General features: G+C 39.0%; 2 protein-coding genes across 5 annotated transcripts; both read left to right on the forward strand.

Annotated features, from left to right (window-relative positions):
• The first annotated feature begins 2,721 nt into the window (after positions 1–2,721).
• Positions 2,722–23,384, forward strand: CFAP300 (cilia and flagella associated protein 300). The gene is made up of 7 exons (XM_059466648.1): positions 2,722–2,933; positions 3,363–3,444; positions 5,012–5,084; positions 10,380–10,546; positions 12,764–12,936; positions 18,065–18,131; positions 23,098–23,384. The coding sequence occupies exons 1-7, from the start codon at positions 2,824–2,826 to the stop codon at positions 23,227–23,229; spliced, it is 804 nt and encodes a 267-aa protein (XP_059322631.1). The 5' UTR covers positions 2,722–2,823; the 3' UTR covers positions 23,230–23,384.
• Positions 23,385–23,967: 583 nt separating this feature from the next.
• On the forward strand, positions 23,968–112,404 carry YAP1 (Yes1 associated transcriptional regulator). Of its 4 annotated transcripts, none has more exons than XM_059467191.1 (9): positions 23,968–24,563; positions 27,453–27,700; positions 73,252–73,367; positions 81,683–81,796; positions 93,997–94,190; positions 95,689–95,736; positions 102,819–102,949; positions 106,893–107,005; positions 107,617–112,404. In XM_059467191.1, exons 1-9 carry the CDS (start codon positions 24,240–24,242, stop codon positions 107,853–107,855), a joined length of 1,527 nt encoding a protein of 508 aa, XP_059323174.1. In that variant the 5' UTR covers positions 23,968–24,239; the 3' UTR covers positions 107,856–112,404. The 4 variants fall into 4 exon arrangements, with proteins under 4 accessions (XP_059323174.1, XP_059323175.1, XP_059323176.1 ...); XM_059467192.1 differs by having other exon boundaries at positions 93,997–94,178; XM_059467193.1 differs by lacking the exon at positions 95,689–95,736.
• The last annotated feature ends 21,955 nt before the right edge of the window (positions 112,405–134,359 follow it).

Genomic DNA, 134,359 nt, shown 5'->3' on the forward strand with positions numbered 1-134,359 from the left:
CACCTGAGGATCCAGAGTCTGACTCTGGAGCAGACAATGACTCCTGCCTTGCAATCTTGAATTATTGAAGAGTAATCTTTGGAGTGGTGGTGGAGAAAGAGAGAAATTCAGGTATACCACAGAATTCTAATCAGACATTTTTATTTGGCTTCAAATTGGACTCTGTCTCTCATAGACTTGATCCTCTTTTATCAGTGTAAATGGCCAGAACTGGACATTGATGCCCCACAAAACTTCTGCAGGAGCTGAACTTCACTTTAATGTACAGTGCCTTCTATGCTGGGTGTTTCTAGTTCTCATTACAGACTGGATGCAGGATATGGACTTTAATTCACTCTCCATCAGACTTCTCCCACAGTATTTTAACACTGGAAAGACTAATTTATTTCACAGATTAATATATAGACTGATAATTGCCCCTTTCTTCCTACATTTGGCTAATTTATGTGGCTTAACTACCCCTCAGCAATGCTGAAGACTTCTGCAGGAGGGAGGGAGGGAGGTGCTGCCATTCAGGTTCCTCACTACCACCCCAACTGGAACAGGCTGCTCCTCTGCCACCAGCTGACCTTTGCCTTAAAGACTGATGCACTATGCAGAGGTACAACAGGGCTGGTCCTCTGTAATTTGATTTTTGTTTGCCATGGAAAGGCTGGTTTGTTTGCTTTGCACTTAAGGCCTGCAGTTTATTCAGCAGTGTAAAACTCTTCACAATCACCCATAAGAAAATAAGTGAAAAACAAACAGTGCTAAAAATTTGTCTGCTTAAAAGGGAGTGACTACTATTGCTTAACAGTATATACTAACCAGACTTCATTCTACAGCAGAAAGATACATTTTCCACCCTCCAAATGTCTTCTGTGAGATGATAAAATCCTCAGTGTTTTTAAAAACCAGTTTCAATGTCTGTGTTTAAAAGAGTACTGTGCCTGACTTTCTTCAACAGCCATGAACATGGCTGTAGTTCACGACATCAGAGGATACTGAGGTCAGTGTTTAAACTGAAAGTCCCAATTTAGCTTTTATTATTGTGTACTGCTTAAACTGGAACTACTGAATCATAATCTATGATAGGTAAATGGCACAACATTAAAGAAATTAATTCCATAGTTTAGAGTTTCCTGTTCTGATCCCTCTGGGCCAGTCCTGAAGTCCTTGCTCATTTCCTTACTCCTGATTCATCAGAGTGTTTAAACACTCTAGATTTCTGTGGGGTTTTGAGCATATGCTAGTTGATTCAACACTTTAATCAGATAAAATCCCCACTAAAATCAGTAGGATTTTTTCCATAAAGACCTAAATTTTCAGTCTTTTGTTTGCTTTGTTTTTAAATCCTGCATTTGAGTCCACACAACTTGAAATTAAGAATTTATGTGTTTGGTAGTTGTTGCTACACATCACTCCCTGCCCAAACCAGTTCTTTCACTTTGGCTATTTAATCACCGGCTAATAATATTAGTGGCAAGAGGAATTTAACAGACAGGGTAGTGCTGGAGTAGGTGGAGACTAGTTGAGAAGAAGGTTATAATAATTTGTATCACATGCTACCACTTTACACTATATTGAAACACTGAGAAGAAAGGCACACTTTTTCTTTATCCCCTCCTGAGTTACCACTAAAAACATCTTTAACCATTTGACCATCTTGAAGTATTACCATAGTTTTATTTTCCCTCATTGCTTAGGTGTGAGCAAAATTTATCGGGGAACAAAACCACAGAACTGTGTTGCAAAATGCTTGGAGAAAACAGAATGGAGAAAATATAGGGGAATAGCTCCTTAAATCTCACATGCATAGCTGCTATAGAGCAACTTGGTCTGCTGAACTGCAGGCCATTGCACTGTTAGAAAATCTAGTGAGTTTGTGGTGAGCAATAATTCTACTGAAACTGTGTTAACACAGGGCTTCTTAACAGGTTTATGATGCCACTTTCTTCTGAATTCCTTTGGTACAAGCCTGCTTGATGAATGTTTCCCAAGTTAAATCTTTGAGAGCCTTTTAGAGGCTGATGAAACCAGGTGATGTGTGCTGGCAGTTTTGACTTCTAATCAAAGATGTGGGCCAGCATAACTTTTAATTTTTTTAATTAATTTTTTTAATAATTAGAGACCAACAAAATCACTGCCAAACTTCTCAGACGTGGGAATGCTGCTAAGCCTGAGCAATAGATTAATGGGAAAATTACAGTTTTGGAAATTTGTGGCTGAGCAAGCACAGGCTTTGGAGGGGGTAGGCTGCTGAAGGAAATAGCATGAGATGTGCAGCAGCCTTAAATTCTCACTGCTTTCCCTGCAAAGGGCAGGAAATTCCCTAACCTGTGCAAGGTGTCCCTTGCTTTACTAGACTTGAGGAAATAATTTCCTGAAATAACAATGGTCTTTCCTTTAATTTCGGCTGGGAAGAGTTTGAAAGCACGGCTTTGCTGTTCCCAAATGGCTTTGCATCCTGGGAAGCAAGCAGCAGCCCTGATTCCCCAGAAGCTCATCATTCAGAACTTTGGCCTTTCCCAAGTTCGTTTCGGTGCTTCTGCGCTGGGCTGGCCTCGGCGAAGGCCGCAATGGCAGCCCGTGCCTCGGCCTGCTGGGCAAGCCTGAGTTTTCCTGGGGCAGAGACGGGGAGAGAGGGGAGAAGGCTGGTTTTGAATTAAGGGATTTTGTAAGCAAACAACGAAGAGAAGGGGGACAGCCGAGTCCCTCTTCCTACGAAGAGAAGGGGCACAGCCGAGTCCCCCGGCTCTCACGGGCGGCGGAACGCTGGCGAGCGGGGCCGGGCTCCGCGCCGGAGCGGCGCCGTCTCCGCGGCAACGGCCGGGCCGCGGCAAGATGTCCGCGGAGGGCGGGCGCGGAGCTGGGCAGGTCGTGTTCCGCGCGCTGCCGCAGAAAACCTTCTCCTGCCTGCAGGACAGGGACATCGCGGACCGGCTCCTCAAATGGTGGGGGAGCGCCCGCTGCGGGATGCCTCTGTCTGGGGGCGGCGGGGAACGCGCGGGCCGTGCTGAGGGCTGGGGCCATTGCCGCGCCCACAGGACGCCCGCTCCGGTGGCGGCGGGTCCGCCTCTCTTTCTCTCATTTTTAATTTTTTTTTTCATTTGTTCCCCCAACCCCTGAATTTGAAGTCCCCTTGGTATTTTCCAGGCAGGCAAATTGCGCTTTCTGAGGTGTGAGGCGTGTGTCCTGGCCTCCCACAGCGAGCCGAGATCTATTTCAGCTTCGCAGCGGGGCTCCAGCGCAGCCCCAGCCCTCCAACGAAGGGTTGGAGGCGCTTGTAACTGAGAATTGGGATAAAAAAAACAAAGTATAATCTGTCAGAATAGGGCATTATGTATGTCTTCAGAATATTTAATCTCATTTTTCCATTTCAGGTCCATGCAAGGCAGGATCACAGCACAAGCGTTCAGTTTTGACCAGCAGTTCAAGCCCTATCAAAAGGATGAGTTTCTTATGGTAGTTCTAAATCCTTTGTGTTTTAAGTTGATCTCCCCCCCCCCCCCCCACCATGAAATTATATTCAACATTAGCAGTGTTGAATGCTATTGGCCTGCTCACTGTCTCCTTGAAAGGAGGTGATTTAGGTGTGGTGCTCAAGTCTCTGATTTGTGGGTTAACTGTACTGTCCAGTAAAAATATTTTAGTCTTTACTAATGTTACTCTGCTTTAAGAGGGAACAATTTAGCCTTTCAGGATTCCCAAGAATGGAAATCTGAACTGGATGCTGATGTTGGCTTCAGGGTTTCTTGTTGGGAAGTCCACCTAGTGTGAGACTTCAAACAGTGTACATGGTCACACCTATCAGTAAATTTCTCACAGTAAATTCACAGTGCAATTAGATGTGCATGTGCACCACATATCTGGACATATAACTTTTGAAATTTATTGAATGCCATTACTTTATACTAGAATTTTGAACTCCCAGCTTTTTGAGACTCAAATCACTTGCTGATTTTGTGTCCTCCATTTCTGTCATCTGCTAAGTCAAATCTCTTCATCTGTTTGCAGACAGAACCTGTGGTTTTAAGAACTATGTGATTTTTACATCTGTTGTTTTAAAAACAACTCTTTGATATTTTATATGTCTGCTTTATATTGTTATCCCAGATAAAGAATTCAGCCTCTTTATATCTTAAAGAAATTCACACAGAGATACACCAATATTTATTTAATCTTCCACTGATAAACATTTCAAATTATTGAAGTTTACAGAATACCCATTTACCCTCTCGATGTTTGTCTCTTTTGAATTAAAAATGTAAAGATATTGCTGTGAAGTTATGAAATCTGAAGAGCTGTAAAGTAATTGGGGAAAAAAGGACCATTACATGTAATATCTGATCTCTCTGTATCCCAGAGGGGTGATAAAGAAATTTAATGATCCAGAAACTGAAAGATCCATGATTTCATTTTCTTCACAGTTTCTTCAGTGATTATTCACTCTGTAAGTGGGGGTTTTCTTAGTTGGTTTACCTATTCATGGAAACTTGTCAGCTATCAACATTACTATGGATGTCTCCTTCTTTTAATTGATAAATCAATAAGTTGAAATCTTCAGATCTTACTCTGTATCAGTTTAATAATTTTTGTGTATCTCTACATTTCTCCAAGCTTCAAATTTATTTAAAAAGAGTAAATTTTAAAATCATACTTGGCATTTCATTTTTAACTTCAATGACATTGTATGCAGAGATAAAACATTCATCCTCAGTTTTCTGTACCTCCATGAATTTCATACATTTTTGTGTGTTCTTGGACTAAAAATGTTTTATTATAAAAATGTAATACTACATATAAAAATATGCGCCTGAAGAGATCTTCTATGTATAAAAGACACTGGCTACACTGAGTTACAAACTGATAGATTTGGTGGTGTGATACTTAGTACACAAACTGGTAGATCATATGGGATCTACTTACTAATTGGAGCCTTATAATTTGTATTGAAAGTATCCAAGGCATTATGAATGATGATTTTCTGTTTCATTTCATTAACTTGTATTCTCTTATTTGAATATTACAGGCATTTTTTAATGATCAAAGTGTGAACTCCAGTTTAAAGTTGCTGTCAGCTTCAGGACAATGGACTACATTGGGTAAATTTAGAATAAATGCATCTTAAATAAAAAAGTCTGTATTTTAATGATTTTGCTCTAATTTACCACAATGACAGTTCATACATGTGTGCTTTCAGCTAGTTGAAATATCTTAAAGAATTATTTCTTTTACTAAGTAAAAGGGAGAGATTCTACTTCTAGAATAAAATAACTGAATTGTCACCTTTTATGCCTTTTTTTCTTTTGACCCCTGGATCGTTCCATAAATCAAGCACCTGAAGCTGTTTATAAATGGGTTTGTAGCATCCAGTTGACCTGATCATGTATCCAGACAAAACTGCATTATTTGTGGAATTACAATAGTACCTTATGCAGATAACATAAGGGCAGAGTTGCAGCCTGACTTGGGACAGGTCTGAGATGATTGCTCTGTTACAAATAAGTTGAGAGCAGAGGATTGGTAGAGCACACCCTGAGCTCGTGTAAATCTGCCCTCTGTACAGCTGTGGTGATTGATGGAGGCACAGAAGAGCCCCATGAGACAGGTTGCTCTGCTGGCAGCCATGCCGTGAGGGTCACTTCAACTTTGTTGCCAAATCAGAAACTTCTGGACACACTCCATTAGGTCTGGAGATGCAGATGAAACACTAAAGCAGGAAGGCCAAAAGCAAACAGCAAATTTGTGGCTCCACTTTGAAATTGCACACAAAAATTCATGGCAATTTCATGTGATAATGTAATGGTGTTTTATGCATAATGTGATCTCTGATATTGCCAAAGTGATTTTCCCTAATAGGAGTATCTTAGAGGAGGGTAGTGGGAATCCCTCATTTCTTTTGGTTTGTCTACAAATATCACTGTGTGTAAATATTTAACAGAGCTTTGGGAATTTTTTTACTTTTCCATTTCAGCTCTCTGGAATTGGCATAGGTTTTTCCCACTATATACAATGACTCTAGGCATTGCCACTTTTTTGTCAGCAAAAATAGATTTTCCAAACACTTCACCCAACTGTTAAAACAATTGAAATATATATAAAATGCAAAAAATCTGTCAAGTACCCCTTCAGGTACCTCTTTCTCTGGCAAGCAGAAAGAAAATAGATGTATTTTAAGCCAGTAGTAAACCTTTTCTTGCTTTAGACAGGATTTGTTTTAGGCTATCTGTCTAGTCTGCAACTTGACAGTCCCTGTAGTGGAGGTCAGCAGGTTACATACCTTGTGTTAAGAGTGGAGGGTCTCTTGCCAAGTAACCCAGCTTAACTCTTGGTTCTGCTCAATCTTTCTCCGCACAGAAGTGAAGCATTTTGTCCCAAGGACTGGAAGGGTTCCCTTTCTAAATCCTGAACAGCTGGTATACCCTGTTTGCTCTTAAAATTTCATCTTCCCATTCTTTGCCTATTTTTGGTGAGGAATGTTGGCACATTTTTCTATACTTAGTCTTCATGTGCATTTTTTGAAAATATAGTAAGAATTAGCTGTGAGTGGGAGGAGGTAAAAATGATCATCTAGTATTTTCTTCTTCGGGCTCACTGATACGTTAATCCGAATATACCGTTTGCTTATCACTGTGGGGTAACTTTAAAGCAACATATCTGTTGGTAAAAAATACTGGAAACTTGCTTATTTTGCCCTTTGGAAAATCTGAAGAAAATACATAGTCTACATTGATTCAAATACTACATTTATTCTGTTACAAACAAAAATGTTGGGGTTTTTTTTGTTTTTTTTGTTTGTTTGTTTGTTTGTTTGTTTGTTTTTAATGGGGGAGATAATTTGAATGCATAATATAGGGGGGTTTAGATAGATCCACAGAAAATTCCCTACTCCTGCCCTCCATGAGACTGGGCAGAAAGTATTTATGGACCTGTAGATAGATGTCAGCATTATAAAGGAAATTAATAAAACATTACAGTAATGCTTTTTTTCATAATAATTTTTTTCTTTTTAAGGCTGTAGTCTGCTCTCACCTTTTTACTTACATTTTTTGTCCTGGTAGAATTCCATAATAATACATTGTTTCAAGGACTTCAGCTTCAACATTGCTTAAAATAAAACATTTTAGGTAAATGATACACAAGGATATTCTCTAGTCTGCTTCCTCTGATCAGAAAGATACTTAATGACCTAGTCTCACACCAAACTTTTTTGCCTGTAGGGCAATTTTCCTAATAGGGACATTTTTTCACCTTGTTCTGGCTGCATGGCAGAGTATTGGATATTTCTGATGTGCTTTAAGCCACCATTCCATCTGTTACTCTGATAATTCAAAAATAAAAGCAGCAAAAGGAACAAATTTGATGCATACCCATTTATGTATTGAGTCTTGTGTTTTTTAAATAGCTGCAATGAGAACTAAATAGTCATTTTTCCATGGATACATTGCTGTCCTTGCACCTGTCAGCAGTCTTAGGGAGGCAGGACTGTATCTGCTTAAGCTCAATTAAGACTTGAAAATTTATCTTCAAAGGGGTACAGTTACCATCTATTTGTGCAAATAAAATATTAGGATTTGCCTAAAAAAGGATTCTTGAGTTGCCATATGTGCTTAAAGCTTCAACAGCTTCTGTCTTTAGAATGGGGTTTTAAAATCTGGAATATTAAATCAGCAATCTTTAAGCTACTATTATAGGTTATAATTTGCAAAGAATTTTAGATGTCATATGAAGCCATAAGTCATCAACCTACACTTTTTACTTTTGAAATACCATATTTTTTTAATACTGAGCACTGAACTTGCATTACATATAAACTGTTTTGTAAATAGTAAGTTACAAGATATTTTTCTGACATAAAAAATTTTCTTAGATTTTGGAGGAATTCTAAATATACCAAATCCAGGGTTTATCTGCCCCGTACTAGATATGTGATGTGTTAATTTAAAAGTATTCTGGGAGCACTATATAGATATTCCACTTTATAGATATACCAGAGCTGGCTGTTATAATAAGCTTAAGCTGTTTTAGGATTTCTCAGCTCTTTGTTTTCCACTTGTAGAGTTGTCAAGGCATTTCTTCTTCCTTTTTCACTGCTTACTTTTATAGTGTTATTAAAACCTATCATTCTTGTCCAGGAAATTTTGAATTTCAAATCTCACCTCTCAAATAGAGAGTAGGACCTTCCAGTGTATTTAAACTTTTCCATGTGTAGTTTGGTTTTCTGAACTAGTGAATAAATTACAAAGCTCTTGATATTTTTTTTCGATATTAAAGTTTTCATAAAACCTTTTTTCAGAGCAGAAGTCTCCTTCCCTTCCACCAATAAAATCCTTATAACTGAAAGCCTATAAATATCTAAATTTCCTATACTTTTAGCTCAGTAATTGGATCTTTCATTTTTCTCAAGTCACTTAGCATCTGATGTTTGTTAGTCAACTCAGGTTTTAATGTTGATTTTAAAATAGTTAATGTGATAAAAGCTGATTTGTCTCATAATAAATCCCTTATAAAATAAAAATTCAATACCTGTGAAAGGGAGCTGGAGAACTAGAGGAAACTGGAAGTGAGGAGGTGGGAGGAAGTACAAATAAATAAATAGAAATCAGTTTGGGCTTTTTGCATAGGTTGTAAAGCTGTAATTCATGATTTTCTGACTTGTTCTTGGTTATGTAATATGATTATTTTGTATAGTCACTATCTGTATAGGTAGGTGAAGGCACTAAACCTTTTATTCTTTAACAAGAGGTGCCCTTTTTTCATAACCATTGTCGGTAGACAGGAAGCCAAGCAATTAAATGCTGTGCTTTTGTCTTTAACAGATTTTCTTGAGATCACAATGGTCCAATAAAATAATATTAAAAGTTCCTGTTACTATGTTAGCTTAAGTAGGCATATTTTCAAGCTCTCAATTTATAATTTCACTTTATTTTTTTCCCTGGTATTGATTGGTTGGGTGGTACAGTTTACCCAGGCTTAGGTATTAAAATGCCAGCCCTACTTAACCTATGAATAAGTAATCTCTATGTAATAGTATATGGCAGAAATCCCAAGGTTTTCTGCAGGTGTGAGCAAGAGAAAATTTACTTTATGCTGAGCTTACAAATATTGGGATTGGAATGAAATGATGGGTGCTCTTGAAAGCATCATGGTTCATGCATCCCTTTCTGGCATGTTTCTGGTCCTGAAATACTGTCACGTAGAGGCAAGTTTGTACATTTCCTGAAGAGTATTGCTTAGTGATCCTTTAGGTCAGTTTGTCAGGACAGCACAGAATTTTATCTTTAATTGTATGGTAAAAAGCCTTTAGATACTGTGATGTTGCTGGCCAGTCTCCCATCGAGGGAACCTACAGAGGAGAAGAGATAAGAATAAACTCATGGACAGCTGGAGTGTTGTGAATATTCTCTCTGCTGAGACACAGAGCCCGTGTGTGAATGCTCACTCGTGCTCTCCTCCCCTCTCCTGTTCAGAAGTGCTTTGAAGGTTGTTCAGGCAGACCTGGAGATGGGTGGAGAACATGTTCTAACATTTGGGCTGAACACTTGGACTGCAGAGAGCAGACAGAACTGGGCTGAGTCCAAAGCTTCTTACACATGGGGCCTAATGCTGTTTGAGATGCCATAAGTTATCCAACACCATGCAGACAGATTTGTAGATGTACCACTGTATATAGAGAAGATATGTGCCCTTATGGACTGATAACTCTTTAAGGAAAATACTGTAGGGCAGGCATCACAAATGGCACTAGATGTCTGTGAGCAACAGGATCCAGCCTTGGATGATCTGCAAGCAGAGGGAAAGAAATGATAGAAAAATATATTCTGCATTTAATGATTACAGAGGTAATACTCCAGATTCGTGCAGGAAGTGCTGATAGTACCTCTTTCATCTTCTGAAATAGCTGCCTAATAAAGCCTACAGTGGCTACAAAATAACTTTTTAAAAAGTTCAATATAATACTTAACAAATCAAAAATTCTTTGAGGCCATGTTCATTTTGGTTTTCACTTTGTTAGCAGCTATTGACTTCCATACTTCATCGTGCCAAATTTGGCAGATGTCCTCCTATGCTTTAAGGCTTAAGCTGGGCAATATGATTTTCTAAGGGTGTGATCTACTGCAATGCAGGGTTCACACGGTGCTCCATCTATCCCAGTTTCGGTTGATGGTATTTACCAACAGGGGGAGCAGACACATGAGCCTTAATGGAAAGTAGTATTCAGATGAATTTAATGTTTTCTTTACGCTTATTTCCTTCTTAGCTTTGTTCAGCTTCTTTTTATGCCTTTTATTTTTATTTTTGTTTTTTTTAAGGGACTCTGTGACTGAGTCATACTTACATGATGTGTGTTTTTTTTTAAAACATGAAACATGCAACCAGCTTCCTGTATCTTTCAGGTTCCAAAGTGACAAAAATTGAAGCTACAGTGGTACCCTGTACACAGATTTCCATGTCATTTTTTGATCGGCTGTACTCTGAAGGAATCGTTAGAGAAACTGGAACTATTGTGAAATGTTATGATGATTATTATGATGATATTCTTATCTCTGATGAATTAAGGAAGGTCAGTATAGTAATGAATATTTTATTATAAGTTTTGCTACTCTGTTAGGTGCTATAAGGACACATTTTTCAGGCTGTTTTTTTTCTGACAGTGGTAAAGCCAGGCATCAGTAGCCATGGTTTGCAAACAACTGAGGCACTACATTGCCTGAGTATGTAAAAGCAATAATTTATTTTCCAGGTGAGCCCTCTTTCATTTTTGGGTGGAAGAAAAAGATAAAGCCTTCTTCTACCCACCTGTGTCTCAGGCAGTCAGTGCTGGGGGGTGTGTGGGGAAATGCAGCTGCTCATTTGCTTAGGAGGGGGAAACAAAGGGTTGGGTCCAAAAGAAGATGCTGTGATACTCAGAGCTGTAGGTTCACCCAGCCTTCCAGGTAGTGGATGAAATTGAATGTATTCAATAGCTACATCCTGAAGCCTTCTTGGATAGGAATGCTGATCATATCATATCTGAAGGCATTTAAAGAAAGCTATCTTAATACATTTTCTCCAAAGCAAAAGGAACTATGGAAGAGGAAGTTTTTCAGTATAATACTGGAAAATTACTAAATACAACTCCTGAACAGGCCTGCAATGTGAAACTGTTTGTTATACTCTAGTGGAAGTGTCAGAAAGCAGATTATCTGAAAAAGAATCTCTAACAGTGGCACCCTTTTAATCAATGTATGTCTTTACTGTGTTTCTTTTGACTTCATAAGCTAAAACCATTTTTTTAAACTTATGTTTGTGTAGCATTAGCAAAGCATAGTGTGGGAGAACTGGATTTTGCTCTTCCTTGTATATATAATCAACATAAGTACTAAATAATTATAGAGTTGCACTCATTTGCACTTGGCAAATCCTTTGAAGGCAATGTATTTGAACCAGTGACACTGGTTACAGGATGTGGCCTGAAATACTGGTCTGTCTTGTAAAGTTCTGGGAAAAGGTGAGAACTCAAGCTCATGTTTGAATTTCAGACGTAGTTTGTAGCCTAGCAGTTCAAAATACTGTGTATTTATCTATAAGTTGTGTACATGTGAAATGTTTTCTGAAAATAAAATGTATTGTATGTAGGAGGGTTAGAGGCAATATTTACAATTAGAGATTGTTGGGGTTTCGGTGTCTTCCCAGTTTCCTTCCTGTGGAAGTGATGTGTGTGTCAGCATTTGCAAGTTGAGGGTTTAACATTGGTTTGAAACAAAGGTGATTCGTACTCCTAAGAACTAAGAGAGCAGAAAGAATGACTCAAAATCCAGGAATGGCTTAAAATTTCAAATTAATTAGTCAGGGCTTTAGGACAGAAAACTGTAGGGGGCACCAAACTGTCTCCTGGTGTCAGAGGGTAGCCCTTGGCTGCAAGACTCCATGTTTCTTTCCTACCTGCCATGTCTTCTCTTGCTTCAGCCAAGGAGGTTGGGATATGTATGAGGTGGCCATCCAGAACAGTTGTTGCCCTGACCCCTTTTTACTCAGGTTGTGTAGTTTTGTTATAAAGAGGGCCAGAGAACAGTGGACTCATGTCTGAATTTGACCACTTTGCCTGGGCTGGCATCTGCAGTTTGGCTGACATGACTCAAAATGTCTTATAGCCGTTGTGAGTTCCAATTCCTGTCCACATTTACACGAACCAGTGTTGACACCAATCTAGCAAGTGCTCTGTGCTCACATAATATCTCAGCAAAAGGCAGGTGACACACATGGAGCAGCTGGATGCACGGCTGGCTAATCCAGGCTACAGATCAGGGCTCGCTGTAGTCGGCAGTAAAGAATGATGGGAGTTTGAGTGATCTCCTCTGGGAGGTCCTAGAATTCCTTTACAAATGTGAAATAACTGTGTCAATTTAAAAATGAAAAAGCAAATGTTAACAAAAACTGTTACCCCATTGATTAACAGCAATTGACATATCAAATATAGGTAGATTATTTTCAGATTGCTTGTTTCACTAGCATGACAGATAATTAACCAGTGAAATAACAAGACTTGAAAAATATTCCTTTATGTCTTTTGGGCATAAATCTGACAGTGATTCTGCTTTATATTATATGTAAGAATTTTGAACCAAATTGCATCAATGGAAGAAGGATTTGGAAATATGTATTTCCGTCCCTCATTCATATATTTTACATGGACATAACTTCTGTGTACCATACACCATACTAGCTGCATTATTTATAAACTGAATCTTAAATAAATTTTTATCAATTTGACTTCCTTGTTTTTTCCTTATTCCACAAGGTCTTGCTTCTGGAGGATTCGGACCATTATGACTTATTCACTCAACTGGATCGTGAGGAATTTCTGTTCTGTCTTTTTAAGCATTTTTGCATTGGAGGAACCCTTTGCCAGTATGAAGATGCAGTTGACCCATACTTGGAAACTACAAAAGCTTTTTATAAAGACTTGGTGAGGTAAGTGTTACTCACTTTTTGTACAACTGTGTACATGTACTATCCATATCCACTTAGTGTTGATTTGTGTAAATTTATTGTACATTATTGCTTCAAAAATGAGGCTGTTATTTAATCTACTTGCAAGCTTATTTGTGTCCAACAATCCAAGTGCCATGGAACAATGGCAGTAGTTCTGTGGCAAAAATATAAGCAATTTTAATTCCATCAGTCCTACATAATAACATTTTTTATATTACAATTATGGACATTCACATAATATAAGTCATTCCCAATTTAAAGAGACTTTTTTCCATAATCATCTGCTGAAAACATGGCATTTCATATATTTTTATCTCTGCTGATTTTTAATTTTTTTTAATACAGTTGGATTTTGGTCTTCCTAGTTCTGCAAATACACTTCTCACAGTGTAAAACTAAGGGTGACAGAATCTTGCTGTTAAGACAGTGTGAACTAACACACTTTTTTTTTACCAGGTTTGGTGTATGGAATTGTTTGGAACTTTATGTGAGGGGTTTTTTTCCACTGAGATTAGAAGTAATTGATCAGAGGTTTAGATTCAGACTAAAACCACAACTTTTGCCCTGCTTTGATATATCCATATGCTGACTTCTCTGATTGACAAAACTTGTATGTTCTGGTTGCTGGGAAATGGAATGCAGTTATTGGTTATACAGACTCACTCCTAGTTAAGCTAATGGGAATATAAAGATTGTAAAAGATACTACTAAAATTTTTGTTAGTATGAGTAGTTTTGGTATTTTCATCTCATACATAGATGAGAATCAAGTGGGTTCTTCAGAAGCACAGCATCTGACATAAAAGGATCCATCAGTGTTTAACTCTACCCTCCCTTTTCTTTTATATTGTTCATTCTGCACTTGAATCAAGCTGCTTGTTCCTTCAGTCCTGGGCCATAGGTGACTCTGCATTGACTGCAGCTGTTTCTGCTCTTCTGTTGTTGAATTAATCTAGGACAAAGTGCAAATCCAATCAGTTCCTTCACTTTACTGCTCCCCTTTGCTGTGGAGTTGTTTTATCCTAAACATGTTCAAGTTCTGTTCTAAGCCACTCATTTTCTTTACCTTCCTATCTCCTTAAACATCTTTTCATTCTTTTTCCTTTTCATGCTGTAAAATTTGATAGGGATGTGAAATAGTTCTTGTTACTTAAAACAGAAAAAAAGCCTCTGCCAAGATCCTCCCACAATTTCATCCTGCTTTCAAAGTTTACCTTTTCTGTATCCTCAACCTGTTCCCTATTAGCCCTTTGTATTTTCCTCTTGTGTGCGGTTTCTGTCCTTAATAAAATATTTAGGAGAAAATATTTCAAGTGTATATTCCTGTGCTGTTTGGGTTTTTTTGTTTTTTGGGGGTTTTTTTGCCAGTTGGCCCCAAGTTTTCAAGTGATGTAACTGATCTTCCAAATTTGTCTACCATGTGTCTCTCTGTTGCCTGTAAATGTCTGCTGGTCTCTCAGTGCCAGAGGAGCTGGTGTTAGCACTGGTTACCAGCTGAAAACAAAACTTACCATTTCACTGAATCTTTTATCTTTCTCCTTTGGTATTGAGTTCTTTTTCAGTCCCATGAGAAAAGCTTTTAATCTTGACATTTCAGACCTTTCCTCCCCCTTCCGAATCACAGTTGCCTTTTCCTTGGTTTCATTTCCCCCTGCTCCCAGTTTATCCAAAATTATGGTTCTGTTTTATTTCCACTGTGTTAAGAAAGAAAAAGGCAGTGACAGGCTCTGCATAGGGACGCTAATGACAGTCTTAATTTCTAATTTCTGGCCACTGTGTTACTTCATTCTTGCACAAATTACACCAGAAAATAAAGCAATTAAAATTACTTTCTTATTTTCAGTAAAAGACTGCTGATTATAGTAGTAATCTCTTAAATTTTCTTTACCAAAAAGTTCACCCTCAAATTCCTATTGAATACCAAGTTTTGTTTAAATTCTTGTTTTAGACTGCTACTCTCTGTGTGTTTTCATTGTATCTTGGATTACAGTTGCATTGGACACTTTCTATTCTTTATAAAGTGATATTAAAAACTTCACAGTATTAAAAAATTTGTAAGCTGTACTGTCCTTAAGGTTTAACTTTTATGTTTGGGGATCAGAAAGCTTGGTAAAAAAACAAATGGATACTTCAATAATCATTAGCTGCTGGCTGAGGATGTGCATTGAAAGATTAGCTGCCACAGATGAATTCAGTCCAATAACAGTAAGCTTATGGATGTATAAACTGCCACTGTTTAGTCCTGTTACAGTATTCCTCATGGGCCAGAGCCTTGGCATGAAGAGTTCCACATAAGTACCTTTACTGCAGGGAGCAGCAGACCTGTTAAGGAGCTTTTCCCTACTTACCTTTATTACAGCTTTTTTTTCCTGGCTATACCTGAGTTCTAACTCCAAGGCAGTAGCATTCAAAATAGTGTCAAAAGTTTTGAGGTTTCATTTTATTAAAGCATTTCTATGTACATTGCTTTATTATGAGAGAATGCAATAATTTTTTTGAAATTAACAACTCTAGATATTTTACAAGCTAGGGACTTGCAAATACAGCTACTAAATGGCAGACATTTTTTCTTTGCAAAAAGAGTGATATATTCTGACTAGAAAAGTAATGCACAACTTGTAGTCTGTTACTATCCCATCGGTAATTAGTCTGTGATCTGTTGAATCCATCCAAAATTCTAGTGTTTAGTGTTGTATCCTGTATAACCTAAATAATTTCAAATCACTATTCCTTGTTGTAGTACTTTGATTTAAAGGATGTATTTACATAACAAAAACTCGTTAATTAAAATATAATCTATGAATCTCTGTTGGTAAATCTTGTCCTCTGTACTTAACCCCTGATTTTTCTGACTGTCTCTCCATGGTGACAGCTGCTGTAGCATGTAGTAATGATTGTTTTCTTCTCCTTTCTTAATCTCCATCTCCATGCCCTTTTCCCCATAATGAATGAATGTATGTGAAAGCATTACGTTGTTCTTTTATTGTTTGGAAAGCCTAGTAAAATATTGCCAGTAAGGTTAGGACATAAATAAAGCCCAAAGTGAATAGAGAGACCATGAGGATGTTTGCTTTTCATAAAAAGAGAATAGATGCACGTTAAAATTATGAACTACCATGTCCAGTGAATAGTTTAGAAGTTAACAATTTGAAAGAACATGGGACTATTAACATTATTTTTAAGGAAATACTATCCTCTTCAAAAGGACGAGATAGTTTTTTTCTAAAACCTTTCAGGGGGAAATAAAGAGATAGAGCAAATGAGCTTGTCAAAGGCAACCTCTTGGTTGTCTTTCAAGTCAGCAAGTGAAGAATCTCATCTGATTTTAACAGACACAAATTTTTGCCTTAAAAAATAACCAATACTGAAAATAAACATTTTGAAAAATTACTTACAGGAAACAAACTACAAGGGGAAAATTTCTCAAGGTCATGGAATAAATAGGAAGACATTATTTTTCAACTCTTACTTTGGTATCCTAAATATATATATATAAAACATGAAAATTAAGAGAACAGAAATTGATAGCATAGTTTTCTGACAGAAGAATCTGAAGACAGAGTAACTTAAATACAACTGTTGCTTTTGGGGGTGGTGATGTATGGTAGAACGCAATAATGCCACTAATCCTCTATGTCTTGTTCTGAAAGTTGTCACTCTTTCCACAGAGATGGTTGAAAAGTTTCTGAACTGCTGCAGTTACAGCCTGGTGTGTCAGCATAAAGTGACATCTGGGTTAGTTTGGCTTAATGCACTGGTCTGTGAACTGCAGTGGTTCAGAAGCTGAGTCATGAGGTAGCTGAGCTGTCCTGCTGGGAAGGCAATCATCTCTGGAGGGGTGGGAAGGCACACAACTGGGGTTACTACTGATTTCAGCAATGCTGTCTTCATCCACCATTGAGTATGTCAACATGTCAGATGCAACAAAAGTTCTGAGAAAGCCTCATTACTGACTGACCACAGGGAAGATCAGCCTCACAGTATAGGGTCAAACACGACTGTGTCATTACTCTACAGATGAAATCAGTTAATTGGAGAGTCAATCTCTTTTATTGGCTGCAGAGATTGAATCCACAAAGGTGCTGTTGGTTGATTTGGGGCTCCTTTGTTCTTACAAAAAGAAGCTTTGCCAAAGCACTGATAACAGGGGACTGCTGTCACAGCTTGGACCTGGTGTGGTGTTCAGCTGTGCTGTATTTCACACATCCTCTTGTAACTTGTCTATACTGGGACCTTTCTTGGGAGTGGAACCTATTTGTGACACGGCAGGTTTTGAGATACGTATTTCTTGGAAGCATGTAAGTATGGAAGTTTTAAGCCTCAGCTGTTCCACAGTGAGTTAAAGTAAGTGGGAATCCGCAACATTAGATAAATTAATAGCAGTTGCATTATCTAATTTCTGAAGAAATGTAAGAATCACTTAAAGCAGACTTGAGGAAAAATGATATATTAAAATACTTTAGATAGGTTGAGATGCCTGGATTCTTTGCAATAATATTCAGTGTTATTAGTAAATATGATGAAAGAAATGGCAATCTTCACAACAGTCTAGAAATAATCCCATCCCAAGTTGCATAGCTGACTACATATACAAAATTCCAAAGGAGAAAAAATAAACCTAAACTATAATTATATACAAATTAAAATGAGCTAAAGAATGTATTTCTTCACTAGTACTGCTGCTATTTCTTGTAGTCTGTATTAAGATGCATTTCACTTTGCAGGTTCCTTTCTCAAAGAATATATGAAAAGATTTTTATGAAATGTTTAGCTGCATAATTTTTCATATCTATCAAAATGAAAACTCTGTATTTGGAATCATCTAGGTCTGGGTAATATTGCTGTGATTTAGTAGCTGAGAACAGTGAAACCAGGTCAGATTACTAGATATTTGCAATATTTTTCAGCAAAATGTCATAATAAGCATGTTAACTAACAATGACCACATAACTTTTCATGCTCAGTTGAATTTTAGCTATAAATTTGACCTTCATAAAATTTGAGCAAGGATACAGTGTATATGTTTAGAATGAATTTACTAAATTAAAGAGTCTAATTATCAGTACTTATGATATCTAATAAGTATGTATTATACCCCTGAATTTCAGCGTTCAAAAGAACCCTGAAACAAAAGAAATACGTATTATTTCTACAGTCTTCAGAGTGTCTGCATATGTAAGTATTGATAATTTTTATATGGGATTTTACAGTAATATACATAACATGAATATAATTAATGTACTTTTACACAAAGAAAATATAATATTCCATTGCAATGGCTTATTTTCCCATAGTTGTCACTTCTTTATTTGTGAACTCTTTCTCTGATCTCATCCTGTTTCTCATCCTCTTTTCTAAGTGTTCATTAGTAACCACCAGCTAAAGTTTTATTTGGTAGCTCACTAAAAATAGGTTTACTGGATTACAGTGGAAGTCATAATAGTCATCCAAAAACTAGTTAATGGAAAAAATTATAGATAATAATAAAACTTGAGTTAACAGTAAGGATCAAGGATGCACTCTTGACTTCCTATGGTTCTGTTTTTTGAAATTATGCTAGAGCTTTATGAATAGCTTGTATTGTATCTGGTTCTGTAAAGACTGCAAGGAAGTTTAGTATACAAAAAGGCTGGTGTAGTGGGATGACTCCTAACCTCTTTTCCCCTCCCTTGTCAAGTCTCATTCCTATCTGTTTCCCTTGCAAAATCATACATTTACCATCAAGATAAGTTTGAGAACTGGCACGTTTACTAGATTCAGCATATCTGTCAATTAAGTTGTTAGAGTAGGATGAACTACTTCAAATTCTTCTTGAATAACCAGAATATGTGATAATTAAATGTCAGATAATGTACTGACTTTCAACAGCAGTAGCTGATGTCATTTCAGAGTGCACAAACTTCCCTGCAGGTTGCCAATAGCCCAGTTGTTCATCTGTTGGTCATCATCTTTTAAGTACTATGTATGATTCATAAAAGGCTTTTGAAAATAAACACTTTATGGGTGTATCAAAATTTATCTTTCTGCTAGGTTGCAAACTGTAATAAAAATAAAAAGGCAAAACCCTGGTAACTGGATGTTCTCCTGTTATTACTGTTCCTTTCACATCTCTAAATCAAATGCATTGATGGGAACTTTGCAGGTTTCTGTGTTTAGGCAGATGGACATTAAAGAACCCCCCTAACTATGTTGGCCATACATTAAATATCATCAGTACTACAAAGAAAACAACAACAAACAAACAAAACCCCAACCAAACTTCAGCAAATTTTGTAAACAAAATAGATAGACAAAAGAAGATCCAGTGTTAATGCAGAGCAGGCTATCCTCCTTGTATCCTTGGAGGAAAACTGGGCATTACTGCACATTCTGAAAATTTGTGGGGTGAAGAAGAACTCTGAAATTACAGTTTCTATTAAAGAACATGCTGAAGAATTTTCTGTCGGAAAACAGAAAGGCTTAAACAGTGTGTCTAGACTTTTTGATGGTTATGTCAATCAAAACTACTCCACTCCACATGGCACTTACAGGAAGAACACCTACTGGAGCACAAATGTCTTATGTTTGTGATGAAAAGTTTCTCTTAAGGAATAACTACATTTCTGCAGTGGAGTTAGTTTCATTTATCAAATGAAAAATAACTGTAGAGTATTATAATTCTTATGTTGAGCTGAGAGTTTTTAAGCCAAGTTTTCTTGGCTTGTATCTGGAAGGAAAGGACATACCCTCCTAGCCTGATGTAAATAGATAAATAATTTTTAAAATAAATGTAATTTTAAAAGCTGGTCTTGTAAAAGTGACTTGTATGGCTGAACACAATTTTAAAACCGTATCTGAAAAAGCACACTATTAGAAATGTAAATATTTCAAAGTTTTACGTTATAGTTCACACAATCACAGAATATGCTGAGTTAGATGGGACCCATAAGGTTGCTCAAGTCCAACTCCTGGCCCTGCAAACACCATCCCCAGGAGTCACACCATGTGCCTGAGAGTGTTGTCCAAACATTTCTTGACCTCTGTCAGGCTGGTGCTGTGGCCACTTCCCTGGGGAGCCTGTTCCAGTGCCCAACCACCCTCTGGCTGAAGAACCTTTTCCTGCTATCCAACCTAAACCTCCCCTGACTCATCTTCGTGCTGTTGCCTCAGGTCCTGTCCCTGGGCACCACAGAGCAGAGATCAGTGCCTGCCCCTCCTCTTTCCCTTACAAGGAAGCTGCAGAGTGCAGTGAGGTCTCCCCTCAGTCTCCTCCAGGCTGAAGAGAGCAAGGGACCTCAGCCACTCTTCATACGGTTTCCCCTGAAGGCCCTTCACCATCATCATTGCCCTCCTTTGGACACTCTCCCATAGTTTAATGTTTTTTTTTATGTGGTGGCACCCAGAACTGCCCCCAGCACTGCAGGTGAGGCTGCCCCAGCCCAGAGCAGAGCAGGACAATCCCCTCCCTTGCCCAGCTGGCCGTGCTGTGCCTGATGCCCCCAGGACAGGGTTGGCCCTCCTGGCTGCCAGGGCACTGCTGGCTCACGTTCCACTTGCCACAGACCAGGACCCCAACGTCCCTCTCTGCAGCATCTCATTCCTCAGTCTGTCTGTACATCCAGGGCTGCCCCATCCCAGGTGCAGAATCTGACACTTTGTTGAACTCCATATGGTTGGTGATTGTCCAACCCTCTAATTTGTTGAGGTCTTTCTTAAAAATGTCTGTAGAGCTCTTGAGCGTCAAGACCTGATAGACCTGGGCATCACAAGAGAAATAATTTTAGATTTTGTGACAAAGTACTCTCTTGAACTCCACATACCCTTGAGAGCTTTGGAGCTTTGCATATAATGAAATACTTTTACAGCTTAAGTATTGGAGTGCTCACTGTTATTTTAGAACTTTCTTTACCTGAACCCAAACTGTGGCAGTTTTAGAAATCAGAATAATGCAAAGTTTATTCAATAAGTGTTTTTAAAAATTGTTAATTACATTATGCAGTTTTGAAAATGTTCAACAGGATTTTTATTTCTGTTTTATGCTATGCATATGTATTCTTAAATCATCAGCTGTGTTGCTACAAAGAAAAAATAAAATGATCCTACTCTAACATCAGTAAATCAATCATTACACCCCCTGCATGTGTGAACCAAAGTCCACTGCAGATGGAATTGGTATGATTCTTAACTTGTGTACATGCATGAATGTAAATATCAGAGCCTTTATGCTCAAGCATTTTAGGGGTTTTATGACCTCTTTTACTGACTAAAATTAAGAACCTTTTAATTTCATTAGGTTATATTGAATATTTTCCTGATACCAAGTTAGGTATATTGCTTGAAATGCCTCATTGCCAGAACTTATATTGTTTTTGTTCTTGAGTTGTTGAACAAATTTTTAGTGGGCTTACACTGCATCTAAACAGTCAAAACCTCAACTGCCATCCATCAATTCCACACAGACTGAAGGAGTGGGATCCTTGGTAGCAATGGGAAAAGAGTTTAACTACCAATCACATCTTGATGTTGATTTTGTCTTTTACTTTTTTTTCTTCAGTTACATGCATGAGCTTAGGTTATTTTTGGATCAAATTCCAAAGGCCTTTTGATGCTGAGCACTATAAAATCTCAAAATTTGCTCTCCTTACTGCAGTTGAGAATCCAGTGTTTGTTACACGTGTATCCTTAGAAAACACCTGAAGAAAGCTAGCTATCCTACAATTGGAGCCGCAGAGCTTGTATGCTGTGCTGCTTAAAAATAGAATGCTATTTCTAGCTTGTGGCATTTGACTACCATTGGAAAATTCTGGGAATAAACGTTATCAAATCTCTACCTGTCTAAAACAGTACTTTTATGAGGTGCTTAGCTTAATTTAAGATTTAGGGGTTTGAGTAATCCCTCAAAGGAAGACACTAGAACATCTAATAATGGATTCATTCCCTTCAAAACAGCAGGAGAAAATGGGGTGCCAGTAAAAGCTAAAGGATAAAATTCATAAATGGTCCTTGGTGCAGAAATGGGGACCCAGCTCTTTTCCTTCTCAGCTGACTGACTTAACCACTGAGTTACAGTTTTCATGTTTCCTTGGTCCAAAAATTATGGACCATTATTATTTTATGCAAAGGAAGACAGCTTCAACAGAAGAATGCAAGAGATGTGAAATCCGGAATAGTCTGTAGTCTGTGAGTTTAAAATTCTCCCGGAGAAAATGAATATATGCAATGTAGCAATTTTCCTCCAGCAGGAAAAGTGTAACAGAACCCACATCTCTTCAACTATTGTACAAAGCTGTTGGGGAGCAGGAGGAAACTGTTACATGTTTTAAAAGAAAAGAAGTGTCAGCTATGTATTTATTGGTCTTTCACGTGTTCAATTACCACGCTGACTAAATAAAAAACCCCAACTAAATTAAAAAACCCAACGCTTTAAAAAGTCCTCCCTCTAGTTTCTGGATCCCTACTGGATTTGAAGTGTGTCCAGCTGTGCTGCTCTGTCAACACTGAAGCTTTTATTGACATGTGCACACGTAGGATGTTAACGTGAAGAGCCCAGTTCCCCTGCTGATTGTCAGCTTAATGTATTTTTTTCAGAACCAGGATTTTGCAGCTAGGTGTCCAGAATCCCTTCAAACCCTTTCTGAGAAGTGGCACACAAAATGTTTCCAATAATAGTCCAAAGTTGTTAATGTGATCTGTAATAAGCATTTTGCTTAAATGCAAATATTGCAACTTGAACAGATGCATTAGCAAATGTTAAGTGAAAAAAAAATTATGGATGGAACAGCTTTATGTATTAATATAGAGTAAGTGATTATTTTTCTCTTTCAAAGGAAACATGATGGGCTGTTGTATATTTAATCATTTGTATTTTAGGCTCTAATTGTGTAAACACATGATTATATGTTTAATTTTACATTTTATATTAATATTACATTTACCTCAAGATTATTTGATACATCCAGCCAGAATTACTGTGTATTTTGTAGTGTTGGGATCCTCATAAGAACATATACCATTTAAATAAACTGCAGTGTATTTGTTCTATTTTGCTGTGCAATGAACAGTTACAACTGGAACAAAATTATTAGCTTCAGATTTTATTAATTCTTTTACAGATATCCCTATTGTCCCTAATACTGTTTTGGGTTTTTTTTCTTCCTTTCAGGATGCTAATGGCCTGTGTTACCCTTCAAGCAAAAGCCACCAACAGACTTTTGCCTACTTGATTGTGGATCCCTGCAAGCGACACGTGAATATTCTGTATCACTGTTTTGGTGGAAGCCTATTTACAAACTAGTTATAAACCCGTCTGGTCCCCAGTTTTATAATGGAGGTTGCCTTCTTTCTGTTGGGTTCAGGTATACATTGCATAGTTTTCTGACGAGGAAAGTTCAGCTCCTTGATGACGTGCTCGGAAGTGCTTCCCATTCACTCAGATGTTACTATGTGGTTAGTGACAAAAGTTTTCCGGTATTTATAGTTCTTGAAGCTGTTTTCTTGGCCTTTTCCCCCATTCCCTCACCCGTTTTATCTAATAAAAACTATTTCTCTAGAGGTCTCGTCATTTTTATGAGCCAGCTTTACAGATCCGCGACGCGTAACTGCAGGGGAGGCTCTGCAGTCGGTGAAAGCTCTGCGGAACCGGGAGAAAGCGCGGGAGGGGACGGGCGGCAGGGGTCCCGGGCCCATGCTCCCTCCGGGCCGGGGGCAGGGAAGCGCGGCCGCCCCTCCCCACCCCACCCCCTCGCGGAGCGGCCTCCTGGAAGTTGGGATAGAAGTTAGGGAGAAAAAAAAGTTGTGGTTGGCGGCAGCGGGCGGGAGAGGCGCGGGCGGGCGCGGAGCGGGGGGCGGTGCGGGCCGGGCCGGGCCCGCGGGCGGAGCGGGGTCCGGGGGGGCCGCGCAGCGCCCCGGGCGGGAGGCGGTGCGGGCGGGCGCGCGCAGGAGCGCTGCGAGCACGGGCTGCCTCGCTCGGATACGGTGCGGGCGGGCTCAGGAGGGGCGGAGCCGCCGGCGGAGAGTGATTCGGGCGGGCGTAACTGCGAACTTTTGTTTGGTGTGTTGTGTGAGTTAGTTTCCGCCGCCGGGACAGAGGCGCCGGCCGGGCTGGGCCGGGCTCGGGGAAGCGCCGCACGGCCAGAGTTGTTTTGCCAGTTGCCGCGGGCGGTCGGCTTCCCGACCGAGGGGTGAGAGGCACCGGCGACAGCAGGACGAGCCCGCGGCCCGGGGAGCGGGGCATGCGGGACTGGGAATCCGGGGTCTGAGCCGCCGAGCCCCGCCAGGGAAGCGCCGGGGGGTCCCGACGGAGCCATGGATCCTGGGCAGCCTCAAACGCAGCAGCCGCCGCAGGCAGCGCAGCCCCCGGCCTCGCAGCAGCAGCAGCCGCCGCCGCAGCCCCCTGGCCCGGTGACGGGGGCCCCGGCTGGCGCGGCGCAGCCCCCGGGTGCGGGGCCCCCTCCGGCGGGGCACCAGATCGTCCATGTGCGGGGCGACTCGGAGACCGACTTGGAGGCGCTGTTCAACGCAGTGATGAACCCCAAGGGCGCCAACGTGCCACACACGCTGCCCATGCGACTGCGGAAACTGCCCGACTCCTTCTTCAAGCCCCCCGAGCCCAAGGCCCACTCCCGCCAGGTGAGGGGGAGGGAAGGCAGGGGCCCGCGCCGCGGGCGGGCGGGGGGCGGCCCGGTCGGGCCGTGCTCCCCCTCCCCGCCGCCGAGCTCCTCCCGGGGGAGGCGTGTGGGGGAGGGGGCCGGGGCGGGAATCCACGGGGCCGAGCGGGCGGGGGGCGCCCGGCCGGGGCTGTCGGGGCGCTCTCTGCCGCCCCCACACCCCTTTATTTGTTCTTCCCCTGGGGCAGGGCCGCCTCCCGCGCCCCGAGACGCCGCTGGGGCCGGGGCCGCGGCGGGAGGGCGAGCGAGCGCTGGCCCCGTCCCGGTCTCCAGCGGGGCCTCGAACTCCACATCCGCTCCTTGGCTATCTCGGCCTCACCGGGAGGGCGACAGTGGGGGTGAGCCCCTAAAACTTGGGTGAAAACGCTTCGCTTTGAATGTCGCTTTGCGGTCCAATACCCTGCCCTCTGTGGAAGGGGTCGATGAAGTGGTGCCAAACCTACACCCCCTCGCCCCGTCAGACAGTAAATATGGATGTGACTTTTCCACCATTTCAGCACGGCGCTGGGTTGAGTAGGATTAACCCCCCCCACATACACAGGCACGCACATCCGAAGTTAATTCCCGAGCCAGACGCCAGGTCCGACGGCGTCCAGGGTCCGCCGGGCGCAGCGCCGCATCCCGGGCAGCGGCGGCAGCCTGCGAGCGGGGCTCGGAGCGTGGGGCCTCCCTCGGCCGGGCCGGGCCGAGCGATGCGGGCAGGGCCGCGCAGGGAGCGGGGGAGGGATGCGGGGCAGGGCTGGGAAGGGGCGGGGCAGCGCCGGGGGGAAGGGGCGATGCGGGGGCAGGGCCGAGCAGGAACGGGGTGGGGAATGCGGGGCAGGGTCGGCGCTCGGCCTCCGGGAGCTTTTGGTGTTTAAGCAGAGGGACTTTTGTACCGAGACCTGAGTGCTGGTGTGAATACGAGGGGAAGCTACTGCTGTTAACCAACGTTTTGGATGGACGCCGTGCATATCTAGTCAAGTGTTATTAAGTAATGAACTTAGTTGCTAAGCTATAAAATTAGTTTTATTATTGGCTATTGTCACTTTATCTGTGTAGCCAGTAAGGGTGAAACTCGCCGTGTACTGGTGCCGTGTTGTTAAGGGCCTGTCAACATTTCCATTATTAATCTTCTGTTTTGAACGATTTATAACTTGACTTCAGAAGCTCATTCCAGGCTGAACCTTGGCACGTACTCTCCCAGCCTAGGAGTTAATTCATTTTCCAAATACTCGGAAAAGCAGTCTGGCCTTCATATAGGAATACTGAAAAGAAAATTGGAAGGGGTGGAGCTGATCTGCTTCTGTAGTTTTGCTAGCTTCTGAGTTTTAGACGTTTAATAACATACTGAAATCCAGCAAGGAATAAGGGGTTTATGTATAGTGTTCTCCCAGCTTGTGCAAATCTCATTGCGGTTCCATTGTGTAGACATTGGGTAGACATTCATCTAACACTATGTCTTGTTAAATACAGTAACTGCAGTTAAATAGCTATCGTGTTTGAAATGCACTAAAAGTGCATTTAGTGCATTGAAATGCACTAAAAGTACAACTTTTGGTTGTACTTTTAGGCTTAACTTTATATTCCTTGTGTATGTTAATCTGGTCCGTAAAGCATATTTGGTTGGATCACTGTTCCTTGTACCACTCAGTGATTCCTAAAACATTAAATTGAAATCCAGCTAAAGCAAGAGAGAATAATTGCTTCATTGTGGATTGTTTTCATTTTTCCTTTCTGTTTAATTGTGCCACATAAACATTCAGCTTAAAGGAAATGTCTCTCTTTTCTATAAATCTGTGATTCCCAGGAATTTAAATATTGCAAATCCACTCTTTTGTCTGGATGAAAGTGCAAACTGATTTGTTTCCAGTTGAACACATGGAACTTCATGTGTGGTTGCATACAGATGGAGCGAAGCAGAACTGTAAGAGTGTGTAAGTGGGGCCTCTTATGGTGTAATATCTTGTGTAGAGGGGTGTGACAGGGACTGATACATGCATCTCATTATAGGTGTCAGTGTTGTTCTGGTCTGTCTATGAAACCAGTTAATTGGTAAATATATTTTTTAAAGCAAATTTTACTTTAACCAGGTTTTCAGAGCTGCCTTTTCTATGTTGGATGTGTATTTAGTACTGGCAAGGACTTGCTGTGTACTTATGAGTGGTGACTCCGGTGAATGGGTTTGTGAGTCATTTCTGGTTGACTGGTTCAACTGTTTGCTGAATCTTTGCTTTGGATAAAGCATGGACAGACTCTTTGTACCCTCAAAAGTTCTAGTTATTAGGAAATGTTATGTTCAGTCTTCTTGTTTAGGTTTTTTTAATGGTTGAATTAATGAGTCTTCCTCCACTGGAACTGGCTGCTGCCAGTTGGCATTTCACTATTGCTTTTCTCTTGTGATCTTTTAAACCCCTACGGTCTGGGGGTGGGATGGTGTGTGGTGTGTGCATCTACTTGGATCCCCACACCCCCACTTGCAAAGGAGAGTGGGAAATTAACTCCTCCAGCAGAAAGTGGGTGTGATGGTAGGGAGTGGGTGCAGTCCAGTCACAGTGCGCACTGGACGAGATCTGCTGACTGCAGGCAGGTTTGTTCTTAACCCTGTGCTGAGGAGAAAGAACTTTAGTTTCAAAATGAAACTCAGGGCTCTCAACATGTACACTTAATATTTCTTGACTTGCACAGGGGTTTTTAACCAAACTACATGGAGGCTTGCTTGAACAGTTACAACTGGCAAACAAGCAGAACTTTAAAACAACCTGAGCTGTGAATCTCTCCTGAAATGTTCCTTTAAAGCGAAATGTCTTCTGACAGCTGCACTTCTACTGAAATATAGGAATCTTAATAAAAATAATTTCACTCCTGGCAGGCCAGCACTGATGCCGGGACAGCAGGAGCCCTGACCCCACAGCATGTCCGAGCTCATTCCTCTCCAGCATCACTGCAGCTGGGAGCTGTTTCTCCAGGGACACTTACACCCTCTGGAGTAGTGACTGGGCCTGGAGCTCCATCTTCTCAACACCTCCGCCAGTCTTCTTTTGAGATCCCTGATGATGTACCTTTGCCACCAGGCTGGGAGATGGCTAAGACACCATCTGGACAGAGATACTTTCTTAAGTAAGTAAAATTTCTTTTCTATTAGCTGTATCTCTGGCTCTTTTTTTTTTTTTTTGTTGGGATATATACGTTTTTACCATCTTAGGATGTCAGTAAATTTCATTGTGTTTAGAACATGTATTTTTAAAAACACGCTTGTGATTTTAAGTAGGGGACCCTACCACTTCAGTATTTCTCACATATCAACTCTGCTGTTTCTGAAAACTGTATGGTACTCTATGAATATTTGTCCTATCTTAATCTTATCTAAAGAATGTTATCCATTATATTGTGTACTAAAAAAATCAGTGAAAATAGCGTAGTCATTCTTGAACAATGAGACTTTTGGATTTGCTGAATATTTTCAGAGCTGTCATGCAGGTCAAGATACATTTTACTTCATTTTAATAATACAGATGTAAAAATACAGAGTTAACTTTAGAGAGTATTGTAGTGACAGTATGTCAGAACTTCTAATATTTTGATTAAAGACAATTGTTTAAATACACAACCAAAATGTTTTTTGCCTACTCTCTCTTCCTGAGGTAATTAACATATCTGTTTGATTACTGTATTTGTGTTTGTAAATTAACTCATCTACATTCCTGGCAATGAAGAGGAAATTTCAGAATTTCTAACATTGTTTCATGTTCCTAGAGCTGTATCTTTTCCACACACTGGAATTAGTATCACCTTTTCCATAGCTGAAGACAGTTAGATGTGCCATCCATTTGACACCCAGTCCATCAGGAATGACTTTCTTTTATTCTGTGCAGTTTTCGAAAACAGCAGGGACTTGTCCTTCATTCTGAAAATGTGCCCACCAAGACCATAACTTGCCCTCAAATACTTTGACTATACTTTGAACTTTTTATTTAACAGCAAGTCTCTAAATAACCCATTGTATGTCATTTGCAGGATGGCAAGAGGTAACACAGTGTTACTTATGGCAAACTTGTTTCAGCCAAGAAAAATGTATTTATTACTACCTTTCCATCTCAAACCCTGTGATTAATACCTGCATCTGATTGAAATAGTTGAGCTTGTAGCTTCAAAAATAATAACAAATTTACATTGTCTGCAATGAAAATTGAACTTGCAGAACTTAAAAATGTTTCTTGTTTGTGTAGCTGTGGTATTTCCATACAGAGAAATTAGCCTTTTCTTTTTCAACCAAAAAGAGGGTGCAGTAGTTGTCTGAAATTTTTTGAGCCTGGAGGTTCCCTTTTGAACACAGTCATTCTCTATTAGAAATGTGAAAATAAGCATTAGCTATACATCTTGAAGATGTGATATTTTCTTTGGTGAAGTTTAACAGATCAGTGTGCTCTAGAATATGAGCTCTTCAGCAGGCACAAGGAGAAGGTTTTTTTGAACTGTGTAATTTATGCCATTTGAGAAGTGTAGCTCATTGAACCTTGAGAAAAGAACAGAATGAGTTTTGAAATGAAAAGCAAACTTTTATTTTGACTGTGTGAGAGCTCTTAAAGAGCACCTTATGAAGCATGAAAAATAGATATTTGATTTTAAAGTTTTACTGCCACAAGTGTTTGTTCTTGATAGCACTGTCAATTTTACAGAAGATGAAAGAGTTTAAGAGACAAAAAATGTCTTCCTGCTCTTCTAATGAATTTTTTTAATTGTGCTCGTTCAGGTGAAATTAGACTGAAAGATTTATTCTTGGAAAGCTTTTTCTGCAGTTTGATTATTACCACAAAAATCTTTCCTTTTTCTTTTGCAAGTTTTTTTGTCCTTTCTTGGTGTCCTGATATCCATTTCAAAGGGTTAGGTTTCAGCAAGAACAATAAAGAGCCTGAGACTGGAAAGTACACACAAGTCTGGCAAACTCATCTGCATGAGCAAGATCGTTTGTTCTCAAGCAGACATCCAAAGTAAATGATTGAAAGAGCTGCTAGCTGTGAAGGATGTGTCTTGAAGGGGAAAGGAGTGGAAACAAACCAGGTTGTTAGGAAAAAAAATAAAGGCTGTGCTTTTTGAACCTCTCCCTGCTGGGTCACATGCTGACCTCGGGAGATTTTAAACAGTGTAATGGGCTGTTTCCTTTTGGCTTTCCTTGGGTGATACTTTGGTATGGGAGAGTCTAATGAGGACAGCTCTGTTCACTCACACTTGAAGAACATTTGTTCATAAAAGGTTGCTTAATACTATATGCAGGTAAGATCCACCAACTTCATTGGAGATTTTTGAGATTTGTAAAAAGCATTTAAAGTACTAGCACAACATTTGCTCTGTATGTATAGGAAGCCCAAAGAAATTTAAGACTAGTTTTGAGTGGCAAGTTTTATACTAAAGGTTTTTTTCAGTGATGAGTGCTAAGTTCTAGTTCACACCTACAAGCCTGCTAAAGCTCTCATCTGGCCTGGTTATACCTTAAACATTTGCTCGAAATGTGTGTACTAAGATTTCTGATTCTAAATCACCTTTAATGTGGTTCCTTCTACCATATGCAGATTTTTAGTGTCTCTTCAAGTATTCAGCTTTTTTTCTTCATTGGCTGCATCACTCCTTGTTTCCACTTGCTCCGTGAACAGTCTGGTAATCAGGCTCTAGAAACATCTTTGCAGAATAGGTAACAATATTAGATTCTTTCCAGATGTCAGTAAGCCCTATGGTTATAGTTATCATAATATGCTACAGTACAAAGACAATAGTACAAAACTGAGTACCATACTTAATACACTCTGGAATTACAGTCACTTCCACTAATCAGTGGGTCAAGCACTGCAAACACAGTAATTTGTGCAAAGAAATGAAAATAGTGTATATGGGAGAGAAAATACTTAATTATCTGTTTGTGTGTGTATTTATAGAGATAGATGCACAGAGTTGTTTGGCCAGATATTTTATATATACACCCCATGTAGCCATGCACATTAAAAGAAGGTGAGGGCAGTACTGTACGGTTTGAACCAGAACTACTCTTGTAAATTGCACAATAATCTGGATAAATGGACCCCCTTATGTATGAATGCCCAACATATGATTTCCCAGAATTCCACTTATTAGCATTCATCTCACTGTTATGGGTAGTAATGCTGAGTTTCATTTTCCCTTAGTGATGATTTTGAGCAGTGGGTTAAGGCCTGCTAACTGTACAGCTGGTAAAACTATTTTTTGGTGCTACTGCTCCTTCAGTGGAGCTCATAAGTTAAGACTTGATGGTTAGTAAGTGGTCACATCTGAGTCATCTCTCACTGATGTAGCCCATTCTTAAACATACAGTAAAGAAGCCGAGCTTGGTTTGTGTGGTGATGTCAATTGCATTGCTTTTTAACCACTTCCTGTTAGCCAGCTGCTGCTTGACATTTCGGTGAACTGTGCAGAAAGATAGGGAATCGCTCTCCAGGCAAAAGATAATGTGCAATGGGAATAGCAGACAGCAGCTTGCAGAAAGAATAAACAAATTTTGCTCAGTTTTAGAATTACTCTTGGATCATTTTAAATTAGAGTTATGCTCTTAATTCTTACAGAGCTTGTGTAATACTTCTTCTGTTGTTGTAGTGTGAGGAAAAGTTAACTGATTGTCCAGCAAACAAGTCTCGTAATTATTTTTTCTACAGGAAGTAGTTCTTGCAAGCAGTTTATCAACAACTTCCTATTTTTTCTGTGAAGTGTTGAATGACTTCCTGAGGGAGGCCAAGGTGGTTTTCAGTAGTATTTGTGGGTGTGTTTGAGGTGTTTATCCATCTGGCAGAAAAAAAGATTACTGTTACACATTTCTCATGTGCTCCATGTGGAGGTATGGTTTTGGGTGTTACAAAACCAACTAGTGTTAAGACAACAAGGAAGTTTGTTGCTACGATTTTTGGTTTTGTCTTTTTTAAATTTCCTTGTGCCACACATAAAAAATATCCAGTGATGATGTTAAATTTCTCTTGCATCCTGTTTTTACCCCTGACTGGTACTACCCACTACGCCAATATCCTCTGCTCCCCTTGGTCTTCCCACCCCACCAAAGTAATCCTAGTTTTCAAGGACAAAAGGTGTTCATTGGAAAAGTGGCAGCCACAGCTGCATATTTTATTGAATACCTTAATTTAGTGAAGTGCGTATTCAGAGTCATCAATATGATTTATGCTTGTAGTTCTATAGTTCAAGCAAGCTGGTCAGTAAAATAGCAACATTGTTGGAAGCCAAAACTGTAGCCACTGCTTTTGATGGGCTTCTCCGCTTTTGAAGATCTTTGGTTGCTAAATTCTATTTGTAATATGTCAAGTCAGTTGCATTTTTATATTGATGATTTGACTGTTAAAGAGAATACTCAAAAGATCAAAGATCTCCCTAGATAATCCATGAAAAAATGGTACTGGGGGCACTGTCAGTTTCAGAACATTTCGACACAGTGAAATTAGTGTCACAAGTATCATTAGTATCAAGGAAAAACATTAGTTAAAACACTTTCAAAGGAAAGCTTGCTGTGGTATGTTTTTGCCAATTTAAGGGAAGGCAGTCACAGTACTACCACGTGTGTATTCTTCCTTCCACCTCTTACTTTGAAGAGTCCCATGAAAGAAAATAACACAATTTTTTTCGAATTCGCAGTTCTACTGAACATTTCAATACCTTTGAAAGGGCTGAGGAAGAATAAGGGCAAATGTGCCTCATTTGTGTTAGCACTGAGACTGGGCATCAGTGAAAGCAGTGGCACACATTTCCTTCTGTTTGGTGAAACAACGTTATCCATGCATTCAGTAGTACCCTGCTGTACCATGGTGATTTTATTAGACTGTTCCAAAAAGCACTTGAGATACGATTTCAGGTAAACCAAAAACATATCTCATGGTTTTCATAAATAGGGTATTTTAAATTTATAAGCATATTGACATTTATTATCTTCAGAAGAACATAGAACTGGGGAAAATACAGCATCTGTGGCACCTGGTTGGAAGTTAATAATTAAATCCTTTCTTAAGATTTCTTTTTAATTAGTTGTTGATCTGAACCTTTCTTCTTCCCAGGACTTTTTGTCTTTCACATATCTCTCATAAAAATAGTCTTTGTGCGTTGTAGTTTGTGATTTTGGGATTATGTGCTTTAGGTATCTTGTACTGCTTTGTAGCATTGCTTTCCTATCTCCTGAATCAAATTTGAAATCAGTTTTATATTACTGTTTATCTGAAAATTTTTTATTGTGGTGAAAGCTGTAATTGTGACTAAGTCTTAACCAGTCTTTTATAATTAAAGTACTAAAGTATCTCTGATTAGTAATAAGAAGAGTATTTGAATACAGGTTTAATCAGAATTTCATTTAATCAGAATTTCAGAAAGATACTTCTGCAATTCTACATATTAAATATTTCTTCTGGTTAAATTTGAGTTAGAATTGTAGCATTAAGCTCTATGAGTATAATTGCACTGCTGTGGAACCACTTCTGTTTTCTGAGGTCTTGACTTCTAAAGACAAACAAGAATTTGATATAAAACAAGATTAGTGTCTTCTGGATTTTTATCCTTTTGCCTTTTTTTTCCTGTATGTAGAAGATGGCAAAGAATTACAGTAGTGGGGTTTTTAGTAGTCATCTGGCTTGTAGCACAAGGTAGTCTTAACCCTTCAGTTACATGATGGAAATTCCTGCTTGATAGAAAGCAGTAAAATAATAAAAACATCTTAATTTGAAAATTCCCATGAGGTAAGACTGAGCACTACTACATCATATTTTTGCAAGAAGCTTAGAATGTGTAAATGCTGTTGAACTGATCGGTGGCATGTTTGGGTAAAATCATACCAACTTTTAAAAGATTCATCTCTTAATCTCTTATCTTTCTCCTTCTGGAAATGAAAAAATAACAGTAGCTGTAAAATTCAAAACGTAAAGCCACATTTATACTTTGCTCAGTTTCCCCCTGCAATTGTGACACAACAGCTGCAAATTTTTAAAAGCTGACACAGCAAGCAAATTGGATTTTTCATTCTGTCTGGTTTTAGATTAAGCCCTCAGAGAAAGTAACTTATTAGCACTGAGAGTGCTGAAATATTTAACATCAGGACCTAAATTAAGTCACATGTAAAAGTAAAGCAGAGTTCTTGTTGCTCTCAAAGACACATTTTCCCATATGGAATGAAAGCACTGGATGCAGGCGCTTAAGCGGGTGATGCCCAGGACAGCAGGAGGTGTTGCTCAGGGCTGAGGTACAAGATTAACTGTTAAAACTAGTCTTAGTTACAGGCAATCTTGATTAAGACTAGACACCTCTGCTCTGCAACCAACCAAAGAAAAGAAAAACAAAAATGTGGTAAACAGCAACAGAGATCTGTCATCCAAAACCTAGGGATGTTCGTCGTCTTTTTATATGTGGCCAGAGCACTGCATGTGTTTATCTTCATAGCTGGAAACAAATGCAGATGATGTAATTAAATTTAGTTTAACCTTTTAAAACTGATAGCTGCTCAGTTCTCATATTAATTTGTGTCCTTGTGTTTTTATGCATTCCAACATACTTGCATTTATTGTTTGTACACTTCTCATATACTTATGCAGTAAAACTCAATAATGGTGGGTGGAACTTGCTGTCTTTTGCTATTTTGAGTAAATATTCCTTTTTTAAGGTGTGTTTTTTTCTTTTTATTTTTCCCTCTCCCCATGACAACAAGCTGTGAGTGATTATGTAAATGCTGTTATTTACCTGACTCAATTTCTCATGTAAATTATAAAGAAAATTTCACTTGCTTGAATGCAGGAAATTTATGGTAGATTCTGTGAGTAGCAGTCCTCTGGTAGGTGCCCATAGTTGGCCTCAGAGAATGGCAGAATTGTGTCTAGGGGGAATTTAACAGCATGGGGGGGGGGGGTTAGCATGATGTGAAAAAATTCTTGGAGGAATGTTGTATTGGAATGTTAATAGATAGATGCCAGGTACTGGCTGGACACTGTCCCCCAAACAGTTTGCTGAACCTGATTTTGAGGTCAGGCTCTTTCGGGAAATTTACCAGATGAACTGTATTTTTTGTTAAGCATTTGAATGGGCATTTACAACATGGGGGAAATTTGGTTTTAATATGAAAACGGTACCTCATAGTTGCTTTTTGCTAAATAAAACTGGAGTTTTATTTGGAGAACTAAAGTTTTTGTAAGGCGTGACTAAGCTGTGTCGCTGTTTCATGGCCTCCTGAAGTGCTTCTTGGAGTCTGTTTTCTGGGATTCACTCTGTTGCTGTTTTATTTGGCTTTTAGCTAAGTTACTTCAGGCAGTGTTTCAGGCATGTATTCTAAATTACTGGTTAAGTCAAAGTAATAATACAAAGCTGCCTTGTAAAGTAAGACTTTTACCAGTGTGCTGCCTGTCGGTCATGTCAGTTGCTAAGGAGACGAAGCTGTCTTGAAAACAGTCTTGGACTTTGCTTTAATTTTGCTAACGAGGCTTTGCTGCGTCACAGTGAAAGACCAGATCTCTTTTGTTGAGTCTCTGACATGCTGTTTGGTAACTTAGATCAGTGTTAGGGGTTCAGTGTAGTTACTGATTATTACACCGAGGTTGTGAAGCCAGGTTTTTTAATGCTGAATTGTTTTATAGGAAAGTCAAGTAAAGGTCATTAACTATTGCTAGTTTATCTCCAGTGAGTTCTTATTTGTTAAGAGCTTTGTTGGAATTCTGTCTGCGCTACACAGATTTGTTTTAAACTGTGTTACAACTTCAAGGTTGCCTTACCTTTCTGATTCCCTTGTTGCAAGTTAATTTTTGTTTTTACTGGATATGTTATCAAGTTAGACGTCTATGGTTGAATAAAGCATCTGAAAGGAGAGAATCATGGGTTTGAAGGCAAAATTGAATTCTTTGATTAAAGGAAATAAATGCAGCTCACAGGTGTATTTTCTTTTTGGATCTTACTTCTCAGTTATTTTTTCTAATTCGTTGTACTTATTTGAAAAGCTTGGTTGCCAAGTCCTCTGCAATTACTGTGATTGCAGCATTTCATGTAGTCTCTTTAGAATGGTGAAAAATACAGTAAAAGAGAAATTTCTTCCTGTGTTGCTGTTGGTGTAGTTGATATGATTAATAGACCTAAATGTCCAATGAACAAATAATTCAGTAGTGATTTTTATTTACAAAATTTTTATCACTCTCAGAGCAGCCAGCTTTGCATGAGTCAAGGATATGAAATATACATCCTTAAAAAGGTATCATCTGATGTATTAAAGGCTGTGAAAAAGTTGCTTTGAAGTGTCTTCTATGTCATCTTTAGAGACTGTTTTTATAAATATAAGAAAAACATATTTGCAGAAAAAAGTAATACTGTGCTGTAACTGGATTTTAGGTGTCCATTGACTTCAGTGATGGTTTTTGGGTCATGATGAATTGTACTCTTTTAACAGTGAAATATTTAAAATATTTCCAGTTTTCAATGAAAACAGTTAATAGCAGATTCTGTGGTTACATGGATTTGTACACAAGTACCTGACTAAGCTAAAATTGCCTGTGTCCTAGTTTATGTGTGGATAGATTTTTGAGAGCTTTTTGTTATGCTGCTTTTGACAGAATTATGTTATCATCAGCATGGACCTGTGCTTCATTTTTATAACTTTGGCCTCTAAACACATGCACACTTAATTTCTGACCATGTATATCACTTACTTTTGGCCAGTGAGTATAACATTTGAACTGAAGTAATCATTCTCTTTCATAACTGGTATTTCATGTTTTCACTTTTTATGAGATTTTAATTCTAAAACTAAGCAGACCTAAGATTTTGGGACCAAATAATTAGTAAGTTACAGAGGGCAGGAACTTCCAGATTTGTAGCATTAGAACTGTTAATCATTATGATTGTGAGGGTTTGGCTTTGTCTTTATTTTTCCTGTAATGACTAATAACAGGAAAGAGATCTGTTGGATTTTTAGCAATATCCTGGTAATTTAGACATTGGTTAGGCATAAGGAAGAGAAAATGTGAAACAGACTTTAGCATAAACAGTTAGTTAAGAATTAACATTTTAGCATCCTTGTTAACAAGGTCAAAGGAAGTCTTAATTGCATGCTTTTAAAAATTGTTTGCAATTCAAAGTTGTCCCCATTTTTTATTACGCTGTCAGACGGGTCCTGACCTGATCAGCTTTGTCTTACGCGAATTTGTTGAGGAAGTTGGAGAGTTCATTGTTTTCTTAATGAATTAAATTTCAGTTTTATGTGGTAATATATCCAGGAAAAAAGAATCATTCAATCAGCCTCATCCTTGTGGTACCCATTTTCCAACTTTCCATTTTAGTGTTGTGTTGGAGTAGGGAGCAGGGAAGCAGAAGGGGGATGCTTTTGTTTTCTTCTGGTGCAACTATTTGTGTAGCTTTTGCTGACAGCTACAGTTGGAATCCTGTGTATACTGTGATGGTGAGCAACTCAGAGATTGTGGATGAACTGTAACTGATTCCTTTGCTCTGCAGTCTTGTTGGAGTAGAAGTGTAGGCTCCTGTCTGTGGCAAACTTGACCTTTTTAAAATGGCCTCAAAATGCTTGCTCTCTGAAACCTAAGGGGGATTTTAAGTGGTTTCCAAGCTAAGGTAACAAGTAACTTACGAAATAATTGAGGTAGTGGCAATAAAGTGAAAATTTCTGGCTTTTGTCATGGATAGAATTTATATAAATCAGTTTATGGGAAGAAGTCTTTTATATTCGCAAGAAACAGTTCAGTTCTTGTTTTGTGCATTCGTGTTTGTATGGAATTTATTTGAAATACAGGAGATTCTGGTGTTGATGCTTTTTACTTTGCCATAATTTGGATGCAGGATCTTTGCATAATTTTCCTATAACTTTGCAAAATTCTTTATGTGAAAGATAAAGGTGAAGGTATAAGTAGACCTACAGTTTTGCTCATGCATGGTGCTTTTTCTTCTCAACTAGCTTATATGACTTCTTTCTGATTTCTCCTGATAAATATATTTAATCATTATAGCCCTTACCTGCAGCTGGGACATGAACTGAGACCTTAGAATGAGACCTTAGAATATTTTACTGAAGTATATAAAAACTGAGTGCTACCATTCAGTTACGTGCCCACTGTTGATTAAAACTTTCCATCCTCAACTACTGTATTCAGGTATTTATGCATGTACTGTGTCTCTTCATCTAGTCAAACTGCAAGATACACTTTTGATAAAAGGTGTTCTTCTCTTGTATAAGATGCAGTTCAGTTCTTGACTGCCAGCTAAAAATCTTGTCTGTTCTGCAAGCTGCAGAAGAGTAAAGAAGATGCAAATTGTAAGCAAACACCAAAGAGTTATATTAAATTAATATATACAGCCTGCAGTGCAGTAGCAGCTGGTGCTGTCACACTGTACTTTATACCACAGTCCTTTCATTTGCACTTCATTAAGACTAGTAGGTTTTCATTTAGGTTAGTATAAATCTTGCATACCATTTGAGGCATATTTCTGCTGAAGAAGAAAACATTTATTTGTCAAATCTATTAGGCTCTTTAGCTTGTGTTGATGCCCAGCATTTTAGATTAGGTGAATCTTACAGCAAGGCTGCAATGCAGCATCAGATGATCGTGTTGTGTTGTTTATAATAGAGGTATCTTTCTGAGTAACACATCTAAACTATACTTAAAATTATCAGGTGAAGGAAAAAAATCAGAAGATGATACGTGATAGAAGTAGAGATAAAAACTAGCAGTACTGGCAGTAGGGATGCAGTAGAAATAGCTATGTTGTTCTCCCTAAGTCTCTTCTTGCTGTTCTTGAGGTGTTTGAGATGTTCAAGATGTTCAGTTTTAAAACTTAGTGACTGCTGGGCCCTTCTGACATTGCTTTTGTAAGAGAGCTTGTTAACAGCATCACTTGAAACCTCCCTCATTTATACAAACCGAGTCCAGGTGCCTGTCCAGATAACTGTCCTGTTGCTAGTAGTGGTCAGGAGCAAATTCCTTGCAAAGACTAAGCAGGACAAGCATATCTCTTTGCTCTTCTAGCAAATACTCTTCTCTGAGAACTCTGCTGGCTTCCAGCTGTCCTCCAAGACTTGTGTTGTCTGTGCCTGAAGCCCCCTTTAGCACTGGCTGCTTGCTTTGGCAGGGAGTCTGTCTCACTGGTTGTCTGTCCACTGCTTGAAGAAACACCTTCCATCTCTACTAAGCTTGGCCCCCATTAGTTGCATTCAGTGGTGCTCAGTTCTTACTTTAAATGTGACAATGAACAGTTGGTACATATTTCTAGTTCTATTCAAGATTGCTGTCTTTTTCTCTGGAAACTACTTCTTTTGAAATTTGAAGATCTGCAGGATCTTCCTGGAATAGAAGCATTTTTTCAGTTAACCCTGCCATCCTTTTTTTTTTCATATCCTGAACTCATGCATTTTCTAGTTTGTTATTTTTCAAGTGAAGGGTTAGGGATGTTTTCCAGCATTCACCATTCTGAGCCTTCCATCTAAAAAAGTACTCGTTTGTCCTTTTACTCTATATACCTGTTTTTTCTCCCCAGTTCTTTGCAGTTAGCAGTTGACCAAAAGTAAATTTGTATCATTGGGGAACTATGGTGCTGCAGCTGCTTTCTTTTGGCTGGATTCTGGTGTATAGGCCCCTGTGGAAGTTAGCAAGAGTCCCATCTCTGGTGCAAGAGCTGCTGATTCCTCCTTCCTCATGCTGTGTGCTTGCTTTATAGTTTCTTACTGGTATGTTTCTTCATGTCATATCAGGACCTATCTGCGTCCTGTGCCTTTTGTTTGTTTTAATAAAAACCAACAATACTTGCTGTTCCTAATTAGATTGTGTAGTCATTCGTTTCTGAAGCTGTGATTACTTGTGGAGCCCACTGTGATTGCCGTGTCTGCAGAAGGGGAGCCGTCTGTATAAATGCTGGGATGCAAATACTTCCGTTGGTGCATTCACCGCGAAAGAGAAAGGTCATCTGCACTTGTGTCTGGCTGGTATTTGGGAGCTGCTTCCTCCAAATGGAACTATGCTGGTTTGATAAAATGATGTGTATGTGCTTTAAAATACCCAAGCAAGATCCATTTCTAGAACAAAATACTTTGTGGATGATGGGACACATGTACTAAATGATCTACTAGATTTACTGAACCTACTCAGTGTATGTAGGTCTTGAATTGAATGGAAATGTGATTAAAGAAGTGAGCAGTGGCAGTGTATTTTGAAGATGGCTTATGTTTCTTCATATACTCAATTTCAGTGATGCTGAACAATGTCAGTGTCAGCCATGCTTTGAAACTGTCATTTGAAATTCTACTAAATTTTCTGCAAATACCAGGCTTTACTTCCTAGTATCAGAATGCCAGATGCTTATACCATATTTTGCTCTGTCATACAGTATGTGCTATGCAGTATGTCTGCATGGCACAACAGTTCAGTAACCAAAAGAGAAGTGTTTGGCTCTTCAGAGTTGTGATTTCTTTAAAGATTGTCAACCATCTGTAACTGATTTTGTGATTCGAATATGTTGTTTCAAATGTAGCAATTAGTAAATAAATAATGAGACAGTTGTTTGAGTCTGAAAATCACCTGAGTAATTAGCTCAGGGGAAGCTTTCTTCTCACAGCAGTAAAGGTTGATTTATTCTGCATAGACAGCTCAGCACTGTTTGGCTCTTAAGTTGACTGGAAGTACAAAGAATCATGAATCAACAAGTAATCTAGACATGGTTTGGGTTTTTTCTCTGTTTTCCTCCTGAAGTTCACAACCATAGCCATTAGTGTCATTAGTATTATCTATCTAACCTAGTACTTAGTGGAGGTTGGTCATCCATCCAACCATTCTGCTGAAAGCACACAAATGTTGCTAAAGCTTAATCAGGTCAGAAGTGACCTTTTGAGCCAAGTCTGGAAAACATCCAAGGCTGGAGATACCACATCCTCCCTTCCTCCTATTAAAATGATCCTCCATAAGATGTTTTTTCTGCAGAACAGCAAAATATCTAATGTAGCTCCTGATGGACACAGTGATTTTGTAAAGAGGCTGAAGTTTCTCTGTTACCCAAAACAAAGTTTATTCTTTTGATGGAATTATCTTATGATTAAAAAAAAGAAGCAATTAAGGAAGTTGCTATACTGGGTTTGCATAGCAGGCTTTTGATAGTGGGGGGGGCTATAGGGATGATTTCTTTGAGAAGTTACTAGAAGCTTCCTCCATGTCTCACAGGGCCACTGCCATCTGGCTCTAAGAAGCTGGCAAAGGCCAAGGCCATCAGTGACAGGTAGTTCTTCTGGAATAATGTATTTAAGAAGAAGGGAAAAATACTGCTGCAGAACAGCAATAGCTGAAGAGAGGAGTGAGAGTATGTGAGAGGAACAGCCCTGTATACACTAAGGTCAGTGCAGAAGGAGGGGCAGGGGGTGCTCCAGCCTCTGGAGGCAAGATTCCCCTGCAGCTCCTGCTGCAGCCCATGGTGAGGCAGCTGTGCTCCTGCAGCCCCTGGAGTCCATGGGGATGCAGAGATTCACCTGCATCCCCTGCAGGACCACATGCCAGACCAAGAGGATGCCTGAAGGAGGCTGTGACCCCATGGGAAGCCCACACTGTAACAGGCTTTTGGCAGCACCTGTGGCAGCATGGAGAAAGAAGCCTATACTGGAGCAGGTTTGCTGGCAGGACTTGTGAGCCCATGGGGCATCCACACTGGAGCAGCCTGTTCCTGAAGGGAGCCCCATGCTGTGGGGAGGACCCAGACAGGAGCAGTCTGCAGCCTATGGGTAGATCTCATGTTGGAGCTGTTAGTGAAGGGCTGCATCCCATGGGAGAGACCCCACACTAGAGCAGGGGCCCTTCCCCTGAGTAGACAGTGTGTGATGGACTGACGGCAGCTCCCATTCCCTGCCCCCTGCACTGATGTCAGGGAGAAAGTAAAGAAATCAGAAGTCAAACTGAGCTCAGGGAGAAGGAGGTGTGGGGTAAAGGCGACTTTTAGATTTTGTTTTTATTTCTCATTATCCCACTCTGGTTTGAGTGGCAATAAATTAAACTTGTTTCCCTGCATCACGTTTTGTGTGTGACTGTAACTGGTGAGTGATCTCTCCCTGTCCTTACCTCAGCCCACGAGCCTTTTGTTATATTTTCTCTCCACCTGAGGAGGGGAGAGATAGCACAGCTTTGGTGGGCACTTGGTGACCCACCAGGGTCAGCCTACTACATTTTTGCAGTCTGTTTCATTTACTTAAGTTAGTCCTGTGTTGTGATATTCCACGACCTTCTTACATTGAGTAAGTTCTCCAAATGTCTGTGCTGTACTCTACACATACCACACTGTACTCTACAGTGTGGTATGTAGTCAGTAATTCATCCAGGGATCTGCCTTACTGGAATACCTGGTTAACATATATCAGTTTTCTTGGTTGTTGCTTACAGTTGTGATCATGTTTATGCAATTTCTTTTAAATTTCATGAAGCTCTGACAGGTTACTGGATGTGTAATACAGTAATTACATTTCAATCAGTATATGACAAGGTTTCTTAAATGTATATGGTGAGTGCTAAGTCATAATAGCAGGGAATCCTATTCAAAATAGAAGAAATTGCTCCTTGTCTATGAAATCATCCTGTATATTTGTACTCTTGGTGTACTATAATTATGGGTTTCTGAGTAAGCTAGAACTGAGAAGAGGAAACTAGACAGAACAGAGAGAAGCTTATTTCCATTGGGAAAGCATGTCTTATAATGTAGTTTGATTTTGGAAAGGAGTCTTAAGAGCTGACTTCTCATCTGATTCCAGAGTTTGGCTGTAATGTGAGCTCATCACACTGGTACATAGGGATGGTGTTTTGTCAGCAGTGGTACTCCCCAGTTCTTGGTGCTACAGTAAGTCTTAATTTTTCCCTTTCGGTTGTTGAACTTGTCATGGCAGATGGAATGTGAGTAAGGAAGACAGCAGAGCCTAATGAGGTTAAGGATGTTAGAAGAGGTGGAGTTTGAAGAGTGAAAGCAAGCTTTGTTTACAGATTTTGTTTGAAACAGTCTTTCTGGGTTTTGTAGCTGAAGCTATGCATAGTTGTTGTGGAGTTATGTTATAAGCCATATATCAGCTTTTTCTGTGATTATATGTTTTCAGCTAAACTCATTCTCTTATCCAGGTCATGGTGTGGCTGCTCAGAGGAGGAAGTAAGGTAGATGCTTCCCAAGAGTTAATTAAGCAAATCAGTGATGGAACTAAAGATAGATGCATGTGGCATCATTCCATCTGACATCAGAATCTAGTTGTACTTTTTTGTCAAAACAAGCCTCTATTCCGTGAAGTATTTTGTTTATGCTTGGGATGTACTGAATGGGATTGGGGTTTAGAGGAGTTTCTTGGTTGTGTGGTAGGTTATGGATTTTAGTTTTCGGTTTTTTGGGGGAAGTGTGGATTAGTTTTTTTGTTGTATAGTTTGCTTATTTTTTACATTTACTGTCAATACTAGTCTCTGCAATTCAAAATCACATTTCCTGTGGACAAATTAGTGAATTCTATATTGCCTTGCTCTGGGCAGCTTTAGTGGGCATTTGGTCCTTTTGTTTTGTCTGCAGTAAAAATATCTTAGGTTCAACTGATGCTGTTTTTACTCTTTTACCCTATGATGCAATCAAACAATATTTTAATGAACTTCCCGGTGGGTGAACATAAACCTATATGTACAGGAGAAATAACATAAAATTTTAAGGCTTTATTGAAATGTTACTTGTAAATTTTTGACTAAAGCTTCTAAGCAGTTTTCTTCTGATACTCTTCTTTATAGTAAGTTCACTGTGGATATTAAACACAGTCATTGCAAGAATAATTGAGTAATAAGGCATAATGTTTATTCTTGTCTGTCTTGAATCTAGATTCTGTTAGGAACCTTCAGAAAAGGGGCCCTTTAGGTTTTTCTGTTAATCTTTATGCACATAATTTCAGCTATGGTGATGCTCAAAAAATATAACAATCGTAAATCTAAAATCCAGAAAGTTGATTGACTACAATCCTCAAGAAGTGAGTTTAAAAAGTGTACAAAATTTCACTTTTTAAATTGTATTTTGAGATATTTGGTTCAAAAACCATGAAAAACCCCCAATCCCCCTTGTGTACACTCCTGTAGGTATGTGATCATAATCTTCTGTTTGTGGAATTTGCATTCTTGTTCTGTTTATAGAATCACAGGTCTCACTGAATGGAATAGCCTGAAACAGGATGTAAGACTGTGTACTTTGGTGCCTGACTGAAAATGTTAGTCTTCTGGTCCAGTATGTGGTATATCAGTGGGGGACAAAGGAAATAGTATAGATAAATTAGTATAATTCTTTAGTTTAGATGGGGGTTTTAGGGGTCATTCTTGGTGGTTTTGGGTTTTTTTTTAGTAAATAAACCCATGCATTAATATTTAGCTTAATATGAACTTGGCAAACAGCAAAAAATAATGGGGAGAAGGAGTTTTTAGCAATCATGTTTGTCTGGCTTGTAAACTTCAAGGTTTATTGCAGCCATCTGTGTAGAGTTACCACCTTTCTTCACTGAAACTGGACTAGGGTGGCACAATCTCATCAATACACATCTTAGTTACTTAGGACTGGCAACTAAAAATAAAAGGACAATCCAGAAAAAGGGCATACTTTGATGCTTGATAAGTATTGCGCTTTGTTGTGATCCAGTATGTGTTCTGTAGCTGATTCATTGAGGTCTGAGATTGGTTTTATTTTAACAATATGCATAAACTTGGCTTTGCTGCAGTTACACATTGATGTGTGAACTAAATTCAGCTGAAGTCAGCAAAGGGTGTGTGGTGGTTTTGTGGTTGGATTTTTTTTCTTTTTTTTGCTTTTGGTTTGTGGTTTTGAGGTTTTGGTTTGGGGTTTTTCTTTTCCTTTAGTTAAAAAAGTTGAACATTGAATTGAGCTGTTAGCTCACATGATATGTGCTATCAAAGATGATGTACTAATAAAGCTGAAATAAGATTTTGTTGCCTTTGTATAGAATGTTCTGTTTCCTTGTAATTTATCACAGTCCAAAACTTCTAGCCTAACTGGAAGATCTGAAGTAGTGTGGGTTTTTGGAGGAGTGCTGGGAGGAAGACGGATTTATGTGACTGCATATAAGTGTTGATTTTTGAGCCTATAAGTGCTCAACCAAGTTTCAGCCTGTTCAAGCCATTAACAGGATCCAAAATCTGCAAAAAATGAATAATGTTACTATAGTTAACTTTCATTGAGGGAACAGAATATTAATCTTAGTTTTTTAACAGTGTAAGTTTTGTGCAGGTGGTATTAGAAAGTTACTGTGAAAAGAAACATATTGAGCTAAATTAATGACTGATCTACAAGTGACTTTTAATCCTGGAATCATTGAAGTTGGAATGGAGGAGATCATGGAGCCCAGTTGCTAACCTTAAACTGCTGTGTTCACCATCACAAAGTGCCATGTGTCCATGTCTTTTAAATACCTCCAGGGATGGTGATTCCACCACTTCCCTGGAAGTGGTTCAGGTTCAGCCTGTTCCAGTGTTTGACAGCCCTTTCAGTCAATAAATTTTTCCAGATACCCAACATAAACTCCCTGGCCCAATATGTGGCCATTTCATCTTGTCCTGTCCCTTGTTACCTGGGAGAAGAGACTGACACCCACCCCCCCCCCACCCCCAGCTACACTCTCCTGTCAGGCAGCTGCAGAGAGTGATGAACTTCTCCCTGAGCCTCCTTTTCTCCAGGCTGAACAGCCCCAGCTCCCTCAGCTGCCCCTCACAGCACTTGTGCTCCAGACCCTTCTCCAGCTCCGCTGCCCTTCCCTGGACACGCTCCAGCCCCTCAATGTCTCTCTGGCACTGAGGGGCCCAGAACTGAGCACAGGATTGGAGCTGTGGCCTCAGCAGTGCTGGGTACAGGGGGACGGTCCCTGCCCTGCTCCTGCTGGCCACACCTGGCTGAGCCAGGCCAGGATGCCATCGGCCTTCTGGGCCACCTGGGAACACTCTGGATCATGTTCAGCTGCTGTTGATGAACATCCCCAGGTCCATTTCTAGTGAGCGATTTTCCAGCCACTGCCTCCAGCCTGTAGCAGTGCCTGGGGTTGCAATAACCCAGGTGCAGGACCCAGCACTTGGCCTTGTTGAACCTCATACAGTTGGCATTGACCAACTTTCATCATTGATCCAGCCTGTCCGGATTGCCCTGCAGAGCCACCAGCAGATCAACACTCCCACTCAACTTGGGGTCATCTGTGAACTTGCTGAGTGGACACTTGATCCTCTAATCCACATCATCAGAAAATACATTAAACAGGGCTGGCTCCAATACTGAGCCCTTGGGCTCCCCCCACTTGTGACTGTGTACCAGCTGGACATGACTCCATTCACAATTCCTCTCTGGACTCAGACATCCCAGCAGTTTTTATCCCGTGAACGATGCAGCCCTGCAAGCCACAAGCACCTAGCTTCTCCAGGAGAATGCTGTGGGAAATGGTGCCACAGCCTTTCTGTCACTCATTGAGGGTCACCTGGTCATATAAAGAGATCAGGTTGGTCAGGCAGGACCTGCCTTTCACAAACCTATGCTGGCTGGGCCTGATCCCCAGGTTGTCCTGCATGAACTGAGTGGTGGCACTCAAGGTGATCTGTTCCATGGCCTTCCCAGCACTGAGGTTAGTCTGACAGGCCTCTACTCTCACAGCTCCTCTGTCTCTTCTTATAGATGGGAATCACATTTGCTGATCTTTAGTCAACTAGGACCTCACTAGTTCCCAGGGCTGCTGGTAAATGATGGAAAGTGGCATTTCTACCACCTCCCTCAGGACTCTTGGTTGGATCCCTTTTGACCCCACGGAGACGTGTCTGTGTGGTCTAGCAGCTCGTTGACTGTTTCTTGTTGGATTATGGGAGTTTCATTCTGTTCCCCATCCCAGTCTTCTAGCTCAGGGGGCTGGGTACTCTGAGAACAACTGGTCTTACTATTAAGAGGAGCTGAGGCAATGAAGGCAATAAGGCATTTCATCATCCTTTGTCACTATGCTTCTCCCTGTTTCTCGTAAAGAATGGAGATTCTCCTTAGCTCTCCTTTTGTTGCTAATGCAACATTCATAGAAACATTTTTTTTATTGCCCTTAGCAGCAGTGATCAATTTAAGTTCTAGTTGTGCTTTGGTCCTAATTTTCTCCTTGTATAATCTATGACATCTTTGTAGTCCTCATGAGTTGCCTGCCTCTTCTCCCAAAGATCACAAACTCTTTTTATCATTACTTCTGGCCAGGTCTGTCTGTTCAGCCAGGCCAGTCTTCCTCAACAGCTTGTCTTTTTACCACATGGGGATGGCCTGTTCCCATACCTTTCATACTTCCTTCCTGAAGAATGTCCAGCCTTCCTGCATTCCTTTGCCCTTTAGGATGCCCTCCAAAAGACTTTCTCAATCAGGCTCTTAAACAGACCAAAATCTGCCTTCCGTAAGTCCACGGTGGCAGTACTAGTAGTACTACATCAGCGATGCCTGTTGTTGTTTTGAGAACTGAAAACTCTCATTTTGTGAGTGCCATGACCAAGATGGCCTCTGACCATCCACCAGTCCTCCTCTGCTCACAAACAGCTGGTCTAAGGGGACCCTTTCCCTAGTTGGCTCCCTCACCAGCTCTGTAAGGGAAGTCTCTTTTGCAGACTCCAGGAATACCCTGGACTGTTTCCTCTCTGCTGTGTTGTACTTCCAGCAGACATCTGGTAAGTCTAAGTCTCCCATGACAATAAGGACTAGAGATGGTGAGACTTCTCCCAGCTGCTTACAGAATATTTCATCTGCTTCTTCATCCTGGTTGGGTGGTCTATAACAGACTCCTACCAGAGTATCTGCCTTGTTGGCATAAAACTGTACTCAATTTGATCTAAGTGCCCTAAAAATAAAATGGAGGGGGAAAAATGTTTTTGTTTTTTTTTTTTTTTTTACAAAAGCTGACTGGTTTAGTTCTAAAGTGAGGTGTTGATAAATACTGTGAATTGTACTAGATCCAAGTGGGATATTTAATGTTGTAACTATTGAACTTAGCAGCTCAACTTTTAAGTAGGTCTGTTGCAACTCTGACTTCTCATAGTCCAGGTAATGTCAGAACAAGTATTTTCTGTTCTGAAAAGCTTTTTGTTGTAAGTACACCTGTGCAAGCAAAAGTCTTGGATGTTCTGAAGGTCTGTTTCAGTAGATTAAATCACAGAATGCAAGCTTTATTAAGAAGGGTAAATGCATAAATTTGTTCATAAGTGTATCCACACCACACTCTTGTTTCTTGGTTGGAGTTTTTGTTGCTGAACATGTTGCAAGTTCTTGAAGCACACTTACCAGCAAAATTGAAATGTTGGGCAAGGTTCAAATTCATACAGCAGGTAATGTGAGGGTGGGTTTATAGGGAGACTGAAATAAAAAGGAACTTTAAAAATAAGGCAGTTTTGGCATTTCTTAATTTCTTTTTCATGTTAAAGAAAAGCTGTTCAACAGGAGCAATAAAAGAGGTAATGATTTAGCTCACTTTTAAGTAATAATGACAGTTTGAAATTACAATTGCGTGCTTATACATTACAATCTGTTATGCTTTTTAGTGACAAAATTAGCATGCTACTGCTTTATGTCCTATAATAAATTTAGGCTTGGTAGGGACGCCTAAGAGGAGGGATGTGTTGGGTTTTGCTGCAGTGTCTTTTTCTCTCAAAATACACGTGGCTGTTTTGTTGCCATAGGCTAAACAGGGTGATGAAGAGTACTGAATGTCAGACCAACAGGAATTGATGTAGGGAAGCAAGAAAACAAGAAACATGTATGTACATGTTGGAACCCTGGATGCTGAGAATTTTACACTTTCTGTGCTGAAAGGCACAGACCCACAAGAGAGCACTGCATTTGACCTAAGGCTGTGGAGAAGGCTTCCAAAATTTATTAATAGCACTGGAATTATGGGTGTATAGTTGGTTAGAAGTGTGTAATATCAGAGAGTGGAAAACTTAGAGTTTGATGTTTTAGAATATAGAAATAAATATGAACCAAGATGGAAGTTTTAGGGAGGAGGCAGGTTGTTCTTCTTTACCTTCTTCTTCCTTCTTCTTCATGGGTTTGGGTGATGTTTTGTAGTTGGACAGAAAAGTCTGCATTGCAGGCTTCCAGGGATCAGTTGTTGGGTTAAAAGGGCAAATAATCTAGGTATCATTTCTTAATTGGATAGTTTAGTCTTAAAAGACCTTGTAACAAGAGACAGTTAGCCATTTTAGGCCTTTGTGATGAAAGGGAGCAGAACTCATGTTGTGAGGCTGTTTCACTGATAAGAAATAATAAACACCTGAGTCCGAACGTGAACCACCGTCTCAAGTGCCTTTAGTCCTGACCTCAAGAAGCCAATGGTACAGCTCTGCTACTAAAGGAATTTGTCATGGTTTATTCCTGGAAGAACTGATACTAACACAGAATTCAAGCCTGTACTATTGTCTTCAGATATTTTACTAAACATTTAAAAGTGTTAGTAAACAGTAGTGTTTTATAAATTTTCTAAAGTTCAATCCTTTTCTAAAATTTCTTGTTCCTTATGTAAATAGTTACTGCAGTTGTTCATCTCAAACATCAGGATAAAAAATGACCCTGTTCCTTGCTACACATGGCTCCTTTTTGATTTTTGATTTGTTCTTCCAGCTGATCAGCTTAACTGCTGTGCTGTGTAAAACTAAAGTCAACTTTGAATGCTTTAATTAATTCTCATACTGTATGAGGATAGAGCAAATAGTTTCCGTGTATGTTTCATTACAGAAAGATGTATTCAACTCATCTGTGAACCTTTTATTCTCCCATATGTGTATAGTCAGATACACAGATCAAAATACATGCAATTTGATTTTAAACAGAAGTCATACTTGTAACACAAAAGCATGTTTTAAGAAATAAGTGCCATTGAAATTCTCAGTGCCCAATACAGAACTTTAATGGCTGACACATCCTTGGAACAAAAAAGCACAACACTCTTAAGTATTTTTTGTAAATTCAGTCAAGGACTTTGTATAGCCTGAAATTTCTCTCAAAGCAGAAATTATCAAGTGTGCCTGATATCTAAAGGTAGTAGTTCTGATTCTGGGAATTCTTGTATTTGAAGTTATTTCATGTGATTTTTAATAGTCTTTAAACAGTAACTATGCAGCTTAGCCAGTGTGACAAAATCAAAAAGAAATAAATCTCAGTTCTGAGTTACACACTTTTTTACACTTTGGTTTTAAGCTGTTTTTTGTTTCTAGTAGCACTAGATATGCCATTGGTGGTAATGTCACCTACTGACTACAGGAGAGAGACAGTAAAAATGGATTACTTTGATTTCCTTTTGTAATATTTCTCTGCTTCATAGTACAAGCCTTTTGATTGTAGGATTAATTGAAGACAGTCTACAGATTTCTAGAGGTTGGATACTGCCTTCTTTAGTTAATGATTTGGTATTAATAGTATTGATCACCAGAAGTCTAGGATTTTAACTCTTTATTCAATCTGCTTCTGTTTGGTGAGTCCATTTTAATTCCAAGATTATGTTTTGCTTTATTATGAGAAGCATTGGGAATAGAGTAATGCAGTAAGGCTTCTTCTGAAAGAAAAGGGAGTCAAAAGGATAATTTCTTAAATTGATGCTATAGCCTGCTGTTCAGAGGCAACCAGGCAATCTATTGATTGGGGTAATTCAGCCATTTATAAAGAAAGCCTGTGTTTATTACTGGTTTGGATTTGACCTCTGATTAAGTCTATCAGTAGTTATTTTCTGGGCAAATATGTCGGCAGTGTAAAAGAAATTGGCAGTTAAGATTGCAAAAGCTCAATGTTGTGGTAGGTTTGAGTCTAAAAATAATTACATAATCACAGTTCTATTTTTTGTGTGAGTGGTTTTATGTGTGTTAAATGGAGTTCCTGCTAAATAACTTCATTTTTTCTTACATTGGAAACCTCAGAAGTCTTTTACTGGCTGCTTTTGCAAATCACAATCACAAAATTTGATGGTTTTGCTAGTTCATCAGATTTTAGACTAATCACACAAATCCAACCTGGCTAAAAAAATTCAAGTGATGCCCTTCCAGATAGGTGCACTTTCCAGCTACTGCCAGGCAGTTTGGAAGCACTAGAGGCATCTGTCACCTAATTTGACCTTCTTGATAAAGGCTAAAGAATCATGCAGTCCTTCAGTTTTGCTATTGACAAAATGTACGTTTATTCTTAACAAATAGTGGTCTACTTAAATGTTGATTTCCAGTAAATTCATGCAAAGACCATGCAGGAGAAGCTGTTTGTGCCTGAAATGGGGACAGAATTCTGAAATTCATTTTGCTTTTGAGAGATCAGACAGAATATTGGATTTGTTTTATTAGAGAAATAAAAAGTAATGAAAAATATTTGGAAATAATGTTTGTCATTTTGTTTTTAATTGTAACATTAATTTTTCCCTATGTTGAAGGCATAAACATACTGTTGCTTTTAAACATACTGTCTCAAACTTTGGAGAACTGAACCTGCTAAAATACAGAGACCACTTTAATTAAGGAAAGAAAAGGCACAAAGTTTGAATATTTCAGTGAAAGTGAGATTTAATATTTTAATTTCTTTTATTGAAAATGGTCAGAGAACATATGACAGGTAAAAATGAGTCCCTGCAGCATGTTTATTGACTTAACAAGTCAATATAATCTATCAAAACACCTTGTAAAGCCAATTTTAATTGACATATAGAAATTAGTTTGAAACTTCTCACCTTCTTGTGGACTTAGACAGTCATGTTTCATTAATTAGTAGCATTTAACCAAAAACAAGTTACTTCATAGTTGTTTGTGGTAGAAAGAGGCAGTGAGTGGATTAAATTGAGGCCTGGTTTTCTTGAAAGGGATTTCATAATATTTCCCACCCATTACTGTACTTATCTCAAGCTTCAGATAAACACTTGTCTGTAGTTCCACAGCTTCAGTAATGGCCTGTTCACTGAAATTCTGGTCTGGAACTTCCTTTAGCATAACTTTACAGGTTTGAGAGGTGGGTTATACAGTGGATTTTAAGAAGAAAAGTTGCACTTGTATTGTTTTACCCAGTTTTAGTGATCAGTAAATGGAATTGAAGATCAGCATCTTTTGACACTTTGGCAATGGTTTCAACTCTTTTTAAAATGTACACAAAAAGTGTGTATTAACTGCTTGAAAAGAAGAAAGATGTGTGCTGCTTCCTGAAAGTGATACTGGCACTTATATTTGTAAGGAAATTTGGTTCTCTTGTGGTTGTGCCAGTCTGATAGGCATGTAATGTTTCTTTCTTCCTGAGGGAAGCAGAGGAAAACAATTGTGCAAAGACGTGTTTTAACAGTGTCTTGCTCAGCATGGCAAGGGTTAGCCATATTTTGAAGCCTTCTGGGAAGCAAGGGCCTGGGCATTATCCATGAGGCCAAATGATGAGAAATTTTGAGTAAATGGTGTGGGGAAATACATGCTGCATACTGAAATTATTATAGAAGTTATTACTGCCTGAGGGAACACTTCACAACAAAAGCATTAATTAAAAGCAGTATTATCCTGGCAAGACGTGGAGAACAAGATCTGTTCTTATAACAGAAGCATAATTGCAGTCTTGTCAAAATATCATTAGACCCTGTGGCAATTGAAAGAGCGTCTTTCCAACATGGTTTGACTTTTTGGAGTCCATTTTTTATGCTTTAAGTAATTTAGCAGTTTTCTATCTACATCTTTTAATTTTTACAGTCAGCTTGAATAATGGTGTTTTCGTGAAGATCAGAAAAAAGTGAAAGAAGTGGGACCAGATGCCCTTCAGCCTAAAAACCCCTTCAGATTAAAGGGAATCATACATTGTTTTTGCAAAGCTGTTTTATCCTCCTACAGTATAAACCTGATGGCTTCTCGGTATGGGAAAATTAGGAGATGCATTATAGAGGAAGGCTGTGATGGTTGTTAATTTAACCTTCCAGTGTTTTAGAAGGCTGTTTTCAGCTTGAGTCAATGAAACATGAGACATGGGAGACTATCTAAACCAGGTTTTATCAGCAGTGCTCACTCAGCATGTCATTCCTGCTGTCATGTTGTTCAAGAAACATTGCATATATGTAAATATATCCTTTTGGAGGCTGTCTTTTCAGTGGAGCAGTGTTGTTTAAAGAGGATGATTGTTTTGGTTGTTGAGTGCTATCCTGTTGAGATACTAGCAACAAAAAGAGGGAGTTCAAATACAAATCTTCATTATGTAACTATAAAAATTTCAAAGGTGAACTCATTAAACAGCAGGTCTGTACAGAGAAATAAAAGTACATGTGTACACTGATGCCTCTTAATGTTTATCTGGACTTTTAGTCTCTGTATTTTGGTAACTGTTAGGTGTGTGTTTATAGGCATTTAGAGCAGCTGATCACGATTGACTTAAAGAACTCAAGAACTCTGAGAAGAGTTGCTTGGTGATGTTATGAAGACTTCAGTTCTGCTAATCACTTACATCTGGCAGTAGTTTGAGAAGGCATAGTTTTATTATTTTTCGAATTTATTTGTTATTTTTTCCTAAAGCTATTCAAGAAATTTCAAGATTTAGTAGTGTTCTCTAAGTTGTTTCTTTTCATCAATTTCAGGGTGGGGTGGAGTCAGAAGGAGTATTTTAAAATGAAAATATCTTGATGGATCCTAAGATATCAAAATTCAGTTTTCTAAAGGTGGTTATAAAAGTGATTGAACCAATTTGCTGTTTCAATTAAATAGTAATTGAATCACTTAAATTCCAAAATTCAGCAAATATTTTGATAGTTGGTATACAAATGTTTAAAACCTTGAGTTTCTTTTCATGGCTGAATTACTTAATGAAACTTGTTTACTGTGCAAAACTAAGGTTGTCTGCAATCTAGTCTGTCTGCAGCATTCAGTAATTTTTGTTTAAATTGGTTTTTAATTGTGAACTTGTCAGACTTTAAACTAATTAGAAGTTCCCAAAACCTTACTCTTGATAAGTAACTTGAAACAAATACTTTATAAGGTGGCTTAGTCGAAATCTAGTGTGATGTGAGACCTGCTGCTCATGCTGACTTGAACACACTCCCAGGCTTTTCTTCCTTAGTCCTTTCCATCTTGGATGTCTGAAATAGGAGCTTTAAAAACCCACTGGCTCCTGTGTTCTTTAAAGTACTTGCAGATTTTGATAACTCAGTTTGCATATGGATATGTGAATTTTAGTGATAGTTGCTGTCATACTGTGTGTGTCTGTATGTGCATGTGTATTTTGAAGTTTTCTGATTTCAGAACTGCTGGAAAAAAATAAAATGTATAAAAACTTTCATGGTTTGGAAACTGTAGCCTGTAGGAAGAGATTAGTCTTAACAATGCAGCATTGTCTGTCGAGTCAATTAAGCGTGTAGGTTTAGCTAGCTTGGGAACAAGTTCCAGCATGTGACATTGTAAATAGCACTCTCATAACAAATGTAAGCTTAGAAAGTGGGCCATAATTTCCCCTGCCACTTTACCAGGGTTTTTTGGGCAACTGTACTCACAAAGAATTTCAGGCTTTCTGATGACTGTCGTGGGGTGCTAATACTATGTGCCTAGGGAGTGTTGGATCAATGTAAGGCTGATTTTCTCAAGTGTTGTCTGTCTTCCTGACTTTGCTGGGCACATGATTTTTATTTGTTTTCTTCTGTTTATCCATATATAGAAATGGAACCTTGTGGCCCAATGGCTCAGAAATCACTAAGAGTACTGCTGAACCTGTCCCTCTTCTCAGTAGCTTGAATACACCACCTGATTGTTTGATCTAGCAAAAAGTAATAGCATTTAGAAGAAGTAAGTATTTCTGTAAATTATCATAGCTCTTTTCTTAATAGAGCATCATCCTTCAAGCTAAAGTCATCATCCTCTGAAGTAATATTTTCAGGAGGTGATCAGTCACTATCTGGTCACCTTCTAGATGTAAATTGATGTTAAAATCATGGCAAACTAAAAGGTTTCTTGTGTGCAGTAGGCAGCAAAGAGAGGAACCTTGTCTTTGTAGTGGATGGTGCCTTTTGCATCAGGCCTGGTTTCATTGCTGCTTATGATTTTGTCTTCTGGATTTGGACGCAGCTTTGTACTAGAAAAATCTTTTTTTCTTCTTTCACCCCCTCTCCCTACAACAATCCTGTTGTATTTGGTGGAGAATTAATTCAGACTGAATCTCCTTCAGCATGAATCTCAGAACAGATTTATCTTTGCATTTATGAAAACAGGCAACAGAAATTCTAGTAGCTGTCAGTGTAGACTTATAATTTCAGGTAATATTTGTAATATGCCTAAATGGATCCCCCAGTTGGAAAGTTGAAGCTATGTAACTTCTTACAAAACAGTATTTTGCACTGTTAAATGCTGCCAGCTTTGTCTTGTCTCCTCCCTACACTTCTACAAGTCTCAAAAACTTTTGGTAGAATGTAACAAATGTGATCCCTGTTAAAAATAAAAGTCTGTTATGATGAAAGCATTTATGATTTTAGCCTTGATTTAAAGTATAGCTGCCATCAGCCTTTCAATGTAAGTTGTTCTGCTTACATTTAAAAGACCAAGCTCCAAAATTGAGTGCATGTCACAAGGATGACATTGAGTTATCTTGTAGCAAACATTTGGGCATGTATGTTTTTGTTGTGTTGTTAGTCCTGCTCCCCTTTTCTATTGGAAAACCTCTGCATTCTCTTAAAACTTTGTATTTAAAATATCAGGAACAAAGGGGTTTTCATTTTTTAGTAGATTAGGTTTACCTCTACGGATATATGTCTGGTATGAACAATGAAATTATAGTAAAGATTGCTTTGGTCCAGTTGCTCTGGTATAAAAATCTTGGAAGTTGCACTAACAACAGAACTTCACTGGTGTTATAGGCTAAATCAAAAAATAAGGCCTGTCAAATTTTATGGTAAAAACCTAACTTTGGAAGTCATGTGTCATATTCATGAGTTGAGACATCTGTATTACTCAGGTGGAAAACATAAAATTGAATTATTTTGGTCTTCATCCCCATTTATGTCTGTATTCTTTTCCTTTAATGTTATATGTCAATTTATGGAGGTTTGTTTTGTTAATTTGGAAATTATAAGCTTATTGACCTCTTGATTACATCGTAAGTTATAAAATGAAATGAAACCAAGGTTAAATGAAATATTTAAGCTTTTTGCCATACATGAAGCCCTTTTCAATTCAAATTTTAAGAAAGATAGGTGTAAGTAGTAATTTTTCTGTAACTTGCTCAAAAAAGGCGATAGATCTGAGCATATTTCTTCTCTACAGTCGCAGGGTTGGTGTAAGACACTCGGTCCTATAAACACTCCAAAGATTCTTATATTGGTTGAGTCTTGTATCAGGGAATTACTCAGCATTTTCATAAAGTATGTTTTTGAAGGGGGTTGCTTACCCAAATAGTCTTAGATGTCCTTCCTGTATTACATACAGCAGAAAGAGGCTGGTTACAGTGCATCTATTCCTTGGCCCAGTTGTGTCATTATTAAAACATTACAGCAATCTGAACCTTTAACATAAAAACTTACAAAATTGTAGTCCTAAACTTTAGCCTTTTCCCATGTTACAGATTTGAGTGGTATCCCTGTCTTACTGCTGCTTATGGAGAGGGTTTCTTGTTCATTTAGCAGTGTCTACTGTTGGCTTTTTACTTTTGGATATTTTAGATATTTTAGACCAAAGCTGTTTCTTCTTAACTGTGGGGACTGTAAGAGCAGGAGGTGCAGTAAGCTGATGTTGCTCCACACTTTTCAGATAATAAATTTAATTCCTTAGATAGGAATGGGTTATATAATCATTAAGTAATACTTGTCAAAAAATGTGATTACACCAGCAGAGCCCCCTAGTGTGGTGTGGGTAGGTGGTGGTATAAGAAGGGGGTTTTGCCTTGTATTGTCTGAATGACAAAAGCAGGAGAAATGCCTTAATGTTACCACAACATGTACCATGGGAGGCTTCTTGTCTGCCTAGCAACATCAGTTAGAAGGATAAGAATTTCTGTTCTGTACTGAGAGAGTCAAAGATGTGCCTGGTAGCAAAATAGCATGTGTTATTGACTCTTGACCCAGTCCTTTCTCCTCTGGGGTTTTATTGTCATGGCAAGTTCGAAAGTTAAGTGAACTTTCAGTGTGTTGGTGTTGCAAATGTCTCAGGTGTTCTGGTGTCTGTGCTTTCTGTTGGCCAGCACATTGTGTACCCAGCATTTGTATGAGAGTGGAGGAAGGCTTGGGTTTGGTGGGTGTTAGGTGTGCTGACCTTTGTGGCCCATCCCTAAAGAGGCTAGAGAAGTTTGATAAAACTTTTTGTCATAAGTGTGCTATGCCTCATTATACCTGCTGACTAAAAAATGACAAGTGTTGGTGGTAAAAGCTCTCCTGCAAATGAGGAGAAAAGGAATTTGGTATTGTGTTTTTGTACCTCTTTAAAAGTTTCTCCAGTAAATATTGATGATGATCAGATGCAGCTCTTTCCTACATATACTTTTTGCTTTTTATTACAATATGGCTATTGAATGGATTTCTCCTTACATCTACATTTAAACTTGTTGAAGTAATTCTGGAGACCTCATGAGGTGTCTCTACTTTTGTTACATATTTTTACAGGTGAACAAGGTCAAAATCCCACTTCCATTTCTTGTGCTTTTATATGAACTATAATATTCCTTCTTTAATTATATATTTTATTGTTTTCAGCTTAGGATTCTGGCATTCTCAGTATTTTGTTGTTGTGTCCCAATAGACAGGGTTTGTTTTCCTTAATGTTTTGTGAACAGAGGCAGCTGGTTAAGAAGAGGGGGCCTGTTGATTCCACCTAGGAAGATAAAACTGTAGTATGAGCCTCTCTCTTACTAGGTATTGTTAAATCTTGAGAGTACTTAAACAGCTTGAAATACCTAGTTAGTGGGGCTGTACATCTTGACTATTCTGGAAGTAGTTTTGACTCCTGGTAATGTAATGAACTCAAAACAGCTGCAGAGGTAGATTCAGCATCAGACACACTGTCTGAATTCTAATTGGCTTCATCTGTCCAAACATATGGGTGATGGCACTGCAGACAGAACTTCACACCTATAGTTATATAGAGAGGAAAGAGCCTGGCTTGCCTTTTGGGGTGGTAAGAAAGCTTTTTGAGCAACACTAAGAATCCAAGTTTTATTGAAAGTGGTATGAAATTGTGTCCCCAGAATATGAGGCCTCAGAAAGTTCATTCTGTACTACTTTCACGTACTTGGACCAACACTGAATCAGTTTTCTAGAAGTAGATGCTTTGAAGTGGCTTAGAGCTTTCAGTGTATACACTATGAGTTAAATTATTTATGTATTAGAAAAACCTGAATAATTGTGGCCACCTGTGGAGTGGTAGGTTTGAATTTATAAAAATTGGGAAGTGTATTTAATCAGCCATCTAAAACACAATGATTGTTTTGTATCTCAAAATGTCTTCATGACTTAACTTAAGGACCTAGAAGTAAAAAAGTGTCTTGGGTGTGATACTGCTCTGGAGCTGGAAAGTGCTACAAATCTGAATCCGGATTAGTTGGCTTCATTTTAGTCTTCATTAAGATGGTTTGACATGTGGGTTCCTCTTGTTTAAGTCCAGAGATGGGGCAAGTAAACATCTTAAACTCTTTCCAGACCAAGGCAGACTAGTGTCTATGTATTTGAATGCCAAAAAACCCCAAAATTTTTGGATTTTCCTTTCAAAATAGAGAGGCTTCAGGCTAAAATTTTTGAGTTCTTCAGAAAGAAATCAACTGTTTTCGAATGCTAGGTTTTCAGGCTGCTAAAACAAGTAGAACTTGGGAGTGTTTTAGAATGTGTCTCCATAGAAATTCTTTCCTCCCCCACCAAGTTCTTTCATATTTAGTTTCCATAACCAGCGCACTATTGTGAAGGAGGGGAAATGCAGATTAACTGCAGGGAAGCCAGCCAATCACTCCAGCATCAGAGCAGACTCCAGGTCTTGTGGAGCTAACCTTTGTGACCTTCACAAGGGGCCTCTCTGAGGAGAGCCATTTTTCCTGGCTTGTAATGGTAAAGAAAAACCTTGGCAACTCCTTTGATCAGCAAAGCAAAAACAAGGAGAGCAAGGAGCAAATGGGCAGCTTTGTGCAAAAAACTGCTAAGTCAGTACTGGCATTCTCTGTGCTGAGAACAGTGTTACCCCCTTGTATAGAGTATGTGCACATTTCTACAGCATACTGGAATATTTGTTGCATATTTAGAAAACCCTTCAGTTCAAAACTAAGGGAAAATCTTGGTTTTTGCCAGTTATAGTGAAGTAAAAGCATTTCATCTAATAATTTGCAGTGTGAGAGTGAGGAAACTTTTATTTCTTGGAAGTCAATATTTTCAAAAGAGCATTGCACAATGCTAAAAAAATAATTCTAACATTGGGAAGTGATCATTTTTTATATGCAGATGGCATATATTTTTACTGTAAAACTTACTGCTTTGCAGCTTTTGATTATTTTTTTTCCGTTTCTCAGTTGATGCTTACAGTGAATTTCAGATACGTGCTTAAAGAAAGAATTGTAGTTCTGTTTTGCAAGTATGTTTTGGCTTGTACAGATTGAAAATTGAATCTGTTCTTAACATTGGGAGAATTTTAAATCAGCTTTTAGTGTTTCTTCTCCAGTATGTTCATTCACTCTTCTTCTGCCGCTGATACACAGATGCCTCTGTGTCCTCCTGTTACTCTTGGTATTCTGATATGTTGTGTTGCTCATCTGTGGTAGTTTTCTGCTCAACAAATTGGGTTCATTCTCCCACCTGAGATTAAGTGGTCTGTGTCCTTCCTCTGCCTGCAAACAGGAGAGGGTTCATAATGTTTTTATTCAGTACTTCCTGGTGAAGTCTGGTGAGAGTATGCCTCCCAGTTTAATCTCCCAGACCAGTATATTTCTGTCCGGTGGATTCAACAGTTGGTTCATTCTCAGCAAGAATTCTGCCTGTGGTTTGTAAATTTGCAGATTTTGACCTCCTTCCTTGGTTACTTCAGCATCTCTTCATGCAGCTTGACTCCTCGGGAGAAGTTGATATTGCAAGATTGCCAGATCCCTCTGCAAGACGTTTCTTCTTTTATGCTTACAGTATTCACTTTCTTTTGATGTTTCATCCTTTCCTCTGCCACTCCCTAATTAATCACCTCCAGTACTGTGCTGAAGTGTTCACAGTGATGTTGGTTTTTTTTACATGACCATAAATAAATAAATAGCAGTTACAGAATCAGGCAAACCATGTTTCAACATCTGCTGTTTTGAAGTGTAGTCCTCTTCAATTTTATGAAAGTACAGAAATTACTTGAGTGTCATTGTCTCACAGAATAGCTACCGGTGTTCAGTAATTAAACAGTTTATTAGATCCTTGCACAGTTCTGGATAGGATGCAAATTAATTTTTAATGGATGTGATTTATTTTAGTGCAAACTGCTCTTCAGCAGCTTTCACCTGCGGGACATTTTTACTTTAACATATCCAGTGATTTTCAGATAAGGTGCTAGATAACATCTCATGAAGATATTCAGGAAATTGATTCATTTGAAATCCCTCATCTCAGATGATTTTCTAAGTATATTGTAGCAGCATGAGTCTGTCAGCAGGTTTAATTTGTCTTCTGTTACTGACACTGATATGGTCTCACTGCAGTTACTGTATTTAAGGGACAAATCCCCACTGATTGCATGGACAGAATCAGCCAGGAGCAGTTTTGGCTGCTCTGTGGGCGGGCGAGAGTGCCCCAGGCCCTGCTCCTGCCGCATGTGGGAGCAGCGTTGGCAGCAGCAGCTCCCAGCCGGCTCCATGCATGCTCTAGCACAGAAGGGGATATTTGGCTGCTTGGGTGATGCTTGCTTTCCAAGCAGCTGTTTCTGTAGTGGAGTAGGAGAGTTACCAGATAGACTGCAAGATTACAGGACTAGTGCAAGTTACTTAAGATTGCAATCTTGACAAGCTCAGCATATGTGAGTAGTTAAGTTGGAGGTGAGGTGAAATGTAGCACAAAGAAATGGGTCTCTGAAATACAGCCAGTCAACTCCAGGGCTTGGTTGACTCTCTTTATTATGTCTTCTACATTATATTCTATGCTCTTGGTATATTCTGTTGTTCTTGATATACATAAAAACGTAAGTAGATTTCTTGTAAAGAAGCGTGTTACATTGTCAGACGTGTAACAGTCCTTTTCTGGTCTATTTGAACATAAATATTTTGTAACAATTTTCTAAAGGAATAGATTTCTGAAAATATATTTAAAGGATAATAAGATATCAGAGAAGAGTGACCAGAATGTTTAATGTCCCAGTTTATACAACTAGAATCACAGTATCTAGGAATAGATTTTTTTCTTTTTACTGTATAGTTTACTTTTAAAAGGTTTTGAGATAAAGTTTAAAATTATGATCTTTGTAGTGATAATGAAGTGATTGCAAAATAAATTTTAAGATAACATAAAACAGTGAATGTTTGCTACTGAAATTTAAGTGATAAATTCTGGAAGGAAGTTGCTGTGTAAGTACCTGGAACTATGAAGTGTTAAACCACAACTTAGAAAGCATTAGCCAAGTGAATGTTTACTTTTTGGTTTATTCAAGCATCTTAGTTCAAAACTAAGAAACTTGGAGCTGAAGAGCAGAGTGGTTTGTTTCCTTCTTCCATAATTCAGAATGTAAAAATTATGTGGAAAAAAAGACAAAAAACATCTGTTACAATAAGCTTTCTTTTCGTGGTCACTAGAAGCAGTTGATTCACCTTGATAAATACAGTTCAGACGTTTTATATGAATATCAAAGATTATTGGAATGGGGCAGACCAAAAGGATTATATTAGCTTGGTGTTCAATTTTAGCAAGCTAAGTGTGGATGTCTAAGAAGTATTATGAATTAAAAAATATATTGGGAGTTTCAATCTCCTCTTTATATATCCTTCATCCTTTGCCTTCAGGTACTGTTCACATCCTCTGATGGGAAGATTACAGTTTAGAGTAGTGAGTTTAAAGGACAAGAGCGGATGCGTGCTGCAGTTTGCAGTGACAGTGAATCACTGAGGGTTGTAATTGTTCATGTGCAGTTTAGGCGCCTTGCCCCAGCAGGTGTGTATCAGGTAACCTTTATACAGGCTTGCTTCCTGAGAGCTTGGCATTAAACTGGCATCAATATGGTTCCATTAACTGTCTTCTCTAATCTACTGCTTAAATTTCCGAAAAGCTGTGTCTTATTACTCACGTGTTGAAATTACTGATATGTGATATGCACATTTGCTCTTCTGACATCAGGAGCATTATATTTTCCAAACATGGGTTGTGAAACAAATATGTTTGTCAAATATGCTAAGGACTGAATGAGCTAAAACCAAGCAAATAGACAAAACCTAGACAACCTCCAGAGCTTGCAGTTAGAATTTTGTTTTAATTGAAAGTTTCAAAACAATTTTGGCTGCCTAGTTGATGGACAAAAGCGGTCCTATGGGATGGTGATAAGACACTTGGCTATAGGAAGTCTATTTTATAGAAGAGATTGAAGGAACTCAGTTTGTCCAAGAGTTCAAAGTGACAATACTCACAGGAAAAAAAGCTGCTTCACCCTCCAGGGGATTTCTGAAATAGTTTGTGAATTTGCAGGCAAATATCCCAAAAAGCTGGAAGCCGATAATGGCAGCTTTTGGAACTGAAAGGGAGTGGAGGAAAGGGATGGGTCATAGGGAAGTGCTGACTAATGGTGAGCAAACACTGTAGGGGAGTTCTTGTATTGAGAACTGATCTCACTTCCTGAAGAAAAATAAACTCTGTATTATCCAAGCATAAAATTTGGGCTGAGGAGGTCTCTAAGCTCGACTGTTAGAAAGTGGGGAGAGGCAATGCTAGAAAGAAAACTTGATTTTGTAATGATGTTAGCCATTAAAAAACCCACACAATTGTCTTCTGAGAAAGAAGTTAGTAGTAATCATTAGTATGTGACCTGTAGTCTGATCTCTTGTGTGAGTAGGATGTACTCACATCTTTAGAGAGGCCTGTTACTAGTAAGCATGATTTTAAATACTAGACATATGAGTCTAGTGAGTACATGATTTTTAAAAATGTATGACAATAATTAAAAACAGTGTTTATCCCCCTCTCTCATGGCAGCAGCACAATCCCTTCAACATCCCACTCCCCAATGACAAATGCTAATTTTCATAACTAGTAGATGAAGACTGCAGGGATTATAAATTTGGGATTAATTTATACTAAGATATGGTGATAACGTCAAGTTATATAGGCTTCATTTGGAACCTCAACATTTACAATTCTGCTGAAATTTGGTGAAATTAGGATATCTGTGGTTTTTGCTTTGTGATCTGTTTTGCATCTAAGGGTTGAACAACATCTAAATAAGTACTTCGCTATGTTTATCATTAAAGCGTAGTAGTTGCTAATTTTGGCAAAGACTAAACTGTGAGTACTTTAAGAACTGTTAGTAATGTAAGTGATATGCTTTTAGATAAAATCATGTGCTTGGCATATTTTGTCATCCCTATTTGTATTTCCCTCTGTTCAAGAAGATACTCGGGAAGTAAATTAAATTACTACAAATCAAATACATAAATGCTGAGGTATTGGTATTTATTATGATGATTTAATGAAATAAATTAAGGCTTTAATTGCTAGAAAGCCATGGTTTGTTTTGCTGATGATGATTTTACAGTCAAACTTCTAGTTTCTGTTCGATCCTGAACTCTGCTATTACTCTGTTACTTGCTCAAGGAGGGCGGTTGGGCTGGATGACCTCCAGTAATCCCTTCAAATTTTCCATTTCTGTGAATACCCAAATTCTTAATAATAAACCAAAAAGTAAATTAATATTTCCAGTTGATAACTTCTGAAACATACAGTGAAATTTGAGTTCAAAGTTAGTTTTAGTTTCCTTTGCTTATTTTACAATGGGCCTTTGAATACTGTTTAAACCGATGCTCCTTAAACTCTTTCTGAAAGGTGAAGAGAAATGTAGAACCTGCAGCTTTAAAAGCCTCAGGTCAAAAACATTTTAAGGTCATTTTTAAAGATAAATGTAATAGCTATTATATTTAAGTATACTGTACATTTAAATGATAATTAAAATTATACACTAAGTAGTTTAGTTTATTCTCAGGCTTTTACTCTGTATTTCCTTTGCGACTGTAGGTTAAATGTGTAAATAAAAATAATTTTTCAAAGCATAGCCTTCAGACAATATGGTGTATCTGCGGTCAAGAAATCTGTTGCCTCTGGTGGATTGCAACTTGTGAAATCTGTCTTCAGGGGGTTGAAGGGTGGGGGAGGAAAAAGAATATTCTGCTGGCAAAAACAGTGTACAAGATTGCCTAGGGTCGACTGAGCAGGTATCTTACAAGTACTGACTCAGGCAGCAACTTGCTGTTGAAAGATTCTCTTCTTTGTTTTACTTAGTATGCTGCAGAGTCTTTAGGGATAGGAATAATTGCCTCCTACCTCAGCAGCACGTGGTGGTTGTCTGAATTGTAAAAGTAAAAAGCTCTCCCTGAAACAGAGTCATAAGAAGGAAACAGATGACTGGGGTATTTTATGAAATAAAGTGCAGTCCTCAAATGAGGGAAACGATAATCCATAAGATTATTTGTATGAGTTAAACCGAGAGCATCTGAACAGATGATCGACTTAAGGTGTGAAGTGTGAGCTCTGAAACATAAATTAAAAAGAAAAGTCAATGTTAATGATTTTAATGGCAAAATAAAAGCAGGTTCATTTTGTAGCAGAAAGCTGTGCCTTCATTTCCAGTAGGTCCTACCTAATGGTTCCCTAAGAGTCAGCTCATCCTGTCAAGGCCATCAGGGAGTGGTCATTGTCTGAGCACTCAAGCAACCAGTTTGCACTGCCCTCTGAGACTTCCTACTTAGAGCAATAAGGAAACAACCTAAAGAATCTTTTTATCTTCATATTTTGTTTTCCTTAGTGGTGGTTAGCCTCAGGGTTAATCGACAGGATTGCAGGAGCAGCCCCCTTTAGATGCTAAGGCAGTTGGCAATAGCAGCTTTTATTGCAGCATGCTTAGGCAAGCCTCTCTGACTTGAAAACCTCCAGGCAACAAAAGCAGGGTGTTTTGAGAGGGGCATAAAATTGCCTGGCTTCTCTTCATGCAAAGAAACACTTGATTTCCCTCTTGCTTTCTTTTAAGAGAGAGAAATGAGATAGAATCTCAGAGATAAAAGTACACAAAGGTGATAAAGTATTCCATGGTCCATCACTTCTGAAAATCATCTGCATTCCCTTAATAAATGTGAAAGCTAGTGTTTGTGTAATCTTGTCTTAAGTGTTAGAGAAGGCATCTTGGGGAGGCCTTCTGCATTTGCTAAGCAGGAGTGTAGGAGGGTATCTGTAAAGTCAAACAAATACCGTAATTTCACTTGAAATAGGAGCAGAGACAGTTCTTCCTTTAGATTTGCCCTCCTTGGTGATGTATCTTTATCTCTTTCATTGAAAATTAAGGAGAGAAAAAAAGATAAATTCTTCATATGCTGAATGACTTAGCTATGAAAAGCAAACTTCTTAACTTTGGGGGTAGGGTAGAAAGAAAGGGAGGTTTCCATTAAAAGTAGCTTTTTTTTTCTGCTGGAGAACTGAGAGGGGAAGTTTAAATAAATCTGTTGACAGAGAATGTGATCAAAGCATTTAATCCTTTATAGACTTTGGAAAATAATTGAACTGGTAAAAAGACTGCAAAACAAGGACTTTTCACTCTATAATACTGCTATGTCTTACGGTTTTCAAAGTAATGGAAATGAAAATGTCCTTTTACTCCTTATTTGTTCCTGAAACTCAGAAAATTATTTTATTTGGGAAATCCACAGTGGTATCCAAGAATTATACTTCTGGGAATCAATTTTAAAACTTGTAAGCATTGTGATACCAGCTCTACTTTTCTGTATGAGGTCCTTAAATACAGGGCAGGAAAAAGAGGCAGGAGGAAAAAGAATAATAAGTGCAAAAGTAAGCATGTTGTTGCTTCCATTTTGGCTTTGACAAAAGGTAGTTGTTTCAAGAACACATTAAAATAAAAGTGGGGCTACCTTGGCAAACCTTTGAACATCATATCATGCATTCACCTCTTTCTGTTAATCATGCAATGTGTGGTCAGGCTGCCTACTGCCCTCACATCCATTTTAGCATTACACACTCTGAGGTGAGGACCTGTCTGCAAATGCTTCCCAAGAAGTGCAGTGCTGTTCTGCAGCTTGGTGTTCATAGTCAGAACAGGAAGCTTAGTTTTTAAGTCCTTGGTGTATGTATGTATTGTGCACTGTCTGCAGGCAGCCCAGTGCTAATGAAGGCTGCCTTTGAATACCTTAATACTAAATACTGTGTTTTGTGTATCTGTAAAAGCTCTTTATTTTGTGTATCAGTGTCTGCAGTTTTGTGGGCCATGCTTTCTGGAATTTCTGGTACTTCTTAGTATCTTGCAATATTCAACCACCTTAGGAATAAATTCCAGAGAGTTTTGTAGAAGAACTTGTCTGACTAGTAATGACTGTTTGCAAAATCTGTTTCTTGATGAATTAGACTTTGTCAGATGTATTTAAGTTTCCCTTACTGCATTGTTCTAGTTCAGATTCAAACCATTAATTTGCTGGAAGAATTTCTGCTGCCTAGGACTGTAATTTCATGGGATAGCATGTGGTTTTATTTCATACTAAAGTTAAGGAACTTAAGCTCTGACAGGCTCTTCCCACCTGGTCAACAGGATGCTTGTCCCCTGTTATTTTTGCATTTGTTCTATTTCACAGTTAATGAAATCACAGCTGTGGCACCACAGGATTGCACACTGAGCACTTGCATGTCAATTTTAAGCTATGCTTTTGCAAGCTGAATGAAGGCTAGAAATGTCTATTGTCATTTTACTGGTGTGCTCTCTGGCATTATATGCCTGTGGTGCAGTTTGGTGAGAACATGATCAGTGGTGTAGATGGAGTAGGCCAACACAAGCTTTGTTTAGCTAATGCATTAAGGCTGCCAAGCAGAAGGAAGAATAAGGAAAGCTCAAAAATACAGCATTTTATGTGTTGCAGGAATATTCAGAAAATTGTATCCATGTTTCTGTTTCTTTCAGGCAATTGGACCATGCCTGGAGACATAACCATCCTTAAGAGATAAACTGTTGCAAATTTTAGGGGCTTTTTCTGATGCTTTTTGGGAAACAGTCAGATTAGGAAGTTCTGAATTTTACTGCCATGTACTTTTGTTGAAATTGGGCTGTAACAGTCCTGAAACCTAAGGAAATATTGCAAATAAATGGACAAAACAAGTGGAGAAACAGTGCTTTCCCCAGCAATGGGTGGAATATAATCTCTCAGCAAATGAGATTTTCATTGCTCTGTAACCAGCCTTTTCTTTTGCTGGATATTGTTGGATTTTTTTTTTTTTTCACAAAGCTAGTTGAAAAGTCCTTAAAGGGTTTACAGTCAGTTTAAGAGTGTATCCTTGTCTAAGAATGGTGCAAATTCAGGGAAAGGTTTATGGAGGACTGAACTAAGGGTAGAGGTAATGAGCTGTCTCTTCTCCCCTTCAGGCTTTTTCTCTGTACTATTGCTGCTTGGAATTGAAATAATCTCAAATGATGTATTTAAAGTATAAATCTGTAATTTTGTTACAGCACCTGCAAAGTCAGCTACGCTAATTAAAAATGGCCCATATATCTGAAGACTTAGATTCATGTTTTAATCCTTTCCAATTTTGAAATCCCCTGAATAGGATAAAAAAGGGTGCATGCACAAAGAATGTCACGCCTTCTATCCTCAGGCAAAGCTGAATCCACTCCATTGTGTGTAAATATCCTAAGATCATCAGCAGCCATAACCCAAAAGTCTCTGCATGCTGCACTCCAGTTTTTGTGAGTGGTAATTAGACCAGTTCATGTCGAGGCCCCTTATACTCAAACCCCTCTTTTTCATCCCATTTCTAAATGCAGCCGTGGAAAATTTACCTAGCTCATCAGCCCTGCCAAACTGATCTAGCCTTCCAGCCTTCCAGATATTGCCACTTCCTTAGGGGCATGCATCCAGCTCTGTTTTTGAATTAGTGAATACTGCCACTTTGACAGCTGCCCTGTGGTCAGACCACCACACTGGTATTCTGCTGTAGAGCTCAGGCCTCTGCAGAAGTAGATGCTCTGATTTCTTCCCTGCCTGCTAAAATGATAGATAAGTAGGTATCTTGGAGGTACCCTACACTGCCTCTGCACAGGACAAGTTTGTATAAGATTTGGTAAAGAGGTTAGTTGATTTTTTTGACAATTTGTGATAGTTTCAAGAGCAGAAATATACAGTTTCTCCTGGAATCACTAGGAAAGCTAACTTTCAGTAAACACATCAAGACCTGACGTGCTGAAATGGACTGATGAGAGCTCTAAAATAATTCTGATATTTATGAGGAGACACTTTCTCTTTACTAGTCCTTAAAGTTAATAGACAAATAAAAATAAAAAGAGAAAACCTTTCAGAACGGGATGCATTATGTGGATTAAAGAAGCTAGTTGGTTAGGAAAACAAAAAATGAAAGAGTAAAATCTATATCTCATTTGTTTAACGTAAAAAGAATCATAGGTGACGTGCTTGTCAATGGAGCAGCTGACATTTGGGATTTAGTGAAAAGTTTAAATTTCACACTGAAAGTAGAACATAATTAGGTTTAGTTTCATTTGTGCACTTGCTTATGTTGCACAAAAAGTACTCAATGCCACGTCAACACCCTTGGGAGGTCTATCTTGATGTGGTCAGTGGTATGTGTTCCTGTTTTGCTTTTCATAAAATGTGATTTCCAGTGAATTCTTAACAGTCCCAAAAATCTGAAAACCAAAATCCAAGGTTAGTCACCTCAAGTTCACTAGAGACTGAAAATAACTTTCCAACAGACATAAAATATAAGTCTTCTCTAGATTGTTAAAACACAAGCACTACATTATGGAGAGATGTTTGCATAGTTTTTTACAGTGATGCTTTTATACTTAGGAAAAACTTGTCCTTCTGTGTGTTTGAGACTAAATTTTTGAAATGTCCTTTCAGGAAGAGCCATATCCAAATGTACTGAGAAGCCATGGTTTATTTATTCTTATCTATTCTTTTATGTGTCAATCAGACCTCTTATTTTTTTGTTGTTGTTGCAGAAATTTCATGCAGTATGATCATCTGTACTGAGGATTAGAATGTCTGTTCATTCTCTTTTGCTTTTCTTACTAACATTACATTTCTATTCCACACTCTGGTAAAATAGTCTTGCAGTTCTGACCTGCTTATGTTAATAATGTCTATCCTAAGTCCTGTTTTTGTGAAAAGGAAGTTCTAATTATAAATGATGTGGCATATATAAGGTGACTCTATGCTAATAAAGGCAGAAAGGGTGAGAAAGACATAATTTTGTAATGACTGGAAATTCTGTTACACAAATGAAGTTCTCAGCATACCCTGGAAAGTGCAGCTGCCAATGGGGACACTGCAGTTGCAGTACATACTACAGAATGTCAAAACTGAAGGCCTCTTAGATAAGCCTTTCTTGAAGAATTTAAGTAATTCTTTGAGTGTCTTAGTTTGTTTCTGGCATGGCTTTTGACAAAACAGTACGTGTCTTTTTAGTGCAGCAGCTGGAGAATGAATGGGAAGGTATATTACACTTTGTACAAGGGCTTTGTTTTTAGAATGGTGTTATTTTATTAGTCTACTGGGATCCGAAAGGTTCTTAAAATAAAAAGTAAATTTCCTTTTCTTTTTAGATCTCTAGATATCCTACTTCTTTTCCAATATACTTTAAAATTAAAAAAACACAAACAAAAATTGAAACCTAAGTCTTCAACACCCTTCTCCATCAAAAAAAAAAAAAAAAAAAAAAAAAAAAGAAACAAACCACAAAACAAACCACCACTACACTACAACAAACCCAGACCTTAAATTCTAAACTTAGGTTAGAATTTGAATCTGACAAATCTTTAGGCATGTGATAGTGTTTAATGCCAGTAAAGATTTCCTTCAATTAAATTCTGATTCTTAGTAACTGCAGAAATTCTCTTTGTGTACATAAAATAAGAACATTTTTCTTTTCTTTGAAGTTGTTAAAATGCAAATAATTTGTATTTGGCTGTAGAAGTTGAAGATGGGTGAGGAGATGCAGTTTGTGCTCTTCATAATGCACAGCACTTTGAAGGTCCTTTTTGGTGGAGGATGGGTGGGTGTTGTGTCTTGGAACAGTCACTCTTCTTGATACTAGAATTCACATATGTTTGCTAACAAATGCTTAGCATGTGGTGGGTGTTTTAGTTTTGTTTTTCTAAGGCCTGTTACCACAGACCTACATTTATGGTACAGTCTGATTTCCTTCGTTTCTACTCTGCTCCTCCAGTTTACTAAAGTTTTGCTTCTCCATGTCATAAATGAACAATAATAAATATTGCCAGATAGATGTTAGATTTGAGAATTCATTATGTGAGATAAAATGTCTTACATTGCTTGATTATCCTAGAGATGTTGACTTAATTCCAGGAATATTTACTCACTTTGTTCTGTTCACACCGTACAGAGCTATGTTTCTCATTCCTGAGTAGGTAGAATTTTAAGTTTTAGTTTGATAATACATGCTACATATACTGGCTGATTTATAGGTTACATTGATTTCATATCATTTGCTAATGTTTTTTAATCTTTTATTTGTGTTGACACTAATTGTTTATTGAGATATGGTAAACCTCATGTAAAAATGAAGATCTTTAATGTAAGGATTGGGACGGTTTTCATGAAATTCAGCTACTTTGAGAAAAAAATCTACTTAATGTAGGGAAAGATAATGCAGTGTTGATGTCTGTTCTTGTTATGTCCATTGAGACCTTTTCTGTGCTGCTGTTCAAAACAGAGGAAAAGATCTTGTGTAGAATGTCCTGTTCCAATACTTAATTTGATAATTAAAAATACATGGTGTTTATAGTAAGTTACCCTGGTCCACGTGCTGTGAATAGGAACAAAATAAATTCCTATATTCCTCTATGTAGTATTAGGATTTATTTAAACATTTCATCCATATAAGTGGGGGCTTGCCTAGTTCGTATTTCATCAGCTGAGCATTATTTGGAATTTATAGGAAAGAACTGATCTGTTGTGAAGTGTTTTGGATGCTTTCTTAGTATATAGCATTCAAACACTCAGGATATGGAGCAGGTAAGGTATGAGGACTGTGATTTTATGGAGTTTGAGGAGAAAAGTTTTGAGGGAAGGTATGGAGGAAATGGATATGTAGATCATGAAGCACTGAGCTGAGTGGGAGGGAAAAAAGTTTGCCTTATTGAGTCAGTCATACAGTCAGTATGATATTAATATAATCAGCTTGCTTACTTTGAAGATTTTCCTCCATGGCTCTTTGCTCTAAGACTGCTGATTGTAGTTCAGCTGGTCACGTAAGGAACATGTTGACTTGTTCTCAAGTGATACTGAGCTAGGGAAAAGCTGGAAGCTGCTACTGCCTAAAATAGCTACCCTTGTTAACAACTCCATATGAACATTAACTGTACGTTGCGTGCTATGCTTAAGCTGTCTTGAGGAATCAGTAATGCTGTCCTTGTTCTCCAACCTGCAGCTACACCTAAAACTGCTTCTTCCATAGTTCATTTAACTGTCCCATGTTCTGATGTGTTTTGAAAAATTGATCAATGTTGTTTAGTGCGTTCCTACAGTTAACTGTAGAAATGGTTCTGTAATGCAGGGAGAAAACATTTTTCCTTTTATTTCTTACTCTGCACTCAAATAGCATATAAAAACAAAGGCTATAAATTATGTACCTTGCATTTGATTAGTTCATAGTGCTACATGGATTTTTATGAGTTAAATGGCAATAGTTGAATGTGTTATTATGGGTACAGTCATGTTTTCCCAGTTTCCACTGTTGCCAGAACTGAGTTGAGCAAATATAACAAATCAGAAATGTAAGGGAGGAGTAGCACATGCTGGTACAGTAATTTAAACACATGGTCTGTGAAGCATTACAGTGCAGTGTTTTTACATCTGTATTATCTTTACCTGTTTTCCTTGCTTTGCAAAACTGACCAGCAGAAAAGTGAAAAATTGTTCCCCAGTATGAAGGTTTATATATAGTCCAGTATATATAGGGCAGTCTTTACTATGTTGCACCATGTTTTATAAATAAATAGGCATTAAAAAGAAATAAAGAAGTCTTGCTGTATGTGGCATGTTTCTCAGTGAAGCTGAATATTTGAAAACCTGTGCTACCAAAGATGCAGTGTGCTTAATAGTATCTTGTTGAGGTTTAACTCCAGCCATCAAACATAATTTATTGGTGTGATGATCAGAGGGAGGCCAGATTCATCCAAAACATAGCCCAGCACTAGCCATGGTAAAGAAAATAACCTCTACCCCAGACAAAACCAGCACATACTGTATTAAATGAGCTACTACGGTGTGTCTGTAACTCTTTGGTCTGAAATAGCTTATGTGCATGGTTAGAGAGTGTTAATGTACATATGTTAAAACGTCTTTAAAAGCTAGTTTGTGGTATGTCTACCTTGTAACAGAAGATTAGAATGGGAGTAGTTTGACATAAGTAATTATTTTGGTGACTACTGTTTCATTTTATGTCCTTCTGAATTTGTTACTTGTTGTGGTTTTGCTGAAGAATATGACAATGGGCACTCCATGTAATCCAGAAAAGCATAATTTTAAGGATAATTTATTTAAAGTATGAATGGTACCAAGTTAATAACGCATTGGATTCTAATTTATAACAATACTATCTGAATATGATTTTTAATTTCTACCGGTTCTAAATGATCAGATAACAAATTTTGTTGTCAGTGTTCATACAACTCATTTGGAGTTGTATGTTTGTCCCCATGTACTTCTCAGAGCAGTGTTGTTAAATGGCATCAAGATAATATTGATGCTTGTTATGAATAGACTGCATCTGCTGCTTATTAGCAAAGCATGCTAATCATATACTCCTAAAGAAAAATAATGACTGATTACACTTTTGTATTTCCATTGAATTGAATACTTCCATGAATGACAGTCGTGAATGTACTTGCCATTTTTTCAAAACAGAGAAATGTAAGCTTCCAGGGTTTTGCAGAGGACTGGGTGGGTTACTTGACAGTCCTACTGTTCTCATCTTTTCGCTTGAAGTTGAAAGGCAGCTGCACATTCCTTTCACATTACTGCTTTACTGTGACTGGTTACTTCAGCTACCACAGAGGGATTGTTCAGGTGTCAGTGGGGAGGAGAGTAGTCTGCCCGATAATCTGAGGGTGTGATCTATGCACAGAAAGTTTGGGAACACTAATGATTGCGTACTGGCCAGTTCATTACCACTCTCTAGGCCCTGGATGTGAACTCATCATGCTGAGGTACTGGACTGTGCTTGAGATTCCAGACATATCTGGCTTGGTTTGAAAATCTGTGAAGTCACATTTAAAAATGGCAAATAAGTGATCAAAGAGAGAAGGAATCAAATGTTGGTTGGGAAACTGGTGGTGGCCAGGGCAAGGGTTTGGGAATCTGACATACAGTGATGCTTGGAGAGAATCCAAAAAGTTCTTGTTTGGTTTTGAATGTGGCTGTTGTTGGCAAGCTTAACCTTTTGTTATTAAACTTTCTGTGCTAGCAGGTCATTGTTGTGAATGCATGACTGTCCTAACTCTTGCTTTGTTTTGTCCTAGTCACATTGATCAAACAACAACATGGCAAGATCCTAGGAAGGCCATGCTTTCCCAGATGAATGTTACAGCTCCCACCAGTCCTTCTGTGCAGCAGAACATCATGAACTCAGCATCAGGTAAGCAAAATTTGCATTTATGAAAAAGATCATACAAGTAAACCACAGGCTAATCTAATCAGGGGGAGAGGGAGTCCAGATTTAATAAATGTTCTTCTACTCTTCCTGGTTTGAAACTTTAAATTTGTTGATGTCTGATTCATCAAGCAAGAGGCTGATAGTTGAAATAATAGAATTTGTATAATATTTATGTTGTCAATAAAAAGAACACTGTAGTTCTTTGATTTATGTTTTTTTTTTTCAAATGAATGGTTCAAAGTTGTAAGGAAGCAGAATTTTTCTCTATTTTCTTCTGACCACAAAGTGCTCTTAAATTGATGAAGACCAGAATTTCCATTCAGTTAATATCAATTTACATTAAAGCTTTTGTGCTTCACAGTGTTCTTCTGCCTCTGCCTCCCTTTGCTCACTGACTAGACATGTTATACCACCATTTATTTACATTTTCTGCATTTAATATGAACATATAATTTTTTCCTGTTGTCCTTAAATGGATCAAACAAATACCATGAAAGTCTTGTTTAGAAGCAGAGATGTTTTTGTTTTCCTCTTGTGTTTCTCTTACTTCCAAAATCCAGTATCATGGTCATTATTGCTCTAACTGGAGGAAGTCTGTTGCCTTTTCCTGGAATATAGAATTGTTTTTCAGCTGGCTGGGGGCAGGGGTGGGGAGGGCTCTCACTAGACAGCAGTAAAATGTTCTTGTTCTTGCTATAGAATCTACTGTGTGTTTTCAGAGCTCTTGCATCTGATTATGCAGAGAGCAAGCAGATAAATTTGGTACCATGCTTGTTTGAGTGCTTGGTCTTGCCCTGGCTTTGTCACCTCCTGTCTGTCACTGAGGTTCATGTTATATTTATTTTCTCACAGTCTGACTGTATTTTGTGTGTGTCTGCTGTTCCTGTACTTCCCAAGGGTTATTCTCTGGTGCTGCTTTTTGTGGTCTGTTTAGACAGCTTTGTTTCATGCTGCAATTCATGTGCTGCACACAATACCAAAAGATTAACAGGCGTGACCAAACTGTGCTGTTCATGACTGAGTATTAGAGGGGAAGTTAATCAAACTTTTTGCTGGCTAGGCCAGGAGGCTGGATTATCCTGAAACAAATGAGTCCTGTTCAAGTTCAGGAAGTTGTGATTCACAGCAATTAAGGTCTCAGGCTCTGATGTGAAAATAAAACAGTGTGATTATTTTCTGTGTAAATTTATCCCAGGAAACCTGCAGCAATAGAGGTGGCATGTTTTTGTAGGGACACTTCTAAAGGAGGGAGAATAGGAGAAAGGAAACAATTCCCTTGGGCTGTCCTGCCTTTTTGCTTATTTGTGCTAAAACTAGATGCTTGCTGTTTCAATATTGACATATTTTAAGATAACTCCTCAAACCTTCCGCTGTACCAAGAATTCACAGGAAAAAATATTGATAGTAAAGTAGGAATCACTTTATGTACTTAGAAATGAAGGGTTCTTAGCAAAAAAAGTACTATTAAATTGTAACAGGGTGGTAACAAACTTGGAAAGAAGCTAGTAATCTGGACACAAGGATTATTTTTTAAAGAACATTTACATGTAATTGCCTGATATAATTATGTGAGAGAGTGATGTTGCATAGATATTGTCGTTCATGCAGTAAAGAACAGTTGAAAAGGGCAAGTGGGTTGTCTTGTGATTTGAGAAAGCACTTACTTGGATACAAGTTCATTGAACATTTATTTTTAATATCACAGATGATACTATGTTGAATATCAACTGAAAATCCTGTGAAGCTTTTTTTCCCCAAGTGCTCTGAGTCTGATAAAGTGCATGAAGGACTCAGAACCCCTGTGTATACATCATATGTTATCTGGAGTTAGGTTTTTTTAAGTTTAAGTCAGTTGAGGTAGTATGACTTGGAACTGGCACTTTGGATGCACTTGCTTATTACCCTTATTTGCTATTAACAAAAGTCTGCTTTGAATTAATAATACCAAATCTGCATTTATTGGATGTGATTCTGATACTTGATCTGGCAAATGTTTATGTACAAACTTTAAATTATGACTGTTTATTTGTTTTTACTAAAGTCTCTTATACCTAGCTTTGTTACTTTTTATTACTGAGTTCATGGTGGCTTATGCTTCCTTGGTAGCCTCTCGAATAATCTTTGAGAGAAATGGAAAAGTCAAGTAACTATGTACCACTTCAGCACAGTGGAACTTACAGTCATGATGTTGGCACTCAGATTTAAGACTACTTAATGTTCTAATTTGGGCATTCATCCTCGAGAAATCAAGTTGAGGCCTTAAAGACAGAAGTTTCCTGTTATGAAATATTGCTGGCAGCGAAACATACCCTAGTGCATGAGAGCCTTTCATGAAAGATATTGGGAAAAAACGAGTGTGAGTATTGTGACAGCTGGAGATCACTGACTTGCAAAAAAGTGTCTGAAATCCCACAAAGGAGAATATTTTCCTTTCTGTATAGACCTTGTATGGTGCTCATTAATTTTAGCCCTTAAAGTTACTGTCCAAGTTCTAGTGTACTGCCTCAGGAGCCTGTGAGTCAAGTTACTGTGCTGAAACATAGGAGAGATTTCTGGGAGCTGTTGTGACAGCCTTTAGAAGCTTTAACCATTTAGTCAGAATTAGAGTTCTTGACATTAGCAAGGAAATTGCTATGAACAGGAAAACAAACTGAAGATGCAGAGAGAAGAGAACTGTGAAAGCTGATGTGTGCATATTGGAGATAAACCTGTTGTCTTTTTGGATAAATAGGGGAAGAAGAACTCAGGAAAGATGTGATGAGGGCAAGTCAAAAGATTGTTAAAATATAAAAATGGGAAACATGTAGTTTAGCATAAGATTGAAATCTTTAGGTTATCTGACTTAAGAAATTCCATCTCTTGAGGCACTTAGGTATCTTGCTGCAAATTACATTTCTTCAAAGAAGTTAATGGACATCTGAACCAGTTATATCTGTTCCAGGCATGACTTTTGTGAATGAGTTATTCTATGAGTGTTAGTTAGCTACATGCTTTATAGAAAGTCATCAGTGTGTGAAAAGTGAGGGGGTTTATGTCTGTCTTTCTTAACTTAGTTGCTACAAGTAATCAACTAAAATAGTTTGGGCCATATGTATGCAGGGAAGGAGCACAGTACTCTGTTAGATGGCATCTGTTGGTTAATATGTGAAATAGCATTGCATCTTCACTTCAGTAGTAGAAAGGAGACAAGCCTGTTATTTGTACATATGCCACATGTATATAAAAAGTCATTGTAACTGTTCTCATTTTTTTGCATTATGTTTCTAACCATTTTTCCCTAAAGGAAAACAGAAAGAACAGAAAAAAAAAAAAACCAAAAAAACAAAAACACAACATAGGTTCTTCTGCCTTGATTTAAAACAAACAAACAAAAAGGTGGTAGTAATGGTATGCTGTTCTTCTTAGGAACATCTCCTATACATTTCCTACTGAGGTAAAGTTATACATTTGAAAATAAACAGTGGCTGTTTCATATACAATTACAGTTGCTACAACAGAAATGGGATAATTGTATTAGTGTATTTCTGTTCTTCAGATACTTTTACTTTCTGAATCATGCTTGAGTCAGGCTTGATAGGACTGCATGCTTTAGCCTTTTCTGCTTGCACATAGACCTTAGATAATTAGCTTTGGAGCAGATTATGTGTCTTTGTCCTCTTTTGTCTTCATTCTTATGTGGCAATTTTGAATTGAGTTTCCCAGTGAAAGTTTGTAGACCTAGTGTAATTCCATTGTCTCTTAAGGTAAGGCTGTAGTGCCATGTTAAATGTTGGTAAGGAAATGGACACTTGAATTCATAACTCTCAGGGGACAGGTGGGTAGGAAGGAATATGCCAATAACTAAAGCAAGTTCTAGCTCTTGTCTTAGGTTCTTGCTCACTTCAGTTGCAGATCGTGTCTGTGTAGCCATCATAGTGCTGACTGTACAAAATTCCATTTTGTGTACAGTCAGCACTATGGTCTATTCTGAAGCTTGAGTTACTAAGTATCTGCATGACAGTGTTAATTTCTTTCTTCATCTGCAAAAACTCACCCCTTTTTAAAAAGTGTCTTTTTATACTAATTTGACAGGATAAAGGTGTACTTAAAGTAAATTTTGTGGACTTGGACACAGTTTTTGGAAGTTTTAGAACCACAATGACTGAAAGGAAGAAGTTCAGCTTTCACGGAGAAAGATTGGGAAAGATCTTGGAGATCAGTGTTTGTATGAGGTGAAGGTGAATCCTGTTGTTGAACATAGGTATTCTAGTTCCCAGGTTGTCCATGCATAGTCAGTTGGTAGATAGATACAGATGCCCTCTTATATGCATTGACCTGTTGATAAAATATGGCTTTGTTTACATTTGTTTTAAAAATAAGTGTTAGGAATAGTAGAGTCTTGCAAGATTCACTTCTTATCCCAGCACAGATTAAATCTCTCCTACATTTTTGCTTTTGTTACTCTTCCAGTTGCTTTCTATCTGCCAGCAGCAAGCTCTGCTTTGCATTCCAGATTCCATGGCATATGAGAAAGTTTAAAAAAAAACTCACAAAAAGTGGAGACATGCACCAAAGAGACATGCACACAGACTTTTGAAATTACATGTTATTTATATGAAGTTACACCATTATATAAATATTTAGTTACAGAGGTATGGCTTACCAGTAGTTCTGGAAAGCTGGCTTACATTTGGAAATCAGAATTTAATTTTTTGTAACTTTGTCCTCAAAAGTACCACAGTGCAGGCTGAGTTCCCTGCCTAGAAGGGTTGTGTCTCCCTGTGCAAATTATTTCACAGAATTCTAAACTTGCAGTTGTGATAGGGTTCAGTTGTCATAGGAGGCACCAAACAGAACTAGTAGGGGGACCATGTCACAGGGATACTGTTTGTGCTAAATATTTACAATAGTTTGAGGGGAGACTGGAGAAGTACTTGAGAGATATTTAGGCACTTAGTAAGCAGAGAGAAACTGGCCCAAGGAATAACTTGTGATAGAATCACAGAATCTCCTGATTTGGATGGGACCTGCAAGGATCATTGAGTCCAACTCCTGGCCCTGTGCAGGGCATCCCCAAGAGTCACACCGTTGAGAGCATTGTCCAAACACTTCTTGAGATCTGTCAGGATTGAGGCTATGACCATGTCCCTGAGGAGCCTGTTCCAGGGCCCAACATGCTTGTGAGGCCAAGTGACTATTCGTAGCCTCTATACCTTTTAGGTCTCTTTATGTATTTGGTGCTTTATTCAAAAGTTTATGGAATGTGACAGTCCCTAAATGGGCTACTTTCAGCAGCCAACAAGATCTGTCCATCACCCCAGGCTAGATGTCTGGACTAAATGGACTTTTGGTTAGACCCAGTATTGTTGTTTCTATACAACGTGAGCTACAGTAACCATGGAAATTTTAGTGAAAAGGTCTGAACAGCAGCAATATATAGGATTTAGCTGTTGTGACCTAGGTTATCTAACACTAAAAATTCTGTTCCTGTTCAGCCTTTTGGGGATAAATGGGCATGTTATTGCAAAGGACTTTTCCTAGATGCTCTGGGTGAATGTGTCCCCTATTCCTCAGCATGGGTTTAGTTCTTTCCTCTGGTAGTTGCCTCAAATACAGAGTTTGTCAAGTGACCCTTTAGAAAATCAGACATGTCTTCTAGCTCCACAATTACAAAACCAAACAGGAATTGCAGAAGGCAATAATTTCAATTTTTGAACTGCCTTTTCAGTATGTAACGATGACAGCAGAAACATGAGAGCAGTTTGTTGTCCAAGGAAGCAAGCTACATTATTAATGCCAGAAGTTTCCAGAGATAAAAGCTATGCTTCTACAGTCATTCATAGCACTTAGCAAGGAAGGCTTGCTGCTGTGATAGCCGGGTGAGCAGATGGACGAACCTTTTTGTCCTGTTCCACAGCTGTGCTTTTTATTTAGAAAGAGAACCTTGCCCAGGTTTGTCTCTAGTAGTAATCTAGTACTCATCAGATCACTGAATCTCTTAAGTAGCATTATTCCACCAGGTGGATGGACTGATCAGCTCCTGGCAGCCTTCTTCAAAGGCATTTTGTTCTTACTTGCTACAAAGGAACATGCCGGACCAGTACAGATTTCAGTGCTCAGCAGGACTGACACCCCAAGGCTGGTTTTGTTATTCCTGAAGCCAAAGAGGGTTTTTCTGGCTTTGCAGTTCACGAAGCATCTCTTGCTGGGTTTCTCCAAGGCATGTATGGCTTAGCAGGACTCTGAGGAGAGTGGTAGTGAGAAGGTCTGCCTGCATGGCTAGCATGCTGGCTCAGCAGTGAAGGAGTGGGTTTGATTCTTCATTGACTTCTACAGTTGGATGATGGGGGGCATGTCGCTGTGGTCCTCTGCTCCAGCTTTGTAAAAAAACATCTCACTGGTTAGCTGGCTGGTCTTTGGGTATTGTAACAAAACACAGCATTCAAAGTACAGCACTGGAGCTCTCATTTCTCCTTCTCCATCAAAGTCCTTTTCTACAGTGAGTATCTTAGGCTTTAAGCATCATTTGCAGTATTGTCACCCTTTGTTGCCTGTTCTGTTCACTAGCTTCTGATGAAACTGAGGTACTTGTTACTTGTAGGCAACACTTAGAGCAGTAGAGGTGGGAAGAAAATACCTAGAGTTCACTGTTTCTCCTCACTTGAAATTCATCTGTAGCACTAATGATGGAGTGGTGAAGTTGTTAGAGAAGGGCTTTGTTTTTGGAGCCAAAATGAATGTTTAAATTAGAAATGTAGTTTGCAAGGGATCTTCAAAGACCACTGTAAGAAATTCTTGTCCTGATTATGCCTTGGGATATTACTGGAATGCAATTGAATTATTTTTTTACTCATTTTGACGTTTCTACAAGAACATCTTTTGAGATTAAGCAAACTAATCTATCCTCCCTACCTCTTCTCCCAGCTTTAGACTGAATTCTTCAGCAGGAGCATGACTTCAGGACAGAGTTACAGTCAAGAGCTAATGTAGTTCGAAGATGGATGTAGTAGACATTTACAGGATGGGCAGATATTTTTGGCTATACCTGAATCTCATGTGTGAAATAATGATATTTGTGTACACTTAGTGTATCTTACATCATACGGAATAATCTGTTCGTCCAAGTCTAACAGCCAGATGGCTTCTGCTGTTGTATTATTGTATCACGCTGACTAAGAGTAGAAGAACTTGAAATACAATGGCTTGCTGCTACAGCAGGTTTATCCTAGTTTCTTTTGCATTCTTAACATGTGCAGTGAATCTTTTGTTGTATAATTTGAGGATTGTACTTAAATCTAAAATATGGGGAAGATCTTCCTCTATCTAATTTAGACATTTTTAAAGGTTCATGTCAATGTGAGCATAAAAATTCAAAATCATGTATTTATAAAGCACCTTCCAGATAAGATGAGATAAATATTTATTTTTTTAAATAGTTTTCAGTCTAAGCAAAGTATGGGTGACTGTATGTGATCATACAGAGATGGGAACAAGGGGTTTAAGATTGGTATAGGAATGAAAGGTAGTTTCTTGAAAGCTGCTGATGGGAGCATATGGGAACCATTCCTCAGGCTGTGTTCAGACCTCAACTATGGACTCTACAACATCATTATGTACTTTCCTTTGACCATTTCTAGAAGTAGTTTTTCCTGTGTGTGCCTTTCTGCTTGTAGAGACATTGCACTGCTGTTCATAGCCCTGTGTCTTTGTGACTGCTCATTGTGTTTCCTTGCCTTTGCTGTGTCATTGCTTGTTTGCCCGCCTTGTTCTTCAGGTTTGCATTTTTGTCTGCTTAAGCTTTGAATGCTTTCACCAAAAGTTAGAGTATGAGGTAAAGAGGAAATTAGTTTTGTTCACTTCTTTTTTTAATTGTTTGTGAAAGACAGGATCATTTCAGGATCTCCTCAGTGTTAGCTTGTTCCTGCTGCTGTGTCTTAATCACTAGATGAACTTTTCTGTGGAAGGTAGAATTATTCTATGCTTCTTTTTCCTGGTGCACATGCTGGTTTCATTCTGGCAGGCTTGACTTATTGCTGGTTTTATACTAGAATGCTATAGCAAAATGATATGTCAAAAGCATATGAAAGGATGCAAACAAACTTGAAAATTAAAGTCCAAATCCTAAATAAAAATGATAGAAGTGTTTCCTGTTCCTTCGTTTTCCACCCAGCACTTTTTTGCCCTTAATCCCAGAAATAAGCTTGAAACTCTTCTGTTTCATGTATTGTTATATATGTAGAATGTTAAAATTTTTTTTAGATCAATTTCAGGTGGAGCAAGCAAGAGCCCGCCATCAACTCCTTCCTTCTATATTGCAGGCCCACTCCCCGATGGATGGGAACAAGCTATGACCCAGGATGGAGAAATTTACTACATAAACCATAAGAACAAGACCACATCTTGGCTAGACCCAAGGCTTGACCCACGCTTTGGTAAAAGTTCATCTCAATTCAGAATTCTTGATTTGCTTCAGTTCACGCAGCTTTAATTTTGCAGGCATATTTTGAAAACTTTTTATAGTATGATTAAAATAGATTTTAAGTTGTAGAGGCCTTATTTAAATAACTTTTTGCTTTTTTTTCTAAGATAAATACTATTAGCTTATATCCTCCAGGACTGTATGTTACCCAAGTTTCTAATGCTACGGGTTGGTATTTTGCCACATGATCCATACAGTTCCCCAGAGTGGTGACATTCAGAAATTACTTATTGAGATGGTTTCAGACAAGCTCATTCATCCCTTTAAATTAGCAAAACTTTACTGCAGTAGAATCTTTTAATTCCTAAACAAATATTTACTTTCCTTTGTGCTATCTTAAGAGGGCATTGTCAAATAATAGTTCATGCTGTTTAAATACACTTGAAAATTATACCAGCTTATAATTCCAGCTTGTCACAGTGATTATCATGATGAAACTTTCCTGTATTAAACAAATTATGAGGAATTACTAGTTTTGTTGCTCCTACTATAAAAGGTAATAACCTTTTTGTGGGATAAAGACTATTTAATTTTGGAAATAGAAATAGTAACTTAATGATCACAAAGTCTGGATGGAGAAATTAAACAAAACAGAACTTTTATGTAATTTTTTTCAATTATATTTTTGATCTATATGAAGAGCTGAACTGCAAGCTTTTCAATAAAGTATTGGCACTGATGACTGTGAATAGAAATCACATATAATATGAAGACTCTAAACTACTTTCATAGATTATCCAAGATGTATTTAGTATGGCATTAAAATTTCTATTTTTTTGTAAAGCCATGACCTGTGGGTGTCAGCCTTATTAGCTTGCCCTTGATTTGTTTTCCCAATAACTTACTATTTTCAACTCCTTTGGATTTTAATTATTTTTCCAGAGCCATGGAAAAACAGTAGGAGTAAAAAAAAAAAGAAGAGATCATTGTGGTTTTCAGGCTTTACTTTTGGACTCAGTGCAGCTAAATGAAAACAGTGTGCAGATCACTGAGTAGGTCAGGCTGAGGGGATGCAAAACCTTTGAAGCTTTACAGGGGTTGACCTAACAACAACTGTGGGCCCCTTCTGGGAGAGGCATTAACTCCATGAATGCCATATAAATACAGAGCTACAAAACTCAACAGTCACTGTTCTGTTTTGTTTTCTGAAATGTCTGCTAGAAATTCTGCATTTTGGTTTGTAGGCTTGAGTGCTTACTTATAACATCCGTTTACACTTACGGAGAACACCAAATTGTCACGCTTTGTTTATAAACTGCTCACCAGTTTGTAGACAGGTTGAACCACTATGCAACTTGAGCCCAAAGGTGGGGTGTCAGCTTTGGCAAATGTCCATGCTGGCTTTAACACCAGCCAGAGCTACAGACCTGTTTGCACATTGCAAGAGGAGTGTGTGGGTAATTTGCAACTTCACAATTACGTAGTATATGAGTAAGGCTGAAAAGGAAGCAGTCATTTTGAAAATCAGTGTTGCCTTTTGCAATTACATTTACTCAGGTAATCTTGCCAGAGTATCATTTTTTCTTTTCATGCATTACTTTGTAATTTCTAAAGATTAACTGGAATTAAAAAGGGGTGTGGAAAATGCCTTAATAGACAGAGGTTGTGAGTGAGATGAATCTTGCTTTTCACAACTATTTTGTATTCTGGTAAATAGAGTGGTCCAACTGTAAGGGCAAAAGCTGCTTGTCTTGTGTGTACTGAAACCCTATCAAATGTTAAGGCTGTGCAGTTAAACTGAAAGAAGCTAGAAATGTCCAAAAGACTGATTAAGGGTTTCTTGCTGCATAGCTTCCCTTTTTGGGCCCACTGTGTATGTGTATCCCAGACAGGCTTGAGTATATGCCAAGGCTCTTTATTTTGTGGTCGGACTTTTAATCTGTTCCAGACCTTTTCAGTCAAAGAGCTCAAGTGTAACTGAAAGGGGCAGGAAAGGAAAAAAAAAGCATGTGGGCTCTTCTGATCTAGAGTGACGGCAAATAGAGACAAGCTGCTAGTTGAGCTTGAAGGAGTTTTCCTTGAAAACCTAAGTTCTACACATTGTATTATGGCTTATGTTTTTATAATTTGAGCCAAGAAAATACAAAATTCTTTTCCTGTTGCTTTCTTACTTGTGACCTCCTTAAGTCACTCCAGTCAAGAAACAAAAAAAATCTCTGACAGAGTTAAATTACTGAGCTTGCATTTATTTACTATGTGGAGATCCTCAGCAAATGTGTGCTGTGACCCTAAATAGCATGTGAATGACTCAGAAGTTTACCTTTCTGTGCTTAATATAGGTTGAAACTTCTGTTTGTATTTTTCCCCTGAGGATGACCAAACCCTTTTTTATCACCATGCTTTAATATAAGGGCTTGGTTTTCAATATTTGTGACTACTAATACTTCCAGAAGCAGGATAAATTCATCTTTGTCTTGTGGAAGCTTTTGGTTATTACAGTGATGCTAACAGTGATTGAAAATGAAGAAGGAATTAATGTCTCTCTCAGCCACTTTCACCAATCTTAAGAACCATTGAGGAAAACAAATCTATTCAATGGTATGTGCAAACATACTCGTCTGTTCCAGTATGCAGAAGGTATGAAGAGTTTTTGCCTTTATTGCTTCTGAATTCCCAGCTTCCAGGGAGACAGCCTTTATGTCTCTGTATGTTCCTCATCAGATGGAAACTTTGCATTCATCTTTATTTTCTCTAGTAGGTGTGGATATAGCTCTTTTTTAAATAGTGCTTGGAATTTTCCATTATTGTGGCTAGAAAAGAGTGAGTGGAAGGAAAATCAGTTGGAAAAATTATTTCAGGTGGACTGATTTGGTGTGGAGCATTCTGGTATAGCATTCATGCTTTTAAACAAAAAATAAAGGAGTGTAATTAGTATGTATTCTTTCTTGCAGCAGACTTTTAGAAATAATGCATCAAAAAAGAGCCTCTGTCAGAATAGCTGTTGGGTAGGCTGGGTCTCAAACCTGAGCACTCCAAGTTGAAGATAAGAACTTCATTCCAAGACTCAAGTGTAGCATCTTTGAAATGGGTTAGAGGTCTTCAGCTACACCATTTAAGTGTCAGTGAAGTCCTGTGGCTCAGACTTTCGTTCTCCAAGTCTACAAATACAACTTTAAAACAGTTTTGTGTTAGGGTAATTCACAAACTTTAATATCTAGGAAAGAACTAAGAAGGAAAGGAGGGTCTTCTGATGCCAAGCACAGGCAGTCGTAAAGATGACATGGGATCAAAGGAGTAGGGAGATGGGAGGGGGTTGGTCCTTGGGCTTGTGTCAGCAGGATTCTTGTCTGGTGGAGCATGTGGTAAAAACATGCTGTCCTACCTTCTCAGTGCCTTTGCAGGCCTCAAAGTAAGAGGCCTCAAATTGCCTTGGTTTTTCATTTTATTTAGAAGAGGGTTTTTCCCGTTGATGGAATTGGACTGTCGGGTTGAACTTTTTTTTGGGACCGTTTTGTCTTTTCTGCTGTTGTTCATTGGTCAGTCTTCACAGATCCTACTGGATTTTTGAGCCTTTCAGATAACATAATGCATTTTCTTGATATTCAAACATCTGGATAGGAAGCAGGTCAGCTATGCATTCAGAGTGGCTGGAGTTGGTGAAGTAGAAGAACATCTGCTTTTCCTATAAAATCAAATTTCCTAGAACCAGTTGAGGTTTAAAATTGTTTAGCTTTTTTGCTGTAAGTTTCCAAGAATTGGCTTTTGTATCAAATACCATTAAAGGTATTTTAAGTCTTATTTAAGTTAGGACTTTGTTTTGAAGTGCAACCTTAAGTACTTTGCCCTTTGAGGGTCCTAAATTCAAAGATGAAATTAAAGTGGGAAAACACTGGAAACTGGCAGTTGATTTCTGCTGGTTTAAGTTTGGTGTGGAGACCTTACTACTCCAGTAGAGTAGTCAGACAAGTGTCTCTAGGAACTGGAGTAAAAAAAGATAATGTTTGAGTTTTCTTATGTTTTAAAGGCTTGTAACTTATGGTCATACCGATTTTGCACACTCCCAGTTTCTTTCCTTCGGGTTTTCCAATTCTTGGAGCTGTGATAATGGGGTATGAAGCAAAATATGTGACCTCAGGTTGAAATCACTGCCATGACTTTATCACTCCCACTTAGAGATAATGTTCTTTGAAGTTCTGCATGAATTTTGGATGAGGGGGAAGGTAAGGCAAAACAATGTTTAATATCATTAGGAAAAGTGCCATAGGGGCCCTCCATACAGTAGCTGCTTGACTGCACAATTAGAAAATGAAATAAAAGTGATGATGATAATATGATTATAGAGAAGGTACACCAGGTTTTGCAGCTTCCTTTTTTTTGTAGTATAAAACTGTCGTTGAAAAAGTGAAAAGAGGTTGTTCAGAAACACTGTAGTCAAGTATACATTTAATTGAAATATATATTTATCATTTCTGTTTAAAGAAAAAACAAGCAAACACACAACAAGTTTGAAATTCAATTAAAGCTTAAGCTTCAGAGCATCTGCTAATTTTTAAGTATCCGAAATTAAAAGGAGGTATTCCGTAGTGTTGCTTTCTTATTCCTTACCTATCTAGCACTTTGTTTAATATAAATTCCTTCAAATTAGTTTATAGAAGCCTTTCAAGATGCAGATTTTTGGACAGCATAGAACTGGAGCTCTAGATTGGAAAACTGGGGTTTGGCCTTTGTCTAGTCAAAAAAAAAAAAAAAAGCCCAGACTTTGTGTCTGATCATAGTAGCATTTAAGACTTGTTAAGTTCCAGAACTGCCTTCAGTTTTTTGCACAAAAAGCAGAGCATGACCACAAGTAGCTTTGGTCTGCAAATGCAATGGCATATTCTCTTTATATACCCTGTAAAACACAGGAGGATTTGACTCCATCTAAAAAGGTCCAGTGGTATTAGATTTTTCACTTGCCTGTCTCTGTTTTTCCAGAAGAACAGTTTCAGGAGATCACTTAGGATGGGGTAAAGACTTCTGTATTTTGGTATGTGTGTCAGAGATGTTTACAGATGAAGAAGATCAGTTTTCAGTGAACCAGTGACTTCTGTCAAAGCCTGCTGCAAATTTGCAGAGGCAGATGAAATTTCACTGGTAAGCATCCCTTTGTAAAAGGCAGGTGCTTCCTTATGGTAATGACAATAAATAATTATTTGTTGTGTATGATTATATCAGAAAGTGAAATCTGGGTTTGTTTGAAAGCAGGATATATTTCTCCCTCTTAACTGAAGTTCACTGAAGAAATCACTAAATCTGTCCACAAGTGTTGTGTCAGGATGCAGTTACCTACTTTATGTAGAATATTTCTAGACTATGAAAGAGAGAGAAACCCACACTTTTCTTAAGAATTTATCAGGACAGTAGGTTTATGTAAGTTTACACCTGTTTTGTGGTTTGTTCTGTTTTCAGAGTAATTGAATCCTGTTTGGGAAAGGAGATTTATTGCTAATGATGTCTGGGTGCCAGTAAAAATAATGCATGCTTGCAGTGTTGTGCTAAGCAGCTGTGATAATGAAAGGAAACTGCACTCCTAACAGGGACACTTTTTCCTTCATATCCTTCTAACACAGCAGTTTGCACTTTCCTGTTAATGAGCATACTGTATTAAAAGTTGAAGGTGGATCGTTTTGAACATGATTCATTAACTGTAATCTAAATATATGTACCCACAGTAATTATATAGTCTATATCTAATCATATATGATCTAAAATTCAAAGACATCAGGCTTTTTGTCTTTGAATTCAATCGTGTTGAAACATGATGGTAGTTTCTTTTATATAGAAGTATTTCTTGACAGCATATTGTTGATTTTTATTTGGCAGTAGTTTTTACTGGATTCTGTAATTTCTATTTAATTATTTCTGATGGGCACATGACAAATTAAAAAAAAGATGAAGATGTGCAGATGTGTATATATAGGGTTTGTTCCACCCAATCAAATTAAAGGAAACCTGCATTTTAAAAAGTTATCACATTAGTTTATAAGAAACTGTAGAGAAGCTTGTCTTTTGGTTAGTTAACCCAGGAAGTATTATGTGGTGATTAAACAGTGAACCTGTTCACAGCTAATAGCCTTATGTGGACTCTTTGCTGATAAAACTTTGGTCTAACCTGTGGACGAGCTTTCATTAAATATATTTTGCCAGAGAGTCAGTGGACAGGCATGTGAGGCTTTGGTTAGCTCAGATTCCTGCACTTGCTGTAGTCTTCAGTGTTTCAGACATAAAATTTAAATTTAAACAACATTAGTTCAGGTTTCTACTCATAATCTGTCCAGTGCACTCTGTCTTCTATGGTTCTGTAGTGCTGATACTTACAGTGTCAGTTGCGTTCTGTAAGTGAAGGAATTTAAAACTCGTTTAGCCTTCCAAAATTAAAATTGATTTTTTTTAAAAAAAGTGAAAAAGAGTTATGTAGAGAGTTAAAAGAGAATTCTAATAAGAGCCCATTATTTAAAGAGTTTTGTTTTATATGCGTGCACTGAAGTTCCTAAAAGCTACTTACTTTACTGCTGAATATAATTTATATTTGCTTTTCTGGCTGGCCAGAATATTTTGGTTCTTCTGAAACTGGCATACATTGAGTGAAAGTGGTTTATAAACACTGCTGTTTACTGCTGTGGGGGGAAAAGAACTGACACAGCTTTTTACTCCAGTTTAGTTACCACTGATTCAAGAGTCTGTGCATGCTGTAGAGTCTTAATGGTGCTCAAGTCAGTCTGGCTATTGCAAATCTACATTTGACAATACAGAAAGACTTCAAAAACAATGGCAGATTTATCAAAGAAAAAGGAACTTAATTTATATTGTTTTAACCAGCAGGTGTGATAGTGGTACTAAAACAAAAAGAAAAATACTAATTTAATTTGAATGAAACTAGTTGATAAGTGCAGAGTAACCAGTCTGTACTTTGGACATGATTCTGTAATAGTATTTTCATTGGCTATATCTTGCTTTAACCAAAAGTTCAGCTCAGGAGTCTGTGAATATTTCTATTTGCCTAAGACACTAAGATTTGTTAGTACACTTAAAGCAGCAAAATGAGCCCAGAGAACAGTCTATTTGTGGTTTCCCCCGTATTCTAAGACTCGGGATTGTCAGATTAATCAGAGACTGAAAGCAATGGAATATTTTATTTTGCTAATTTTTAGGTTGTTTCATAACAGCAGCATTATGAAACTGTGAGTGGGATTTCCTTAGAGTAACATAGCAATATATTATAAAGAATACTATGCAGAAACATGACTTACATCCTGATTAAACAACAAATTGTTGTAGAAAGCCTTTCTTAAAAATCCCCTCGGAACATGTTTTTTATTACTTCTGAGACTCTTTCAGATCCTACAGGTATTTTTTTTTTCTTCATTGCTCTTTTAAATGTAAGCAAAGAGGATTTTTGCCTTTGTTGAAGTGTTGCAAACTAGCACCAGGTTAAAACCTGACTACAGCCAAAAATTATGCACAACAGTTTCAAAATATCTAGTTTCAAAATGGAGCTGAAGGGGACAAGTTCTTTAGTTCCCCAAATGAAAACATTGATTCTTATTAGTAAGGACACTCAGCTATAGTATGGTCACATCCTGAGCTTTTTTTGTTGTTGTTTGTTCAGCTAAGTAGTATCTCTGAATTGGCTGATTAAAATTAGGTTTAGCTTTGAAGGGTGGAATTATAAGTAGGAAAGAAACAACAACATTCAGCTGTGTGTCCTAATCACTAAGGGTGCAATCTCTGCATGTAATTCTGCATAGGAGAGAGGTGCTGTGTTATTGCAAACTGTCACTGCCCTGGGACTTGGGATTTTCAACCGACAGAGGATCTTGGGAGAGAAATTTGCCTTTTATGCTTGAGTTGTTAAAAATTTGTTGGCCTTTTCTCTCTAACACCAGTGCCTGGTAATTGCTTCTCTCTCTTCGTCCTTTTTTTGGGTTTTGGTTGTTTGGGTTTTTTCATGTATGTCGACAGCAGTCTAAACTTTTTTCAGGAATTGTCAGGTATTGTCCAGTATAGTACAGAAGAGGCATTTCTGCTGCTTCCAGTAGAGTATTTAATGTGTAGCATTTAAAGACCAGTAATTTTCTCAAAGCTGTATTGCAGCAATTGCAGTTGACTGTATTCTGCAGATTGCGAAGCCATATTTTAGGACAAGATCTTTTTTATTGTCTTAAGTTGCCCATGTTTTTTAACTTGTCTGCCCCTCCTCCTCCCTCAAATCTCCCTCTTCTAGAAACAAAGACTTGTTTGTTCCTGCTCTGCCTGTGAGGTCTTTGCATCCTCCGCTGTGTGGGTGCAGAGCCCCTTATTTAAATGCTTTCCATAGCCATGGAAGGTAAGGAACAAAATGTAGTAGAAACTCGTAAGTCCTAGCTAACAGATAAAATGAAGCTCTTCACCTTTGAATTCGAAGTACTTCATAAGAGCTGTGCATGTCAGGATCATTACAAATAATTAGGTGTACAAAAAATAAAATCTGCTATCTGAAATCACATTAATGAGCATGTTCTTTAGAGTGCAGATTTCTGCAGTCATGTCCATGTAAGTAATGGGGAATTGGGAATGTATAAAGAAAAAAAAGCTCACCAACAAAACAAGCAAGCAAAAGTACCTCAACAGCAAATCAGCAACAAAAAGCTTTAAAACCCTCTGGTTTTTCCTGTCTCTTGAAACAAGATGTGTTTCCGCCCCGCTTTTTCATTAAATACTGTGTTGAAAATTATAGATAATTACATTCTTCTTTGAGTTTCCCTTGAAGATAGCATGCTTGTGTAATCACCAAAGTGTATGAAAATCATTGATACTATTGTTGTGGTTTTTTCACTTGGATATGTTAAGTCAGTAAATTCAGTTGGCAGCATCTTCTTCTAATATCCTGACTTTTAGTTTAATTTCACTGTTAAAAAGAGTTCGCGCATATAAAAAATCTGAGGACTGTTTAAAATCTTATCAATTAGAAGTCTTTTGCACTTTCCTGAAATAATAAAATGTTCAGAAACATCCTTTCAATTATACGATGATGATGATGATGATAATAATAATAATAATAATAATAGTAGTAGTAGTAGTAGTAGTAGTAGTAGTAATAGTGGAATTTTAGATTCAGTTTCCAAATAATTATCAAATTATATAATTAAGTGATCCCCTAATATTTATTGATGTATTTTAAGTATACACCAAAGTCTCAATATCTTACGATATTTCTGCTTTAGATATGCTTTTTCTTAGAAAGACTGCTTTCAAAGTGGACATTAGAAGACATTTGGGGGATCTAGGATGAGGGAATAAAATGAAAAACATCAGAGAAACGTGATTTCTTTCTTAAATTTATAATTGCAAAGTCAAGTAGATGAGAACAATGGGGCAGAATGGTCAGAAATAAAAAAAGCAGAAAGTGGCATGAGCAGGAAATACAAAGCTGTCTCTTTGAGGAAAAGAGATACTTGTATGGTGCATGCATGAAAAATAAATTCATAACATATTAAAGGAATGTTAGTGATACTGCAGTGAAGTGTTTAACTAAGGTTAGACGCTATTAAATTTTTATGAGGTTATCTGTAACATGACTTGGCTGTGAACTGCATTGAGGTAGGACTCTGAAACCATGATTATATAAAGGGACTATACATATAAAAGGACTATATAAAGACTATAAAGGGAGTGTTTTTAACCAACAGAAAATTGACATTTTCCAGCTTTGAGTACTTAAATTCTACAAGCTAGTTTGCTTTTAACTTAAATGTGCTCATTTCAGGTGATTGTAATTTTTGAATTTTTCTCCCTTTTGACTTTACACTGTAATTGACCTTCCATCTTGTTTATTAGCAGGGTTTGGATCCTGGAACATCTGAGAGGTAGCACAGACTTTGGATAGGGTTGCAGAATTAACTAACAGCAGGAGAACGCTGTTTTCCGTTGTCCCCTATTAACTTCATTTCTGCTTATTTTGTGAAAGAGAGTAAGATATATAGAGCAAAAGGCATGGTCCTGGTTCCAGATTTGAAAAGAGAGAAAGGAGATCTATTCCCCACTCCAGCAATGTCTTGTCTAGCTTATCTAAAGCTGCTAGATGGGCTGCCTTGCTTTTTGCATTGTTTTCTCTAGCTTCAACTTTGCTTCAACTTTGATAAATGAAGGTTGAGTAATTGCTGTCAAGCTTCCAGCAGATATTGCCCAGTGGAGCTCCTGGTGCTTGTAGTTAAATGTTCACTGCCCACATCCTTACAGGGCAGGTGTTGATGGTGTTAGGACTTTTGCTTAAGTTTCTTGGTGGTGTCTTGGGCTGTTCTTCCTGCCACTGGCCCAGAGACCACAGCACACGTGGCAAAGCTGGTTAATTGGCTCACTCTGGTCACCTTCTGTCCTGAAGTTCAGTTCTGATGGTGAAGTGATGCTGGATGTCTTGTAACATCAACTGCTTGATTTTAGCCTTTGATCCACAGGAATGTCGTTTTCCCACTGGTTCTTTTTCATGCTGCATCAGGATGAGACTTGTAGGTTGGAACTGAACTGCAGCCCTCATTGTTTCTACTTGGTGCTGGGATCCAGTTTGTATTCCTACTTCACAGGTTCACTTACCTTACAGGAAGTTCTATCATATTAGCAATTATATGTATGAAGCTCTTTAACCTAGTAACTACATGAAGTACTGTTTCAAAAAACTGTAAGCTATTTTACAGCATTTTATGTTGGCTGGACTCATGAAAATATGACCCTTCTGCCCATTAGACTGCTGAGTCTGTGCTGGACCAGTGGATTAGTTGAAAGGGTAGACTGCAGGGTTGGGTCTCTAATTGGTTTAGTATTATGTGATAAATATATGTTGGCTTTCTTGGAACAGAAGAACAGCACTACTTTACCTTAAATTGAACATGCAAAAGACAGTGGAGACTGAAGGGCTTTTCAGTGAAAAGATTATACAGATTTTTTTATGAGAGAAATCTCCTTTCTTATGGTAGTTAGAAATATTAGTATTCCAGGAATCCTCTATATGATGAAAACATTAATTCAAACTAATTTTACAGATTTTTTTTTCCCACTTCACCCTGTCATCCTAAAAGAACCTCTCTCTTTTTTTTCTTAGTTTCTGTAAACCATAATCCTCATTCCCAGAAAAAAAAAATCCCTGCCATTCTCCCATCATTGCTTCAGCAAACGCATTCTGCAGAATATACTGAGTGTTAACAGATTCAGTCTGTTGCAGGGAACACCATGGAGATGGAGAGCTAATTCCAAGCTGAAAGCCCCTGAAAATAGTGCCCTTGCAATACAGTTAGCTTTTCCCACCCTCTCTTTCACTCTGGGAACTCCAGTGCTCTGTTGACTTTAACCATATTGGTGTCATGTGAGGGAGAAATCAGACCTCATACATCCCAGTTATGTATTATTTTATAAAATAAAATTGTCTTAGGCCTTGCTTTTATAGGGGAAGGGAAGATGGGTTCTCATTGTGCATTATGCTTTCAGAGCTCCATTTTTAGGCTCCGCTGCCCAGGAAAAATGCAATGCATAATTCTGGGGGATAAAAGAAAATGAAGCACTAGCAAAATGTTTTCTGTGTTGATGTCCATATTTATGGCTGTATAATTCATCTGCCATTTCTGTACCAACTGTAATTTTGCCTATCAAGAAGCTCTAAATGAAGCCTCTAACACTAAAATAGTGATGTGACAAGGATGTGAATGCTGGTTGCATGACCTTGCACCACAACAGGTAGCCTTTAATTGTTTTTGGTAAAAGTGAAATGATCCATTTTGTTGTTCTGTGTGTTCTCAAGTTAAATGCACCTAGGATTCCATGTAAATAAAGCAAGTTATTTACTATTCATGTCTGTAGTGAGAATAGTTTATTAGAAAGAAGAGAGATTTTTCTAATTCGACTTGAAATATTTTTTTACTACCACTTCTGAATTTTTCACCAGTTAGCCCATTAAACTGTTTTTAGAATTTTTTAGAATAAGTACATGGTCTTAACCATGAGACTGTTGTGTTAATTTTGCACACATCAATTGCTCACACATGAGCATATGTTTCACACTCTGAATATTAATGTAGCTGCATGTTTTGTACTGTCATGCCTTGTAATTTTGTATTTTTTTTAATGTATACCTTTCATGAATACTACTTCCGTTGCATGTATTTGTTTGAATTTATTTTTAAAATGTTTATTGTTTTGGTTCCTTAGCCATGAATCAGCGAATCAGCCAAAGTGCTCCAGTCAAACAGCCACCTCCTCTGGCTCCTCAGAGTCCCCAGGGTGGTGTAATGGGAGGGAGTAGCTCCAATCAGCAGCAACAGATGAGACTTCAGCAGCTACAGATGGAGAAAGAAAGGCTGAGACTGAAGCATCAAGAACTGCTTCGGCAGGTGAGGCCACAGGTTAGACACCTACTTCCACTATTTCTTTTGTATGTTATGTTTTGATTTTTCTAAGTTGTTGTTTCAGCGAGTCCTAAAGACCAGTGACTATACAAAAAGCTTTGAGATCTAAAAAGGTCTGAATTCATTCTCTTACTGATATCAGCTTGGTGGTGAAAGTATTTAATTTTTTAAGACTGAAGAGTTTTGCTTTCCTCCCTCATTCCTCCCTTTAACAAAACTCTTACAGAGCAGGCTTCACAAACTATAAAGATGACAGTGTGGACTGTTGATATGATTGGATATTCCTCCTAATAATATATTTCTTATTCATTGAGTTCCAAGTCATGCAAAAAGTTATTTCCCACAGCTACTTTAGTTCTCCCTTTTAAGTGGAGGAAAATCTTCAGTTTTAGAACCTGTTGCAGTCTGTAGGATTTTGAAGTATTTTCAAAGTTTATATAAGATACATTGAGGAAACGCCTTGTTGCCAGAATCTTATCTGTTCAATAGTAGAGTTGAGCATGAAACAACTGAATAACTTGTGCTGCATTTTGAGCCTGTGGCTTTCTTATCCCGAAGAATTTCAAACTTCATAAGAAGGCTGCAAACTATGCCTTTCAGTGTTTTCTACTATATGGATATGGCTGTAGCAAATATTAAAGTGTAGGGCTGGACTCGGCAATCTCTGGATTGGAATTCGGACTTGATCTCCTTTTTACTCTAAGCCTTCTGCTTCGATTGTTCAATCTGAGTGTTTTAATAGTTATAACTATCTGTGCTAGATACTTAAGATATTTCTTTGGGTTTTTGACACTGGCAGAAAAAGCACTAATCTTTTCTTTGAGGAAAACCTTCTAAAATCTTTCCTTTTTCACTTTGGGTGATGGGTCTTGTTTCAGAAGAGGATAACATCTTAATGTCTTCAAAGACAGCTTTTCTCTTTCTTCATCACCTGCAGTATTCTGTCCTGGAATCTGACTTCCGTTATCCCCTTTGTAGTCAAGGACTATTTTGTAGGAATCTTCAGCATCTCTTGGTGTAAGATGGGTCATCTTTACAGCCATTACTTTTTATAGTGCTCTAGGTAAGAATACATTGCAAAGGTGGCATCAGGACTTTCTCTCTGCTTAAGCACCTGGGCTTCTGCTGTTTCTGCTTTGCAATTAATCCACAAACAGACATTTTACCCTGTGCTAGCATGTGTCTAGGTAGGCCTTCTAATTGTCTTCTTGCCTCAGTTGTCATTGAGAACCTGACTAACTTTGGAGCAGGTGACAACCGATTCTCTTCATGTTGTTCTCCTTAGTTATTAAGCTTGTCTGTCAAATATGCATCCTTGGTAAATCTGTGAGTTTTGTTTCACTGTGTCATGATTTTCACAGTTCTTAACTCCCTTATCCTGTCTCATCTGGCCTGTCTCAGGGGCTTGATACTGCAAGATGGTGTTTATAAGACAGCCTGCATAGGTAAACCATGCAGCTAAAGTAATTTTTATCCATCTTATTTTTACTCTTAGGCATTGCGGAATATCAATCCCAGCACAGCAAATTCTCCAAAACATCAGGTAGGCTCTAAACTGATGTTTCAGCATAATTAGAAAAATGAAAGCATTAAATTAGGCTAGCAGGGAACTTTTTGCTACATGAAAACATTCTAAAAAAGAAGGGGGAAAAAACCCAAAACCAGCAAACAAAAAACTAGCCTCTGCCATGCACATTTTTGAATCACTTTTCTGGTCACAGCCCTAACACTGTTTTTAGGAGTGCTCCATTACCACAACTTTATATCAATATTTAAGAGCAAACAAGGAATTCATTGCACATTTTTTTACATTGAAAACAGCCTTCTTGTTTAGCATTCTTGAGGATACTGCTGTTCCAGTCCTGATGTCATCAAGATGTTTGTTTGAAGCAAACTACCTAAGGTAGTAGTTGGTGACTTTTAAATACTGTTCATATGAATGTTCTTATCAGTTCATTAAAGCAGGTATGATCTTAGAGAAGGATATCTGTTATCACTTAATGAAGAGTCACTTGAAATAGTTACAATTTTTAAGCACGCATAGTATAACAGAATTACTTAATAGATTAGATGAACAAAATAATTGCTATGCAGTATAGTTTTTCCATTTGGATGTTTAACTGGCTCTTGCATGCATATAAGAAACAACTGTATAGTTATGAAAAGGTCAGACCAAAATAAAATTGTTCAAAATGTGAAGCATAATAAACAGCTTAATGTGGTCTTCTTTCAGTTGCTAAAGAAGTTGAACATAGAATGAATCTCTGGAAGGGTGGATTTATGGATATATTCAGAGAATTTCATGTTTACTAATGATAACAGTATTTTAATCTACTGATTCTTAGTACCAATATTTATATTAGCTTGTACTGTTCTTTGTTTTTTTAAGAAAAACCTCTGTATGCACTAGGCAAGAATAATAGAATAAATGAAAGTATCCTCTGTTTGGAAGCCATGAGTACTGATGTACTGTTGCATTCTGAGTACCACAACCTTGAATGTTACTAGTTCTGAGAGATAGGAACCTCAGACCTTAGTGCTGACACCCTGGAATAAATACTTTCTTGTTTGGCAATACCAGAGCTGCTCTTAAACAGAAGCATTTTAATTGAGATGTAGTAATTTGATTAATTAACAAAGCATTAGCCACATAATGATCTTATCAGTCAATATTAGATTCTGTTCTGGAGGAGAAAAAAAAGTCCTCAAGAATAATGGGTATACAAGAGAATAAACAAAGGTAAACTACTCCACAGTAGTGGAGTAAAATACCTTATCTTCTGGCATAATTAGGTAATTCATAGGGGATGTTTTTCTTACAGAATGCCAAAAGTCTATTCTGTGTTTTCTTCTATGCCTGACGCCCTGTCATTGTTCACTCTTCCACTAATTTCTTCCTGTTGCCAACTCAAAAAAATACAGGAAATGGAGAAGTTTGTTATCAGTTTCATACTGTACTGTGTAAGATGTGGTTTTTGGAACTTCTTGAAATTATGGCTTTAAATCATACAAAACAGCAAAAACTCAAAGGGACTATACTGATAATTCATTAAATGTATATGTACTGGTCACTCTGCTCTGTTTGGAGTGGAAACTGATGAAAGGAGCCATACAAAAAATCAGGATTCCATTTATATTTAGACTTGCTTCCTACTGAACCTCCTGCCTGGCATCAGTTTTATTAGTCTGCACTTGCTAATGAGTCAAGGTGTGTGTGAGAGATCTGTTGGGTGGAAGAATGGGCAATCATGTCACCTTTAAAGTTCTGTAATACTAGACTATTTGTGTCACACCATCTAAATGTACTTTTTGTGTTTTCATATCACCTCAGTAAAGTAATGAATAGCCACAGGTGGAAGAAAGTGCTTAGAGAACTGCTTCAGGGTTCTGGTTCTCTAAATGCTTCTTGAGGCCTTGTACTGTAGAGGCAAATGTAGTCTGTCTTCTCTGATGCTGCTGCTATTGAAGTCCCAGTCTGTACATCTGATCAGATCACAGCTGACCTAGTTAATCTGGAAAATGTATAGGAAGAATTAAAATTTCTTTGGTCAACTTTTTCTTGCAGACAGGTCTTTCTTTCTTTTTGAATAAAATTAATAAAGTTTGGAGGAATTACCTCCTTCCCTGATGATAAAGCTGTGCTTGGTGGCAGAGTAATTGCTTCTCTTGCTAACTTTTATATATTCTTTTAAGGAATAATAAAAATTAAATCTTCATATATTCAGTGCTCTTAATTCTGGGACAGCTAAGTCTGTTTTAGAGAGGGATTGCCAAGGTCTTTCGTTTGTAAAGAAATTATGTAACACTGGCATTCTTGAAGCTTGCATCCAATGAAATCTCTTGTATGGATGGATTAAAAACATCTGAGAAATGTTCCTTAACTTTTAACTGTATCTGAACTTTTCATGTCACACAATCACTAGGTTAGAAGGGACTGGTGGAGGTCATCTAGCCCAACATCCTGATTCTTCTTGACATTTTTCCCCATGTAGCCTGGATACAGTACCATGGTTGTATTTATATCTATGATCAGGTTCTTTGGTACTGGGTAACCATAGTGTTCCTGCCAGGTTGTGGTCGCTCTGCCATGGAACTGCAGTATCCTGTGGTGACACTAACATTCCAAGTGTTGTGTATGGAAGCCTTACCTTCTGGAAAGAGCAAATAATTGCTCAGCTTAATTTTTTATAGAAAGCACTGTAAGAGACTCTTCTGGTTTGAATGAGGATGTATTTTACTGAAATTCTAAAGGTCAAAGGCACCTGTAGCAAAAATTACAACTTTCAGACTTACTGTGTATCAGCAAGAACTGTTGATACATCCAGGAAATTTAAAAACACCAAGCATCTGTTCAGTTACTTGTGCTTATCATCATCAGTTATTTGTGAAACCTTAAAAATGTCTGTCTGTCCTAGTAAAGAGACTGCATGACTTGACTTTCACTCCATCCCTACTAGCTCTCTTTCCATTTTCCTGCAGTTAGCATCTGATTGTCAGCAATTTCTAAAGTAGAGCAGATGTCAATCAAGTTTTGTATATGTCACAAAATTGAACAGGTAGTTAAGTAACAGATTTCTTCCCTTACAGTGTGCTGTGGAATGAAATAGAGGCGAATAATGTCGAGGTACTGATGGCATTATTCTTGGATGTTGTGCAGATTATTTTCTTGTGCTGAGAATGGAAGATTTCTTAGTTATTTGCTGCTAATATTGGAGTATTTGCTAATGAGATCAGCATACTACATATTTATAAGTTCCTCTGTATATGCTTGCTGATCCTGTATCTACTGCTCGTTTCTAGCTTGTTTCTAAGCTTTACAGATCAACAAAATAATTGTGTTGCTTGCTCATGTGTGTAGATCTTTATGGATAAATACCTGGTTTAAAAGTCTGTATAGTAAATCAGAACTGCATTCAGTGGCTGTGCTGGTTGTTGTGACTGAAGCTGTGAACGGTCCATTTCCTGCTCAGCCCTCACAAATTGCCCAGCTCCTCATTGCTGAGTTCATTTGTCTTCCATCAGTCCCCGTGTCTTCCCTGTTTGTGTGTGTGCTGGAACTTTGTGGCCCTCAAAAAATGCAGGCACTTAATCTGAAGAAGCAACTGTAAGTCTGCCCATAAGTGTTGTGGTCTCCTCTTTCCCCTAAAACTTCTGTCCCATCCCAGGAAAGCCTGTGGATCGTTTGAAAGTCAAGTGATGGTTGGGGGCAGAAATGTTAAAATTGGCACTTTTAAAGTAAATTTGCAAAACCAATTATCAGGATATATCAAGTAAAATTGAGTAGCATATCATAGGTTTAATACAGTAAGAATATAAGTGGGTTGCACAAGACATCTGCCTTTCCTCAAAAGCCAGTGAAGATAAAAATGCTCCTAAAAGGGTAGTTTTATAAAGTTAATTTGAACATGGTGTGAATGACCTGTAACTTAATGTAAAACTTAATCTGTCTGGAATTATGGAAAAAAAAAAGTGCATGAGGTCAGCCAGATAAATTACACAGTGCTGACCTTATTTTAAAAATTATTTAAGGAGATGACAGATTATTTTGGTGTGTGTAATAACTAAAATTCAGCTTTTCTGCTAACAGTAGGAATGCTACTTTTTTTTTCTTTCCCAGAGGTACTTAAAACAAGTTTGACATACTTAAAAAATAGGATGAGATCAATTCATAGAAATCTAAGCCAGGATTTTGTCATAGTTTTGTTTTTGCCTCCAGACTTTAAATACTTGTAAAAGCACATATTTCAAAGCATGAATTAAAAGCCTTGAGTTCACATTGCTCTGTTTTGGAGGTGGGAGAGACTTGGACACTCCCATACATTTTTTAAGTATAGAAAACCTACAACGTTTTTTTATTGCAAAACAGGTTTATAAGGAAGGAGAAATGAAAAGACTGTTCTTTAAGCAACACAATTTCAGCTTCCATTTTTATACCTTTTAGGAAAAATAGTCTTAACATACTCTTTAGGCCTTTAGGAAACTCTGCTTGTCTTACAAAATTATTAACAATTGCCCTGTATTTGTTTCTCAATAGCTTGTCTTTTTTGGTAATTCCTTTCTCTTTCAGACTCCCAGAATGACATAAATTTATTACTTAGATGAGTAATAACATTCTTTTGAAGGGAAAGTGCTTCTGACTCCTGTAAAAGTAGCAGTAATGCTACTTATAAATAGTTAAAAATAGTTGCAGTTTTCCATTTTTTAGCAGTGTTGTTAAAACAGAGATAAAAGCAGTACTGATTTTAAAAATACTAGTTTCACTACATAGTACATGCCAAAGAATAGGCAAAATAGAGTTCTCTCTCCTGGTTTAATACATCCCTATAGTGGGCCTTTAAAGAAATGAGATTTTTTTTGTTTTAGCTGGCTAGCATCTTGAGCTACATTTATTTTCTACCATACTATTTGAGTTTATGTATTGATGAAACTTCAATCTCTCCTACACTCTGAGGATTTAGAAAAATACAAAGGTAATTTCACTGTTTTTCTGAATTTCTTGTTCCTTTGTACTGATTTTTTTTCTCATAGTAACAGAAGAAAAATTGTGGGTTTTTTTTCTTTCCTGGTGTCAGTAGCTCTTGAAAAGGGGACATCTGGATTTCTTATCTTCCTCACAACTATTGAATCAGGAGGCAGTTCCAGTTGGAAAGGCCACACAAAGGAGATTAAATGTCACTTTAGTTCATATACAGAAATGACTCCATGTAGACTTTGCCTTGTAACTACTCTTTGTGGCACTGGTGTGTCACGAAGCTGCTTCTGCAGTCTGCTGGCACTTTTGGCTCCTCCTCTTCATCCAAATCAGGGACTGCTGCCCAAAGAAATAAAGATGTAATGTACAGAGGGAAGGGCAAAAGGACACACCACATGGGTGAGCAGTTCTTGAGCTGTCTCTGGGATAGCTGGTCTAAGACCTTCTACCTTCTTCAGATCAGTGTTTGGGAAATTCCAGGAAAGAACTCTTCTTTCTTTCTTTTTTAGATATGGATGAGTCTACCTGTATATCAGGTAACTTGTCACTGATACAAGGCTGCAAACTTAGCTGTGAAGTAAGAGGTCATTATATAGGCTTCACATTTGGTTTTATTACATAACCAATTGAAAATCATGTGGATAAGCCTTTAGAAATTATTAAAAGATGTTTAATGTCCTGTGATCTGAAAATGGGGATGGAGTATTATTACTGTTTGTTAGAACAATGGCCAGATAAGTGCTGATGAGCAGAGGGCTAGGTTTACTTGAACACAGTGATGAATACAGAAACCAATGGTATGCTTGTACACTTTCTGCAGAGATCTAATTAGCTGTAGTGAGAAAATTTTCTAATACAAGACATAAAACCTAAAGGAATATGTAGAATAGTAATCCACAGGAATGAGAGTGAAGCATATGAAGACTGGAAAAGAAAAGAAAACCTGTCGGCAGGGAAGCTTCAATACACAGTCTGCTGGAAATAAAATGAAATAACCTTAGATTTCTTATAAAGAAATCACTTGGAAAAAGAATTGGGGCAAAGTTAGTTTTATATACTAAAAGACTACAGTATAGTAGTCCTTAAGCTTATCATTGAAAATGGATCAAGATCTCTCATTTTACAAGTGAGAAATACTAAGTATTGTCAAGACTGACAGGATTGGTTTTGCCTGAGATTATCTTCCCAGGCACAGCCTGGAAGTCACATACTACCAGCAATGGTGATTGACAGGATGGTCAATAGATTTATCAGTCTCTGCAATAACAAAGCTCAGTCTTGGTGGGACATTGATGATGTTTGAATAGAGTTGCTTGAAGAAAATTACTGTATTTTCACATGTGTAACTCATGTGTTACTTGTTTAAAAAGGGGAGAAGGATCACTGGAAATAACATCAAATGTTGCTTATTTCCATCTGCCATTAATGTGATGCATTTTATGTTAACACTTTCATCAATTAGTAATTACAAGCTTAGTGAATGGTTTGATTCAAGCTGGTGAACATTCAGATGGGTAAAAAATTGTATGCAATTAGGTTTGTAGCTTCAGAAGTGCAGTGTCTAGGCCCTACTAAGAAATTACTCTGAATTTGAGGAGCTACGGAATTTACATAGGGAACTAATCCTGGATCTGATCAGTCAGAAATTTCAAATGCATGCCTCAAACAGGAGGAATGAATGGAAACTTTTAGGGAAAGACTTGAAAGTTTGCTTTCAAAGGTACAAAGGGAGCCAAGAACTAAATCAGAATTTAAAAGAAATCTGGATAAAATGCTATTTAGCAAAGCTATACAGGTCATATTAGGGGTCAGATAGTATTAACAGTTCTTGTTTTGGTTTAAGTAAAGACTTAGCAGAAAGATACTGAAGTGAACTAGAAAATCTTTGTGTAAGCATACAGATATTTATATCCATAAATACATGTACAGTGCAGTCTCTGTAATGATGGTCATGGCTGCTGGAACTTGCGTTTTCATTGAAGCCAGTACAGATTCTTGCTTTGTCCTCAAAAACGTTAGTTTCGTTTCATTTAACTCTTGTTACTGGAAGCAGTAAAAGCATCAATTATCTATAATGTCATGTGTTTATGTATCTAGAAAGTGCATTCAAATGCCTAACATGATCTCTCTTTCTCTCTCTCCTGCTGTTGTAGGAATTGGCTCTCCGTAGCCAGCTTCCAACAATGGAACAAGACGGTGGATCTCAAAACCCCGTGTCATCTCCTGGAATGTCTCAGGAACTGAGAACAATGACTACAAATAGTTCTGATCCCTTTCTTAACAGGTTTGTACGAATAGCTACTAGAGGAAAGAAATTTGATTTAAAATTCTGTTTGGTACATGTAATAGTTTATTTTGAACATCTGTCCGTGCCAAGAGCCACAGCTGTAAATGAATCTTTCCTTAAATGGCAAGTCTAGTAAAAGCTGAAGATTAAAAGCTGTCTCCTGTGGGAGGAAGTAGTCTGTTCAGACTTGTAGGAAGGTTTTTATTCAAAGTCATAACATGTTTGCCTCTGCATAATGTGTTGACTAACAGTCATTTCAAATTACTGACTCAATTTGTGAATAGCTTGCTGTGAGATCAAATGAACTGTGAGGCACATTTAGGATTACAGCTTGAGGTTCATTTTAAGGTTTCCCCGTTCACCCCTCCCTTCCACTTCAGGTATTTAGCAGTATTTTTACTCTGCTAATGTTAGGTCTACAAATAGTGGCATGTTTCATTTTAAATGCTGTATTATTTTGAAGTGGGTATTTTCATTCAAGATTTAGAATCTTACAATATAGACTAGTCTTTCATAAAACTTTTTCCTAAATCCCTCTGACTTGAAATGTTTATTTTGTTGGAAATACTGTTCAAATTTCAGTTTGCAAATGCTTCCCACCAAACATTACAACTTTAGAGACACTGCTGCAGCTTGAGATAAGTGATATCTGTATTTTAGGTAATCCCTTTGGGAAGATTTATCTGCTACACTGACCATTATGATTAGAAAACTTGATGTTTTTTGGAGGGATAATCCTACATGGAATTCATCCTGTAGGGTGTTCTTGGGTGAGCCTTGACTGTGCTGGCTTTGTCCTATGAAATAAAAGAGACAAGACAATTTAAACCTGACTTGCTCTTGTATCAGAAGCCTCTGTAGATAGGTGATGGTATCAATGTGGTGTAGTAAAATTCTAGCTTGAACTGCTGGAAGGCTGTTGCATCATACATCATACAGGTCCTCACATCTTCCAAACCTGTCTTCTGACCTGAAGGAAATGCATCTTTAGGTTTCAAATGGCTGATGCAGTTTATCCATTGTGAGTCTACACACATAAAATATAAAGTGATGGATCTTTGCCATTAACTAGAAACAGAGGAAAAAGCTAGAAGGGGCAAATTTGCATTCTGTAATTTTATGGCAGATTGATATTTACTGCAAAGTACAAAAAGATACTGCTTGCCAGGTGGCATATATGTTTGGGTTTGTTTTTTTTTTTTTTCCTAATGTAGCCCTTACCCCATACAAAATACTGCAAATCTGTATTTGACTTGAGATTAACTTAATTTGTGTTTTGGTCTGAAAATTTGTCTCCTGGGCAGGTGTATGTGTGGCACTGCACTTAATTCTGCCATATGGGTGAGGGAAAGGGATTTTTAAGAACAGACATCTGTGAATATGCATTGCTGTCTCAGAAAGCAGTCCAGTAGTTTTGGACCATGACCTAAAGGTCTTGTTGATACTCCTTAAGTTAAAGTTCAGACTTTAGGAAATGCTCCTTTCTGTCCTTATAGGGTGTATATAAAGTTACTCGTGAGACAGTACTAAATTTAGGCCCCGGAGTTATCTATTCAGAGTTTAGGTTGTTTGATATTTTCTGCTGCCTATATAATAGAAGCATTAAAAAATCTCAGAGAATCACTACATTGGAGCAATTTGAGATAATGCTCAGTAGTGGTTAAAATGCATAATCAAATCTGCCTGCTATCTTCAGTTCTTACCATCATTATGGTATATTTGATTTTTTATTTTTTTAATGGATATTCATCAATGCAGACTTCATTAGACTATTTCACCTTTTGATTTGCCACACTTGTTTATATATTTTTGTCGGTTAGATTTATACTGGTAGTGATGGTAGTTCTCTGTTTAACTCCTAAATTGGTATTTCTTCTTTTGTATACACATATTTTAACAATGATTATTTGAAGAAGAATCCACTCTATTTTGGGTAATGCTGTTTAGTTGCATGTGGTAATTTTGGGTGGTGTGACTACTAAATGAACAAATCCTTGCTGAAGAAAGAGGAAATGTGTATTAAGGAGTGATTTGAAGAGAAGTGCTGGATATTCCAAGTGTGAGACCAACAGCCAAAAAGCCTTCTCCACTGGAGTGATTTAGTTCAGCATAGTCTCAGTTCTGTTTTTAGTAGTTTGTCCCATAAAGTAAACCAGATTTTTGTTCACAGAAGTTCTAAATTGTTTAAGTTTAATTACTAGGATTGTATCAAATGTGCAGTGATTCAGTTCTTAAATCAGTCTAAAAACAGAGAAGTATTTATGATTTATCTATAAAGAACTGTTAGGTTCCTTTCTTGTATGGCAAAGTTGCCTTCATGGAATCAAATACATATATTTATATACATAGCTGAAGGCATTCTTCTGGCATCTGATGTTGAATAGCTGTTCATAATTTTTTTGGTTCTTCATACCTGACAAAAAGGCATATACTATATACTTCACAAGTACATCATGAGGAGGATTAGTATGTCTTCAAATGATAATTTGAACAGTAAATCAAGTTGATGTTCATTGAGGATGCCAGGTGGAAAATCAGTAAGGATTCTCAGTGAATCTCAGATTACGTAACCTGAAGAAATACAGATTTTGAAAATATTTTGTGAATACTGAATATTAGAGGACGCAGGGGGAGGGAGGTAATGATGGCCTTCAACAACTGCTTATGCAGGTCACAGCTCCTGCCAGCAAAGCTGCTCTAGCATGGGCTCCTCTCACCATGGGGCTGCAGGTGCTGTCAGCCTGCTCCAACATGGGCCTCCCACGGGGTAACAGCCTCCTTCAGGCATCTCCCTGCTCTAGCATGGATCCTCCATGGGCTGCAGGTGGATCTCTGCTCCCCCTGGCATCTCCACAGGCTGCAGGGACACAGCTGCTTCACCATGGTCTGTCCACCAAGGGCGGCAGGGGAATCTCTGCTCTGGTGCCTGGAGCACCTCCTGCCCCTCCTTCTGCCCCAACCCTGGGGTCTGCAGGCTGTTGCCCTCACATATTCTCACTCCTCTCTCCCATCTGCTGTTCAGCATTTTTCCCCTCTTCTTAAATATGTTATGCCAAAGTCCCACCACTGTCACTTATGGGCTCAGCTTTGGGCAGCTGGGCCACTTTGGAGACACCTGGAAGCAGCTGGCTGACATGGGATCAGCTCCTCCTGCTGTGTGACACAGTGCTATATAATCTCAACACAGTGGCCTACTTCCCCTCCCCTTCCCACATTTTCCACTGTGGCTCTCTTGGTCTTGCTTGCTGCGCTGGCAAGTAAGAAAGTGAAGGCATGTAAGGCCCCATGCCATCAGTCTGGTTAACTGTTCTGTCAGCAAGATCATTCTGAGCAGGGTTTGTTTATAGGATGGCTTCTGTACCAGGGTTTGATTTATATTTGGGTGCTCTCTTGCCTTGACATGTGTGACTGAACAAGCAGTAATGCAGCAGTGGGAAGCAATTGAAGAATTGCTAAAGGAGTTCCAGCTATTTATAACAGCAGTGACCTAAAAATACACTTCAGTGGTTGATTAAACATGGGAACATTAGTTAGAAGTATTTTTTATCCTTATGGAAGCATAAAAGGGTGCACCATAATTACTATTATTTTTATAATCATTATGGATTATCTGATATTCTTCGAAAGGTTTTAGCTGGGTGGGTGTGAAAAGACTAAAATTATGCACAACACACAGTAGGCCATTTCTTAAAGCTGCTTACGTATGTTCTCATCAAGTTTCATTGAATCTAAATAATATGGTTTTCATTTGAAAAGGTCTGCATAAAATAAAACCCAGGTGTCTCATGCAAACAAATGCTTCAGTTTTTTTATTAGAATTGGGGATTTCTCATGGTAGCAGTGTTTTCAAAGGCCATAAATTAGTTCAAAACAAGCATCTATTTTAATTTTTTTTCAGTGCTCTACCCTCATTTTTTTTCCTCCTTTTCTTCTGTTACAGTGGAACATATCACTCCAGAGATGAAAGCACAGATAGTGGCCTTAGCATGAGCAGTTACAGTGTACCCAGAACCCCAGATGACTTCCTGAACAGTGTTGATGAGATGGATACAGGTCTGGTTTGTGTACATTTTTAATGCATGTTTTCTAAATACACTTGTATCCATTTGCAATGAAAACAAGCAGTTCTGAAAAGCTCTGATACCCTTTGCATTGTTTTCTACCTTTTCCTATGTCCCCTGTTTCTCTGATAGAAACATTAGATTTATGAAAAAATATATTTGTAATCAAGTGTATTGGGAGGATGGGGAAATTGCTCGTAAGTAGTATCACTCCTGTTTTTATAAGGAATTTAAGTGTGTTTGCTTTTTGAAATAATGTTGTTCAGGGCTAAGAATAGTACCTCATCCAGAGTTGTTAATACCACTCCAAAACTGTATTTGACTCAGTATTGTCTTTTTCCTTCAAGTGTCAAAATTAAATTGTGCTAAATGCCGTCAAAGACCTGTAAGATTTGGGTCAGTAGGTGCAAGTTGGAAACAAAGGCATGTTCTTTGTACGTCTGCATGCAGCCAAGTTATCTTTGGGGTTTGTGATGGATTTCTGTGAGTCACGCTGATTGTATGATGCAAGAGGTACATGATTAACCTTTAACCAGTTGTCCTGATAAATTGTAGGCTTGGTACTTCCAGTATACTTAATATCCATCTTTGTGTTATAACTAGGTGACAGTATCGGCCAAAGTAACATACCATCCCATCAGAACCGTTTCCCAGACTACCTTGAAGCCATTCCAGGGACAAATGTGGACCTTGGGACACTGGAAGGAGATGGAATGAATATAGAAGGAGAAGAACTGATGCCAAGTCTGCAAGAGGCTTTGAGCTCTGACATCCTTAATGACATGGAATCTGTCTTGGCAGCCACCAAGCTAGATAAAGAGAGTTTTCTTACTTGGTTATAGGGGCCTCAGGGAGACTGAATTCTAAATCTGTGAAGGATCTAAGGAGATTAGGACATCTGTATCTGAAGTTCAGAACAAGCCAGTATGGTGCACTTTGGCTTGTGTTCAGAAAAAGTAAATGAACAAATACTCAGCAAGTTTGTTTGGGTTTGCTCTTCCTTGTCCATCGCTGCTGTTATATATTGCTGACTTTTTTTCACAGTTGACTCTGAAGAACAGACATCTTCTTGATCTTTTTCTATTGCTGTTGCAACTACTGTTGGAGGGGGGGTGGGGAGGGATGATGAGCCTATTTTGGATGACGAATGCCATTCCTTTTGTCCTAGTGTGCGCTTGCGTATCATTTTATCTAAGTACTCAGATTTGAGAGTTAATTTCTGCATGTCACTGCTTGTAGTTTGCTCAGCTAGTTGTCTCCTGCTGCCTGTGGCAAGTGGTAAAACATGACATACTGGGGTGACAAGCCAAAAATGATGTATCTGGTCAAAAGAAGTCAATACTGATTTGGAGATAAGACGTAAAGGAGGGCTGAAGAGACTGTTTGGCATTAAGTGTTCCTACTAGTAACTCTTGCATTAGCCACGAAGTGCTCTTGTTTGTATTTTATGTTATAGTAAATCATGAGTCATTTTACATAGAAACATATATGAACTTTGATTGTTGCCACATACTCTAGCCTAACTTCCATTTTTCAAAAATACTTTGATTATTTTTGTTAGTTGGTTTAACTGTAGCTGTAGGATGGGAAGTAATTATAGGTGTTCTGGGTTGTTTTTTTTAATAGTGAAATCTAAGGGTTTTTTTCTGATTTCACACAGTCTTATTTAAATCTAAATTGTCTGCTTTTTTTTATACTTAAACCATGCCTATTGTAGCCTGATAAGCTAGTGAGTACATAAACCAGTATGTTTTGCCTGTAACTTTTTTTATTTTTTTAAAGGCTAGCTTGGAATGTAATCATTAGATTTCATGACCAGTGGCTTATTTTTCATGTGTATTTGCGAGACTTTGAATTAGAATCTGATTACAGCAATGTTAAAGAGTCCTTTGTCATGTGTACAAATTTTAAATGCATCTTAAAGTAGCAGAACCATTGTAAAATTACATCTAATCTCGCTTCTGGTTTTCAGTTTTGATCTTTAAGTGAGTTCAGATTTTAAAATCCTTAATGGGAAAAAAAATTTATGAAAAGTTTCTCTTAAGTTAACAGGGACAAAAATTCCTAACTATTAATATCACTGTGTTGCAATGAAAAGGCTAGAACACCAAAAAACTTGTTGATAAAAACTTCTAATTGTAATAGTTGTCTAGTTCTGTTTGGTGAAAAATAAGCCCTGGACACTATATGTAGAAGAATGTAAAGATATGTGTTAGATGGTGACATGAGCAGGTAATGAAGTGTATATTAGTAGTAGAGCTTAGCATGGGGTAGAGGTGAATACAAATCATTTTTATTTTAACAGGAAAAGATGTATCACTAAGTTGTCTGCAGGAGTTGACACAAGTTTCCAAAGAGTATTTTTAAATGAACAAAATGAGCGTGAATCAAACTTTCAATATAAGCTATGAATTCTGTGGGGCTTTTGAGTTTTTTTCTGATGAAAAATAGTGTCACCAGTTAACACCTCTAAAATTAAGGGCCTATCACCATTCTCAACAGTGAGCCTTTATTTTCAAGGGTGTATAACATGACTATAAAGATACTGTTAAGTGTGAAACTTAGTTTTGGAAAAAACTCTCAGTTAGCGGGGACTTCTGTGAGGAGAGATTTTTTGGGGTTTACTGTTTTGCATTTTTTCTCAAGACACTGATTATTTTTTAAGCTAGGAACAAATCAGCAAAACAAATTAAAAACCCCATGATATTACTATTGCAGTTTGGATTTCTTTTATGCTTCAGAAATTATTCTGGTTTAGGATGATGTAAAGAATGAAAACTCTTAACCAAATCCTGTTTTAAAAACTGAAGCAGCAGAGGCAGAGATTTGAAATTTGCCACTAGAAATGTACATTTACTACTTTACATAAATGTATTAGTGTTTGAAAAACACAAAATTTTATGGCTTGTTATGGGATACAGGCAAGTTTTAAAATAATAATTTTTAAAACACATTCACAATGATATGTATTCTGCTACACCAATAATTCAGTGAGTAATAGGCCACTTATATTGTGCAATGACACAGTAGCTCCTAAAGCAATGTTATTGTGTCCAAGATAGGGATTTTAGTAGCATTTTTTAAAATTCATTATGAATTCCTCTCTTTCCCTCCCTTCAGGAAAAGAAAAAGACACTAAGTTTTCCTAACTTGAACGATCTGACATAAAACCACAACAGCAAGGAAATTCAGAGTTGATTTTATTTCAGCTGTCTTCCACAGTTGTATCCAGGTATCGTAGCACATACAGAATCACAGAATAAGCTGAGTTGGAAGGGACCCATCAGAATTATCAAGTCCAACTCCTTCCCCTGCACAAGACACCCCAAGCTTCACACCATGTGCCTGAGAGCGTTGTCCAAATGCTTCTTGAACTCTGTCAGGCTGGTGCTGTGACCACTTCCCTGGGGAGCCTGTTCCAGTGCCCAACCACCTTCTGGGTGAAGAACCTTTTCCTGATATCCAACCTAAACCTTCCCTGACACAGCTTCTGGCCATTCCCTTGGGTCCTGTCCCTGGTCTTGAAAGTAAAGAGATCTTACTTGTCCCTCCTCTTCTTCTCATGAGGAAGCTGCAGACTGCAGTGAGGTCTCCCCTTGTTTCCTACAGGCTGAACAGACCAAGTGACCTCAGCCATGAAGAGTGGCTTCCCCTCAAGGCCCTTCACCCTCCTTTGGACACTCTCCAGTGGTTTAATATCCCTCTTATATTGTGGCACCCAGAACTGCCCCCAGCACCGGAGGTGAGGCTGCCCCAGCCCAGAGCAGAGCAGGACAATCCCCTCCCTTGCCCAGCTGGCCGTGCTGTGCCTGATGCCCCCAGGACAGGGTTGGCCCTCCTGGCTGCCAGGGCACTGCTGGCTCACGTTCAACTTGCCATCCACGAGAACCCCCAGGTCCCTCTCTGCAGCATCTCATTCCCCAGTCCATGCACAAAACCAGATTTGATGCACTGAGTGCAAGCTCCTGACATGCTGTACCTCACTACAACAGAAATGAGTACAGAACAAATTCTCTTTCCTTGCTTTTGTGTGTTTGTCACAGCTTTAATATTTGAATGTTTTATTGTCATTGTAGAAACACTAAATGGCTTATACTGTACTTGGATAGCATGGCTTAGGGTAGATACTGATAAACTGGGAATCCTTGAACAGCTCTAACATTAATTATGTTTTGTGATACTTATTTTAATTAAGACATTTCCGTTCTCTCACTTATTAGGAAACATACCGTAGAGATGCTGTACTGTTGGCAATCAATATTAATTCGGATTTTTTTTTTAATTCTACGAATGCATTGTTTGATGAAGTGGTTAAAGTTGTTTGAAATGCAAAAGTGTTTTGGGTAGTATTTTATACTGATGTATATATTGAAACAGAAATCATTGTAATAATTGTAATAGCTGTTAGTTTTAAATACACTATATGCAGACAGATGGGGCTGTACAGAACTGTACTGTTAACACCCGGCTAGGGCTGCTGCTTGGGAACAGGTTGCAGTGTCAGTGAACCATATGGATCAAATATTGTACCATTCAGTGTTGGCGCTCACCAATGCAAAAGGAGAAGAGACGATTTCAACATAATTAACACTACACGGTAAATTAGTACTACAGTGACCTTTTCACTTACAAGCATGTTTTTTATACAAATTAGCAGGTGTGCTTGTATAAAACAATTTGTGTTCTGTATCATGGAAAAAGTACTCTCCACATTTAGAATCACAGAATCATGTTGTATGTTAGAGAATTATGTCCAAAATTATATATATTACTTAACAATGTTATTTTTAGATATGAGCATGACTGTAAGCTAGGTACTTAAGTACATTCTGTTACATTATTTTTCTTTATGTAATACTTTTTCAGTTGTTTTATTTGGTATAAATATATACTTTGTGCTTAAACATCTTTGTTCGTTTTTAACATTCAATAGTATGTAAAGATATGATTTCCTTCAGTAAGATAGATGCATTGAATTGTTGGAATGCCTATTGTAGTGCGTCTGTTCTTGTCCCCCTTGTCATTGCTTTTGTAGTTGTAAACTCCAGTTCTGCAAATACGGTGTGCAAGCTCACCTGAGAGACAAATGAGTTCCACTGGCTTCAGTAAAGGCTTAACATTAAAGTGTACATATCTGTGTGCTTGCAGGAATGAAGAGACAGTGACTCTGGTGAGCATCATGCACCTTGTGTAAAACAATACTTTAATTGCAGATGGCACTGTAGTGAGACCTGGTAACAGTACATCTGGGTATCTACTAGAAGAAAGCAACCACTTTTTGCAGATAATGCTTGCCATGTTCGGATGGCAGATACATTTTTGGCTAACTCTTAAGTTTATGCATTAATTTGTGGCAGACTATCAATAAAAACACACTATTTTCATTTCCAAGTTTTGACTTATGAATTGTGAAATATGTAATGATATACCTTGAAAGTGCCTGAAGATTTCAGTTTAAAATATCTTGACAGGTTTCATTAATTTTGACCTTCTGTATAACAGTCTGAAAGATGGGATTTTTTTAAATGTAGTGCAATTTGGAAAGGCCAAAGTCATACGCTGTTTGCATTTTAGCAGTTCCAGAGTTGTTATGGCTCAGCACCAAATGCCCCAACTCTGTGGAATTCAGCAAATTTGTGTGTTTTCTTGGTTAAGGGTACAGCCCTTGATGGATTTATCAGTTTGTCTTGTACTTCTGAGTTCATAGCCAGATTTAGTCACCCAAATCCTTTAAATTTAAATGTAACATCACACCTTCCACCTGGGAGTAGGCAGCCAATACCAGGGAATGATAAGGTACCAATTTTGTTTGCTGATATCACTCTCATTTATAAGGTGGTGACATATTGCAGTAGTTGAAGTATGAGTGACCTTCTGAGGCAGCCCTAAATAGACTGTATTACTGCAAAACAGGATATTTGGTCCAGGTATTACAGGCTCACTTTGCAATTCTCTTTGAAATATTTTCAACACTTAGCTAAAAATAAAAAGTATTTGTTTCAGTAAGCCAGAAATAATATGCTTCCAAGGAAGCAAGTGCCAGTTATCAGCCAAAGAAAGCATTTTTCATATTGGATCATCAACAGAATAATTGAGATCAGGCTATGATCTGTGTAGCACCTCCTATTTTAGAGGTTCATTCAGAGATAAACCAGGGCACTGATTTTGTTTACAGTATCAGCATCCAGAGTTTATATGTTCCTCCTAAGAGTAAAGGTGGGCTTCTTGACCTTTGTTGCCACCACTTCTTAATGCTAACAGGGGTTATCTGTTAGCATTAGGAAGTGTATCATCAAAATAGGAAGATGTCGGTATGGGATGAGATCTTGGTTGCCAAGAAATGGTGAGTTCAGCTCTTAAACTGAAAAATCAAATTGTCTTTAGAACAGAGGTAGAACTTTGTACCAACTACCATACCCAGTGCTGAATGCCTCTTAAATAAAACAGCCAATGTGTTCTTTTCCAGGCACTGAGGGAGCATGTTGAGTGAGAAACACATAAATACTGACACATCTGACAAAGCTGCCTAACAAATTTTGTGGAAAACTCATGGTTTTTACTTTTCCAGACATACTCTGTCTTTAATGCAAAGGTTGTAACAGTGAATGCTATAGATCTCGGCTGTCACAGACTGGCTTAATTTTCTTTGTGTGGGAATACAGTTGGTCACTAATGATAGAATTTTATATATTAAATTGGCTCCACTTAGAACATGAGAGGCAAAGTAGTTTTATGTGATTTTCCTGTCTATTAGCAAGTGTGATTGCGGGGGGAGGGGGTTGTTTGGCTTAGGTTTCTTTTTAAGGGGAGGGGTCAGGAGCAGCCCAAGAGGCTTCTTTTTTACTGTTCTGTAACAACAAACTGGAGCTCCAGATAAATGCTACATTCAATCTCACCTGAAATGCTCTTTCTCCTCCTCTCATATATGTCGATTCTGAGCTGCTCTGGTGTGTTCCAAATTATTTATTGTATTTACCATCTGCGAGCTTTGCTTTCCTAACACCTATTGACTGTACTGTAATACTAAGTGCAGTTTGTCCCCAGAGGAGAGCAGAGTTCTAAAATGCAGCTGCCATCGTGTTTCAAGTCTGTAATATAGCACAGAATTACAGTCTGACTCCAAATGTGATGCTGCCCAACTTCTGGTACAGGATGGTTATGGGCAAGTGTGATTTTTTTGAACCATAGTGGATTCCTCTTCTTGTTAGAGGTTGGAAAAGTTTAGCTGTGTCATTGCTTTGACTTCTGCAGCCAGCTGTCCTAGCAGGAGCAGGGACAGCAGTCCTCCTGGGTAGGAATACTCCTACCCAGCATTTAACCTGGTGTTAGCCATGATGGGTTTTTTAAGCTGAGGGAGTAATTCAGTCTTTCACAGTTTCATTGTTAGGTGTGCAATGCAATTGTCTCAGCTCTCTTGACTGACAAGGGGCCATTTTCAGGCTTTGCCCAGCGATGTAACCCTTTCATACCCATCATCTGCTGTTGAAGTGTGACCCAGAGACCTCGGAGAGGTTCAGCTGCAATCCTGGATTGTCAGAGTCTGCAGTGGAAACGAGGTAACTGGTTGTATTTGTATTTGACAAAATCCCAAACCCACAGTGCTAAGAAATTGTGTGACTTAGGTAGTGATACCTCACAGCAAATGGCAGTAACTGTGAGGTACCTTGTGGTTTGGCCAGGGGTTCAACCTGAAAGTGGTTATAGTGTAGTCCAAGAAGTTGCTGGCAAAAGCAAAGCCTGTGGGGCAGCATGGCTCTTGCCATGAGATTCAGTCTGTGGTTGAGAAAAGTGTCAGTGCTACAGAAGGTGACAGCTGCTGGGCTGATTAAGGCCCTCCTACCAATGCAGCCTGTACCTGCCACCCCCTTCATCCCTGCCTGCAGGTGATTCAAGCAACTGCTCTAGAGCACTAGGGTTTAGATTTGTATTTGCCAGTGTGTGAAACTGTGACTTCCTTTATTTTTCTAATGTTTATATTTCACTTAAAACATGACTCTCCTTTTAAAGGTCTTTGTTCTTGGGAACAGCCTTTCAGGATCTGGTAATCTTTCTGTGAATATAGATTTTTCTAATTAATACTAATTTAATTTAATACTATAAGAAATAGAAATTTCTATTTGCAGCTTAGTGGCAAGAATGCTAGAAAATCTGTCACCCAAACAGTAGTATCTGCATCCAAGTTCTTCTCATCCATATGTGAGCCATGGTTTGGAAAACAAGCTGGTTTTACATGAAGATCCATGACTACAGTAAGGCTCAGGTTCCTCACAGCTGTCATCTCTGCTGGTGAACTTTGCTATTGCAATATGTGGATTTTACTTTATCATCACCTTGAAAAGGAAGTAATGGAGCCTGGTGAGGTTCATGAAAACAGGAAGGAAGCAGGCATGTACTGCTGCAGCATGAGGGCTGTGTTTCTGACCTCCTTTTGGAAATGTCTCAGTTTGAAGACATCTGGTGGTCTTGGCACTTCACATTTGCTTGCATTTTATTTTCAATGTCACTAACATCTAACAGATGACCACCTTATTGAAGTGATTGCACTGGCGACATCTGAAACAGGGTAAAGATGTTTTTTAAAATGTAGTCAGGTACAATCTAGCTGGGTACACACTGCCCTGGATAAAGACAGTTCCCACCTTGTAATGGCACATCTGACTTCCTGCTGAGCCTTTGAGTGAGGCATTTTACCATTTCCCAGGAAAGCTGTGCGCATGGTTTTACTTGTGTCCTGGGAGTACTGAAATGTTAATGTTCGCAAAATGCTTTGAGGGTTAAGCATTAAGTGCTTCCTATTAATTCATTCTCAAGCTGTGCTATTCTGGGGCTTCTACTCGGTGACATCACCACATATGAATATAATCTTTGCAATAAGGTATGCATCTGATTCTACAAGTTTAAACTCACAAATGCTATATAAGAAGGTCATACATTCATGCGTACAAAATGATGCTTTCTACTGGCATGTGAACACTCAGTAGGAAGGGTGAACTGATTCCAGTGAGCCCTCCTGTGCTGCTCACCAGTTAGCTTCAATTCCCTTCTGTTTGGTAGAAAAGAGTGCACAGTCACCACTGACACATTAACATGCACCAGCTCTTCCTTCCCTGAAAACTTTTGTGCCTAAGTCCTTAGTTATTTTTTAGGTTGAGCTTTCTTGTTGAACTGCTTCTGGGAAGCCAGAGTGACCCTTTAGGTGTGGAAGTACATTGAATGATCATGAATGTAAGGGGGGGAAGTCTTGCATCATTATACATATATACAGGCATAGAGTATTGTTACATGTGTGTGTATCTATATATAGATATTCTATATATAAGCACTAATTTCCTGCCTAAAGGCATCTCAGTTTCTCAGGGGCATTATATTTGTTCTAGGCTTCACGAGGAAAAAAAACCAGTAAAAGTGTCATCTCAGTTACAAAGTCTGCATGGTTGTTGCTTATTTTTAAATATTTAGAGTTTTAGATGTGACATAGAATAATTTCAATCAGAAAACCAGAACGAATAATGAGAGAATATGAACCCATGTGTTATTCCATTGTGCTGCCTCTCAAGAAACCAGTCTTGAGTAGTCAGCTTCTGGGGACTTGAAGGCACCTTGCCAACAACCCCAAAGCAAAGAGCTGGGGTAAGAGAAGTTGGGTTGCCAGTCTCTGCTCCCTGTGAGAGAGCATGTTTTGCTTTTAAGCTGGGACAGAAGGGAGGTTGGCTGCAGGTCAGGTTTGTCTACACTGATGTTTACCTTCACATTTAATGCATAATCCATGCTTTGCACCCTAGTATGTGTGCATTCTGTCACTGCACAATCACAAAGAGAGGTGTGTGTGTGGCTATCAGGACACTAACTGGTACATTAGAGAGCAAAGAGTTTACTCATAGCAAGGATTAACCCCTAATGGGTGCCTAATACAATGGAGTGCCATGTTCCACTGTGCTACTTGCTTGAACTATTCTCTTTAAATAGAGATTAGGATTTTTTTTTATTACTTCCTTATCCCCAAGATCCCATGAAGTTGCTGGGCTTTGTTTTGGTTTTAAAGATTTTAAGATGCCTCCATGAGGAGGCTGTAGTAGACTCCTGTGGCAGCATTCAAAGAACAAGTTTGCTGAGCGTCTCTCAGAAACGGGATGGAGCTGACCCGGCCTCAGGGTGGCTGAAAGATCGAGCTGACCTCTGAGCTCCACTCCTGAGCACCAAGCCAAAGAGCTGGGGCCACTGCTAGAGCTCAAGGACTAGGTTAGAAAGTGCAGGTTCCTAGAGTTTCAGATCATTGGGCCATTTCTTTATATCAGCTAGTAACTCCTGTCACTCCTGCAATTATACTGATAGCACAAAAACGCAAAAAATTACATAAAGAAAATCTTATTTGCTAAATAAGTTGCTAAAACTTTCCATTTGTCCAGCTTTGATTATTTCTCTGCTTAAGATGTCGTTTGGTACCTCCTCTTTTCTTCTACTGAAAATATTTGCATATTTAAATAAGGTCAGCTGCTTTAATAAACTGGACAAAATGTTTCCACTGTGGTAAGGGGTGCTTTATTGCTATCTGTCTTCTAACTAAATGTACTGCATGTGTGCAATTTGTCTGTGAATTAAACCAGCAAGACAAGTTTGAGTGTGGCCAAGATACAATAGATTGAGCACAGCTCCCACTTAGTAGGAGAAAAACCTCCTGCAGAGAAGTAAAATCATCCTGAAAATCATCCAGCCTTTGTGGAAAAGATGTATTTTTGGCTGAAACTCTAGGGCAGAAGTACTGATGAGCTTGAAGCTAAGCCCAGATACCAGTCTTGGCAAAAACAAAAGCATCAAACTGGGTAAGAGGGGAAAAAATCCAGCCAAAGAAGTGTGTGGTCTTTTCTAAAGGAACAGTCTTTTTTGCACGTTCTCTGGTGTAGAGCAGTGTGGTAAAAATGATGGCCTGCAGACTTACACATCATTTGTTTACTGGTATGTATTTCCCTTAAGGGAGTGGCATATTTCCCACCCCCTTCACCTCAAAACTTTCGCTCTACAGCACTTTTTTTTTCTTTTTTTCCCAACTGAGGAAAGTCTTCCTTGTAGCTTTCTGCTATTTGCACTTCTACCCTTGAATAAATAAGCTTCAGAAGACTTGAAAGAGAACTCTGTGGAATATAAACATGTTTGGGAGCAATTTCAGTAAGTTAAGATGAAATGCTGTGTTTGGCTCAGGGTCATTAAATAATTCACTGTACTTGCTGCCAAGCAAGCACTGTTTCATACACTGTTTACCTGGCAAAATTCCAACCTGGCTATTTCATATGCCCACCTAAATTCCTCCTGTGTGCTTGAATAGAGATGATCATCTTCTCTTGCCTCTTCACCACGCTTGTTCCCCATCTGGCCCGTGCAGCCTGCCCTGCCTTCCACAGGTGCCTGCTCATGGGTGGGTAGGTGATAACTCCTATTATGTAAAACACTGCAGGCTCTCTCAGGATGAAAGGTGCTAAATGTATGCAAGTCATTTATTATTTTGCTCAGAGCTGAGTTGAAGACATGCACAACCTGTTCTGACTTCTCCAGAACAGGTTTTAATGTGCATGAAACGCATTTGCCAGCGCTGCTGTGCTGCCTTTTGTTTCTAAATTTACCCTGTTGCACAGCTGATTAGGGAGACAGGAAGCAATGTATCTTGAAGCTTTCAGGAGACAGCCCCTCCCTGGAGATGTACTTCAGTGACCTAAATGTACAGCCAACAACATGTGAGAGGTGGGGTTTCAGGCCCGGGCATGCCTACGTAGGTGATACCATCAAAGAGCCTGTCACTTCCTACAGAAGTTCCCTAACATTTTCCCCCCTCAAATGATTTATTTCAAAATTCAGGCAAGATAATGTTGCTGTTTCTTGCTTGCTGCCCTGCACAGGTGGGATGGGACTGCCGAGGGTTTGGGATCGGCAGTGTCAGCACTGGAATGGGTAAAGCAGCATTCTGGTGAGCTTGAAGTATTGCTGGGAGTGGTTTCTGTTCATCTCCCTTATCATTTTGGCAAATGCCTTAAGGAGTATTGTCTCTCCCTTTTCTATTTTTGGAAAGAGGTTGGGAACACTTTGTTCTCTTCAAGTAGTGTTTGAGTCCAGTCAGCACCATACATGTCCAGCTTGCACAAAAGACACCGTGCCATCTTTCTGAGGTTATTAACTGCAGCTGATGCTGGCAATCAGGATGCCTAATCTACAAAATGCAGTAATTCTCTCGATTCCATGATATGGAAAATAAGATATTAATAATAGAGCCATTTTGTACAAGCAAGTTCTTCTAGTTTGCTTTCTGTGGAAGGGCAAAGCAAAACCAGTCATTTGATCCTTCTGACTAGTGAAGCAGTCACTGTGAGTGGATGGGCTGGGGTATTACACAGGATCACAAACCAAACCCTGAACTGTAACAGAGCACAGACTTCTGGCAAACCTCCTCCCCTCACATGTCTGTATTAATGGGTGAAACGGGTATAGGTAGTTTACCACTGTGAAAGTAACTTGCTTTATCGAGCCATTTCAAGGTTTCTTTCATGTTACAAGCTAACAAGTCATTCTTGAAAGGCATCTACAAAAAATATATAGTGTTAAGAATTCCCCAAGTATTTTCTGAAAGTGCAAGTGCCTTCTCTGGGAGCCTAGCTCATCTACAGTGTCATCTGGTTGCACTTAGCAATGCTTACACCTGCCATGAAACCCTGGGATGCCAGAAAACTGCCCTGGCCAGGCTTTCATCTCTCATTTGTACCAGAGGGTTCTTGAACTCGGCCATATTTTAGAAGCTGCAAAGATTTTTCTACGAAAAGCAAGATCAAAATGCTAACAAGTCAAATCACATGTGTAGAAGCAAGTTACCACAGGTAGTTAGGACCCTGGAAAATTCTGGGATGTCTTTGAGCTGCATTCACCGTTCGATACAGACCTATTAATGCCATTCTCTCAGACCAGGAGAGGGGAACACGAAACTCTGTTTCAGTCAGTCTCAGGACTGACAAAAGTGGTTGCAAAGGTGCCAGTAATGATGCAGTCATAGCCAGTGCAATTGACTTAAATGAGAGCACATTTACCCTTCATCTGTTATTTCCCATGAAGTCTACTAATCCTGTAAAGCTATCTTAAAGAGTTTTTGATGAAAGGTGAATTGCTTGATTCATCCATTCAGTAGGTATGTGGAGTCTCTACATCATTTACCAAAAACCTCATGATGTCACCTTTGCTGTGTTTTTTTAGTGGAGGGTGTGATAGCTAGGTGTCAGAAATGTATCCCATTCCCAGGGTGTAGTTCAATTATCAAAGCATGACCACAGTTAAAACTTAAGAAATACTGAATTAAGTGAATCATTCCAGTATGTGGACAGATAAAAGCAAACAGAGCCAGTAATCCAGCATCCTTTTGGACAGCTGTGCTATGCCATAAATTGCAAGTTAATAATGGGATTGTTGGTTTAGGTCCTATCTTATTTTTCTGTCTGGGGAAAAAAAATTGAAACACAGCTGATGGGGCAGTAGGAAATGCAGCCCCTAAAAGAGATTTCTCCATTTAGCTGGATTTTTTCCCCTGATTTATAATAGTAATTCTTTTAAATCTTCTGCCTTCAAATTGCTTCTTCTTTTTGGCTTTAAATAAAGCAAGGGAATAACTACAGTTGATACCAGCAGAGCCTACCCTCAGCAGACCTTGAGCTGTCCTTGGGCCGTCCCCCTGCCAGTACAGGCCACGGGTTTTCATGGATCTGAGTGAATCACCCTGATCCTAAACACACCAATCATACTTGCCTGCTGCAACTTTAAATAAGCTTGGAGCTCTGCACAACATAATTAAGAGCTGTGACAGGGAACTCTAAACGTTGCTTCCAGCCTACAGTAAATCACAGATCTGTGTGCGGGGCCTACAACAACAACAACTGAATCCAGTTTTCCTTGATGAATACTTCCATGATTTTAACCTTCCCTTTACAGGGTAAATTCCACCTTTGCTTTAAAAGATCTGGGAGGAATTGAAAAGTGATCCAAATGCTACAATGGCCAATCTGGTTGGACCATCTGTGTTCCTGCCAGGGGGTGTCAGATATTCCAACAGCCCCTTGTGTGCACTGTGCTTCTCTGAGCACGGATCCCCCAAACCACAGGGAGCTACCCATGAGGTCTGGGATCTCCAGTGATTCAGTCACTCAGGCACCAGCATCCTTGCCTGAGCAAGTCCTCCAAAGTCCACCCATCCACAAAAAATCCTGTGATGATGGAATTAACCCATTAAATTCACTAACAACAGGGATCCCCTCAAAAAGCTGGGCTTCTGTGGCAGTGCTATATCTGAGCAAGGAAGTTTTTAATGTATCCATATAGCTTTAGGAAGTGTGTGCTGAGAGATTTGGCTTAACCAGCTTGGAGAAGCCACTAAGTAACTCCAGCAGGGGAGATGGTCCTTGTGACACTCATGATGTTGAAACTGCCTGAGGGCTGTTGGTCTCCAGCTGAAGCTGACTTTCTGTATTTTGTGGTATTTATGTGATTAGTTTTTTGTTTTCTGGGAGAGGGAGCTCATAAACATCAAACTTGGGGTGAATTTTGCTGTGTTACCAGCCAGGAGAATCTCAGTTTTTCACTGACAGACACAGAAACCTAGGACTTCATCTCTTCTTCTCCTTCATAATAAATGAGTAGTCTACAAATTACAAATGATGTTTTAAAATTTGCTTTTTGTCCCTTCTCAATTTTTCTCCTGGTATAATTCTGCTACTTTTTCCAACCCAAAGGAATTTGAAACTGATAGAGCCAGTTTCCAGATGAAACTGAAGCAGTAGTCTTTCCCCTCCTTCTCCCAAACAGAATGGCAACTCAACCCACTTTATGAAAAATTGAGATAAATAAAAACTATCTCCCAGGAAAGAAGAAAATACTTGACAACTAATTTTTAAAGAGATGGAGTTTGCACCAGCTGCTTACATAAAAGAAGAAAAAGAGAAAGGAAATGTATCCTACATAGTGTTACCTAATTCAGAAGCTTTGAGTCTTTTTTATGGTAGGAACCACACTCATTTACAAAAGGTAAGATATAAGCATGGACCCCAAAAATACAACCTGAGTATCAGCTTCTTGATGTTTTGAAAATCAGAAGAGATTCTCATCATAGATTACATCAGTTATGCAACTGAATGATGATTTTACAAAGTGTGAAGTAAATGGCAGTGTATGTCTCTTGGTTTTCTTTAAAAATGTCATTATTCAAGCAAAATTCTCTTATGCAGAGCAGTGCTTAACATCTGAAATGGTTATGTCTTAAACTGAAGAATTTCCTTTGTCCTCAATCCTTTGCCTCCTGAAAAATGCTCTAGACATAATAGTCCGTTTCTAAATGCTAAATAGCTTCTTGAATGCCTGATGCTGAACATTTGTAAAGGCCAGAATCTCAAACAGAAGAAAATATATAGATGAAGCCTCAAGAAAATCCTAGCTTGGTAAAAATCTGAGTAGTGTTTATGATCCTGAAATAACTTTTTAGAGTCAGAGCAAAGTGACTCTATTTTAGCTCAACATTTCCTGGATCTTAAATATATTTGATTTCTGTTAAATTTAACTTCATTATTTTTAGGTTGTGTTTGGTTTGGAACGATTCAAGCATCCTAAGCTATTTTTATGTTGTTCACAGTGCATACTTACAAATTTAATGTGGTTGCTTTAACTTTTTTTTTTAATTGTTAAACTTTCATGCCACCAGTCTTGAAACAGCAAAAGGATGTGTCATTTGTAGTGGTACAAAGAAAAGCATCAGCCTTCTAGGTAAATTGATTTTTTGATGATAGTTTAACTGAGTCCTTGGCAATTGTATTCTGCTTTGCAGTAGTAAATAAAGAAGAAATCTCTCTGGCAGCTTTAACTGGACCTTCAGCTGCTTCATCCCCAGAAGCAAGCTCAGTTTCCTCCCTCATTCCCCCTTTCACTTGTATGTGAAGAAGAAGAAGGAGAGAATGAGCTGGGGAGCATTAGGAGATTTGCTTCTCTGCCAACGCAGGCAAACCACTGCCTGCCCCTTCATACAGGGAGAAGAAGCCTTTGCAAGTCCCTTGGGAAGTGGGTGAAGTGCATTGAGGACTCTGTTCCTCCAAGGCAGTGGGGTGCTGCTGAGATGCCATTAGGAGTTTTCCCTACTCAGTGTTGCTGCAGGGCACTTTGAGGGGATCCTGCAGAGCCTGCAGTGCCTTTTCACAGGGACCCAGTGACGAGAGGAAATGGCCTCAGAGGGGCTCAGATTGGATATTAGGGAAAAATTCTCCACTGAAAGGGTGGTCAGGCATTGGAACAGGCTGCCTGGGGAAGTGGTAGAATCACTACCAGTAAAAGTGTTCAAAAGGAGCACGCAGCTCTTTCAGGGCACCATGTCACCCTACTAAAGAGAAGAGAGAGGAAAACCTCAAGAGATCACAAGGTTCTCAGTCAGCCTCCAGACTGTGACTGACAACTCACAGTCTGGAGGCTCAACAACTTTATCTTGCATAGAAACTTTCAGGAGACCTTGAAAAGTTTCAATAGTTTTTCATATCTTTGTAAAATAACATTGCCCCAGTCATCACAAGAGATTTAACAGCTCCATTTTAAACTAAACAAAGAAGATTTTGCAGTATGAAAAATCATATTGACTGAAACTCTAGCATTTTGACAGCACTTGGGACCTGAATGGAATTAAAAAATAAGTACATTCAGCACTGTGTGGGCAATGAAAGCTTTACCTCGGGATTATTTGGTTTATAACTTGTCCCATGCAAATTGCCAAGTTATCAGTCGAAGGAATGACAGATTGAAGGCTGCCAGGCAATTCTATCTTGCCTTCACACATACATTATTTATGCTTATTCATTGTAATATAGTCTTCAGGTGAATATGGCTACAAATTTACTTCCTTACACACATAATGAAAATATTCAGTGAATGAGCAACCAGCCTATGCTATGCAAAAGAATCTTGGAGCTGAGACTAATTTTTGAAAAACAATGTTACTTCAGATTTTCTTGTTTCGATACACACACACCAAAAAAAACCCAGATTTCCTATTGTAAAACTTTGAAAACAACTGTTTGAGATCAACTGGAAAAAAAATCTTAGATATATTTACCTACATATTTGTGCACTGTGTTTTCATTTCTGCATTTTCATGTTTAAATTCTATCTTTTTCTCCTAGAAACACCTAGGGCAAAGCTCTGCAGAGGCAGGTACCCGCTTGCCAGCTGTGGCCAAGAGCAGAGAGGCTGGAAGCACTGGGAGTCACACAGCACACACATCTGTTTGAAGGCCAGAGCACAGGGGCACTGTCACACACTGCACACTGAGTGAGGTGTAGGAGCTCTGAATGCTCTCCTGGCAGATGGTGAGCATTTCAGTACTCACCACATCATGTGGCAAGGAGTCACACACCTCTTTGCCTGATGAACTCTGGTGAAAATAGCCATTGCATCTTACTTGTCTTGAACGTGTTCTCTACAAATTTCATTTGATGTTGTCTGATTTTAGTGGGCTTTTTTTTTTTTTTTTTGTAATGAGAAAGGGTGAGGGGTAATTTGCTGTTCACTTTTTTCCTATTTATATTTCATCTTTTTTCCCTTAGTTCTCCCTATTCTTGAGCAGTAAAACTGTTGCTCATTCAAGTACTCCTTGTGTGAAATTGTGTTCCCAAAGTCCTTGTGTTCCCAAACCTCCAAGCCCTTGCATCCCTTCTTGAAGCCTTTCCATTCCTACACTATCATTTTCAGCACAGAAAACTGATAAGAGAATTACAGACATGAGCCCAACCAGGAGTTGTCCAGTACATGATGTTGTTGTCTCCTCCATTCTCCAGTCTCTGTAACTTTCAACCAACTTTTCTGGTCAAGCTGATCAAACTGGAACATACTGACCTTAACAAAAGATAACACTTAAATGTGTTCTAAAAAATACCTCCCCAAGAATGGTGTGTTCTAGGAACAAGGGTGGAATTGGTAGAGAAATCATTCCCGGGACTTTCCCTTATTTCTGCTTTTCAATAACTTACCACCCTGGCATTTCTGTGCCTGACTGTGTTATGAGCAAAGAGCACATCTAAACTGAGATAATTCTTCTCTCCACCTAGAGTGATTAGAGAGGTAATGAGGCTTTTAGGGCAGTCCAAGTAAATATCTAAAGTGAGGTAGGTCAGTGGTACCCTAAAAGTATCCAGCTATCTCCATTCATCACTGTGAAGGAAACAGATACCCATGGACTGAATGCAGGTGTCCAAGGTCAGCTGGCAGGAACCCCAACCCTGGGGGCAGTGGCTGTATCTAGAGCAGTCAGATGAGTGTTGTGCTGCTTTGCTGTGTCCACCTCCCCCTGCATGAAGGGGAGGAGGTGGCTGGAGAAGGTGTTCGGGGTGGCACTGGGAACTAGACCTTGGAATCTTGGGCAGCAGCAGGGATGGGGGGTTGTTGGAGCAGGGTCAGTGGTGATGTGGGGATGACTGGAGTGTGTGTGTGGGGGCACTAGAAAATAAGGGTTTAATGCAAGAGCCAGAAGGGCTCCAGAGGGCTGTCACTGGATTTGAGTTATCAGGAGGCTGCTGGGATATTCAAATGATACTGGATCTGAGGCCTGAGGGATAATGGTCACTGGAGGCAGTGGCATTGGGAAGATGCTGAGGTGCAGAACAAAGACATGCTGGCATGATAGGGATAGAGTTTTAGCTTTATCTCGATTGAAAATATTGGGGTGAGGAGATGGGAGGGTTGTGAGAGAACACTGACTGTGGACTTGGCTGAGGAAGAAAGAGATCATTAGGACTCAGGAGTAAGGAAAGTGTTAATGGCCATGGTTTCTGGCCTTTCTTCAATTCCTCCTCCTTAACTGCTCTGTGCTGTGTTTCAGGGCTGGAAGCAAGGCTTGGGCCAGATCTTAGGGCCTTTTGTCACCTCTGTGCAGCCTAGCTGAGGGACTGCTGCTCTTCTCTCCTCATTCAGCAGCAAAGAAGGGAGCACAGACAGCAAGCCTGGCTCTGCACCGCCTCTCACTCCTCATCCCCCCTGCAGCATTAGGGCAGAGTGGGCATGACAGATGGCAGGGATGTTTGCCCTGATCCCAAGCTGAGGTGCTCCAATGAGAAGTGCTAATCCATCTCTCTGCTTTAGAATTGAAGCTTTAGACCTAATCAAGGAAAAGTTACAAGTTTTCAGCCAGTGCAGAAGACCCTGTGAGCAAGCAGGAAAAATCACCCATGCCAGCTGACTTCCAGATTTCTGCTGGAGGTGACCTCAGCTCTGCTCTGGGCTCTGGAATAGACAGAGTAGCTATCACCAAGATGTCTTTCATTTCCTCCTCATTCTCCTGCCCACCCTGCACCCCTTGTCCCACCAGTCATGCTGCTTCAGGTCCTGGCCCTTGGCTAGGCTGGGTCATTGGTAGTTACCATTCCAGTTCCTTGTCTCATCACAGTCTGATTCTCCATGGTTCGTTATCCAAGTGCCTTCTCGCCTTGGTACCTCAGCCCCACCTCCAGCCCTGAGCCTCCCAAGGCAGGGGCAGAGGCTCCTGCCCTGCTCAGGGCCTGTGGCAGCACTGAAGGCATTGTCCAGATCTGCTGGGGACAGTCCTGTGAGGGCCTGGAAATTGGCAGGGGACACACTGTGCCCTGTGCTGACACAACCCTCTGAAAATTAATCTGCCAAGCTGACAAGTCTCTGCTAAACTACATGACCTGAGACTTTTTGAAAACACATTTATAACTTGGCTACGTCTTCTGGCATCGGGGCAACCTGCCCCCATTTTGCCAAATTTCAAGCTCTTGCTCAAATAAACAGTTGCCTAATCTTCCCCTGGAAACCACAGAACCCTTTTTACTGAAACTGCCTTCCCCTTTCCTCCTCCCAAAAGAAAATGGAAAGGGAAAGAATCAGCCTGAGGCCAAGCCTTGGCAAAAGACATTTCAGCCTGGATGAGTAACATCGAACAACTGAAAGCAGGAGCTCGTAACAGGAACTGCCAGGCAGTGGTAATTGCAAGCACTGCAACCAGCTCTATCTGCAATGTGCAGCACCCAGAAAAGGAGGGAAGGGCATAAATGGTAAAAATCATTTTATGTAACCTGGAGAATTGGATGCATGCCTTGGAGTGTCTGGTTCTGATCCTCCTTCATCTATTGCTGGCTTCCCTTCATCGCTTCCTGCAGCTGTGCTCTTCCTCCTCTGCAGCTCCTTGTGCTCTCCTATCACCTCTCAAATGCCAGCTTTGGGTGGCATTTGTATCTCAGATCTCTTGTCTTTTGCTCTTTTCTCCTCATTCTGCTAATATTCATCTCTGAAAAGATGAAAAAGTTTGCTTAACTCAGCTGAGAATATTTGGGGTTCATTTTAAAAAAGAGTTATGAAAAGGAGGCAAATCTACAAATTCATGTGATCCTGACTACATTAACAATTATGATACTGAGTTTCATTGGGCAATTTATGTAAAGCTGCTTCCAGACCATGAACTATTATTTAAAGGAAGAAGGCAAAAAATCAGTGAGGAAGCCATGGACATTTTAGATTAGAGTAGCTCTTTTTTAATGAAGCACTATTAGTAAAATCTAGTTTCTTCCCAAAATCAGAAATATTAATGGATGCTTCATTTCAGTCCTTGCCTATTTTGTAATGATTTTTAAAATTCCTAATACTGAGAAAAATCTGCATGTGAGAAGCAAGGAAGAAATATTGACTTACAATTTTGCACATGAATGAGCTTCAGATAAAGGCAACGAAAAAACTTGAAAGCCTATAACACCCATCGACAGATGCTGTTTGAATCTCTTTTATATCATCTTCAGATATAAGCTCAAAAATAAGATACTAGTGGCATATTTAGGAGATTTGTTGCTCACAATGACACAGGATAAACTATCTACAGGACAACTTGGTTAGCCAGCTCAACTTGGGATTCACAGAGGGTTGAGTCTGCCCAGTCAGTTGTAGAAAGGATTCAGCCGTTTCACAGCTGTAAATCCAGGAGACATATTCGTTGTTATTTGATCTGATATCTAGCATAACACAGGTGGGGCTTCCCTGGATTGATGTTTACTCAACTAGACCATCATGTTCATGAAAAAGCAATACCCAGGCACTGTTTTCTGGTAGCTCTAAGTACTCACACTGAGCCCCAGATATGAGCCCCCAGGTTTTGCATCTATAATGCTCTCAGATTAACTGTGGGGGTAACTTGAGAGTTACCTAAGTTGTTCGTGTCTGCTTAATGGTGATGAATCCTTGTGATCTGGAGCTACCCAGATGCTGGGTAACCCCAGCAGTTTAATCATTGTGGTACAAATGGACATCTCCATTGGGATGAGGAGCTTTCCACCAGCTGCAATGGTGGAACAGGAATGTTTGATTCAAAAATAGCCCATAACATTTCAGTAGCATGTTCCTTTACACTGTTTGCTGTTAAACTAATCTACAGTCTGTGCTAATCAATGCAAGTCCCTGGGTCTGCTGTGAATGCAAACCTCTTTTCCCACTCACTTGGAGCAAAGGGAGCACACTGCATTGATGAGGTGACTGCTTTGCACAGCTGCTGGATCCTGCTCTGAAGATGTTTGCAGACATTGTCAGAAAGGAGACCAAGACAGAAAGTCAGAACTTCAGGGGACCGGCAGTTTTCTTTATCTATGGGTTCTATGACTTCAGCCTCTATTTACATGCTTTGCCTTTCTGGTTTCTTCCTTCACTGTCTTCTGGAAAAGAAGCATGTAATCAGATGGTTTGGTAGGTGGCACCATGGACTAGAGGGATGTGGCACAGTGTGGCACGGTGTGTGGGTGTGAGGACTTGTGGCTGGTTCTTGTCCTTTTTCCTTTCCATGTTTGTTTTCTGTTACCCCATTATGGAATGGTGTTTGTGAGAAACAAGCTGAGAATGAGAATGTTAATTGATTACTGGTGCCTCCTGGGGAGGATCAGATGGTCAGGATGGGGGACAGAGTGAGAAGCTGGTTGGTCCCCAGGCAGGGAAGAGGCAGGGAAATGGTGAGTGCTGTTAAGTCAGACAGGCTCAGGTCTCTGGGTTGCATTTCCATGGAAGTTCAGTTGGGAAATAAAACACGTTGCCACAGCTCTGCAGAAAGTGAGAGAGCCTGAGGGTTTGTGCCAGCCACGTGGCAAGAGGGGTAAGAGAGACCTGACTCATACACTCTATCTGTGCTTTTTAAAGCCCTTGTACTCCTAGTATGAAAATCAAGGCACAAAGTCTTTGCTTTCCTAATGTCATTGCCACAGCTGGGTGAGCAGGAACAATAGCATCATTGTATTCAAATGCATTTGTGGTCCATTCATATCTTTTCCTATTTCTGTGAGGTACCAGGACAGCTGTGAGAGAGCACAATTCCCTCTTTAATCAGCCTTGTTCCAAAGGAGGCCCGGGAACTGCAAGGTCACAGATGCTGGCCTGTGAAACTGCTGAATGAACCTGGCAGCAGCAGCTCTGTTTACACAGAAAGCTGGTACACAAACAGCTGGGCAGTGCACGGTGAGGAGAGACAAAATGCAGGCCCTCTGCTCCAGCCAGAACCAAGATCAAATGTGTTTTCTAAAAAAGCTGTATAATAGATCTCCCAGATGTTGAGAGTCAGATGTTTAAGGATCTTCCTATTCCAAATGGAGGTTGGACCCTGTGTTAGGCACCCACCTTCCCTGTAGGCAACATTTAGGAGGACTCAAATGATCCAAAATGCCAACATTTAAAGCAAAGTAAAGCAAGCGTTGGGAAGTTTCTTGGAATGAACTGGCAAGAAGTTCTAGGGACACATATTTGTTAAAATACTACCTTTGAGGGATTTCATTGCCTTGCTTTACTTAAGTCCATAGCTCAGAGGCTTCCCTTCAGCCCAGCTCTTTGCAACTTATTTGTTTCAGAAGAGAAAAAGTGGTTGATGTTGTCGTGATAGGGGATATTCCACAGGCTCTGCTACAGTGATTGCCCATCCCTGCTGATTTTGAGTAGTTTCAGTGTCCCAGTGTGTTCAGGTCTCCAGCCCCCTGAGCTGTGCAGTGCCCAGGAGCAAGTGAGGACTGGTGCTCGTGTGGCTGCACTCGTGTGCCATCAGGTGAGAGTGTGAGCCCCCCTGGGCTGGTAGCCTGCTGCACAGCCCATGTGCCCAGGCTGCAGAGGAGCTGCTGTGAATTCCCTCCTCACTCTCAAGTGTTAAATGAGTACAACCAACATGTCTAGATAACAGATAACTTGCAATAATGCCACGATTTGCCAGTCTTCCTGCAGATGCTTCGACTGTCAAGCATCCAAAGATTATAGAGTGCTGAGGCCAAAGATGTAAATGCCATGTCTGGTATGGTACAGTGGCAGGTAGGTAGGAGGTGGATTTTCTTGCACCAAACTACCTTGACATGCCAAATACTAGTCAGAGTCCTTCTCACTTTCTTTAGACACATGACTAGTTGTCTTTGGCTGCATTATTTTGGATTCAAGTATTCTGATGTCTTATAAAGAAATCTACCTGACCTGACTGAGCAGTTCACTTGACCCTCAGACCTGTGTGAGCAGGACAAAGGAGAAGTACATGACACAGATTAGCAAGAACTACAATTTGTACACTTTGAATCCCTGAAGGGGATTTTTTTCCTCCTTCATTCAAAGCTGAGAGGACCCGAGGCGTCAGCTCAAATGCTTCTATTTTAAGCAGGCGGGCTGTGTGTGATAAGCAAGCAGCAAACGTGCTGTTAAATGTGGAATTTGCAGAAAGGGTGTGTGTAGTATGCCCTGGAGCTGCTGCCAGGGGAGATCTCTTGGCTACAGCACTGAGGTCAGGTATCCCAAAGGATACTCACCAGTCACCCAAGTGTTACCCTTTTATAGGAGGTATTTTGGGAGCTTTGCCACTCCTTGTCTCCGCATCAACTTGAAGATCCCCCCTTGGCAAGGAGCCATTTCTGCCTGCTTTGCACAGGCCTGGTGAGGGCACAGGGCCAGGGTGGGTCCTGCTGCCAGAACGCCCTGTGCTGTCACCTCCTCCCTGGCTCTCTCAGCCAAAGGTAAGTGTCCCATACAGAGACAGCGTGTGCTTGCCTGGAGCGGCACAAAGGGCTCTCTGGGCTGCTGTGTAATCCAAAGAACAGATCCATAACAGATAAGTCACAGGGCACAGAGCTGGCCAAAGCCTTCTGCAGAAGTGTGCCTGTAAAGCACATAGGATACAGGTGGGAGGGTGAGAGCACTTTTACACTTAATTCAACAAACTGTCTTATCTGGTGCCAGGGGAAAGCAGCTCTTACCTGGCTACAGCTGCTACATGTCTTCATATATCTGCTGTGAGCAGCATTCAAAGCTGTCCAAGGCCAGCCACCCACAACAATTACTGTCCAAAAGCCCACAGAACAGTCAAGGTGTAAGAAGCACTTTGAAACACTACATTCAGCGGGGTTTTTTCCTGTGATTTAAAGAACCCACTCATTTACCTACCAGGCACAGATTTCAAGGCAGAAACAAAACTGGCAGAAAACACTGGAAAGGTGTCTGATCAATATCTCAGCTATTTCTGAGGTAACTGAAATTCTGAATTAAAAATTATAGGTCGTGTTTGTTTTCTATTGTGGTCATATTTATTACAGATACTATGTTTGTATTTGCAAGTCTGATGTTTTCTGGGAAGACTTTCCAGACTCTGGGATCACATGCAGTGTAACAGAAATGCCTAGTTTGGTGGAGGGATGTGGGAGAGCTTCCTGAGATACTTGTCAATAAGAGGAACAGCACAGGTGAGGGTGGGACACTGCTCAGGGCTCCTGCTTCGAAGTGGGACTATTGCCTGCCAGGACACCCATGCATTCGGTCTCAAAAATGAACTTTTTTTCCCTTATTTGTCCACCCGGTGGTGCTCAAACACCACCAGCCCCCTTTTGGCATTTCCTCATCCTGTGGCAGGCTGAGTGTCTGTGCTCTGTGTTCAAGTCACTGCTTTAACAAAATACCTCTGCAAATCCGAGGTCAGGAAACCAAATTAGCTCCCTGGATGTCTGCTTTGTACCCGTTGTTATGTTTCCAATGGAACAGAGGTAAGACTTGTCATACCTAATTATATAGTATGAGATTAGCAAATGCATGATCTTTTTCTCTAATGTTTATCATAATTTAATTAATCTGGGATTTTGTGTTAATTTTAGAGAAAGTGAATGAAGCATGGTCACTACTTTCGTTTTCAAAAAGAGTTGACAGAGAAGAATTGACTCTGCTAGGCAGAAATGGGGGGATTTTTTTTTCTTTTTCTCTTAACCAACTGGTTAAAACAAACAAACAAAAAAAATTGAAAACTCCCAAAGTTTAGTCTTTGATACCCAGTTCTCTTCAGGTTCAATTTCTTTTAAGCTAACGTGTAGCTGAGCTGAATCTCAGCATTCAGCAGAGAGCCCACTGTGTAGAGTGGAACACTATGAGAAGGATTGGCATTTGAACTGCCAGGAATGTTTCCTAGCCCTAATTTTCAGAGTCAACACTCAAAAAATGGCAAGTGGCTGAGTAAGACTGAAGGAAAGGGTTCTCTGAAGTCAAAGTTATTGAGGAAAAACCCTTATGGCATGTGATGTGACTACACAAGGTGGGCTTAGACATTAGGAACAAACTCTTTCCTTTGAGTGTGGTGAGACACTGAAACAGGTTGCCCACAAAAGTTGTGGATGACCCATCCCTGGAAGCGCTCAAAGCTGGGTTAGTGGTGGTTTGAGAAACCTGGTCTAGTGGAAGGTGTCCTTCCCAATGATAGTGGGGCTGAAACTAAATAATCTTTAAGATCCCTTCCAGCCTAAGCCTTTCTATAATTCTATGAAGTCATGTAACAGAACTCTGTACAGAAAAGTGCAACAGGACCTCTAAACTCTGGTATGATAAAAAAATTCCACGTGTCCTCAGCACTTGGCACATGGAGGTTAAATCCTTGCAGACAATGCTGTACTTTGTTCTTTCTATTTATATTAATTTTTACCTCATTAACTTCCTGTGACCAGAAGCAGCCTTGGAGGTTCACTGCCGAAGTCACAGCCTATGACCTGCTGATTTGCATAGACCTCTTAACCAGATTCTGTATGAAAAGCCCAAGAACCACCTCCTGCTCCAGGAATGTGGCCACGTGGCAGGACATTACCTGCCCTGATTGTCCTTTGAACTGGATACATGTGGGTAACACTGAGTCAGTGCCAGTGTTGGTGCTCTGCCCACACTGGATCTTTTCCAATTCACAGGATGCCCAGGAAGCACAGATTTTACCTGAATCCTGGCTCCTCCTGTGCTGCAAGCCAACAAGGTTCTGTAAGTTCTCTTTGAGGGGCAGAGACAGCTGTTTGCAGCTGCCTTCTGGGGCACAGATGGGGAAGCACAGCCTTGTGGGCTCAGCAGTGGCTGGGTGCAGGAGGCCATGGGGAATGTCAATGGGGAGGTGATATAGTCTGGCTGTGTTGCTTCCCTCTCATCACAACAGCCTTCCTGTGAGGTGTGTGGGCTGCAGCTCTTAGGGAGACTGCAGCTAGCCCAAGGAACCTCAGGGATGGACTGTGCCTGCTGCACACATCTGGAACAGCAGATGTTCACCATAGAAACACTCCAGCCCTGCAGCAGTGATGTGCATCGCTCCTCTGAGTCCTTGGCTCCATGGACTGGGGAATTCCACATTCAATCCATGAACTCTCACATCCCTTCAGACTCAAAGGCAATTCCCACAAATTTTGAGGGTAATGCTGTCAAATATCCTGCCCTCTGGAAAGTTCATTTCCCAGAAACCAATCTGAAACCTCACTGAGGAATCCACTGAGGCCTCTTTGGCAATAAAATACCACTGTCATGCTGCATGATAGATCATACTCTGGAAAGCACAGCCCTTGGTGGGAGCAGCCAGATAATTCTGATTATCTTGACTACTTGTTTGTGAAATTTGGCCCCATGCCACACTTTGTAAGTATGTCAAAAGTTTCTATGTGCCTGAACCCGCCTTTGGACTGCTCAGCTTTCCAAAATTCTGACATGTGAAATGCACTGCTGTGCTCTTTTGCAGGACCATTCTCCCAATTAGCTGTTAATCCTGTGCTCCTCTCCTCCCTCTGGCTGCCCCAACAGCAGTCACCTCCTGCATTTTATTTTACCTGCTGAACATACAGAATGAGGATGAGATGGCTGAACTGCTGCAATGTGAAAAGCAGCTGCCATGGCTGGTGAGTACCTGGATTTTCATGTTCAGATGTGGCAGTGGGGGCAATGGGACAGTGCCCTTACTGCAGGCCAACCCAAGAGGAGGTGCTTGCTGCTCAGAAAAGGCTTTTTGGGACCAGTGCTTGTGGCTGCCCAGCCTAGGCCTCCTGAGGTGGGGTTATATGAGCTGAGGCTT

This window comes from Ammospiza nelsoni, chromosome 2 (assembly GCF_027579445.1).
Source record: "Ammospiza nelsoni isolate bAmmNel1 chromosome 2, bAmmNel1.pri, whole genome shotgun sequence".
Classification (NCBI taxonomy): Eukaryota; Metazoa; Chordata; class Aves; order Passeriformes; family Passerellidae; genus Ammospiza; species Ammospiza nelsoni.

Bases quoted from the DNA above. Each gene is read 5' to 3' on its own strand.
- CFAP300 (XM_059466648.1), top strand. From the start codon at position 2,824: ATGTCCGCGGAGGGCGGGCGCGGAGCTGGGCAGGTCGTGTTCCGCGCG. The intron at 2,934-3,362 runs GTGGGGGAGCGC...TTTCCATTTCAG, and splicing joins GCGGACCGGCTCCTCAAATG to GTCCATGCAAGGCAGGATCA. The intron at 3,445-5,011 runs GTAGTTCTAAAT...TGAATATTACAG, and splicing joins AAAAGGATGAGTTTCTTATG to GCATTTTTTAATGATCAAAG.
- YAP1 (XM_059467191.1), top strand. From the start codon at position 24,240: ATGGATCCTGGGCAGCCTCAAACGCAGCAGCCGCCGCAGGCAGCGCAG. The intron at 95,737-102,818 runs GTAGGCTCTAAA...CTGCTGTTGTAG, and splicing joins CAAATTCTCCAAAACATCAG to GAATTGGCTCTCCGTAGCCA. The intron at 107,006-107,616 runs GTCTGGTTTGTG...TGTTATAACTAG, and splicing joins TGTTGATGAGATGGATACAG to GTGACAGTATCGGCCAAAGT.